Source organism: Phyllopteryx taeniolatus, chromosome 9 (genome assembly GCF_024500385.1).
Source record: "Phyllopteryx taeniolatus isolate TA_2022b chromosome 9, UOR_Ptae_1.2, whole genome shotgun sequence".
In the NCBI taxonomy this organism is placed as follows: Eukaryota; Metazoa; Chordata; class Actinopteri; order Syngnathiformes; family Syngnathidae; genus Phyllopteryx; species Phyllopteryx taeniolatus.
In genome coordinates, this window is record NC_084510.1 from 23421214 (window position 1) to 23558781 (window position 137568).

The window sequence follows — 137568 nt, forward strand, 5'->3', positions numbered from 1 at the left end:
GTGTTCTGTTAACCGAAGATGTCTGTTTTGATACTTCACGAACTCTGCAGAAATATTCCAAATGTGTCAGTGTGTTAACTTTACCGGTGCAGCGCCAAGACTTTGAGAGCAGTTTGTCCTGTTTTGAACCATAAGCAGTTAATTTGCAAAGACTAAAGTTTAATCCCATCCATTTTCCACCTCTTATCCGAGGTCTGGTCGCGGGCGCAGTAGACTGTCACGACCCACAGCAAACAAAGTTTAAAGCATCATTCTATATGCTTGACCTGTGAGTAGACGGTACAAAGTTGGGTGGGTCAAAATTGTAGACTAAATTCAAGCTGATGGGTGTGGTCTTGTCTAGTCCTCGGTCCTCTTTGACGCACCCCCGGGGTGGTTAACCCCTGACTCCTACTGGCAGCTCTCTCTTGGTTCTTCGTGCTTGTCTTGCCTTACTATCAGCTACAGGGTCATCAGGCTCGTCCGGACTGAACGCATTAAACGCTCGCGCTTTCAACTTTAGTCCAACGCATGATGTTCTAGTTCCCTTTTTACCATTATTAGTATTTCCTTTTAGTAAGACCACTTTGTGTTTCCCTCTAGATCCCTTGTAGATGTCATTGAAGATTCTATAAAATTCCACACTCGGTTGAATTTTTCTGTTTGTGTACCTCTCTATTTTAAAATCTTTAGCTAACCTAGCTAGGAATTGTGATTGAGCGCTATTTGGATGCTTTGTAGATTTTTTTACTCAAAATTCTCCAGCAAGATCAAAGCAGACAAAAAAAAAATACAGGGAAAAACTCATTTTGAGCATTTGGGGTTGTGCTGCACATCTATTTACAAAGAATGACTGAAAATGAGACTTGAATTACACCATTTAAAAGAGGGAATTTATTGGTCTTTAAAAAAAAAAGTATTGACTATTTCATTGTCACTAATAGAAACAGTACAGAAGCACTGAGTCTTTGAGCACTTCAAGTATGTTGAGTTCATAGATCATCTTCAGCAGTGGAACTTCCAGTTGAGCCAGTGTATGGCGCAGCTGTGTCCTTCGAGTGAGGAAGAGTTGGTCACAAAAGCTCATGTTTGAACAAAGTCGAAAGGAAAAAAAGTTACAAATTAAAAATGTGGACGTCCACAGATGAGTTTAAAACAAATATGCTTTCAACGACAGGAGTAGTGTTAAAAATACAATATCGTGTGTGGGGCGACGATGTAAAGTGGTCCACATGTAAACAAACTGACTCAGAAGAGAGAAATAAAGTGTGCAGTTCTCTCAAAGCCACAATTGCACCAAAGACGGCGAAGGGAGCGGCCATCTTGTCTCTTTCGGGTGACGACGGGATGAGCGTGAAGAGGGCTGCCGCACGGGAAGTCGTGTCGCCTTTCGAAAAGCTAAGTCCCGTGCGCCGTCGCGTCATCTGGGGTGCAGCAGGAAGCGATGCAAATAGTCGGAGAAAGCGTACCAGTGCCTCCACAGGAAAGCCGCAGAGACGACGAGAAGCAGCGTGGAGAGCGTGCGGCTGCGCGTCTTCATCAGCGGCACCACGCAGTTGGCCAGCGTGGAGACGAACACCAGCAGCACGGCCATGACAGCCAGCAGCACGTTGATGAGCTTGCCCAACAGCGTCCGCACCGTGGCGTTCTCCAGACCCTCCAGCTGAACCACCTGCTGCTGCTGCTGCTGCAGCTGCAGCTCCATCTTGGAGATGCGTGTCTGGCAGGCCTCCAGCGCCTCCTGTGGGTCACACACGCACACACCGGACGACAAGGTCAACAGTAGGGCTGTGAATGAATCAGTGGAGATTCGGACTGAACAGTGAATCAAAATGGATGGACAAAAACAAAGAAAAGGACATTTTATTCTGATCAGACCTGCAATGCCTGTTTAATTCCATTTTGACTTAGTGAGCAAGCTCTCTGCTGAATGAGTCTGGGGTTTAGACTAGCTCTCCAATGAGCTGCACGGATAACATGGAAGCGGCACCACAGAAGTGCAAAAGGAGCCATCGCTGGAGAAAGCGCCTGCGGCGGATGATTTAATGGGAGAAAGTTGATCCAAAACAGCGTGACGCAAGAGCGGCTGGAAAGGTGGCAGCCTGGTCCGTCCGTGAGGATTTATGGCAATGACGAGCGGAAAGACAACGGACCCGGGCGATCCGATTCATTAGCTGGAAAATGGAATAGGAACAAATACCTTGAAGCCTCACACAGTTCCACTACAAATTTCAGAACAGTAAATCACATCTACAGTCATCGGCAGGCTTCTGTTGCACAATGTATTTAGGTCTGTCATCTCAATAAATTTAAATTAAAATTCTAAATTTATTGCGATGTACCCTTACCACGCAGGCATGCAGCTCAGCCGGCCTGCTAGAGCGTATCGATCTACTATTCACGTAAGTGGTTATAATGTTACATCAAACATAACCTGTGTGCTGAGGCTAAAGAAATCATCACTGTTAGCCTTAAGCTAATGCTAACGTTTACAGCATTGAGCAATTAGCTCACAGCCATTAACACTAATATTAGCAGCTAACTAGCCAAATAGCTTACCAAAATGACGGTCCCTCTTCACAATGTATGCACAAACTTGCATACTGTGGTATGCAAAAAAAAAAAAAAAAAAAAAAAAAAAAAAAAAGCCATGAAAATTATTATTATTATATGGAAACGGCTCTTTTAAGTCTATGCTCATACGCACAATTATGTCACGACGTTTCGCGAACACTCCGATATCAAGAAGTGTGACAGCATTCGTGCATCACGGTTTTCCTGTACAAGAGCTTTGAGTCTTCACGTCAGCCCACCCTCTATTGTGTTAGTCGGCTAGTATTACACGTTGTGGGTGACGCGTTGTGCGTTTAAAGAGAGCCCGGTCGGTATCGCTTACCTGAATGTCTCTGGCTCGTTCGTTGGACTGGTAGGCGATCTTCTCCTCCATGCTGGCGAGCTCCTGTTTCAAGTTGAGGATTTCATTCTGGTGCAGCTCGGTGAGATCGTTGAGCTGCTCCTCCAAGCGTTCGCACCTGCACGGACACCAATGAATCCCACACAGAGATGTGACGTGTAGTTTGTAAGCACGCCGTTCTGAAAGCCCATTCGAATTTATTGAATCACCTCGTTACTCCACTGCTACGCTCTTTATCCTCACTAGAAAGACAATTAAGCACACTAATGGAACGACTAGGTTGTACTGGACTGTTGGGTTTTTTCCACTATTGTATGCCATTTATGCACACTAAAGTTATAGGGAATTACAAAACTTTTCACACATCAACTACTTGCGGATTTTTGCTATTCACAGCAGGGCTTCACTGTAGTGGAAAAAAAGATCCCATATTTTCCCAAACCGACTTGTTCTAGTATTTGGGATGTTATATTGGCTCTAAGGTGCTTTAGTAAACGTGAAATATGAATTAAAATCATCCACGCATTCTGAGTTCCAGACGTTGTTCTGCCGAAAGACCTGAAATAAGGTCATTCGAATTTCTCAAGCTTGTCTAGCGAAGATCTCCGCTTACCCCCGAGCAAGCGCTGTCAACTTTCTTTTTTTTTTTTTTAATGAAATTGACACTTTTATACTCCATATAAGTCCACGTTAGAGAGTCGTTCTATGGAGGTCTAAAAAGCCGAAATACGGGACCTTTAATCATTGTATTAGTGTGCCGAATTATATTACTAGTGAGGACAAAGAACATATTCGTACCTTAAGCAGGATATGAAGGGTAGGGAATAAACGCTCAAACGACTTTGCATACGCCGTGGCCTGCGTTACCTGTATCGCTCCTCTTGTAGGGCCTCTATGATCATGGTGTAGTCGCGCTGATAGTGCGACTTTAAATTTTCAAAGGACTCTTCGAGTCGACCTTGGTTGTCCCGCAGCTCTTGGATCTCGTGGAGCATAGCGTCGAAGCCCGACACCTGAGAAGGATCAAGTGTGTTCCCCCTCGAGCTGGGGGGCCCCCCGTGGCCTCCCGTAGTGCTGTTGGCCCCCGCCGAGCCCGAAGTGGCGCTGGAGCAGTCGTCCTCGCTGCCGTACTTTGGACTGGACTGCAGGTGCCCCGCGACCAGGGCCCTCATGCCCCCGGGGCCGACCGCCTCGTCTCCCGGCGTCTCGTCCAGAGAATCTTTGAGGGCGGTGATGTTGTCGGCGCTGCCGAACTTGTTGCGGATGAGGAAAGCGAATTCTCTCGGCTTGGACACCACAGCTCCGGCTGCGGAGTGAGTGGCTTGGGAAATGCTGGAGAGGCCGCCCGTCACCTGTGATGGTTCACAGTTAGCCTGCTGCACGGTTAAAAACCGACACACGGCACGTACAAATTGCTCACTCAGGAGCATCACTTCGTTCAAGAGGTTCCCACTGGACAGAAGCAAGTGTTTAATTTCTGGATAAGAAATAATTATTTATATGAAGTACAGTAGTCTTTTTTTTTTTTTTTTTAAATGTTCGCCCACTACCACCCATTCCGGAAGACAACTTTGCCAGTATATTACCAATAATGACAACTGAATGCACACAAAATTGAAGCGATCACGCCAGTCGACTGGAAAGCTAAAAAGCCGGAAAAGGTCTCACCACATAACTTCAGATAAGATCATCATTAATACGCCGCACACATCATGCAGTAAATCACTACACTTTCATCTTGCAGATTTTAGTCCACGTTCCGTTTTTGTTAGTAACGGAGCTCAAACAGGCTCAGCAGTTAGCGTCTATGAGGGAATTACCGTTACTACAAGTTTTCCTGCAAGGCGATGAAGGCGTCTATTTGAGGAAAGCATTTTATGTCTTCAGATGTGTGCCACTACTTTGCAAAATTATCGGTTTCTCGGAATTGTTTTGTTTCATTTGATAAATTACTGACTACAATAACTCCCAAATTCAAATGTCCTTTAAAGCATTTATTTGAAGAAACTGAAAAATGGTGAAAATAATAAAACAAAATGAAGTCCCTTTTTTTTTTTTCTTGTTCTCTTAATTTCCCCCACAGCTGTAAATACATGGGGGACGTTTTTGCATGAATATGGGAACTCCAGTTGGAGGTCATCTTGTGCATTTTCAAATTGCCTAAAAAAGAAGAGAGAATATTCAAGGCCTTGGATGACTATGTTGGTGTGATGCTCGTCTTAATCACCCACGCGAAACAGACTGCGTGCCCGTTACACACTGAAGCACGCTATGACCTCCTCCTCTCTGGCAAAAAAGGCCGATGGCTCACACTGATGGTGAGTCAGGATTCATTGTCTCTTTTTTTTTTTTTTCCTCTAAAACTGCGTTTTACAATAAGATCTGGAGCACATCTCAGTCACATCAGAGGTTTTTCATATACTAACTAGTCTGTCTGCTCAATGGGAAGCAGTGATATACAGTGGACCCTCAAATATGCCCAATTCGGTACCCACGAATTCACCTATTTGCAGAAACTCAAAAATAAAAATGTTCTTTTGCTTTTATTTTGAGGGAACTACCCCAAAAATGCTTATTGTCAGTTTATATACACTCCATGCTTGACTGAAAGAACGCAAGGTAGCGCACACACCTTGGCACCGACATCTTTCAGGCCCTGGTGCATGTCTCGTAGGACGTCTTTGGGCTGGCGTGGGATGCCGTTGTGCTCCACCTCGCGAAGCTTGCGGTGGTAGTTCTCCAGCTTTTTCTGCAGATGCTGGATGGTCTGAGAGGACTTCTGGTTCTTCTTCTCAAACACCTGCTTGATCCGCACGCTCTGCAACTTGTCCGCGTTGTTGGCCAGCTTCAGGTATTCGGCCACGTTGTCGTCACGCGCCGTCTGCTCGATTTTGATTTGTTCGGTGAGTTTGAGGATTTTCTGCTGCAGTTGGGCGATAGCCTGCTTTGTGCGCTGAGGGTCCGGCGTGCTGTCGACAACGTCGTACCCGTCCGCGCCGCAGTAAACGGCGTTAGGTGACGCGGCAGGGGCCGATCCATCATAGCGATCCGGCTGTGGCAAGAGAAGAAGAAAAAAACGCTCCAGATTGACAGTACAAAATCTTTTAATGTGTCAAGTTACTGATAATGCTACAACATCACAAATATTACAGCTGTGATTAGTTAGTCTTGCTTGAATGCTTCTATCCATTCATTCATTTTCTATAGCGCTTATCCTCATTGGGCTCGTGGGTGAGTTGCTGACTTTGGGCGATGCTTCTAGTTCGATTATGCTTCGATTGAATTATTCCAGTTATTTGATCAATCATTGCAGCGGTAAATTGTGTACCTACCAAAATTAACAAAAATCTAGTGCTTACTCATTTTATTGATATTATGGCCACTGACCTTGTCAGGCTCCTCAGTGGAATGGTAGCCGGATGTGAGCAGCATGTCTGCCAGGGCGGGGCTGCTGGGCGTGTCCGTGGTGGAGGAGGAGCGAGGGCGCCCAGCCTGCAGCAGGGCCTCGTGGGTGCTGCGCCGGTGAATCTGGGGGCTACCTTTCCGGGGGCCGTCCCCGGTGACCCCCGCCTTGCTGCGGCGGCTCTGCAGGCTGGTGCCTCGCTTCATCATTGGCGGAGCGCCGCGGATCTGCTGCAGCACACGGCTCAGAGCTGCGGGAGGGGCGGAAGCGGCAGGTCCGTCAGAATCCGAGGAGAGGGCCGAGGGGGCTCGAGCGTCCCCGACTTCTGAGACTACATCGGTGGGCTCGGAAACAGGGGCGCCTGCACAGGAAGCGGCGGTGTCGTGTGGGGACACAGAGGAGCGTCTGCGCTGTGGGTGGAAGAGCTGCTTCAGGCCATGGCCCAACGCTCCCATGTTCTCCAGGGCGTTATGGGTGATTTTGGACAAACCATGCTCAGACTCAGACGCCCTCCTACCACCCTCCAGCTCCGCCCGGCCGCCGCCTGAGTCCACCTCCTCTGGACACTGCTCACTACAACCCTGATCCATCAGAGGCCTCCAGTTCTACTCGGGGGGTGCACGAAACTAGCTACACGGCATCGACACCCCCCACCCCTCCCCTCTGAGAGGCTGGTTGGATGGCACTCACTTGAACTTTTTGAGTAGACATGCACAAAAAAAAAAAAATGATAGAAGAAAAAAATTATTATAACATGCAAAAGTGTGTGATAAACAGAACAAGCAACAGAATAAAAAGCAGTTAGCAAAATCAACTACGTTGGTGCAGAGATACCCATCCCCCCCCCCCCCCCCCCTAGTAATTACTGCAAACAATCCTGGATTGAAAACATGGAAGACTGTTTTTAACAGTTTCATTTTTCATAAAACATGGCATGACTGACAGCACCAACTTGCTGAAACAAAAACATTTACACAAAGGAAAAACAAAAACAAAAATATATATATATATTGAGAACAGTTTCTGAAATGTTGAAGTTTGGCAAATGATGACCATATTCAGTCCAACTCTCTGTATACATTTCTGGCATACAGGAAAGGTTCCATTTCAGAAATGATTCAAATGGGTGTGTGTGGATGGAGCGAACAAAGAGAAATCACAAAATGTGAAAAATGCAAATTAAAATCGAAATTGAAAATGATCAGCTGATTTGCCATTGATGGATCGGTGGTGGTCTCTTCCCCCTCACCTCATTTTTTCATTTCAAGGTTAAAATGTGTAAGGGCCAATCCAACTTTTTTCATTTGCAACATATATGGAATTAATAGGATTCCTGCAATAAGAGTAGAATTGATAAGGACAGATGATCGCTTACCATCAGCCCAACCTCTCCTCTTCTGACTCACAAAGCGGGATAGCCTAAAGAAAGAAAAATATATATTAACACACATACACACTCAAAGCCACCACTTTAGTGACACCTACACCATTTAATGAGTTCTGAGAGATACAAGTGTGCGCGACTGTGTCACCTTCAGCGATACAGGCGACGCGGTAAAGAAGTCTACTCGACAGTCTGACACACAGTGGCATCAATTACAAAAAAGGAGGCGTCTATTTGAGGTGTGGCGGCAAACGCACCCAGCAATTAATTGCGTAAGCACAGAGCATTATAGCAGAGGCCACTGTTTCAGGGAGTGCTGTATTATCCTCCAATTGTTCTGGGTAGCGGCCTATGAAAAGCATTCTTTGCAAAATAAAACTAATGATTCACAGCATTTATTTAGCCGGCTGTACCCGTCAGACCTCTGGTATGCCATGATGACAACGAGTAAGGGCAGGAACACAAGAAGGAAAACGCTCCGAGGAAGTGTCAGTGTGCAACTAGTGACATCCATGTGAGTGGGGGGTGCTTGCCTGTCAAATATCACCGCTGTCAGGCAAGAGCCAGCTAATGTGCACACAAGCCTATAATACCCAACATGCAAGTGTCCATTTCTACATTTGCAGAAGAACTATTGAAGCAGCAGCAGCAGCCTTACTTTTGCTTTTTCATACGATAATACACACACGCACGCACACAGCTCAGTGGACTGCTTGCATGTTGCTCATGTGGCCAAATGCAGGACTCGACCCCGTTTCATTCAGCATCCAGCAGCAGCACATTCACTTGGAAAGATTAAACAGCAGGTGTTCACATGTATGCTCCTATTTTGAGCAGCATTTAGGGACGCTCACTATTTCAGAGCACAAATCTTCCCCTCCATGAACACAGCCTTTTTTGAGTGCACTACCTAGGCCTTGCCATATGATATGTAACATTCTCTTTCAGAAAAAATTGATTCCATGAGTCAGCAGCATGATCAAGCGCTAAAAGCAATTCCATTAATTCTGGAGGTATTTTGTGGCTTTTAGGAACACCTTTTCAAAAAGATGGATGACTTCACATCCAGTGTACATCGCAAGTGCTCGGTTCAGCGAGCATCAGAGGATTAACACGTTTTACTTTTATATATTTTTTTTTTATTTTTTTTTTTATAAAACACCCTTGGAAAAATCTAAAAGCAGGACCAGCGTTAAGAGGTGTGAAGAGAAGGTGAGAGAAGAACACAAGTGTATATATATATATATATATATATATATACACACACACACACACATACACACACAGTGGCCATAGTCTGTACACCCCTGCTCAAATACTGAAAAATTAGTCCACGAGAAATCTTACAACTTTTTCCACCATTAATGTGATTTACAACCTGGACACTGAGTTGGAAAAAATAAAATAGAAATCTTTCAAGGGAGAAAGTAAAAAGTCTGCACACCCTCTTCTAACTGGGGATGTGGCTGGGTTCAGATTTGACCAATCATTAAAGGTCATATTAAATGGGAATCAGCATACACCTGCCATTTAAAGGGCCACCAATTAACCCTAAATAAATTTCAAATGTTCTAGTAGGCTTTTCCTAAGTTTTTGTTGTTGTTTTGCTTTCTAGCAGAGGTTTTGTGCTTTTATTAAAAAGACTGCTCTTTGGAACTGTTCATAATTCCCTCTGCCTTGACTAAGACCCAGTTCCAGCTGAAGTAAAACAGCTTGAAAGCATGATACTGCCACCACCAGGCTTCCCTGTAGGTATTATGTTTATTTGGAGATAAACTGTGTTGTGTTTCCACCCAAGGCCAAAAAGTGCAATCTTAGTTTCATTGGACCACAATAAAAAACCCAAAACACACGTGGGAAAATGTGAGACAGACCAATGAATCACAGGCTAAACTTTTTGGCCATCATTTCTAAAGGTATGTTTGGAGCAAACACAACACTGCCAAACAAACTGCACACCTCCACTGAAGCATGGTGGTGGCATTTTTTCGATCACAAAAACCAGGCATGTGAACAAGGGTGTGCAGGCTTTTTATGTCTACTGCATATTCACGAGAAGTTACGAGAAACACGTGAGCTCCCATTGAAAGCAGTGAGACTCAAGCAGAGTCCCAACATTTTTGTCACAATGTAATGTCACTTCTTGACAGCGTTAACGAGTGTATTACAATTACATTTTACAATGAACAGCTTTTACAGTCTATCAGCCCAGCCAATCGCAGGGCACAATTAGACAAACAACTATCCACTCTTGCATGCACACCTATAGACAATTTAGAGTCTTCAACTAACTTACCCCACTACTGGAAGAAAACCCACACAAGCAAAGGGAGAACATGGAAACTCCGTACAAAAAGCACCGGGCTGAGATACGAACCCCCAAATCCAGAACTGTGAGGCGGATGCGCTCAACACTCGTCCGCCATGACGCCTATCTGGAACATTATCATTCTATTTACATTATTTTCTAAGGGATTTTCTTTCCTTTTTTTAATGCAGGAAAAAAAACAGATGAAACAACATTCTGGAATGAACATGTATAACCCCGTAGACTCCACTGTATCCAAATCAATATTTTTACTAACTGAGGCTGTAGCAATCATCCTATAACCGTGCCTGCTATTATGCTACGTTTGTGCACACCTAAAATGCGACATCGAAAGCAAACATTCCTCACAGGCTTGGAGCAAATATCTCCCAAAGGCAATGAAATTACAGCAGTGTCCGTCTCTAAGCTCAGGGCAAAGTGATTTTGCTGAAATGGGTCAGCCAACACTCTCCTCTCTCTCTTTGCACATTGCACCGCTCCAAGGTCACACCATCTGAGGGTTGTGCGTGTCGTGGAGCATTTAAGCTTTTACTTATGAAGCAGACCCATTAAGCAAGCGAGAGGCAATTTTTTATTCTTGTGTAAATGTTACAGAAAAGTGCCCACAATCCATTAGAAGACTGGACTGAAATCCATTTTGTCCTGGTGAAAAATATGTTTGGACAAATAATGAACTGCTTCTGAAAATACAAACAAACTGCGTGTGTGTGTGGGGGGGGGGGGATGTCTTATCAGTAATTAGCATTTAGGTAGAGTAAAACAACAGTAACATACCTTCAGACGTTGTCATCAGCAAATGTGTGGACCAAAGGACAGGGTACAAGGATTAAAATTCCAAGCAAACGTCCAGCACCACCTCCTCTGAGTAAGTCTTCCAAATGAAAGGGTGGCTCTTGGTCTTTAGTCAGCTGTCTCCATTATCATTTTGGAAAATCACATGCTGCAAGAGTTTATTAAAAAAATATAATTATAAAATAAATTATTCCCACATTCTTTGGTGCTCAAAGCCATTTCCAGAAGCAATAGGAAGCTAAAGTCAAAGAGAAATACACTTGTCAATGTTGAACTTTTGTACAAAGGTTGTTTATTTAAACCAGAACATAAAGGTAAAGTAAATGTTTGATGTGTACTCATCAGGTGGATGATGACAAGTGCACACAAAAGGACAGGTCCATTACACGTGAACGAGCACACAAAAATATTGTAGATGACCTTCTCTATGTGTAGCAAAATATAAGGGTGGTTTAATTCTCAAAGCACCGGCACTCAAGGCCCTTCACTAGTAATTACACAAATGTTAATTAATTAATGAATGGATGCCCCGCTTTGGGAGCACTGCACGCTTGCCTAATTTTTAATTACAGCAGCGTAAATAAGACGAGATGTCAATACAGATAAATGTTTAATGTAATTCAATTTTGCTACATATAAGATGAATACCAGCTCATGAAGAAGTTACAGGTGCATTCAGCGTCGAAAATGGGCAGATCCCGTATAATATAATAGTAAGAAGCACGCACATACGTCTGCCTACCTGTCAAATATGTTCAATACAAACAAACGACTGTTTGACTGCAAATAGCCTGAGCTCAACGGTTTAGAGTTAAGAAGAGGATGAAACAAGCCGATTGCTAACTAAACCCCATAGGCCTCCCTTTCACCTTAAAAACACCGTATACTCAAGAGTACGCATCGCTGTAGTTGGTCACCACAATTGACTTGGTAACTAACCGTCGCGGTAGTTCAACGTCGGGTACGTTGTTGTGCGTGTTTTTTGGCCGGCTTGTCTTGTGTTTAGACACTTTAGCAGGACAAGCTAACTTGCTGCGCCCGCGGGGTGTTTATTTTATCGCACGGCACACACCGGCGAGAAAGCGCGACGGGCGACATATTGGGGTTATTCGGCTAGTATTACTTTAACGAGCGCACCAAAAGGTGACCATTTGCATAAACTGGTCGTCACCTGGAGAAAATTCACACTAGGATAGTAATGGCTGTGAGGCAATGTCAGCGTACAAATCTAACTCCACTACGTAACGTTAACAAGTAATGAGTTTTCAGTAATACAGAACATGACTACTGTATATTGCCGTTTTAGACCTCGGACACTCACTTCACTGTCAATTTATATACGACATTCAACTGTTAACCACACTTGAAGGACGATTCAGTTTCTATTTGATCAGAAAAGTAAACAAACCTCGCCCCCACCCCGACTAGCCGGCCAGTTAAACAGGCGCCCACTGAGCGCCTGGCTGGCTGACCAATAGCAATCAGCCTGTCACTTAGCATGCTGGCTAGCTCACTAGCCAGCTAGCCACTACCGCGGCTGGCTAACTAGCTCCGGGCGAACAGGCGCGTCGACAAGCGCCCAAACGAGCCCGAGCGGCTTCGACCCTGGCACAGGTCGGACGGCCGTACTTGGAAGCGGATTTCACACCGAGAGTAATTCACAAAGTCGGCGGTTTTGTCGGCGTCAACTTACATGGGCGCTGAGAGGATTGTGTTGGGGACCGTTCATCTCTCCCGATGGAGGAACACTCCCACGATGACGTCATATAGCGTGCTCGGCGTCAAAACACACAACAGCGCCTGAAAAAACAAAACAAACAAAAAGCAAAAACAAAAAGACCGCCAGTAAAATACGTACTGTAGTCAGTCTTGTTAGTGGGTAAAAGTACACGTATTTCAACAGAAAATAACTTGGGTACAAGTTGCAGAATGTTACTTGTGTAAAAGTCTCAAAGTATCTGACATTTGCTTTACAGTACTTGCGTATCAAAAGTAATGTTCAGATATTAAATGCACTTATGTATTGGAAGTTATAAAAGAAAAAAAGTGAGCGGTGATAATTTTTATGTTATTCATTATATAATATACATATGTAAACTTCAGTTCCAAAGTGTTTACATTACAAGACTAGTGCTGCATTAAAGCAGGCTGTTCACTTGTTTTTTCTAATTATAACAGCATCTGACATCGAAAACTACTAGCTCATCCAGCACATACAAAACGTTTGCTGCATGGAAATTTATGGCTCTGTGCTTCAATTGTATTATTAATGTTGGTACATATATTTGTACACAATTGTTTTCGGTTCATTTCAGAACATATTTAAAATTACATCTGTTGGAGATGTATGGGCAATTTTAGTGTTCGATCTTGTAGCATCTGATTTTACTGTTAGGAGACAAAGATGTTTGGAATGAAGTGCAAAGCATGTTTAAATGAAATCCCATCTGCTTCTACAGGTTTGAATTATTATTAGTTATTTTTACAAATTGTGATTTAAAATGTGAATGTCAACTCTTTCCACTGACTAGACAACCCCAATAATGTATTTATTTATTTGTTTTATTTTAATTAAATTTATGCATTTATTTATTTATTATATTTTTACACAGGACCACAAAAAGTAGGACAAATGGAGACAACAGTGGAATAATCAACCACCCTTTATTTCCCAGTCAAGGAAATTGTAATTTCGTTGTTAAATACAATGAGGAAGGGAAAAAAAAAAAAAAAAAAAAAAGTGAATTTCCCACATCTAGCTGTGACGCTTCTGTGTACCCGGCACCAGCTCTTGCAGTTGTGACCTTGGATGACAAGAGGCATGGATAGGGTGGTAGTCTGGCTAATGCTCCTGCTTTGCCGGAATAGACTACGAGGGATGGTTGGCAGGAGGATCTGAAAAGTCATGCGAAGGCATCATCTGAGGGGCAAAGTATACTGGCAGATAAGGGCGTGGGTAGTAAAGGGGCTTTTGCTGTTGAGAAAAATATTTCCCAGGGGGATACATAACAGGGACGTGATAAGGATGGGGGTAAACACGTGGTGCTAAGAGCTTTGGGTTCTCGTGACCATGAATAGTTTGACTTCGCCCATCTGGTAGCGTCAGTGGGAAAGACCGGAGAGATTGTAAATGATGATTATGAAATTGTGGCTTTGGGGAGGTAACTGGCTTCTCTCCATGTTGAGAGGAGACCATTGTGGTTCCAGTGGCCTCTGTGGTGGCGGTAGTCGTAACAGTGGTGGTGGAAGGCGGTATTGGAGTAGGTCCTGTTTGGTAAGTCCAAGGTGCCATAGGGAATTGTGGGATGTATGGAAATCCATAATGTGGATGTAATAAGGCAGCATGAGCTCCAGTGTTAGCTGAAGCATGTGTTGGTAGTACAGGTCTGGGAAACCAGAAGTACTGAGGTGAAATCTCTGACATGAATGGAAACGCTGGGTGGCGAAGTGCAGGCAATCGGTGGTGTTGTGGATTTAGTCCAGGGTATGGAGCAGTATGTAACTTTAGATGTTGAAACATATTTGCTAATGCATCTGAAGGCACACCAGGACTTTGTGTAGGAGGCAAAGACCCAGGAAACACTTTATACTGTGGGAATACCAACTGGGGGTATTGAGGGCTATCACGAAATGGTGTCGTCGTTGCAGTTGTTGGCTTGTTGTCGGGTAAGGAGGGGCACGTGACTGAAAGTTCAACATCAGTCAGGAGAAGAGACAAAGAATGCACATTGTCCTACAAAGAAAGTTTGAATTAAAGCATGTTCAACATTTAGACTCTATTCTTCAAGAGTGACCTGCATACCTTAGTCCTTATGCACAAGCCTTTGTGGTAGGCGGCAGTGAGAAATAGTCCTCCAGAGGACACGTCAATGGCTAACCCACAACTGTCGCACACTGATGAAAGGGACCGCCATGTGTCAGACACTGCAGTAGATCCATTTAAAAATAAAAAATAAAAATCGATTACACTTACGGGTTGATAAAAAGAGCAATATGTGATTGTTAAATCTCCTACCCTTCACTTTGACTTCATTTTCTGTAACAGCACCAAGCTTGACAACCATTCCTGCAGGGTAACAGGAAACTGAAGGTGGCACTGACACAGCAGGGCAAGACATCATTGCTGGGGAGCCCCATAGACGCAGTGGCAGTACATACTCTCCACCCTAAAATATTGGACGGCAGGTTATTCCATCTTTTAATCAATTTAGATCTTATCTTTTTATCCAAAAATTATAGATGAAATATTTTTGCCCTTATCACAAATAGAGCCACTGTTGTTTTTTCCTCTATAGTTGGCTACGGGACTCCTAAATTAGGATTTTTGGATTATGACCACTATTGCTTCTATTACAATGTTTTTCAGAGTGTAGTTTTTCCCTTACAAAGTGACCGATCACTGGCCTGGCATGCATCTTATGGTGTTTTCCATCTTTTTCACAGCTCAATGTGAATGTGGTAATAAGAGGATGAGGATCCTTCCACTAGTGCTAGGGTCATTTTTGACCATGAGATAAGAGAAGGGCTTAATGAAGCTAACCCTTCGGCTAACGTAGCAACCCTGGTATGGAGCAGCGAAGAGCAAGTCTCTTCGAGACCTCCGCACGGAGAAGCCACATCTGGAGGGTATTTGAGACACTGGGATGAGCACCCCCTCACCTGTGTGGAAAACAAGCATCATCATCATCGCGCATTTACATGTGGTACTTCTCTTTTTTAATAAATGGAACCTACCACTATCCACAAGGAAATGTGGCACTCTTGCCTGTTTGACCGTAAGAGTCATCGAGTTGTCACTACATTGCACTGATGGGTCCAAGCGTTTGACTCTGGCATTCAACCGGTTGTTAAATACTAAAAGGAAAAAGAAAGACACACAAACAAACAAAAACAAAAAAACAGTCAATTAAATCGGGTATCGTGCAGCACATAACTTCATGATTGACAAATACATGATTTCATTCACAGTAATTAATCCAGTAGATTAATGTATACTGTACATACTGGTGCAGTATTCACTCTTAAAACTACAAACAGTTCACTTGGAATAGTTCAACTAGGCCTATTGAATAATAATCTCAGAGCATCATTATATGCCATTCTAATTTTAATCACAAGTGTGAAGCATAGAGTTGAGTGCAACATGAATGTGTTAAACGTGCATCCAAGCAAGTTTGCTTTATATATACACAATATAAATGTCTTCATCATACAATCTGTTCAAATGTCAGATTTTTTTTTTTTTTTTTTAATCCATAAATCATGAACTCCTACCAGCATCATACTTAATGTCATGATGCACACCATACTCAGAATATGCATTCAACAAACAGTAATCAGTCAGTTATGTTCTGATCATTGACTACAGAGACAACTTGTAAATAGAGCAGTGATTCCCAACCTTCTGCGTGCAGCGGGAAATTATCCCATTTCACTTGATTGGTCCAGAAATAGTTTCTTTACTGCAAATAACGTACCAGTCAATTCACCTATGCATGCCTTTGACATTTTGTGACAGGCAGAACAATTAGCTGCTCTCCCACTAGATGGCAGAAGGTGCAATTAAAACCAGGTGTCATCAAAATGGTAGCCCACAAGGACTACATGAATAGCCCACAGGCCTGTATAAAAATGAGCTGGGTCTAATATTGTGTGTGTTGCTATTCTCCAAAAATATAGTCCCAACCTACCAGTGAGCTGCAAAGTTTTTTGTTGCCGTTTTTTGTAAATCACACCGTGCTGATGTAAATTTGGAAGTTACAATGTTTGAATTTTTTATTTTTTTTTTAAACATTAGTAAAGTTCAAAAGGTCAGTATTGTAGCAATGACCAAACCAAAGCATTCATGCAGACAAGGTAATGGGCACAAGTGATGATTTACCTCAAAATACAAATTTGAATATGAAAAAGTAGCGCTCAGTTTCAAAAAGGTTGGTAACCCCTGAATTAACCTGTGCATCCACATGTTGCCATTTAAACAACATAATATATTATCAATGTGTGGTCAACTAAACAGTACCAGATTCCACATAAGTAAATTGATCATTATTTCAGTATACAGGTACAGCTTTGCTGGTGCACAATGAAATCATTTTTCTAAAGAAAAATACATTCCAGTTTGGGAAACTGGTTTTAAATAACTTGAAAAACTGTTGCTAGACGAGATTGTTGTTATGTTTTCTGAAAATGTACATTTGGCAGTAGTTTGGGAGGGGAGTGTTAACAGTACCTAAACTTTTACTCAAACCAAAATCTACATTTTGATTGACTATCTGCACTACCAAATTCAGCAATGCATTCATTACTGTTGTAGAACGTATTTTAAACAAACTCCACCACTACAAACTACCATTTATTAAGGCAACGAGAGAAATTTACAACTCACCAGCAGTGTGCTTTTCTTCAGTCCGTTTATTCACAGTGAAAGCCAGCGATCCGTGCCGTGCTGGGCCCACCCGTGGCAAAACACTGGTGAAGTGAAGCCTCCCTTCTCGACCCACAGGAGGAGGAGATTTTTGAGGAACGTCTGCACTCCCTCCATGACACATTCCAATTGACGTCAGGAGAAAACATAACACGGGTGCTCGCCGATACATTACACCTGGAAATCCTTCTTTTTCTTGTTATGCTACGAGCACCGGGAGAGTGTCCAAGGCTGTAATTTGTCCAGCCACCAAACATATAGCCTCAATTGCTTTGCAGCCTAATTGGCTGGCCAATCACAGCCGTTGTGATGACACCTGGTGGAGTATACTTGAGATGTTTATTTCTTTTCATGAATATTCGTTTTTTAAATTGTTTTCGTTTTGCTTATTTAATCTATAATACATTTATTAATACCGCTCTTTTTTTTTTTTTTTTTTACGGATGAGTCAGACGTTTGGATTTTTAATACTGAAACGGCTCTCGAGCTCACGTGCAACCTGAATGAGGATAAGCGCTAAAGAAAATGGATGGATGAATGAATTACTGTAACATTCTTTATATCATAGAGTAAATTTAACATGGTCATCAAAACTAAAGAAGAGATTTTTTATATAATGCATTTTATTTAAAGCATCATATTCAGTAAAAAAAAACAAAAAAAAACAGCAAATGCAAAGACTCCTAAGTTGTTCATCATTCCATTCATCAGTTCATTTTAAACATGCTGCACAATTTAAAGATTTAAAGCCTTATAAAGATGAGGTAAACAATATTTACATTGATGTGTCAATTTCACGTTTATCAAATCATAACATGATAATTTATATAATGCATTTCATTTAAAGCATCACATTTAGTAGTAAGATTTGTATTCATTTTAATGGATTATAGTAACTACTTAATATTACAAATACTACAAACTCGAATGTCTTTTTATTGTGACTGCTCATGACAAATAACTGGACCATATCTTTTATATGCAAATAACAAAAAAATAAAAATTTGTAACTACAATACTTGCAATTTGTCATCTGCCGTTAGAATTTCCAACTTATGTTGACATGTTTTTTTTAAATTTAGATGAATATCTTGATTCCAGTCAATTTGTATACTTAACGTCAAATAATTCAATTGTGTCAATTGAATTATTATTCACTACACCTACTGTACAGTAGGTGTAGTGAAAACAATTGTCCGGTTATTTAGATGAGCAAATACTGTAAAGTGTAACGGAAATGGACAATAAATCCAATGGAATAAAAATACCCAAAACTTGGAAAATACTGCAGGTAAGGGAACTCCTCCAAGTGTGCAAAGTGTACCACAAAATGCATCATTTACCAACAAGTTAAAGGTCTGTGACATCTTCATCAGACCAATCATTTTGATGCGTCGACGCTGAGAACCTTGAACTAAGATCTTCTCCCTGATATCTTTTTGGTGACTCCCCATTATAACAGTGATCAGTGGCCACGTTGCTCGGCAGTGTTGGCTCTCGATCTTGGAAGTGGTCCAGAGATGTAGGAATGGATTCTGTATCCATCATCCAGCCATAGGCAACATAAGGTGGGGGGAATGTCGCCGTACCATTCTCTACATCAGAATGCATCCAAGAGGGGGGAGGAGGTGTGAACAGGCTTCCGGCCAGAATCTGTCCGTGATGAAGAGCACTGTCAACATTGAGCCTCAGGTTAATGGGAGATGGGGGCCTCGTGTCAAATTCTATAAGCGAGAGAATACATTCTCGCTCACCAACTCTTTGCCACATGAGTGTAGCCTGCGAGTCATAGTTGTTATTGTCAAAAGGATCATGCTTGTATTCTGATGCAATGACAGATGGTTGATCGTCATATGGACACATCATGCTATTGCTGAAACTTGCTGTAGAGAAGTTATGCTTTGCCAGGTTATTTGGCATCAGCTCTCTCCATTTCTTCTCAGTTCTTTTGAGTTGCCCTTTTCGGACATCGGCTAAGACCCTGTCCCATAAACTGGTTGTCTTGCCCCCTCTTTTAGACCTCTCACATCTGCTGTGCGTCCTGGCTGGCATCCAGAAGATCCAGGATCCCAAAACGAGCAATGAGGAACCCCAAGCTAACTCAAGAATCCTGGCCCAAAACTGGCTGAGCCACCAGCACCAACCGAAGCGCCTCCAGTTGCCCATCAGGCCATAGAGCCACAGCAGACTACAAATCTGAAGGTTGCAGCACATAATGCCAAGGCAGGCACAAACCGCCGTTACTCGCTTTGCACACCTCTCAATCCTTTGTGATGGAACCCCACGAGGAAGCGATGACCTGAGGAACATATCTAAATGGGAAAGGGACTTAATGAGTAGTTCTAGACAGAATGGAAGCCCCCAGCAGAGTGACAGCATCTGCAGCAAAAGAGGGAAAAGTGGAAAGAAAGTAGTGAAATGTAAGTCTGCTGCCAGCAAAACAGTGCAATGTGATACAACCAGCCCCGCAACCACATGGGACTGTTGTAACATGACTGGGAAAAGGAATAATTTGAACCTCCTGGGAGTGACAAGTGTGAGGGTGACCTGAGCCCACAGGAACAGCTGCATGGGAATGTTCTGCAGTGCTGCCAGCGTAGTGTGAGACACGATCTGACGAGTACCATAAGGATCCAGTAGCAGGTGAACGGCCCGCAGAGCACCGCTCGCAATCAGGGTGCTGTTAGCCAGCATCAGAGCACCACAGTGGGGGTAAGGGAGAGTGGAGGCAACAGCCGTTCCTAAAACGGCCAGGGACGCCATCAGAATGAAGAGGCTGGCCGAGCCAAAGACGTGGATTTCCCAGGCGAACGCCAGCGTGCGCCTCATGTCGTCCCACAGCAGGTTGGTGCCGTTATAATTGGTGAGAAAGTCCTTGTGCTGACAAGGGCTTTGAATGCAGGGTCGTCCAGATCCTGACAAATTGGTCATCGAGGGAAACACACGGGTTTGGACAGTGTGGTCCACACCTGAAAGCGAAAGAAGATAAGTCTTGATTTTTAGGAAAGCATTTTTTGGTCGATTGTATTGAACTGACTACAGATTAATCCTGAAGCAATTGAGGCAAAATGGAGGGCACTACGACTGCATCCAACAGGGGTACTATTGATTCAGTCCCCTGTGAAGTGAAAATAAATGTCTTCTAAATTTGACGCACCACAGAGAAGAGTGTTGTTAACAACCCTGCCAAATTTTAATGATTTAAAAAAAATCGGCAAGTGAATAAAATGGGGCTTCAAAATCGTGTAAAATCAAGCTGTTGTCTCCACTTTCAACGCTGGGGGCGTTTCCGCCAAATGCGTGAAACCATCCCCTGCTGAAAAATGGATCCTACTGGATTATTAGGAATTGCACTGGCATTCTTGGCAGGACACGCCCAGCTGCAATATGATTAGCTGCAGGACACACGCTGCTGTAATGTGATTGGCTGCTTCGTACACACCCTACTGCTTCCAGAAGGGAAAAGAAGTATGCGACTTCAGTGTGATGACGTTATTATGAATCTCATGAACCCTAACCCACCCTAACCCTAAAACAATAATTTAAAGACAAAAAAATATTTGATTTTTAAAAATGTAGTCCAATACCCATCCCATCTTCCATGATTAGTGCACATAGTTTGATGAAATTGTTTGGTTTTGAGCAGCTGTTTTTTTTCATACTGCAATGGAATGCTTCCATATAAAAAGGAACCAAATTTGGTAACTTGAGCTCTAATTTACCTTTAACTCAACAAAGGCCACATGTAATAAAGTAAGTAATATTAAAATGTATAAAACATGAAAAATGTATAATTAGATATAATGTAGGAAATTTGAGACTCAATGAAGTGCCTTTGATCTTCTCATCAGAATTACTCAGACGTCATGAAAACGTAGCAGCGTGTCTATTCCGTTCACCGCACTCGTATGATTTGTAACAATGCTCCAGAACAACAACGCACTTGGCCTTTTGGCAACACCAAATCATAAAAAGCCTTTGAGATACTCGTATTGTTTGTCACGGCGTATCTCTTTGAGAAATGCTTTTTTCAGGACGGTAGACTTAAAAACGAGAAAAGGAACCGAATTTGTTGCAAAAATGATATGAGAGTGGCACTTAATTGCCGAACATTCCTGAACGTATCTCTCTGTAAGCCAACAGCATAGGTTTAATGGATTTGCAGTAATATCTACTGAGTTGGGTTTTGGATTTTAGGGTGATATTTATTATTCGTTAGTTTTGTTCTTTCAACACAGAAAAAACTGGCAGGGTTCAGTACCTCTAAAAAGGTTAAGAACCACTGTATCAAACAGTTTTACATTATTATTGTCAACATAAAGTTATTTTATAACAGTAATCATTCCGATCATGTACGGTGTATATTATTCTCAGAATCCTTTTGTACATTGTGTGGGTGTGTCTGAAATTGCTGTCCACACTGTCAATATGGGGTAACTGCACCTTTAAGAAAGCCTCTGATGTTTTCAGTGACATTAAGACCAGCATTCAAGTTGCAGAATAAATATATACACTTATGTTTAGTCATTTTTATCATATTATGTGGTTTGGTTGTCAATCTTAACATGTCCACTCTGTCATCGCGTCTTCAATGGAAAATGTCAACTTTTTGGGGTGAAATTGAGATGTCTCAAAGGCACCTTGTGGTAATATTTACTCAACTATTACTTACCCGAAGGAAGGATTGCAGTATCAAGTCTATCTCCACTGCCTTGCACACTGCTGTTCCCTCTGATGACGTCACTAACTGGATGGACGATGGTCTCTGTGCTTTGAGTCCTTGCATCCGAATTGCCGTGTGAATCTGAAACGCTTCCAAGTGAAGGGTGACACAATGCCAGAGTAACAACGAGCAGAGAGGAACACTCCATTTTTTTTCCCCCAAAAACCTGTAGAATAAAGCAAGATTTAAAAACACATTTTGAGAACTTACAGTTTATGTAATACAGTACATCCGTAAAGAAGTTGATTGTCATGTTTTAAAGGTACATTATTCTAACATTTAAAACCACATTAAGAAGTGGTAAAGTAGACAACCACAACAACAACACAAAACCCATTCTCTAATCCACTTGATTTAGAAACTCCACAACATCTGTCTATGTTTCAGCGGAAATTCAACACTACACAGCCAAATCATTACATTTGTTTGTGGCTTTTTTCCCCTTCTCCACAACAGCTGTTTTAGTTATTGGAACACAAATTGTAACTCATTTTTAAAAAGATGACACTCAATGACGCATGGAACATTCAAAGATGGAACACTATTTGACACATAATTATGCTACAGTATTACCAGATGTGATTTAGAATCACATTTGATTATTATTTTCACACCCTCAAGCAGCTAAAATAATTCTAAAGTACTGCATACAAGAGTAAGCATGTGAAAATGTCTTAATCTACACTAGGCAACATGACTAAAACAATCAAGCTTTCAATAGAATACCTGTGAATCCCTGTGCCTTCTTTTAATGCATCATGCAAAACTGGTCCATAGGTGCCTAATGAAGTTCATCACGGTGAGCTTTCAACACTGTGGACCATCACATCACACCTTCAAGCTGGCGTCCAATTCTTATTACTGCACCGGCTGCTTACTTGGCAATGTCCCATAATGAGGTCAGTTGCTGAAAACCTCAACAACAACAAAAGCAAAACTGATGTGGTGTGATTGCATGGGTGTATTCTCAAAGCTCATATATTCAAATAAAGATGAGAGATTGACAAAAAAAATCTCATTTAAAAGGATAGTTAACTTTTGGTAGTAGTCCTAGGCCTCACCTGCCACTGTCGACAACAGTTATGTTCAGGTAAATCCTTCTCAAAAGGATTAGATTAAGATTCTTACGGAAGCACAAAGTCACATGACGTAAAGTGTACGGCCAACTACACACAAGCAAACCAGGAGAAATGTGTTAACTTTTGTAATGCCACTTCACAGAAATGTAGTTTTTTTTGTGTACATAATGTTAGGTTGTACACAAAATACTACACTAGAGTAGAATTATGCAATAACAATTTATTTTACTGAAAAAAATATTATATTGCCATTATTAAATGATAATCATATACAGTAGATACATGGAGACCCAGAGTCAAAGCATCACAAACACTTGCAGAAAAGTATTAGGTTAAGAATTAACTATTTGCTGCCCACGCTCAATGCACAGGGTTTATGCACAGGGGACATCTATCCCGGTCCACCTTAAGAGAAGCGGAGAGGCCGCATGAAGAGGAGCGAGCAAGGGGACGCCCTCAACCGCACACGCCGGGCTCTTTAAGGGGGACTGGCTAAATTAGATGCTGTTAAAGGGACATGCCTTCCACTTTGTGAAGCAACACCATAACTGCCTTGAATAACGTTTAAGATACTGCATGTCCATTCAACTGTTAGTACACTTGAAAGTTTTTGCATTTGCACTTGTTTTAACTGTTTGACGTTATTTTTTTTTTACTTATGAAACGTTTTTTTTTATTACATACTGAAGTCATTGTAGTTTTTTTTTTTTTTTTTTTTAAACATGCAGGGTTGTTCTAGTTGGACAGTAAGAGTCAGGTTTATTGTTTTTGAGCTTCCACCATTTATTTAGACATTCACAATTTAAGGAGATCCATTTCAGCCTTTATGAAAAATATTGCTAACTTGTGTGTGATTGGCACTGTTGAAGAGGTACACTATTAATTTACTGGGAGCTGTTTCTAAAATCTTACTAAGATTCATGAGTGGGGGGCATAAATATTAGAAACAGTTCCACACCAAAACAATACATATATTTTTGTAGTACATGTAAATTGACAACATTAAAATGTACATAATAAATCACTGAGGAAGCATATACAAGCAGATATGCTGATATCAGGAATGCTTGTAATATCAAATTCTTACTGTGATTTAATTCTCAGGATTCGGCGGGCCGTTGCCGGCCACATTTGGATCAGAATTGCCTGTTTTTTTTTTTTGGTTGTTTTTTCCCCCTGATGAGGGCCTATTATTCCGTCATTTTATACCACACTTGGGTAAACCACAAAGAACGCAGTTGCATGTTTTGTCGTTGACTCTCGTCATGCTTGTGGATGAATAAATAAATGTGAGTTTCTTTTGCGCAAACCCGGGTTACTCATTTATCGACATCGAAAACCGCCTGGATTTCTGCACGGAAAAAAAGAAGAAGACGCAGACGTCACAGACCTCGCCTGCTGCTCACAAATTGTTATTGCAAACTAATCAGAGCATTGTTGGCGGAATTGCACCGTCTGCCGCCGCGTGGACTGTGCGACGACGGGGTGGATGGCATGCTGGTGGTAGCTGGGAGACGATTATCGGCTTTTTAGTTTTAAACAGCGTGCCTTGGCGGAGAGGAGAGGATTTGGTTTTATTTAAGGTAGCATGACAGGATCCAGAGCGACGCAGCTAGCTTGCTAACTTTAGCACTAGCTAGCGTCATGTTTTCTGATGTAACATTTTGTGGTGATGGGTTACAAAATGACGGCCTGTGTAGTTTAGTCTTAGCTTTTTCTTTCCCCCAGTCAACGCGACCATGTTGGCTGATATTGAATATATTTATCCGTCTAGGTAATCATACGGGCCGAGGACATTTAGTTTGGCTAGCTGTGCGATGCTAGCTTGCTAACAACTAGCGTAGCTTATGTACATTCGGTTTGTACATTAAAGCTAGCATATATTTGGAGCCTTTGTATTTTTTAAACACTTCAATAGTTAATGTTTAAAAAATACGAACGAGCTGCTCGCTGTTGTTTTGTAAAAACAATTGACGAATCGTAGCATTTATTCAAAGACGACAACACGACCGCACCAGTTCATCATGTATGTTGCCATTCAAATATCGAGTTGCGTTGCGTTTTATCTTGCGCTTGCACAACTGTTGCATATGGCGAGCAGTAACGCCATTAAACACGTTGGCGCTTTCACTACAGACACATTGCACCGCCATGTGCTAAGGATCCCCACTTTTGATTGTTTTCCAAGGTCCAGTGACAATGAACGAGCAGGAGGCTGGTGTGGTCTCGTTTGACGAATACGTGCGCCAGAAGGCCCGAACTGTACCCCAGCACAGGATGAAGGAGTTCCTGGAGTCCCTCTCCAAGGGGGAGTTCAGTCAGCAGGGAGGGGCGACCACCACCACTACCACCACCACAGCTGCCATGGTCTACCAGGAGCAGACCAACAACTGTGTCTACACTGATAGCACAGAGGTGGCCGGCTCTCTCTTGGAGCTGGCTTGTCCAGTAAGAACATCTTGTATTGACTTATATCAGTTACATTGAGTCCAATGTGTCCTAATTACTGCTTCCACTCCTTATGACAGGTACAGCTGACGTCAGCAGAGATTTCGCCTCAACTTTCCATGCATTCAGAACCGGAACAGCAACTTCAAGTGCAGGTTTGTTTATTTTGTATTTATTTATTAAATGTATATTTATCCAGGTGAGGCAATTGAGAACAAATTTTCTTTTGTAATGCTGACCTGGCTGCATACAGCAGAGTAAAACAAGAGAAAATAAAACCATGTACTCAAAACAAAATACATACACAAAACCATAAAACAATCCAATAAAAAAAGAACCAGGACCAAATCTTCCTCTCCAATCAAAATACATCATAGCTCCCTTCACATTGGCACTTTGCATCTAGGAGGTGCCGTTTTGTTCCCCTTTAATGCAAAAGTTTAAGGCTAAACTGTATTAGAGAGAAGGTCAAAATTGACATTTCTTTTGACCAGTATAAGGGTGCCAGGATCAAACATGTCGAAATCACAACGTGCATGACGTCACTCGTGTTTGCTACAAGTTGAGTTTAAAATCAAATTTGCCAACAGTCGAAAGTTTGTTCAAATGATTGCAAAAAAAATCTGCCCATTAAGGCGCAAAACAACGCCCCGCGGCTGTACCATCTCAGTTAGGTGGCGACAATCCAACATTTCTGCTCTCATTAGCAGCAATTGCTGCGTGAAGGCGCAAACAACAAGTGTCAATTGACTGTTACGGCCCAAAACATCAGACAGGCTGCAATGTGTCCACATCCACACAATGTACGTTGAGCATTAAACAACAAAAAAGGGTGGAAAAGTACAAATTCAAGAGGAAGGTGAACAGAGCTCTTTTCACAGGCTGCTAACTCAAAGGCGCCATCTGTGAAAATACACTTGTCATTGTTATTTATTTTTTACTTCAAATAGTGTGAATTTACATGGTGTGCATTTATCTTGTGGATGGAAACATTTATTTGTCACACAGTTTAAAAAGTGCACGGATGCTGACTATAATAGAAACACTGTATTTTCTCAAGTACAAATGACAACAAATTAGTATCGCACCACATGTGGACTCCTCCTTTTCCAGTATTTTTTAAAATGTATATTTTTGGGAGCTAAATAAAAAATAGACATCCTTAATTATGTGACCCAGGCCTTAATCCAGTATGGTAGTGTTTCACAAAATTACTGAGCCCAGGCACATATTTTTGATTTTGAAAAATCTCATGGCACACCACCAAACACATATGTCACAAAAAGTAACATTGAAATAATGATGATCATCTCAATTTACTCACAAATTGACTGGTCCTGTTTAGTTGAACACAAAACTACTTAGTCTGTTGCAGTAATGTGAACATTTGGTTACCATTGGTTAATTGTTCCTTCTGCCATCTAGTACAAGAGGATTTAATTGTTCTTCTTGTTACTATATGCCATTGGCATAGAAAGATGAACATAGATGAAATTGTGTAGTAAATAAAAATACATTTCCAGGCCATTTAAGTAAAATTGCATCATTTCCTGTGGCACACTAGATGAAGGGCACACTGGATTGGAATCACTGCAATATAGAATCATATTTTATCTGATTTATTTGTATCTAATACACACAACCTGTAATATCCATCCATCTGTTTTCTATAGCGCTTGTCCTCATTAGGCTTGCGGGTAAGCTGGAGTGTATCCCAGAGGTTGCATAACAGCCTCCCCCTTATTAACGGCCTTTCCCCTAATGGATGTCTGATGCTATCTGCAGTTGAGTAAAAAAATGGCCTCGTCTACTAAATGAAGAACTATGGTATGAACTAGTGTGATGTGGGTCGGTCACTCGGGAAAAGTTGCACACAAAAGGATGAGATACCATGCAAGCACTGTACCAAAAAGTCTACAATATTCAAAGATATTATTGCTGTGTTCTGATTAACAATGTTGGTTATTAATGTAACATTTTGTTTATTTTTCTGGTTGTAGTTTTCAGTGGTCTTTACCTACAGTGCATCATATACAGAGGTGTTTCTAATATTTTGATAACCGTATTTACATGAAGGTTAAATATTAGAAACACCTAAGATTAAGTGAAAATGAATGACTCTGTGGTCATGTTAATCAAAACTGAGCTTTGTAACGGTACAAAGGATTTTTTTTCAGCTTACAGTTCTTTTTTTACATTAAAATGTAATTTCTTTCATTTCTAGCAGTGTCATTTATGATAGTATGGCTTGTCATCTTTTATTCTCTTCCTCTGTGCCAGGTTCAGATCCAGGGGCAGCCGGTCCTGCAGATGGCCACGTCCGCTCAACAGGACATGCAAGGAATGTCAACTTCACAACTTGTGCCGCAGGAAGCGCTCACAGAGGAGCAGCAGCAGCAGGTACCATATCATAATAAAGTGCAGAGGAATCTTAAAGATCAAACTGTTGATTTGTTTGAATATTGAAAAATAAAATACAATCACGTAGTAAATAAAGGAAATACAGGCAAAGTTTTAAAATATTTTAACATTCTTAATTGCTGTAGAAGTGTAGAAAGAGGTTATCAATCTTATATAAAAGCAAACTAAAATAGATTTACTCATCCTTTGATGATACATGATGGTTTAAGTGTTGAGGAAGGTTTGCTGATAGAAGTTAGTATGCATTGCACTTTTTATCGTTATTAACTGACATAAAAGTGCTAAACATTGTGTAGTAGAACTTGCAATACCTTGTGTATGCGCCATTGACACTGACACTGTGACAAATGTGAAAATCGTGACTACTGTATGTGCCTGGGCGGCAAATCTCTTCACGTTATGTTTAACAAAGCTGACTTTGTACTGTACATCCAGTATGCATTGGAATTTTGAGGTTCCACTGTTACACCTTTTCCAAGTTCTACTCATTTGCTACCTGACGCCACTCTATTTTGACAGATTCAGGCACAGCTGGTTGCAGCTGTAAGCGGAGAGCAACAGATTCAATTGGCAAGTGGTCACCAAATCCAGTTGCAAGGTACGCAGCAGATTCAACTGGTGGACGGCCAGCATATTCAACTGGAGGCTGGCCAACAAATTCAGCTGCCAGACGGACAGCAGATTCAACTACAGGGTGGACAGCAGATTCAGCTCCCAGATGGACAGCAGATTCAACTGCAGGGTGGACAGCAGATTCAGCTCCCAGATGGACAGCAGATTCAACTGCAGGGTGGACAGCAGATTCAGCTACCAGAAGGACAGCAGATTCAACTGCAAGGCGGACAGCAGATTCAACTGCATGATGGGCAGCAAATTCAGCTACAGGGTGGCCAACACATCCAGCTCCAGGGGGGGCAACAGATTCAACTACAAGATGGACGGCAGATTCAACTCATGGGGGGGCAGCACATCCAGCTACAAGATGGACAACAGATACAATTACCAGACGGACAACAGATCCACATCCAAACCATTGAGGCCATATCTCCTTCACAGCAACAGAACTCTCCCAGGGAGGCAGAGAGGCGGCCCGGTACCGGCTCATCTGTTCTTCCACCTGCCAAGAAGCGCAAGGTAGACACTCCCTTGACAGTGTCCTACGCCGTTCCTCAGGGGCAGCAAGTGGCCACAGTCATCGCCATCCCTCAAGGGCAGCAGCAGAACTACGTGTCCCTGCGGCCCGACTTGCTCACAGTTGACAGCACTCAGCTGTACAGTGCCACAGGGACAATCACAGGCCCCGCAGGCGAGACGTGGACCATTCCCGTATACTCTACCGCTCAGCAGCAAGGAGTGACTCACATCGCCATACCGCAGGAGACGTACAACACGGTCCAACTTGCCGCCGCCAACGGCAAGCCCAGCTCCTCGGCGAAGTGTGCAGATGTCCAGTCTGTGTCGACTGGGACACCGGAAGAAATAGTACAGACGCTGTTTCCAGCTCAGTTCATGAATGGGAATATTCACATCCCAGTAGCTGTGCAGACTGTCGGAGGGACTTACAATACAACACAGTCAGTGCACATATGGGACCCCAATCAGCCACAGAGCCAAGATGACGGCAATGAACAACAACTCCATCTTCAGGTTAGATCTGTTTGTGGTTGTTGTTGAATTCAAAAATATTATTTTTACAAAGGTAATAATCATTAGCTTGGATTGACACTGTCAGAGAGCTATTCGTTTAAGATTGTTAATTATGTCACTGGTAGCGTGGGCGCCGTTCCCACCCAGTGTGAATGTGAGTTTTGTCCGTCTCTTTTTGTGCCCTGTAATTAACTAGCGACCATATCAGGGTTGTTGTCCGCCTTCCGCCCTAAATCATGGGACAGGCTCCAGCTCCCTTGACCCTGAGCAGGTTAAGCGGTAAAGAAAATGGATGCAGAGATGGAATGTTATTTTATTTTTAAATCGCTGTTGTGTTTAACAGCAGTGTAGAACTGCACCATATCATACATACAAAGATGTGTTTGTATTATTTAGCTACATGAGAATAACTCTGACGGTGTCAACCACTTTCCCCTGAAGCGTAACGGTTTTGGCTGCATTTATTGGTACACAATGTACGCGGCAAAGGTTTAGACACACTTGCTCAACATACTATTGAAATACAAGGTGTGCCCAGACTTTTTGACTGCATGTTAAAACTCCTTACTCAGGTTTCACCAAACTTTGTGGAGGAATGTGGCATGGGCCACATAAGAAACCGGGACTTTTTCGACAAACGTGGTAAAACTTTGAAGGCAGCTTACTTTGGTACCACATACAGGACACGTGTTCAGCCTTGATGCCGCGCTGCACTGAGCATTAGAGGTTGAACCAACTAGTCAATTTCGTCTTTACCACTGTGCAATAATTAATTGATTGAATTCGATTAATCGGCAATCATCTTTTCACATTGACAATAACACGGACGCCTCACTGAAAATCAACAGGTGGTGGGTTCATGCAGAAAACTAGCAGCGGTGCATCAAGTGTGTGGACATTTTTAGCAAAAAAATTAGATTGGCAGAAAAATATTGTCTGTCCTCAAATGTAATAAATGCACACCCATCTGAAAAGACACCTTCTAACACTCACACTAAAGCTGGCGAGCAACCTTAAAACCTCACGTGAGCCATTAGCAAATTCACCAAATGGAACCTTTGTTGCAAAAAAAAAACAAAACATCCACATCATGTTTCTCCCAGCCTACATCTTTCAGACTCACTGGACATCCTCTTCTATCTTCCACTTTCTCCAGCGCCCGACTCACTCATCCAATCACAAATCAGATGCCTTCATTGTCTCGGAGTGAAACTTCTAAAACTACTGCAACAATCCATGTTGCACAACTGCAGGATTTTTAAAATACTCTATTATTGTACACTCTAGCAGGTAGCAACCCCGCAGTAATGTTATGTGAATTTGTGTTCATTTTTAGGAAATTTTAGTCTGTCTGCCAGGCAATTTAGGTGTCCGATGTGAACGAATGAGCCCTTGACTTTGATTGGCTAAGCGAGTCAGAGGGGTGGGGCCTCTGCATTCGAGGACGATGGGGAGAGTGAGTGAGCGAGCTTGTTTGAACGTGTCCACAGTGAGTCGAAAACTGAAAGAAATATTAATGGCATCTTCGATTAATCAAAGTCCACTTGACTGTCATTACCTTAGCGTCGAGTGCAAACAATCTGTTGTTGTTAAACCCCTAGTGCTTCTTAATTTTGTAAAGGCAGAAATTCATTGTGCAATGTTGTGGTCTATTCAGAGTAACTGAGAAGTCTGATCGGTATCAAGTCTAATAATTACTGGACGATCAGACAAGTTAATGAAAGTTAACCTTTAGTTTGACATACAGTAATTGTTTGTACAGGAACAAGGAGAAACCGAGGGTAATGCTGAACCATCTGCAGAAATTCTAGTTCCAGTCTCTCTGAAGCCGGAAGAGGGCCTGGAGGTGTGGCGCCTTTGGGTAAAGCGGAAAAATGCCGAGCTAAGCCAGCAGGACAAGACAAAGCTTGCGCCCATTGGACGTAAGTCATCTTATAGATTCCGAGCTGGTGGACCTTGAATAAATCTTTTCCCCTTAAAGCAACAACAAATGCTGATCTCTCTGTGTCCAGGTCGCCAGCCGCTGCGTTTTCAAGAGGACTTGATTTCCAGCGCTGTAGCCGAGCTGAACCTCGGTCTTTCCCTGATGACGCAGGAGGCCCGAGGATCAGAGGAGGAACAATTTGCTCCAGATGTTCTTTATTATGTCTTCTTATGTATGCAAAAGGTTAGTAATCCTTGTGCTCCAGCCTGGCAGTAAAACACTGTATGAAGTTGTCGAAACCAGTGTTCCCCAACCTTCTTTGCACCGCGGACCAGTTAGGAGTTGACATTTTTCTCGCGGAACGCCTGTGGCGGCGTCCGCGCACATATATATATATATATATATATATATATATATATATATATATATATATATACACATACATATATAAATATATACATGCGTGTATATATACATATATGTGTATGTATGTGTATATATGTATGTATGTATATGTGTGTGTGTGTATATATATATTTATATATATATACATGTATATGTGTATATATATATATATATATATATACGTATGTATATGTATATATATACGTGTATATGTATATATATATATATATATATGCATGCGTTGTGCATCCACTGTGGGCGCGATGCAGGAGTGGGGGTCGGAGTTATTGTAGGCAGCCAGACCAGACGGCAGTTCCGTAGCTCCTCAATGAGAGTAGACTTTTAACTCCATAAAAGTAGTTCTGCCTGTGTCGAGTAGCAACCTACGACTGTATCTGTATCAGATCGGACTTGGTGCGTGAGTTAACTGTTGCGATAAACCCATATTTTAAGTAGGACTCCTGATACAGTGTTGTTTCGTTCAAAAGAACAAATCTTTTCAGTAAACGTAATGAGGTGAATTAGTTCATGAAATGATTTCGTTCTTTGAGTTCTGCTGCCCTTAGCCAGCCTGTTCGGTCCGGAAACAGAAGCGTTCGAGCCGGCTGGGACCGGAAACGGAAGCGTTCTGTGCAGTCTCGACGTGTCAATTGAGACGCGCATCTGTTGCGGCGGAGAAGATCCGGTCAATTTTGAAAATAAAATACATTGACACGCAAATTGCAATACTGCAGAAATTATATATGGTCATTCTTTCTCTGTGGCCCGGTAACAAATGCCTCACGGCCGCGGACCGGTGGTTGGGGACCACTGGTCTAAAGCAGTGTTTATCTTTTTTTATTAACTTTATTTTGTATTATTATTATTATATAGTATCTCTTTGAAAATGGACGCGTGGATGATATTTTCTCTGATCCATACTACACTCGATTTGGTGAGAGTTTACATAAAATCCTGACTGGTTGGAAGCCCAGTGTCCATCCTCTAGGTAAAAACAAACTCCCTTCTCTCGCCACTGTCATTATTTGTTCATTTAGGATGTGGAATTCATTTTTGTTTGTCTTCTTGCAAGGTTACATCATTCCAAGTCATGTGACAGAGGAGATGCTTTGGGAATGTAAACAGCTTGGTGCACATTCGCCATGGACTTTGTTAACAACTCTGATGTACTTTAACACAAAGTGAGTTTTCCCCCATCTTACCACATTTCCGACTGCACGGGGGTCATCCACTTGAAGAAATAAACGCTGCACCTCAAATAGATGTCTGCTTTTTTTTTTGGTTGGTGTCACTCGGTGGCTAAACTACCTACACCATCATGACGGTAGACCACAATACACCACCTAGAGTAGACGGGGCATCTGCAAAGCTGATTATCTGATGTCCACGAACAAGACGAACACTCGTCTCACTGATTGGGCGAGAAAGAAAGTGAATTTATTCCTTGTGGGACAAGTAGTGTCGGGGGAAAATGAGGAGGAGGAAGAGTGACATTCAGGCAATAAGGAACCATGCAAAATATATACTACATTTTGATAATAATGTGTTGATATTATTTAAATTGAATATCACGCTTGGTGGAATATAATGCTGAAGTGTTGTTTTGGCGCTAAGGAACTATGTTGTTGAGGGGAGGAGCTTCATTTGCTCGGGCCATAGACTCTGTCTGTATGGGTGTACAGTATTAACTGTTTAAAATTATTTTGCCACAGGTGTTTTCGCCTGCTAACACCTGAACAGCACCTGAAGGTGGCCTTCTCTAAGGTCTTAAGACACACGAGGAAGAACCCCACCAATACGAAGGACAAAGCAACTACTATCCGCCTTCTGAAAGGGCAAAGTTCACATAAAGGTATTTAATGGTCACCACCTAAGTTCTATTTTTTATTTTTTTATTTTTTTTAAAATCAAGTGTATTTACCTTTTTGGGTGACTGATTTACAGGACCAGATGACTTATATGATGAGCAGATCGAGGATCCAGAGAATCCACTTCGTTGTCCCATCAAACTTTATGACTTTTATCTTTTCAAATGGTGAGTGGCGCTCAAGCAAATATATTGCAATATTTCTCCTTTTACAGTAACTCTCCCTGTTCCAGCCCTCAAAGTGTCAAAGGTCGTAACGACACGTACTACATGACCCCCGAGGCCGTTGTCGCGCCCAACAGTCCCATGTGGTATTCGTCTCAGCCCCTCACGAGTAAGCAAGTGGAGCAAACGCTGGCGCGCATCTTAGTGGTCCGAGAGATCCAGGAGATCACCGGCGCCGGTTCCGAGAGTTAAAAAGAAAGAGCTGACATAAAGCGAGAGCAAGATTGTACAATTCCATCACTGATTGTTGACTCTGCTCCCCTGCCCTTGGCTCAATAAACTTGCCGTCTCAACAATCAAATGAAGAACCCAATGAATGAGTTGTTGAAGCCTGAACTGAGAAAACATGTCCTTTTAAAGTTTTCAGACTCAAACTAAATTTCTGGTCGATATCAGGAATGTAAGACTGGACTAGGGGGTAAATGGAAACTGCTCTGGTTTAAAGTATTTTCAAGATGAGGGTATTTAACCGTTTGCTCTTTAACCTCACACTTTTTGTTACCATGCCAACCTCCTAGCAGGGACCACTGCTCACCTTTTTTTGTATTGTGTTGATATGTACAAAGATGACCTTGTGCCTGTTTTCAAAGTGTTTGATCTAAGTCGTCTCAAGGTAAAGTGCTACATTGTAGTCTTTCGGGAGACTAGAAACTTTCTCAGGTCAAAGGTTGTGATTGAGAGACTCATAAAAACATTTTCAACATCTTTGTGTACAGATGATTAAATACAAATGGACAGTCCTTACATCAGAAGTCGTGTTGACCATTGTGTTCTGTGTGTTTTCATAATGACATTCATATTATGATGCCTCATAAAACCAACCACAGATACATTTATTAAATCTGAAATCTACTGGACAGTATATCCAATTTAATGGAAACACTCAAAGCCACAAGGTAGTTGTTAGTCATCTTTTTCCTTTGGAAAAGTTAAATTTAGTCGACTGAGTGTTTGCGTAAAGAACTTTGGCATCGGGCATTGCACGCTGATGTTCCCAAGACCGATCCTGGGCAGTGTCAGCTGACGAGCGTGCAGGTGAAGTGGAAGATGTCGGATCTTGCTCTGTTCGAGACCGAGCTTGCCCAGCATGCGCTCCGGTAATTTCTGCGGGTCAGAATGTCAGCAGTTATTAGTAGCTGAACGAGTGCACTTACAAATCTGGATGTACAGTGCCATGAAAAAGTATTGGCCCCCTTCTCAAATTCTTCTATTTATGCATAGTTTCCCCACTTTGTTTAAGAACTAACCAAATAAATGTAAATATCATATAAATATAACCCAAGTGAACTAAAAATGCTGTTTTTAAATGGTGATTTTATTTATTAAGGGAAAAAAACTGGCCTTGTTTGGAAAAAGTAATTACCCCCTTGTTAAATCAGGAATTGTGGCTAATTACAACTTTTAGTTGATTTTCAATGATCACACCCAAGCCTGATTATCTTCAGACCTGTTCAGTCACGAAATCACTTAAACAGAACCTGTCTGACAAAATCAAGTCGGACAAAAGATCTTTGTAAAAAAAAAAAAGCTACAACAAAATGACAGGATCCAAAGAAATTCCAGAACAGTCGAGTAATAAAGTAATTGACATCTATCAGTCTGGAAAGGGTTACAAAAACCATTTCTAAAGCTTTATGATTCCAGCAAACCATAGGGAGAGCCATTATCCTCACATGGAGAAAACATGGAATAGTGGTGAACCTTCCCAGGAGTGGCCGGCCTACAAAGATTACCCCAAGAGAACAGCAATGACTCATCCAAGAGGCCACAAAGGAACTTATGACAACTTCTAAAGAACTGAAGGCCTCACTTGCTTCAGTTAAGGTCAGTGTTCATGGTGCAACAATAAGGAAGAGACTGGGCAAAAAATGGCATCCATGGCAGAGTTCCAAGGCAAAAGCCACTGCTGACCAAAAATAACAGGCTCGTCTTTCTTTTGCAAAAAAAAAAAAAAAAACATCTGACTGATTCCCAAGACTTGGGAGAATATTATATGGACTGACGAGATGAAAGTTGAGCTTTTTGGAAGGGGTGTGTGTTGTTACATCTGGTGTAAATAGCACAGCATTTGAGAAAAATAACATCCAACAGTCAAATGTGGTGGTCGTGTTATGGTCTTGGGCTGCTTTATACTCCTTCAGGAGCTGGACAATTTGCTGTGATTGCTGGAACCATGAAGTCTTCTCATTAACAGAAAATCCTAAAGGAGAACGTTCAGCTATCAGTTTGTGACCTCAAGCTGAAGCGCACTTGGGTTAAGCAGCAGGATAACTATCCAAAACACACCAGCAAGTCAACTTATGAATGGCTTGAAAAACAAATTGAAGGTTTTGGAGTGGCCTAGTCAAAGTCTGGACTTGAATCCATTTGAAATACAGCAGCATGACTTTAAAAGGCAGGTCATGCTCGAAAACCCTCCATTTTTTGCTTAGTTTTCTTTTCCTTAATAAATATCACCATTTAAAAACTGCATTTTTAAGCTCACTTGGGTTAGATTTGTCTGATATTTACATTTGTTTGATGATGTTTAACATTAAAGTGGGGAAACTATGCAAAAATATAAGAATTTCAGAAGGGTGCCAATACTTTTTCACAGCACTGAATGTTGCAACTATTCACTGGGAAAGCTTTCTTTCTGATGATTTTGTTCTTTTCTCTGTATTATGTATGTACAATATGTAGATGCATGTTGGGGTTTTGAGGAGGAACCCCAGTAAAATTGTATCTTTTCAATGATCATCATTTTATCAAGCTGACGTTTACATGACTACCTGTGGTGCCAGTTTGCTCCAGTGTGAATATTTGTGGTCGCCCAAAATGAGGCATGCCAATGCAAATGCCATATGAACCCTCAACTGGTGCTTTACTCCTGTGGAAACAAGAAACCGAGTCAATTTTTACTCCCCCTGGACACTTTATTCAGTACACCTTCACGATAATTGGAGCCAACCCTTCTCACCGGTAAGAGGCTCCAGTTCCACAAGGCTACATCCACCATTACTGTCCAGGACTTTGTACTTCGTGACGGCAGGAAGGGATTGGCGATTGGCTCGAACTTTAGTTAGTCCACCTCCTGTGTCATTCATTCTGTAAACGGGGCTTAAAGCCATCTGTAATTAAAAGTAATAATAATAAAAAGAAACAGGTTAAATAATAACTAAACTGTAATAAGAATAGGAAGCGAAGAAGTCTACCTTGTAGTGAGGCTGAGAACCGGTGACTTCTCTCTCTATGATGGGAATGTCAATCATGCCTTCAGATGGCACAGGTACACCCACTGTGACCAGCCTGAGGACAAAATTTTGCATTTATTTGTGCCGTTTCACTCACTAGTATTTCATACACCAAACCTTCTTCCTGTTTACATTCGTATGACCAATAAGAGCAGAGAGCAACCAAATGGGGGAGAAAAAAAAATCCATCCTTGCATTTTGTGCACCGCTTATCCTCATCATTCATTCAATTCGAATTTTGACTTAGGTCCTAGGATTAACGCATACTTTATCAGGACAGTAAAACTTACCAGTACTTTCTCTCCACTTGATTACTTCTGTTGAGTTCCCGCACGTGCTCCACCACTTCTTCGCTCCTTGCCAGCAGGAGAGCGCCTGTCATTTCCTTCTCCAGGCCAAGACAGGGAAACAGCTGAGAGTCTGACTTGATCTTCATACCGTCCATCATTTTGGAGAGGACAGGAAGCACAGAGGAGACGGATGTCTCCCCAGAGGAATCTGACAAGACATAAGCGACAAAAGGACAAAGTATTAAACGTCCACTTCAGCTCAGGAGGTTGTTCTTGTCTGTGTTCATTTGTTTGTTAGGCAGTGACTCGGGTCAATTTTTAACCAGGATGCTTCAAGTCATTTATTGCTAAATCAAGCGCGACAACCCATTTTCTTGGCAAAAAAAAATTATATCATTTTAATTCCTCTTTGTTGTAACAATTTAATCGCTTACAAATGTTGTTCTATGTTTTACCTCTGAGAGGAACACCATAGGGCTTGTTGATGACGACCACTTGCTGATCCTGGTACAGCACGCTTCTGCTCAGGTGCTTAGCCAGCACGTTGGGATGAACATTTTGAAGCTGCAGACTGAACCGTTTTAAGTCCATCACCCTCTTCTGATAGGCGGAGAGAGGGGGCTCCGCTGCCCTGGTATTGGACTTCTCCTGCCGGAACTTTCGAGCCAAGTCAATGGCTCGAAGTGGAAGTTTCTCTCGTTTTCCAGGATCTGGAGCTTGCTTTGTGGCAGTGGTCTGACCCCGGCTAAGACTAATAAGTGCCGTTCCCGGACACTGGTGGCACTTTGTCTGTGTTTTTTGGATAGACCGGAGGAGTAAATTCCAGTCACCAGTAAATACATTTCTTGTACAGTGGTTCATAGTGTTAATGAGAGTTAAAAGGAGAAATCTGGGGCGTAGCAAACCATAACAAGGAACACACGCCAGTCTAGCATTTATTTACTTCCGGGGTATCCTTGCTGGTTGTTCAACACAGTCCTTCCAGAATTAAAAAAATGTTTGAATCGATCCTTAAAGTGAAATGATACTTCATGTCACACTAACTATCGTCTAAAATTTAAAATATTGTTCCATTTGAATATAACAAGGGCAATTAAAATAATTTCTGACATGCGTCTTCAGTGTAGCATTTAAATACCTCCGGGTATTCGTTGTTTGCCAACGTCATTCCAGGAAAACAAAATCCATTAACAAATCCTACTATAGTAGATTATCGCAAAAATATGTACATATATTGCGGCAATTGGATAAAACAATAGCAAAAAAATTTATTTTTGACCTTCAAAATTCGAGAATTCATTGAACTTGAATATTCTATGACGTAATTTCCGTCCGTATATGTGTGCTCGTTTTTCGTCAGTGTTGTAGCCAACTTTATTTGTGTTCACTGCATTGCACAGTGAAGGCATGGAAAAAAATCCTAATGGAATTATTTTACAATTAAGTTTTATGTTGTGCATTTTATAGTCAGGTTTGTGTAGCGGGCGTGTAAACATGAAAATCACGGACAGCGTATTAAGGAGTTTCAGGGTTGCGAGAACATATCGAGAAAATTCGGATAAAGTCAATTGTTTAGAATACAGTCCGAATGGTGAGAACGCCATCTCAAGCAGCGACGACGACCGCATTGTATTGTATGATATCACCCAAGGAAAGTAAGTATGCATTAGAATTTTGCATTTCATCAATTTTATTTGTAATGTGTCTCTTGGATGTGTTTGAAAGTATGCAGAATTCTAGGTGTGCTACTTTCTTATTGCGGTTGTAGTTTGCTTCGCAGTGATGCAAAATAAAAGAAAGAATTACAATAATAAACGTGAAAATGAATACCTCTGACAGTCAATAGAAAAAGGTATAACATTTGATCGAATCATCTAGATCTGTATTAGATTATCATCTATTGATTTGATGGTTTGTGCATGCACATTTTGGCAGTGTTTGTTTAACTTTGCTATGATCCCCTCTCAGACCCATCGAGACATTGTACAGCAAGAAGTATGGCGCAGATTTGATCCGATACACACATGGAGATTCCCACAGAGTCATCTACAGTTCCAATAAACTGGATGGTAAACAACTCAACATTGCAAATAAGTAAATGTGGAATAATTCAAATATGACTGCACGATGTTGTGGAACCCAATACAGTGGTGCCTTGATTTAGGGGTTTAATTCATTCTGTGACCACGCTCGTTCAGTAACTCAAATCACTCATTGCAAATCAACTCTCCCCATTGAAATGAATGGCAATGCTATTAATCAGTTCTGTTGCACGCCCCCCAAAAACCCACCACAATTAATAAACCGGTTTTATGAAGTGTAATTAATTAATTCGCTGCCAGCCTTTCCAGTTAACATGGATATTTGACTTCTAAAGCCGTCAATGGCAGTGAATGTGTTAAGACAAAAGTCTCACACACACACTGTAATACATTGGTGTGTTGTGCCTTTAAATGTCGTGGCTGAGTGAGTGTGTTTGATGTCGGGGAAACTGCTAAATACGGGCTGGTAGAAACCTCAGGCAAGGGCCAGATGAAGTCGGGGTCCCGTCCTGTCCTCCGCGTCAAACACTTTACTCAAGACCGTGGAGCTTATTTAAAACTTGACCACATTTCTTTGGAGTAAGAAAGTTTTCCAATATCCAAAATGTCTTAAGTCCAAAAGGAAAAATAAGCTGGGGTCCGAGTAGTTCTGGTCACAAGGAATTTATTCTTTATCATAGATAACCATATTTGGCCAATCAGTGTGGGTTTACGTCCTAATGGTGTCATGAGGATGACTAATTGGCTACGTGTGAGTTCTTTTATTTATTTTTTTTATTTTTTTATTTTTTTTAATTAATTTGTTTTGTTTTTGTTTGGTTTTTTTAAACTAGTGTCCTGTCCAGACTTTCCTTGTCTGTGACTCTCTGTTTGTCTCTTAAATGGTGTCACACCTCTCTTGGTTTAATCATCGATCATACCGGAATCCAGGGTTTGTCCAGCATAATAATAATAAACCGGTACATTTATGGGTTCAAAAATGGATATAAACGCCAAAAGATTACTGAAAAGGATAGAAAAAAGAAACCACAATTGCTTACAAGTCAAGGCAACAAAAACAAAAATCGTCCTAGCGACCCAACTCGTATCTTGAAAACTTTCCAAGTCGGGGCACTTGTAAGTTGACGTACCACTGTATATTGTTTTGTGACTTTTAGATACAATACGTTATCTGTCACTGACTGACAACAAGTACATCAGATATTTCCCCGGTCACACTGCAAGGTGAGTAAATGAACCACACATTTATTATAAATATATATTATTATATATATTTCTCATTTCACTGTGCACTTATGATTGTGCTCTTACTTGCGTTCGTTTCCGGTAATTGTTTTACAGAGTCACTGCTCTCTCCATGTCACCTGTGGAGGACATGTTTATTTCTGGTTCATTGGATAAGACAATCCGCATCTGGGATCTACGGACTGAAAATGTTCAGGTGAGTCACGTGAAAGCAGACCCAAATTTAAAATGGCCAACAACCAGGATGCACAATATTTTGAGCCACTGTCAGTTTTGGATCTAAGTAGGTCAGTGTTTTTGTGTTCCAGGGTCTAACAGAGCCCCTCAACAGACCCATTTGTTCCTTTGATCCAGATGGGCTCGTTTTTGCTGTAGGAGTGGATTCACAGTCCATTAAACTGTATGATGTCCGTGCTTTTGCCAAGGTACAGTTGAGGCGAGTTCACAGTGTGTTTAAACTCTTGACAAGTGATTTTGTATGACTTGTTTGTGTGAAAAGGGTCCATTTAATTCGTTTGAAATGATGCTGAATCGCGCCTGTGGATGGACCGGGCTGAAGTTCAGCAATGATGGGAAACAGATTCTCATCTCAACCAATGGGGGGATGATCTGCGTCGTCAACGCTTTCACTGGAGATGTGATGCACAAATTTTCTGTAAGACCCTGACATGCCTGCTAAAAAATGATGCAATCACTATGAAACATGATATTCTATTGGAACTTGTGTATTGTTGTTCATTTCAAGGGCTACAACAACAGCAGAGGCTTAAACCTGGAGGCATGTTTCACCCCCGACTCCCAGTTTGTCATGATCGGTAAAATCTTTTCTTTACATTTCTCTCCCTCTCTCTCTCTCCAAGTTTTTCTATGTGCCTTTAACACACCTTCCCCTACCTTTGTAGGCTCAGAGGACGGGAGAGTCCATGTTTGGAGCACAGAGAACAAGATGAAGGTCGCTGTGCTGGATGGCAAACATCCGGGACCTATCAGCGCCATGCAGTTTAACCCCAGATACATGACTTTTGCCACTGCCTGCAGCAATATGGTGAGATAATACACAATGCATCATTATTAGACCCTGCATACAACAGCTAATTTGCCGTAGGTGCTGTATGTTAACGGATATTGGTGTTCACTGGGGTTTAAACAGGGCAGCATGTAGCTGGTCTGTTCAGTCCCTAATATGCATAGGAACCTGCATTAGTCTATATGTTGCTTCAGGTTCTTTGTAATGCTGTCCTCTTTTCTTGTCCTCTCCACAGACATTTTGGCTCCCGAGTGTTGATGACATGTAAAGATGCAACTATGGTTTTCCATGAAACTATTTTACTTTGTAATGTGTGCGTACAATGTGCCAACATCAGACACTTTAATGCTTCCTTTGAACCTTTTTTAACCTCAGGCTAATGTTGGCAAAAGTCATGTATGCTGTTTGTTTTATGACGTTTTACCTAAAAGTATTTTTTTAAATTTAAACATCAAGTTTTTTTATATATATATATATATATATGTGTATATATATTGTATTAGCACAGTTTAATTTTTATCAGTGTTTTTTCATTGAAATGTAATAACCTTTATTGTGAAAAAAATAAATGCTTTTTGTTTTTTAATTTTGTGATAATCCTGGCCTATGATTATTGAAAAACTGCAAATCATACATAAGGATTAACTTTTCCACTGACAAAAGAGAAATATTTAGTTTTGTTGACTTCAAATTATGTTTAAAAAATCTTCAGTAATTGTCAATACTTTATGTACATTTTCCCCAAAATAACTCCCAATAATAAAAAAAAAAAGCGATACTTAAATAATAGATAATACGTCCTCAAAATCTTCCCACAGACGAAAGATAAACAATTTTGTGATCTGTGTGTGGTATATACTGAAATAATGATATAATATTGCTTCAAGCAGATTTAACAAAATAAAATAAAAAATACTACTACTTTTGGACTTCTATTACAGGGGGAACTCAATTATTTATCCACCAACAAATTGACCAACTGTTGATTTTTATAAATTGGTATTTAAAAAGAAAAACAATTTCAGCTCTATTAAAAAAAAAAAAAAAAAAAAGTTAGATTTTGATTACTAAAACATTTGTAATTTTAAAAGTGCAAGAGGTTATCCTCAAACATATTTCATTAGCTTGAATCTTTGTGTGTGTGTGTGTGTGTAAGGGTGGGAGGCTGTTCATATAAAAAATGTATGAATGCTTGGGTTATGTACTCACCACTGTATGAATAATACACGATCCTGTCACAGGTAACCTCGCTAGTACACACTTTTGTGTGTGTGCCCATACATTAAATGTGAATGAGCACATTGCGTTAATTTATTATTAGATTTTTGGATAGCGATGCTAGTTTGCAAAGCATTTGACCCCAACCTGCTTGGTGTGCGGTCCCCCTTTTGCACCCTGTGTGTGTGTGTGTGTGTGAATGTGGATAGGAATGATGTACAGTAGGAGCGTGTTTTTACTGTATATATTGATTTGGGAATGTATTAGGAAGGCTGCGCAAGTTGTCTGCACAGTTGACATTCGACTAAATGGCTAACTCGACAGCTAGTCGACAATCTTGATTATAAAAGGAGAAGAATGCAACGTACAACGCAAATAAATACAGCTACCAAACAACTACCAAGTATAAAAAAAATTAGCCTTCAAAATCGTGAAAAATCAAGCCGTTGTCTCCGCTCTCAACTTTGTGGGCGTGTCCGCGGAATGCCCACAAGCTACTGAAAAATGGAAGCTATTTTGTCGTGAGACTTTCTTATGCTTACACATTCTTACACGTAGCAGCGAAAATATATCCGCTTAACGCCTCTGGTGGCTGGAATATATCCAGCCAGGTTGTTGCGGGGCTTTCCACGCCTCGACGAGACACTAGCTACCAGCTAGCTTATGCGCTAACACTGTTCTGAGGCTCCTCTCGGCAGCGAATTTCCCTTGTTGGGAAATGTAAATAACAACATCGAGCTGGTCTGTAAATTGTGGCATACAGGTAAGATGCATTTTCGGGGTGTAGGCATAGCTACCTAGCTAAATGCATGCTATAGTGGTAGAAAAGAGTCTAGTAATAATAACTAAGCAACTTGCAATTGCGCCAGATAACTGCTGATGTGAATGAAGGCGCTCCAGTGTTTATATTGTGGGGGGGGGGGGGGGGGGACTCAAGTGCGTCACTGTGTTGTTTAGCCATGCCCAAGAAATCATGAAAACTGTTCACAATTTAACACTGTATAGTTCTTATTCTTTGTGCATATTTTCAGCAAGTCAAATGTACAGTATGATGTATGTAGAAACAAATCTCTGAATTCACTTTAAAGGGTCTTTAATGCAATGTAATACTTGAAAGCTCAGTACTAAATGCACACGCACCCCCCCCCCCCCCCCCCCCCACCCACCCACTATCCTTGGTCCATAGAGCAATTTTGAAACGGTCAGATTCTTGCCCGGTGTCACATTTCTGTGTGCTTGAATTTGAGAAGATGCAGCTGATGGTGAGTTTATGAAGGAGCGATAAAATATCCTTACAGTTAAGCTACACGAGAACAACGCCTGGGCACACCTGTGGATCTCCAAGCCAGGCCGGCAAACTCTTTTGGCTCTGGTCAGTGATCCTGGGGGGGGGGGGGGGGGGGTTAGATCAGTGGTCAGGCTGCCATATCCACTGACGGGCGCACTATTACTCATCCGCCGCCCAGTTCCGCATATTGCATTTCAGGTGTGAAGAATCTCCAGCGTCCCCCTTGAGAGTTGGTGTCACTTGGTGTGCGTGGGTCCATCTGTCTGCCATCAGAGGACGACCAAACCTCCTCCAGAGCCCGAAGAGCGAGGAAAGAGAAAGATCTGGAGCGGCTCCTTCCGTGAAACTGACTGCTGACTGCCAAAACATGTCACACCAAACTGGGATCAATGGTATCTCTGCATGTTTTTCCACAGTTTGCAATTGAGTTACTTTTATTGTCTTCTTTACTCGTGTATTAATGCAAGGAATTCAACCTCACGTGACTTCACATCTCTATCTTCCTATAAAATTCTTTGAAACTATATTTCTTTAAATGTTAAGCTCACATTGGAGTGTGACTTTAAAAATAATGCATAATGCCAATGAGGACTAAGAGCAATTTAAATGTCAGACATTTGTATTCCTTATTTTAAGGGTTTTGCATATATACAGAATACATTTTATGGGATTTGGTAACAGGAGCACAGAGGGGTGGTTGGCCTGAAGCACACCTCTCTCACCTTTCTCACCTTTTCATACATCATTCATAAGAGCGCTGTGTTTGGTAACCATGGTGACACATAACACATCTACAGATCTAGTTTTCAGCACCAAACTCATGGGTTTGGATATCAGGGATTCAAGTGGATGTTTTTAACGATTTCAATCCTATTTTCCGTCATCATTTAACGTTTTAGTTTGAGTGGCTTTGTAGGGGTAGTGTGACTCCGGCCCGGATCACATGTTGTCACTGTGGTGTCTCAGCTTCTTATTTCACCAGTTTTACCTCACTCAATGTTAAATAGATGCATTTTTATAGATTAAAAAATGCTGCGGCAATTACTGCTTAAGTATGCTCTCTTACTGTCCCATTTACTTGAATCTTGTAAGTTGCAACAGATTCATTCTTAAACTGCACAAACAATATAAAATAGTAGTGGACACAGCTACGTCATAGAGTTTTATGGCCACAATGAAAAGAAGAAAAAAAAAAAAACTACTTTGAGAACAAAGTGTTAAAATTACATAATTAATGAGAACATGCACTGAAAGTCCCTCTTTTGTTGGGTGTCTTCAACCATTACACAGAAGTGTTTAAACTATTATTGAATTATATTTCCTAATTCACATGTGAAACGAATATGAAAAGTCTCAAGAAGGGCTAATTTGCTAATTGCCATCCCTTGTTTTATGGCGGTTGACTTTTTTGTGGCTTTAGTGCATCGCAGATTTTTGTTTTCAAACTGTACTTATAACTTATTTGCTATAGTGCGAGATTTTATGGTGATTATTTATCCACACGGACTGTTACTGCACACTCACGTAGCCAGGGGCCAAGAGCGTAAAGACGGAGAATGTCCAAAGTTTCGGATCATTTCGCACTTAATAAAAGACGCTAAAGTGGAATGTGCCTCTTCCAAAGTAAAACTGGCCTAAGTTACATAACTGCATGTCTGAAGCAAACATCCTTAGCTAACTGGATATTCAGTAGCCTACCACCGCTAATTTGAACGAATTGAAATCCATAACAGTTGGTTAGGATGGAGGATGGAAACTGCCGCTCGTACTCTTTCAATCACTTTATTGAACAAACAGTAACAAAATACAGTAAACACAACGGTAACGCTAAAGCCAGTAAACGGCCAGTCAACAGTACGTCCCCCCCGTCACTCAATAGGCCAGACCCGCCTTTTAAAGGCAGGTATACCTGTACATTCAACACCACAGGCACTATAGTGTAGAATGTGACGATGGGTTACTTGCAAAAATAATACCTGCACTATATTGTATGGCGGTATTAACCATACATGCAGGAAGCTTTAAAATATATATTAATAATACAATAAATACTTGGTTGCTACTTTGGATTTGGATTTCGTCCATTGCAGGGGTGGTATGGAACGTGACTCCCACGATAAATGAGGATTACTGTACACATGAAATACGCGACGTGCGGAGTGAATCGCGTTTACGCTGTGTGATAGAAAGCACGAGTGAGTGCTCCGTGTGGATGTCAGGAAGCAAATTTCCGGGAACCGAAGCAATATTTGTTGGAATCGTTTGTTTGTAAACCAAAACCGATTTGTTAGTGAACCTTGGTTCCGTAAAAGGTTTCGCCTCGATTGCTCAATTTTTTTTCCACTTTCCTCGAGTTTTGGAGGGTCTGACGCGCACTTGTAACTCGAGTCATTGTTCGCAAGTCAAGGCAAAAGATCGTATCTTGAAAAAACTCAGAAGTTGGGGCACTCGTAAGTCGAGGTACTTTTTTACAATTTGTCTGCTATATTTCTGATCACGTTAGCAACATCGGAGCTTAAAGACTTCCTGGCCCAAGCAAGGGGAGGTGCCATCAGGATAATAAAGATCGTCATCCAAAATGGTAAACACAGCGTGTTTATATAAAGGCTCCATCTTCGGGATTTGGAGACATTAGCTAACTTAATATTCGATTTTCGTCCGCAGAGGAGTTGGTGCTAGAGTCGAGCGGGAATCCAGCCCAAAGCTGGGACATGGACTATGACCACTTCCTATTACCTCTGCTCACGCCACAGCAGCCGTGCTACATCCTCTACCGGCTGGACTCCCAGAATGCACTGGGATACGAGTGGATCTTCATCGCCTGGTCACCCGACCAGTCACCAGTATGTCCCGAGGATGCATCGTGAATACCGTATCACATAGCCAAAGAACAGCGGGCAGATTGTGAAAGGAGCAATGAGGTTAAAACAGTTACCAAACACAGACATATGACTCACGTATAAATCTAAAATGATTTTGCTTGGGCGACTCGTAAGGCAGCACAAAAGGAATATGTGGGTAGCTCTCGAAATGATGCTCTACAATGCCCATAGATGAGAATGATAAAACGGTTTGTTGTCTGTGCGTTCCACAATGATTTCCTGGAAACCAGAAGAACAATGAATGCGTCAGTCACACATATCCAACAATAGCCTTTTTGTGCACCATTTTAGTCTGCACTAAATGTATTATATCTTCCTGCAATGATATTTCAAAACAGACCCGTTTTTACTATTTTTTTATATGCACGTGATTTTTAAAACTCGTATCAGTACTTACAGTCTTAGTACGGTTTCTTCAATCAATTTATCAGTCAAACTTCATTTACGTATATAGCTCTTTTCATGCATAACTAGCAGGAAAGATAGAAAAAACTCACCCTGCCCATCCCCATATGTAAATACAAACACAGCTATACAAACACACACACTCGTATGAACACACAAACACAGCACGTATTGACTGATAGTACAGAGACATGTCAAGGCAATGAGGATCCTTGGCAAGGAGTAACAACCTGATCAGATCAGTGGTGTAATGTGGGTAAAATATTTAGGCCCATCAGTCCAGTGTCATGCCTTTTTGACCCTTTAAGCCACCGTAGTTCTTTTTACCATAATTCGGCAATGCAGAAGTGGCATAAACAAGTCAGAATCTGGATGTGTATGATGCCATGTCACGTTTGCGTTGCACATCACTCTTGTCGACTTTAAAACACATGAACGCAAAGGTTAATCTGAGGAGGAAATTGCACCCTGCAGACCGCAGTGTACGCAACTGCATGAACTAGTTGGTAGCCGTTCCCATTCCGCTCTCAGGCTCCCCGAATTTGTAAATACAAATATCATCGATAACAAAGGTAAAAGCCTGTGCCTTGTGCGATGCTTGTACGAGTGTGTGAATGTGTATGAGCGCTGAACCTCAGCACACAACTGCCTCCTAGTCAGCTGTTCAAGGAGGCTTTTTTCAAACATTTTTGTTACCTTACAGCATTCCTAGTAGTATGAAGTACATATTTTTCTGTACATGTGGTGGAACGTAACAATAGTGTATCCATATGCACTGTGCAGGTCAGAGAGAAGATGGTTTACGCTGCCACTCGTGCCACATTGAAGAAAGAGTTCGGAGGAGGTCACATCAAAGACGAGCTGTTTGGCACAGTCGAGGTTAGTTAAAAAAAAAAAAAAATGCCCCCCCCAAAGTAACTTTCTTCTGTCTGTATTGGTAGGAAGACGTGTGCTTCCAGGGGTACCTGCGTCACATGACCTCCTGCTGTTCTCCGGCGCCTCTCACAGCAGCTGAACAAGAACTCCAACGAATTCGAGTCACGGAGGTGAAGTTAGAAAGGGAAGAAGTGTATTTCAATTTGAGGTGGGAATGTGAAAACAACTGAGTGTGCATCTTTTCTCTGTAGGATAAAGTTGTATGGGTAAGTTCATTTTATAACGACTACTTTTTTTTACTTGGGTGCGTGCGTGTGCATGCGTGTGTGTTATGAATTATGAGCTATACGAGCTTTATTTTATTGTTCGCAGGATGAGCGTAGACGAATTGGGATTCCACGTGCAAGGGTATGTAACTATTTTATACATTGCATATACTGTATTTGATTTAAAGAAAATAAACCTCAGCAGTTTGATACAATAAATAAAAAAACTATAATCAAATAAAAATACATAAATGATGAATACTACAACTACTGCTACTACTACTAATAATAATTAAAGCTAGTGTTACTGTTTAGAAGGCAAATACGATTTTGAAAAAAAGATATCAATCTTGTGCCACATGCAGTATTCTCGCTGTATTACATATTCACTCACTGTACTGTGTAGTAGTACTCTAGTCTGTATTTTATTAATCTTTCTACCTACAGTATTATCGATACGATTTTTTTTTAAGAAACTAAACCTCAGCAGGTTCTGTACAATACATCAACAAATCAGGGGCGCCTTGACTTGCGAGTATCTCAAAACATTCTTGTCTCAAATCATCTCTCCCCATTCAAAAATAAACATGAAGAAAAGTTTCACAACCAACTCAGGAAGTTGCAGTAATCGTAATATGAATTGTTTTTTATTGCAAAGGATAAAGAATATATGCATGTAAGTATTGTGTCATTATCTGTCTGTACATATGTTGCATTACTGTTTGTGTTCAAAAAAAATGTTGCTTAAAGGGTTATAGCACCGCGACTATCGATGGTATTCGTTAGCCCGTCTATGGCGTTTTGCATTGTGTGTTGTACTAGCAGAGAATCCTAAGGCAAAGTTGTGCGGTTGTTTCAAATACACAATGCGTGATTCTATTTGTTTTACGTTTCATTTGACAGTAAAATCCAACTGGGGGTGGCAACAAAGCCACTTATTTATTTTTTAAAAATAATTTGTTCACTATGAGCCAAACTAAGCACCGTGAAGCGAGTTGCGTTTGCGAGCAGCAGCTAGCACTCGTATCTCAAATTTGGAGTCAAGGCTCGTATCTTGAAAAACGGCTAAGTCGGCTCACTCTTATCTCAAGGCACCGCTCTATAACAATTTAAAGAATATAAGTTAACAATAAAGCCAGTGTTAGCATATAGTTTTTTAAATTAAAACATGAAATGAAATTGTCTGTTTGCTCAGTAGTGTATTGTACAATTGCAATTGTTATTATTATTGGTAGTAGTAGTAGTACATGCCAACATATGCACTAATTTAATATCTCTCTCTCTCTCCAGCTCAGTTTTATTTCATTATTTTGACTTCCTGTAAATCATCTCTCTACAGTTTACATTGTTTTTATGTGGTGGCGTGTGGGTTAGGTTCCAGTGGAGTTTGGTATAGACAAAAGAGTCTCTCAGGGTCTCGCATTCCCTTTACAAGAGGAGGCCAAGCGAGCACTCCAGCAGCTGAAGCAGAAACGCGTCAACTACATACAGCTGGTTAGCTCTGACGCAATCGTTTGTTGAAAATATGCAGCGAAACCGGTGTTCGCGTGACTTCGGTCTCCGAACAAAGCCTGCTCGTGTTGCGTTGCAGAGGTTGGATGGGGAGAAAGAGACCATCGAGCTGGTGCACACCAAACCAACAGAGACCCGTGAGCTCCCGTACAGGATCCCCACAGATTCCCCCAGATACCACTTCTTCATCTTCAAACATTCCCACCAGGGCCGCACGCAGGAGGCACTGGGTCAGTACGCCGCCCTCACTGTGTTTTTTTGACCCCTTGACCCTTCACTTTTACACTTGGGAAGAAGAAGTGTGAGTAGTTCGCAAGGCATTACATAAGAAGCCATATGGAGCGTACTTTTATAGATTCTTATTTATTTCTTACAATGAACATGGAAAAAACTACACTTTCAATGTTCTAAGGCAGGGGTGTCCAAACTACGGTCCAGGGGCCATTTACAGCAAGCCGTCCGTTTTTTTTAGTGGCCTGCGGCATATCCTAAAATTAACAAATTTGCACTGCTCATGTCTACTACTCTTCTTCTTCCTTTTCCTTTCGGCTTGTCCCGTTAGGGGTCGCCACACCGTGTCATCCTTTTTCATGGAAGCGTATCTCCTGCATCCTCCTCTCTAACACCAACTGTCTTCCCTCACTACATCCATCATTATGTTAAAAATGGCTTCGGAAATTACGCTATCAGGCTGACGATAGTTTGTGTAGATTTACAAATATACAAAGATACTATTTACAACTAAAATAGTAACATACTGTCATTTCTGTTTATAATCCACTGATGGATACAAATAATTCAGTTACAGCAGCAAATAGTGTGAATAATCATTTTTTGCTCCACTTTTATGTGTCGTGTCAAGATCATTTTAAGAGAGAATGTTCTTTTTCTTTTTCTTTTTTGTTCTGAATGAGTACAGCTAGCTAATCTTTTTGTTTCTCACCAATAAATACAGTACATAAAACAGCATATCACTTATGGATTGGTTTTAGCATGTTAGAATAAATAAATTAAAGGTGAAGAACATCAAACCGGCCCTTGCAGCCATCAATTTTTCTGTATGTTTGGTAATGATTAAAGTTGGACTCAATTTGGAATAGTGTACGTAAATGGCAATTTAAATATTCATATTTACTGTAGTATGTGTTTTTCTGATAAATATATTAATATAACAGCTACAATCAATTACTTGTGAATAGTACGGTAGTTGAATCAATTACAATTACGTGGCATCAACAGTGGGGTAGGAAATTGTGTGTTTTGCACAGTGAAATGATATTTGTATTAAATGTGTTATGCAAAATCTGAAACTTTCAATGTATTCCCAATTATTTCTGGCCATTCCTAAATATTCCCAACAAATTCCCCAAATTGCTGGAATTTTGCAACCCCAGGTACACGTGCACAATCTAATGCGATTGAAACGATGAAATCAAAAGCTGTGTCAAGAATAATAATACTCACTTTTTGTTGACTTTATTTTGCTACATACGAAGGTCGAATATTAAAAACATCTCTCCGTACGATGCGGTGAAGTTCTACAAACTACCACAACAAAAATAAATTACAGTAACATACTGTTAAATCGAAGCTCTTTAACAACACATAATATATGCTTTATGGTTTGATATCCCTTCCAGTGTTCATATATTCAATGCCTGGGTACACCTGCAGTATAAAGGAGCGGATGTTGTATTCCAGCTGCAAGAACAGACTGCTTGAGGAAGTGGAGAAAGATTACCAGCTGGAAGTGACCAAAAAGGTACAAAACTCAAAAGTAGAAATGCGTGCAGAAATGATCCCACCAGACAACTTTTTGGATTATCTCGAATTTTGCAGGTGGATAAAAACACAATTAGATTGTCGGTTCTCAACCTTGTGGAGAAGAGAATAGATTGTTGCAAATATAGTTATACAATTTAGAATTTAGGTTGCAAATGTAGGTCAGTGCTTCTGATAGTGCCCGCCACTGCTACGTGCTCTCATTGGTCAAAGTTATTGGGACAGAGCTGAAGTCCGACTGCTTTTAATGTGAGTCCATCGTCTTCTCTTTCACGTGACACCGCTTTGAAATTGAGTTTTATGTGACTTCAGGGGAATTTTTTTCCCCCAGACATTTGTATCCAATTCTATATTTTATCACCTGAGCGGTATACGACTATAGAGGTTCCACTTTATTCATCAAAATGAATAGAAGATACCAATCTGAATTCACCATTTGCATGTGTACAGATGGAGATAGATAGTGGCGACGGCCTTACAGAAGACTTCCTGTACGAGGAGGTCCACCCGATGGAGCACACCTTGAAGCAAGTGTTCGTTAAGCCTCGTGGACCGGGGGGCAAGAGGGGCAACAAACGCCTTATCAAAGGCGCAGGAGAGAACGGCGAGGAAATTTAAGCACACGCAAATATACACACACAAATACAATATAACACAACCAAACAAACGTTATATTTATGAATTGAGTTGAACTGTTTCCATTGTACCTACTTAATTTTTGCAAAATGAGTCCAAATAAAACATGGATAAAGAGCTACAACAAAGCAAAAAGTCAACTTTCATAATATGTCCACTTTAATTTGCACTGTGTTGTTTTGCTCTCGTCATCAGTTATCCAGATCAAACCATCGTTGGTGAAAGGGAGAAGGCCTTTAAAATGTTGGTTGCATTGTGGATTATTATCCTATTTTATCACCTAATCAGTCTCCATGATTGAACACCGGTGTACACGCTTGTCTCAGTCACACTGTTTCACGTGAATGTTCATTACAATAAAATGCTCTTTATCCTACAGTGCGTTTGTGTACTTGCGGGATATAAGAAGTCTCCATTATATACAGTCAAGTCTGTGAATAACTTGCAGCAAGGCTGTTCTGTTTTGCCCTTTTTTCTGTGTGTGTGTTTGTGTGCCTTCCAGGAAGGCTCTCACTCAGAAACTACAGGATTATTGCACCACAGTTGGGAACTGATTGAGGCATTCACTGTATCATCGGTCAACAAAATGATTTCACGCCTGCTCAAGCTAATACACAGTACACATAAACAACACATTTTTCTAGGAATACTCTATCACTTTAAAAATGCAGCCCTATGGGGGGCACAAGACAGTGCAAACTGTAGGCCGGTCCCAAGCCCGGATAAATGCAGAGGGTTGCATCAAGAAGGGCATCCGGCTTAAAACTTTGCCAAACAAATATGAGCGTTCATCCAAAGAATTCCATACTGGATCGGTCGTGACCCGGGTTAACAACGTCCACTACCGGCGCCGGTGGAAATTCAGCTACTGGTGGAAAGCAGGTTCTTCGGCAGAAAGAGAAGAGGAAAGCACAGAGCCTAGAACTGAATGTGGGGACTTTGAATGTTGAGACTATGACAGGAAAATCTCAGGAGTTGGTTGACATGATGATTAGGAGAAAGGTTGATATATTGTGTGTTCAGGAGACCAGGTGGAAAGGCAGTAAGGCTAGAAGTTTAGGGGCAGGGTTTACATTATTTTACCATGGTGTAGATGGGAAGAAAAATGGAGTCGGGGTTATTTTAAAAGAAGAGTTGGCTAAGAATGTCTTGGAGGTGAAAAGAGTATCAGATCGAGTGATGAGGGTGAAACTTGAAATTGAGGGTGTTATGTGTAATGTGATTAGTGGCTATGCCCCACAGGTAGGATGTCACCTAGAGGTGAAAGAGAAATTCTGGAAGGAGCTAGACGAAGTAGTTCTGAGCTTCCCAGACAGAGCGAGTCGTGATTGGTGCAGATTGTAATGGACATGTTGGTGAAGGAAATTTGGGTGATGAAGAAGTGATGGGTAAGTACGGCATCCAGGAAAGGAACTTGGAGGGACAGATGATGATAGACTTGGCAAAAAGGATGCAAATGGCTGTAGTGAACACTTTTTTCCAGAAGAGGCAGGAACATAGGGTGACCTACAAGAGCGGAGGTAGAAGCACGCAGGTGAATTACATCTTGTGCAGACGATGTAATCTGAAGGAGGTTACCGACTGTAATGTAGTGGTAGGGGAGAGTGTGGCTAGACAGCATAGGATGGTGGTATGTAAGATGACTCTGGTGGTGGGGAGGAAAATTAGGAAGACAAAGGCAGAGAAGAGAACTATGTGGTGGAAGCTGAGACAGGACGAGTGTTGTGCAGCTTTTCGGGAAGAGGTGAGACAGGCTCTCGGTGGACAGGAGGAGCTTCCAGAAGACTGGACCACTGCAGCCAAGGTGATCAGAGAGGCAGGCAGGAGAGTACTTGGTGTATCTTCTGGCAGGAAAGGCATTAAAGAGGATGAAAAATTGAAAGAAAGTTGGTCCTGATGACATTCCTGTGGAGGTATGGAAGCATCTAGGAGAGGTGGCTGTGGAGTTTTAGACCAGCTTGTTCAATAGAATTCTAGCGCGTGAGAAGATGCCTGAAGAATGGAGGAAAAGTGTGCTGGTGCCCATTTTTAAGAACAAGGGTGATGTGCAGAGCTGTGGGAACTATAGAGGAATAAAGTTAATGAGCCACACAATGGAGTTATGGGAAAGAGTAGTGGAGGCTAGACTCAGGACAGAAGTGAGTATTTGCGAGCAACAGTATGGTTTCATGCCTAGACCATATCTACGATGAGGTCCCCGCATAAACAAAAACAATTAAAAAAGAGTTTGACACCCCTGCCCTAAATTGTCCATTGGTATCATTGTGTGTCTATATGTGCCTTACGATAGGCTGCCAACCAGTCTAGGTGTACCTTTCCTCTCACCCAAAGTCAGCTGGTACGTGATCTGGGTCACCTGTGACCCTCATGAGGACAAGTGCAAGTATTTTGACAGTCGGACAAAATGTTTGTGACTGAATTATAATGCATGCTTTGGTTATGATGTTCCGGGCCTGTGCTTGAAAACATTTTCCTGGTATAAAAGTAGATCTGTGCTATCTCAGTTTGAATTAGAATTTCTCTGTTTGAATTAAAATTTCCAAGTTTTAAAATTTGAGATTCTGATTTTAATTTAGAATTTATGAGTTTGAATTTCTAACAAATTGTTTTTTTTCCCCCAAGTAACGCTTTACCAATGGAACGTAATGTGTGTAAACCGGATATTGAACACTTATGGTTTTTGGTCAATGTTAGAAATTTGAACTCAGAAAGTCAAATTCAAACTACAAAAATGAAAAAAAATCAACAACAATATATATATATATATTTATATATATATATATATTTTTTTTTTATAGCTATGAGGAATTATCATGTGAAAAATACACATCCGTCGCTGTCATTGTTTTATTTTGAAATGCGCAGGAAGTGCAGTTAGGGCAGCGTTCAACTCATCGCGTGTCAGCCGCACCGAAACGCAAAACCTTTCTGGGAAACAAGATTCCTGGAACCTTTTGTCAGCTTAACGCGGTCTCACTTGTTTTCTGCGCTCGTGTTTCAGTGAATTAGGAGCCATAGGAGCTATTTTGTCGTGATTGTTTCTTCAAACTTTATGATTAATCGTGGTCAAAGGTGAGATGATTACCAGCAAATTCAAATATTTCAAAGGTGTTTCTTATTCGTGTTCAACTCTACAGTCATATGCAGTTTGATGTGGTAACATTGTGAAATGTTGATCTTCGTTTTTATATTCTTTGGGGTTTGTATCTTTGAATGTGCTGTTTATGTTGTTACTGATGTATTTGTGGTGCTTTTCTATTAATCATATTTTAAGGCTGATTTAAACTCTCCCACGACTTCACGTGTGGCTTGTAGTCTATAACACAATAAAGTGTTATTTATTTGTTTTAAATTGAGCCATGGCACATATTTAACATCATATAAAAATCCCAAACGAAAATGTCACAAAAAGTAAATATACAGGTTAATTACATGATCTAATGGATTTAGATTATTTATTTGTTCTGGATGTCATACATAACCATATCCATCCATCCATTTTCTGAGCTGCTTCTCCTCACTAAGGTCGCGGGCGTGCTGGAGCCTATCCCAACTGTCATTGGGCAGGAGGCGGTGTACACCCTGAACTGGATGCCAGCCAATCGCAGGGCACATACAAACAAACAACCATTTGCACTCACTTTCACACCTACGGGCAATTTAGAGTTTTCAATTAACCTACCATGCATGTTTTTGGGATGTGGGAGGAAACCGGAGGGGCCCGGAGAAAACCCACGCAGGCACTGGGAGAACATGCAAACTCCACACAGGCGGGGCCAGGGATTGAACCCCGGTCCTCAGAACTGTGAGGCTGACGCTCTAACCAGTCGTCCACCGTGCCGCCTACATAACCATATCCACAAATAAAATATTTTCGGACCAATAAAGTGGAATTGGATCATTTCCAGCTGTACGCCTGATGGTCTCTCACGGCACACTAGTGTGCCCACGCCACACTTATTGGGAACCACTGGTGTGTATAGAGCCATGAAGAGTGTATGTTGCTAACATGTACGAATGTCCTGTCAGACATGGTCACCACGGCCCATCCTGTGGACCCCGGTCCATGCAGCCCACATGATGAGGATATGTCCTGCATCGCCACCACCTTCCACTATTTACACACGTCAGGTACCTCACATCTTTGTATCTACCTCTATCTGTTTGTATCATAAATCACTTATTTACTGTGCAGGCAATCGTAACATATCATACAAGTGGTAAAATAAATGAATTGTTGTTAATGGTAAAAACAATAGACGTGTACTAACCCTTGGTAAGAGGAAGTGGAGGACAACTGGAAGGTGAATTGCATCATCTTGAAGAATTTCTCTAAAAACAACAGAACACGTACAGTACTCACTTTGTGGGGTGTGCAGAAGTGAAGCGGGGGGAATTTCTTCATGCAGCTTACATTCTGGTGTACAATCTGTTCTCGATTTATTATTATCGTTGTCGACTGACTGTTAAATTATTGTCGGACAGAGACATGCACTTTCCCATTTCCAAATCATTTCCATTTTCAGTTCTGTGGTTGTCATCACATTGGACCAAAAATCAAACTCGCCCCAAGAGCGGGATGGTCAGCTATGTTAACGATGACACTGCCAGTTACGCAGTGCATCACCAATTATACATAAGAATGTCATTGACTGTATGGGAGGTTGGGGGGTGCAGCACACTTAGTCTCACAACATCTCTGTGCGGAAGAGGACAATGCATAATTGCAGTGATCCGTGCGTGAGTGGAGCATTGTCACTGCTCTGTGGCAACAGACAATGTGAGCGGCTATCCAGAATGAACTGGTGATAATCGCCTTGCGACTTAAATATTCCCGCGGAGCTCAATATCGATCTGCCTGTGTGACGATCAAATTCACCAAAATCTCGTTGGACCTGCAGTCTGGCCTGCATGGTTAGATACATGTTTCTTGGCATACGCGTCGCTAACTGCACGGTGTAGTGATAGAAATTATAACTAAATAACTCACGACTGATAGAAAATAGGTCCTGTTCTTTTATAGTGGGGTGAGGCAACTCATGCCCAAGTGTGTCACTGGGCGCTGTTTTAGCCAGGAAAACTGAAATGGTGACAAACGATTTAACTCTATACAGTATCTCCACAATTCAATACTAAACAGTTCTCAGTCTTTGGAAATGTTTCCAGTAATTATCTTCAAACATGTATAATGTATTTGGAAATCTCTGAATTGACTTTATGGGGTCATTGAAATTGATCCTGAAACAAACAGGGAGCCAATGCAGAGATTTTAAAATTGGTGTAATGGGCTCTCACCTTCTGATGTTCGTCAGGAAACGTGCGGCTCAATTCGGTAATATTTGTAAACTTAAAATACTCTTTTTTTGTGGGGGAGAAGACCAGAAAGCAGGGCATTACAATAATCAATCTGGCTGGTGATTAAAATTCATTCACTGCCAGCCCTCCCAATTAACATGGATATTTGACTTCAAAAGCCGTCAATGGCAGTGAACGAGTGATTTTAAATGCAAACTTGTCATTGCAGGCTGGTACTGGGGTTCCATCTCGGCGAGACAGGCTCGGGACAAACTCCTGGCCAAGTCTGAAGGCACGTTCCTGGTGCGGGACAGCAGTCATCCTAAATACATGGTGGCGCTGTCAGTGATGACCCACTGTGGACCGACCAGTGTCCGAATACAGTACAAGAGAGGCTCTTTCTGGCTGGACTCCCTCAGTCCTGAGCTGCCTCACCTGCAGTCCTTCCCCAACGTCGTCAGTCTCATCCAGCGCTACACTGGCTCGGGACACGCACCGCAAGGCCAGACGGCGTCCATCAGGGACAAACATGTCCAACTCCCCCCCGCCAAGGACAGCGCTGTGATTCTGAAGCTGATGCGTCCCCTTCGCAGGCCAGAGACCTTCCCACGTTTGCAGCACCTGGCACGCCTCACCATCAACCAAAATACAAACTGCCCCGACAAACTGCCCCTCCCGAAGCCTCTCCTGGACTACCTGCATGATTACCCTTTCCATATCTGAGGGTCTCAGTAGGCTGAGATGGGGATACATGCAGGGTCATCAACTCACTTCATCTGAGAGCCCAGGCAGTCGGTATTGTGAGATTATTCTAACATTTGCTCATGGAAAAAAAAAAGTGTCTTACTACTGTTGTCCTCCTGAATTGCTTTGTTTCATTTTGAGACACAAGGCTTCTGTCATCATCCTCAAGCCTATTTCGTTTTGCAAAATAAATGTTTTGGCCACCAATGGCAAGCAGATTACGCTATGTGAAACACTGTAAAACCCTTTGTTTACTTACATGTGGAATTATATACAGTGGAGCCCCGCATATTCGCGGGTCAGGACCTATGGATTCACCTGATCACGGATTATTTTTTCCATTTTTTTTAACCCCTGTTTTTTCAAAGAAAATGCTTATTGCTGGTATTTCTCTGCTAATTCCAGAATTTTAGGGGTTTAAAAATATATATACATATTTTTCAATGTAATTATATTTACAGATTTTCACTATTTGCGGTGGGACCCTGTCCCTACTCCCCACGAATCGCGGGGATCCACTGTAGTGTTTGTCCTTTCCAGTGCATTTTTGACAAATAAACAAAGGCATGGCCAACTGGTTAGAGCGTCTGCCTCACAGTTCTGAGGACCCGGGTTCAATCCCCGGCCCCGCCTGTGTGGAGTTTGCATGTTCTCCCCGTGCCTGCGTGGGTTTTCTCCGGGCACTCCGGTTTCCTCCCACATCCCAAAAACATGCATGGTAGGTTAATTGAAGACTCTAAATTGCCCATAGGTGTGACTGTGAGTGCAAATGGTTGTTTGTTTGTATGTGCCCTGCGATTGGCTGGCAACCAGTTAAGGGTGTACCCCGCCTCCTGGCCGATGATAGCTGGGATAGGCTCCAGCACGCCCGCCACCCTAGTGAGGAGAAGCGGCTCAGAAAATGGATGGATGGATGGATGAAACAAAGGCGTTACTGTATTCATTACATAAGAGATGTCTTGAGGAACATTGAAATTTGACCTTTTCTAATAAATAAATGACTGCTCACACAAAAAAGACAAGCTTTGTTTGTTTGTTTTGTGTTTTTTTAATTAGTGATTCATATAACAGACCTTGTCAGATAATTTCGAGGAAGTGCAATCTTTTTCCCCATTCTAATGGATCCTGGAAACTTATATTATCATTGACTTCTTCCAGTTAAAGCATTGAAAAAGGATATGAATAATCCTGGACTTTTTGTTAAAATGTAAAAAAAAAAAAATACAAAAATGACTGTGACAAAAAAATTGCATAAACAAATGGTAAAGCACGTTAACCAGGGTCATCCAGGATATTAATCATTATGGGCTTAACTGTATACCTGAACACAGTTTAATTGAAATGCTTTTTCGACAGATACAGTCCTTATCAAATGTATTAGTCCATTACCTTAAGTAAGGTTTAAGCAAAAACTACCCTACATTAACATTGACAATTACCAAAATCATTTTTATGTTTCTGTAATAAACCAGTATGTAGAAGTTCTTTAACCCAAATGACATTATTATTGCTAAAAATACACCTTTTTTTTCAAATCGATCAACTGTACTGTGTAATATAAAACTGGAAAGATAGTAAAGCACAAGGTGCCACTTTACATTTTATAGTTTATTAACTTATATTCTTGCACACACACAATAGTTTTAGTGATTGAATGTGAGCTAGTTTAAATTTGTGTATAAAAGGAAAATCAAACTTGAATTTAAAGCCCTTCATGATCCTGGATAGTCTCTGAGGGAAACAGGAACAATTGGTCCAATAAATTAGTCATTAATTAATTGTTAACCACTGTATGTTTGAGAGAATATTTCGGACCGTCACATCGGGCGACCGTCTTTTCCGATAGAAAAAGTGGAACATTGATTTCCAATTTTTTGCTGAAACTACCATTCGAATAGCTGAAACTAACAGCCGACATGAAACACAGTGATCATGTGGACATCACTGTTCATACTAAATGAAACCCACATGCCTTGGGAATTCCTAGAAGTACTGTACGAATCCGCTGTGCACGTGCGTTTTCTTTTCCACCCCCGCTGTTCAACTGCAGCTAAGTGAGAAGAAACTGCTGCTGTGTGTTGCTTTCCAAGTGGTAAAACTGAGCAGTACTGAGAAAGCCTCTTATCGGGATTAGTGAGCAGTAGTTATGAGCACACTGATTCGCCCGCTGTGAACAAGCCATGACCTGCGTCAGCCTAAAACATTTAAATCACCTTACGCACCACAACTAAATGATTATCTTTAAAAATGAAGCAATCATTCTTTAAATGTATCCAGCTCTAGCCTCAGTAAAAAAAAAAATAGCACAAAGGTCATCACAAAGGCAATTTAGGTCAACAAAAAAATCGGGGTGAAAAGTCCAGGCTTGCAAGCTATTCCTGCAGGTTAAAAAATATAATATAGAATATAGTAAAATATAGTATTTTAGCACATCCGCCCCCATATATAGATTCGTACTGACCCCAAAAAATAAAACAGAAGACATTTCACACTGTTCAAAATGTCTTTTTGCAAAGTTGTCAGTCTGCCAAAGCACAAAAGAAAATGTCTCTGTGCCAGCAGGAAATTGGCAAAGACAGAACCGAAGCCACACTAGAATCACAAGGCAAGTTTTCAAAGACTCACTAGCTGGGGGGCAGCTGTAGCAAAATCTGTGTCAGCGCATTTCAACAACACCAGTGCTCACCTCAAATAGGCGCCTCCTTTTCCCCTTAGCAAAAAAGAATGAAAGCTGGTGCATGTGGATGGGTACACTGCACCCTGCTTTGGTTATTGTTTTTACTGTGGGTGGGTGTAGGCAGGACACCAACATGAGCTACCAAAATAGCAGCAGGATAAAGAATAAAACCGACAACATACAATTACACACATCAGGATGGTCTCACAGCCATACAGCAGGTGCAAAATGAACTCCATGGAAATCCATCGACAGTATAACTACAGACAAATGTACAACTGCAAGCCAAATAAACTCACTTTGCACAAATAAAGGCCTCCTCTCCAATAGAAGCAGTGGCGTTAATAAACACCTTTGGGCACTTTTGTTGCTATTAGTTTGTAACTAGTTCGAGTAGAAGATTGATGCATGACAGTTTGGGTTATAAAAACACATGACTTAAGGCAAATTCAGATGCGGGAAATGGTTTTAACTTGTCTTCTTAAAAAAATATATAGAAATGTATTCTACTCTCTGAGGGGTAGGGTGCTGATTGAAAATTTCAACGTTGAAAATCATTATTGTGTGTGCACCAACGTGTTAGATTTTGGTTTTTTTTGGAAGGGGGGGGGGGCTTTAAAAAAATTTGGGAGGGCGGGGGGGGGGGGGGGGGGGGGGGGGAGGGACTGAAGCTCACATAATATAGGCATAACTACTAATAACCCCAAAATTTCAGAGGGGCTTGACAACATTTTAGGGGGGTGAAGCCCCCATAAAATAGAGACCTATCGACACCACTTTAAAGGGACATGAACGTTGTAGGAAAACAAGAAAAAAAATTAAACAAGTTGGCTGATTCTATGATGACTGACAATCTACACAGACGTAAAGAGATTTAAAAAATAAATTAAAAAATAATAATAATAATAAGCACACCGAGGATGAGAATATGGGGATATCGTGGTCCAGTGTCCAAGGCAGCTGCAAGCAACGAATACAATAATTAAAAAATAAGAATTAAAAGCACCCCAGGGTCGGTAGCTAAAAAAAATAATAATTAAAAACTTAGACGTGATGATTCGGTGTTGGTTTAAAACCAGATTGGATGTCCGTATATAAAAAGACTGCAGTTGTCTGAGTAAAACTTTCTCCAGTATGGTTTATTTTTTTTTAATTATTAAAACTTTTATTCCAAATTGTTTTGTTTCGACAACGATTTGTGTTCGTAGTAGCCCATCGTCTCGTAGTCTGCTCTGGTCTCTCCCCACCCCCTCACTTCCCTTCTCTTGATCCTCCAGCGGCGCACTCAGCGACGGAGGCCAACAAAGCACAACTCGAAAGTCGTTCGGATACGTTCGAAAACAATCACTGGGTAAGCACGCCGCAAGTCGAAAACGACCGCCGCTGCCTGCCACAATGATCACACGTTAACCGTCCGGTTGGCGATGTTGCGTCCAGCTACGTATTCGGCCCGCTACTCGGCTAACGTTAGCCGAAAAGCTAACGGACCCGTAAAGTCCCATTGACTTCCGTTATGCTAAGCTAACTAGCCCCAGCTAGCTTCTCTCGCAACGAGAAGCTAGTTTTAACTTATTTTTTAGGCGAACAGGGACATAATTTAAACAATGTTGCCCATTTTTAGTACACAACTGAAAAAGGAAATGTAAGCATATTTGTCTTCTATCCGGTTTGCTCTTATGGCGCTGGCGTCGATCCTTTGGTAAACATAACAACAACTTCCTCCTTTAGTCAAATCGGGCCCGCCGTCATCCCGAATGTTCAACGCTAACTTTAACCTTTTATTCAGATCTGTATATGGCATCAGTAGTGCTTTTAATTGTGATTTGGGGTCTAATTTAATGCTAGAATAGATTTAAGAAAATAATAATGAAAGAAGATAGTCTGAATTACATTTAAAGACAAAAGAGAATGGCTGCTCCCTTACTACTACGTAAAATGTCGTACTAATTTGTTGTAAACAGTAGTGACGTTGATGTTTACCTATAGAATGCTAATTCACCTTGTAGCTTTAAAAGCAGCCTTTTAAATCGCTGATTCTCAACTAGTGGGTCGGGGAGCCATTTTGGTTGGGTTCCGGACAGGTACCAAATAAATGACAGCATAATAAAATTCAGACTGTTACAATTTCTTGGTCTAGAGCCTTCAGTTCCTCAAAAGAATTCAAACTCTTGATGTTGTACTTTCCTAAAAAGAAGATATTTTTTCTATTTGCAGTTAGGTTCAGATTAAATTTCTCAATAAGGTGCTCTGAGAGTCACTTTAAACATGTAAGCATGAGTAGTTATGTTTACCAATACGATATTCATGCGCTATCAAACGCTATTTTTAAACAATACGTTGTTTGTTGTTCCTAACTTCTGTAAGTAGGCCGCAAATTGGCGACAATAGAAAAATGCAGGTCCCAGAGTGACAACAGTTGAGGGCCAATGTTTGAAATTACTTTGTCAGCGCATTTGATCGGTTATAAGGTATCATCATCAATCATCATTATAATGCTGCAGTGGAACCATCCACGTCTTTCCTAAAGACAGCCGAACGTCACTGAACAATTCAGTCACGTCATGCAGTGTGCAAAGGTTCAGCAACTACTTTTCACGTGTCGCTGGCCGTCTGCAACTAGTTTGGCTAGGATTCCAAAGGTCTCATCTCAAATGAATGACGTAGCACAGATGTTGATTCCCACTCAAAATGCTAAGTCATATCGCATGATCAGAAATTTCATTTCCAAGATAGGCATCACGGCCGAACCGTGAACACCTACTTATTTGCGGTTTGCTATTCATGAATTCGCCTGCAGTGGTACATTGAATTACTTGTAGATATGGGCTGGTTACCGGTGTCAAGGTAAGTGACACAATTCCTCCTCCTGCAGTTGGTGCATGACGACTTTTCTCCCTGTAGAAAAAGTCATCTCTCTTGGGATTTTTTTTCCCCGGGTACTTGGGTACTCAGATACTTTTTTGTATCTTGGTAGAGGAAGGATATCACTGACATCGGGCGAAAACCTTGCACCTCCAAAAACATCACTTTTCAGGAAACTAAAAAAACGGCAGGGTTTTGAGCCATTAACATTATCTTCAAAGACAACAAGCCATTTTCAAACCTTTATACTGGTAAGTAATTTGTGAAAATAACATACCCATGTGGGGGCTGACCAATAGCATTGATTTGTAAAAACAAATATGAAATTGACCCAATTTTAACAAAAGAGGTTTCGTCCTGATGCCAGCGATAAGCAAAATGTGCTTACGAAGAGTGGCTGCTATTAGAGGCAATACCGGTATCTCCAATACGTAATGACATTTGCAAGAGTATTTACTTTTGGAGGGGACTGTGTAAATATATACTAATGTTTTCATCCAAAGTCTCTTCTTTCTTCTCGCTCTTTCCTCTATTTCTCTGCCGATGGGGAAATATGACTACAGCAGCCAGGGCAGTCAGTTTTCCATCCATTCATTTTCCGTACCGTTTATCCTCTCTAGGGTCGCAGGTTTGCTGGCGCCTATCCCAGCTGACTTTGGGCAAGAAGCGGGGTACACCCCGAACTGATTGCCAAACTCCACACAGGCGAGGCCGGATTTGAACCGTCAGAACTGTGAGAGAGATGTGCTAACCAGTCGCCCACCGTACCGCCAGCAATCCATTTTTTCCTTACAAATCAAGCCATGGTTTTTGTGGTTCAATAAAATAATCTAGGTGTCGCTTCTAAATGTTGTTTCTCGGTGCGCATTTTGTTGTTGTGGCGAGTTGGTAGGTGTGGAGGGTTAGTCGTCCACTGTAATTTGTTCATTATTGTCCAGTTCCATCTCATTCAGCCTGGTTTAACACAACCTCTACCCCTGCCTCTCTTCTGCAGTTATGGCGGCAATCAGGAAAAAGCTGGTCATAGTGGGGGATGGTGCGTGCGGTAAGACATGCCTGCTGATTGTGTTCAGCAAGGACCAGTTTCCCGAGGTCTACGTGCCCACCGTGTTTGAGAACTACGTGGCGGACATTGAAGTGGACAGCAAACAGGTACAGCGCCTCTCAGTCTGCTTGCATTTCCCGCGAGGGTTACAACATTGTTGTGATTCCAAACATCGGGAATTGCGTGTTCTCACACCATCACCATGAGTTTAATTGTTGATTTATAGGAATATATGGATGATCCGTGGATTCTTTTGGCAGGTGGAATTAGCGCTGTGGGACACAGCTGGTCAAGAAGACTACGACCGACTGCGCCCTCTCTCATATCCAGATACTGATGTTATTCTTATGTGCTTCTCCATTGACAGTCCCGATAGTCTCGGTAAGCCATTGTCTAAAGAACCTGATCCATTTGCATCAATGGACATCTTATGGTGCGGACGCCTCAGATTTTGTTTCACATTCACATATATTGGATCACGTCTTGTTTCGTTTGCAGAGAACATCCCAGAGAAGTGGACTCCAGAGGTAAAACACTTCTGCCCTAACGTTCCCATTATCCTTGTGGGAAACAAAAAGGACCTGCGCAACGATGAGCACACCCGCAGGGAGCTTGCCAAAATGAAGCAGGTAAACGCGTGTGAAAGTGGTATGGCACGCATGGCGCAAACAGACCTCCGCCAAGGCCAAACGATAATGCCAGACACTGGCAGATTTTTCCCTTCTTTGCTAAGATATATCATTAGAATTAGGCTAGTCTTGTTCAGCCTTAATTAAACTACAGTAGCACTTTGTAGAACTGGTGGAAAAATCTATTAAGATTTATTATCGCTTCAGCTTTATTTTCGACACACTATAAATAGACAATTGAAGATTTGAAATGGCGTCTATGTAAAAAAAAAAGAAGAAAACAGCAAATAAGAGCACATAGAAAATAACAAGGTGACATAAACATATTTAGTGATGAAGTGTAGAAGAACTATCCACAAGAGAATTTAACTGTTTATCTGCTAGCAAAATTAAGTTTAAATTGTTTTCCCCTATCCATCCATTTTCTATAGCACTTGTTTTCATTAGGGTCAAGGGTGCGGCTCTTCACAGATGTGTGGTGACTCGAATGGGCATTCAAGTCCGCCGAAAAATAACAGAAATCAGAATTCTTGGATTTGAATCAATACTCAAATTAGACACTACTTACTTTATTCTGACAAGAGCTGCAATGCTGCCACGCCGCATTTACAACAAACACAAAGTATTTAACATTTTTTAGCCTTTGTTTATGGCTGACGCCATTTGGGACTTACTGAGCATAGTTTCTGCGCCTTTACCCTCCGCTGAGCTCTCTGTGGAAGGAGTTGTCCATTAGTCTAGCCCCAAGGAGCTGCACAGATATTCATGGAAGTGCCACAACCAAAGGCGAAAAGAAGCCATCGCCAAGGTGGATAGTGAAGGCAACAGAACGAATAGAAGAAAGTTGATCCAACACAGCAGGCTAAGTAGCCAGCCAGCCAGCTAGCTAGAAAGGCGGCAGCTGGTCCAAGGCAGCGAGCATTTATGGCACCAGGGGTCTTAAAACCAACCTACCTTTGCCCACACTACGGTGAGGGATCCTGGTTAAAGTAAGCCATTTGAAACATAAAAAGAAAACAGTTTCTGGAGGGAGAAGCAGCATCCAAAATATACCAGCGTACTCTAGCTCCCGTTCAAGTAGACAGTTTTCAAATAATCAAATTGGATTATTCCTTCGTTGGACTTTTATTTCGGAATAGTACAAAGAGTAACAATTCGATTCTTATTCGGAAGTCATTCAAACAATTTTTCATAAGTGAGTGATGGTCAGCCACTTGTTTTGGTCTCAGAGAATGACGGTCAAAAGTCACAGATGTAACAGCCAATAAAAAATGCCACGTTGTATTACATCAGCAATTGCATTTCCGGGTACAAAGCGACATCCAGCTAGCCACCGCAAAACCATACCAATACAGTATACAAATAAGAGTTTTCCAATAACACTTAACTATATTTAATTTCATGTCTTTCGCTAAAAAGTGAAGTGTAGAGAGTATCCGTCACCAAAATGCACGAGAGCTTTCACAGCAAAAACTATTTCCAGGTATGACGTGACATCTAGCCAGCAGCCTCCAAGCCGTACCAATACAGTATGTTCAGTATATATACAATACTGTTTTACAATAATCCTTAACGATATGTATAATTCCATATGTTCCTGTGGTTGATAAAGTGAAGTGTGAAGTGTCTCAGTCGCCGAAAATGCACGAGTGCAGTCAGTGATTGTCCAATGATTGTGATTTTCCCCTTTAGTGGCCCTAAAAGAAGCATGTTTTTGGATTGCAGGAAAAGCAGAGAACCTCAGAACTGTGAAGCAGACATGCTAACCATTAATGTTCTACCAGGTTGCCCTCAGTTTTTGAAGTTTTGAAATTGTAAACTAAATGGTTCACAAAATAAGAACATTTTTTGAAGGTTTGTAGCAATGTATTTGGATATTGCCGTTAACCAGAATGGATGACAACTTCTTGAGAACTGAACGATTAAATGTTCACTTTCTTCCATGTATTTATTTTTATTTTTTATTGTATTTTTGTTACAATTTTACACTAAACAGGAGATATTAACTCTTTGGTAGAGTAACACACAAATATAAAAGTGCTGTGTGCATGTTTCCTAACTTTTTTTTTTGGTCCTAGGAACCCGTGAAGCAGGAGGATGGACGGGACATGGCCAACAGGATCGGTGCCTTTGGATACATGGAGTGCTCTGCCAAAACAAAGGATGGCGTGAGGGAAGTCTTTGAGATGGCCACCCGGGCGGCACTACAGGCCCGAAGGGGAAAGAAGAACAATAAATGTACCCTCCTGTAAACTGGGGTGGCAAGGGACTGCTTCCTGTTTGGGGAAAAAGGAGCAGAGAGTCAAGTCCCCCCCAACAAACAAAAACACCCACACAAAAGACTGTTTTCTCACCAGTTTTTAAAAAAGGTGCAACGCTTTTACTTTGTTTGTTTTTGTCTTAAACTGAAGTAGGTTCTGTCAGTATTGGAAATATTTTTTTTTGTACTAAAGCATCAGTCAATCGGCCATAATGAAACCGCCAGTATCACGTGTCATGAGAAGTCAGCAAACCTGCCAACTAGTCAAGTGCTGAAGCCCTGCCTGCTGACCTGACGAATGTTTCCACAGCCAACTAGGGTAAAAGTACCTGATCACTGTGACTTCTTGAACAAGCTAACGCACATGTGAAGTCAACGTTTGTTTGGTGCGCTCCATTGACGAATCCCTGTGTGCATCGTGACGATGTACACGATAGGAGACTGGAAACTCAATTTTGTTAACACGCAAATGGAAACTTAGTGTTTTGTGTAATAAATTACTTTGTAAGAATCTTGCTCATTTGCATCACTTAAAATGGTCAACAAAGTGCACCAGCCACTAAATTTGAAGTTCTACTTGGGTATGAAAAAAGTTAAGATTTTGATGATACAGTTGTAGCAAAAAAAAAAAAAAAAAAAAATCTCTTTGAAAGTTCTCAATTTAGTTACACAGGGGCCTCTCTTTTGTGTATCTGAGGGTGACAATCAAGTAAAACACAACATTCATAGAAACACGTACAAGTCACAGATGCTTTTTGGCTGGGAGTCCCGAGCGTGCGAGGAGCACAGGGAGGAGAGCCAAAGCACCTAGAGCGGCCGCCATCAGAGGTCTATAAAAGAACCACCCGGCTGCAATGGTGAGGAGAGAGAGCGAGGAGGACACGCACAAGGCGAAGATCTTCAACCCCACAGATACGAGGTCTCTCAGGATAGGAACCCAGTCCACTGAGGGCACAGAAGTGGAGAAAGACATCAGCGGTCAATTTTCCTGCTGTTGCTAAGTTTTGACACACTTTTACAGAAGTTAACAAGGAAATTAGTGATCTGAAATTTCAGCCACCGGCCCTAAACAAAGTCCAAAAGTACATCTTCAGTTGAGGACCGAAATACTTTTTCCATCAACATAAAACTACTGAAATAACATGTCTCATGCATAACATGTCACACTTTGATCACTGACAGTCCCTGCGCAAGTGTGTGAGCACATCAGAATAAAACATCTTTTACCATTAACAAGCAGTCTTGTAGAGCTATGCTGACTGTTCAGTGGAATTGACTGCAAAGTCACTTTATTACGCACACACACAGCACGCATGGTTTCATAATGACGTAGTGCCATAAGTCAACCATAAATCCAAAACAAGCATACATTTTAAATAACAAATACATTCAACAAACTACAAGTATCAGAAACACACAATTAACAAAGATGAATGTCTTTTTTACTGTACCAATTCAAATTTGTATGTCAAAATGAATATAGGTACAGTACACTTGTCACATTGGTCTGGCTGGAACTGCATTATAGCTGCGATTAGCCAACTTTTAAGAGCAAAATAGCAGGCACATTAGTATGTGTTTAATAAGTGGAAAATACTCTAATATACGATAACGCTAGACAGCTACATAAACACAGGAACCGCAAATGAATTAGAACGTCACCGCTGCTACGCCATTTGAGAAAATGAACCTAGAATTTAAAAGTATATTTATATAATACAACTTTATAAGATAACCTTTATTAGTCCCACAATGGGCAAATTTGCATAATTTCAGCAGAAATAGTGGATACAGGAAAGACAAAAAGAGCATGCAAGAGAAGACATTTGGCGCCAAAAGCATCCGCCGTGTTGATGCAATACTTTAAAATAACAAACATTGACGGCATCATTTATTAACGATTAGGATTATAGAGTAATGATTATGTTGTGAAATTGAACAGTATGCAGATTTTTGTTTTATCCGATTACATAATACAATGCAATAACTGTCCCACGGTAATTCTTGACATAATTTTAAAAGTATGGAAATTCTAATTGTTCTGGAAGTGAAGTGCTACAGGTTGGCAGCTCTGTAGTCATAGCCATAAATGCAATTTTACTAATATGTATGAAAATCACTTAAAAAAATAAAGTATGATTGACTGAGAGATCATTTCTTTCGGTGCTTCCGCCTTTGGTTTTTCCAGTTTTGCTATTTGGTTTCGGTCAAGAATTTTCCTTTCGGTGCATCACTAAAGAAAATGTATTGTTGTGTGAGTGAATTACCCAATGTGTAGATGATGCGCATGGTCAGCTGAATGGCGAGGAACATGAGCGCCCATCCGGCAGCTCGGAGTCCCCATGTCTTCATGCTGTTATGCTGCTGCTCCTTCATAAACACTTCCTGCACATGTAGAGCACGTCAGAATGTAGGTCATTTCTGAGATCCAAACAAGTGTCCCACAAACCTCTGCAGACAGCTCCTCCAGGTACAAGATCTCCAGAACATCTCCTGACTTGGTTTTGAAGGGCACCAGCAGCTCTCCGCTCTGCTTGGCCACAACGCTGACCTGGAACAAAGTTGTCTTTTTTTCTCTCTGATAAATCACCTGCACCTCAACAGGAGGGAAACGAGACGTTCAAACTATAGAGCAAATCACAAACTTTTTTTTCCTCAATGAGTCAAAGGTCCATTTATTGAGGTCCATCATAGATGACAGGAACCCTGCTGATCTTTCAGCTTAATTTTGAGGAAATGTCTCATCAAAGTTCCTTTCTTTACCTCTCTGCTTTAAGTGCTAGAGGACTCTTCATCTTTTTGCACAATTGTCAAAAATTTTAAAAAAATGTCCCGGCAATACCAGATAACTAGCAAGCCTTTATTGCTCAGTGACTGTTTTTCTCAATGTCTTTATGTCTCAAAAGTGTTCTCTGTCAATTGACTGTCTGTTGTCGTACTAGAGCGGGTCCAATTACCGGAGACAAATTCCTTGTGTGTTTTTTGGACATACTTGGCAAATAAAGAGGATTCTGATTCTGATAAAGCCACTTCAAATTGGAAATCTTCATCACATATTAAGCAAATGAGTGCTGTGCTGGTTGGAGGGAGAATGAATGCAAAATGTTCAGTCAATTCTTTAAATTACCAATTTTTAGCGTCCACTTTTCTTTCAGCAGCAAACCTGAAACATGTCATTAGTCTATAATATAGGCCCCTATGTGCACAGCTCTGAAATAAAAAGTGAAACAGTGATTGTATTATAATTTTTTTTTTTATTGATACTTATTTTTTCCTTTTCACTTCATCAAGTGTAAAACTTGGATGCATGTTTTCAGAGAGTGTTCAAAACTCACAGTTTGGGCTGGGCCATCACCACTGAGTCCCGCGAAGGAGAAGCTCACGCGGACATCTCCAACCTACCAAATTGTACAAATGATGGACTTAAAGTAACACGGTGTGAACATTTCTTCTCTTTTCTTTTTTCCAGATGCTGTCATTACGGCGCTCACCTCCGGCCTCTTTGGCTGCCGAGTGTGGTAGAAATAATCGTCACTGATGGTGAGGAAAGGGTCCGAGTCAGAGGACGTCAAATCCGTCAGGCTCAGTGTCTGGAAGTTATTAATCTGGTGCACCAATCCTGAGGAGGAGCAAACGCAATGTGTCATTAGTCATACAATAATGAGACATATAATAATCATTGTTTATTTTTATTTTTTTTGTATTTCCTAGCAGTGTGTTGATGCCACTTGATTCTAACCTTTCGACAGAGTGAAAGGTCCAACTTGGACTTGAGGAGCTACAACTGTCACACTCTCAACTGCCATGGCACTGAAATGCAAAGATTATATTCAATGTCTCTTGTGATATGAAATCTTTGTAATATAAGAAGAATGAAGCACCTGGGGTTCTGGTGACCAATTTCTTTATCAAAATTGCGACTGTTGATCAGTTCTGATTTCCACTCGGTGTCTATAGAAAGGAAAAAGATGAAAATAAATAAATACGATGTGATTGAAATGGTGCCTTGCCGCTTTAATTTAACAGCTTTCACAAAAATATGGCATTTAGCTTTTTAAGAATTACAATACCTCACTTTTCCAGGGCTCAAAATGATTTGGACCTTTGACATCATTGTAAATAAAAGCAACATTTTAATATACATTAATTTTTACCGGTAATTGTGCTTGTCCTCATTAGGGTCACAGGTCAACTGGAGCCTAATTTGAGGGGAGAGGCAGGGTACACCCTGGACTGGTCGCCCACTAATCAGAGACAATTAGAATACATTTGCAGTTTGCAGATAGCCTGGAACCTTGGACTCATTCGTCTTTTTTAATTCGACTCTTGACTCTGGAATCTTGGAGGCTTTTCAGACATTTTCTAATGTAGGGATTCTCAACTAGTGGGTCAGGACCCAAAAGTCCTACTTTGGTTGGATCTCAGACAGCTAGTAAAAAAAATAATAATAATGACATTTATTCTCATTCAATTTTTTTCGTTACAGTAACAGAGGCGTACAAACTTCCCACGCGGAACATGGTAGGAAAGTGACAAGAAATGTTACTGCCTTGGACTCAAGCCACTAATTTACTCTGTAAACTAATAGTCCGGTTTAGCGCTTGGCTGGCGCACGTCATGGCAAGCAATTTGCCTTTGGTGGGCACAGCAACTAATTTGAAACATCATTTGAATTACGGTTGTGACATATTTATTTTCTCTGATAAACTGTTAATTGGGGAAAACCCAAGCTATTTATCTCTCTGTTACGAATTAGATTATGTTGTTTGTGGCCTAATCTGGGCCTCTTTCCCGGCCATTGAGATGTCCTTTCACTTCATATTGATAGTTGCAGTCAAACAGCTGCCAAATGCAAACTCAACTCTAAACTTGTACCTGCCTAATTTGTCTATAAGTAACAAGGGAATGGACACAAGTGGTCAATTGTCCAAGTACTTTAGAGCCCCCGGAAATAGATGTAGTGTGCATAAATAATTCCTAAATAGTAAATGCCATATTTTTGTGAAACTTTTCACTTCAATGACATCTTGATTGTTTTACATCCAATCCACTGTGTTGGCGTATAAAGGCCACATCATAAAAATCATTGTCATGATCCAAACACTTTTGCACTTTAATATGTATTTCCATCCAGCAACTACTTACTGTAGGTGTACGTGGTCTCAGTTTTAGTTTCCCCGTTCTCTTGGTAGTCTCTGAAATTAGTCATACAAGGAAGAACTCAGATGACTATCCTGTATTGAAGAGAAAAAATGCTGAGGCCTCACCCTGCCAAACGTGTTGGCAACACTCACTGGCTCTCCTGGTACTCCACCCACTGATACATCTCCACCAGTCTCTTCAACTTTACAGCCTGCACTTCTACTCTGTAGTTGGGATCATTTAAAGTCTGTGGATACAAACGCATATACAGTTAAATAAACCCATTGCAAAGTACAGTACATAAAACACACTCACGCCTTGGCCACTTTATTAGGTCCTATTGCACAAGCTAACTGTAGTGACATACTGTATTTGCCTTTACAAAGGAACGAATGCTTGGTTTTAATTGATAGAGAGGCATTCCTTTTACACTACGATTAATATTGTCGTTGTGGTTTGGCCTGCACTGCATCATACTGACAGACATTTCTAATTCATTGAGTTATTAAGTTGAATAAAAGGGGCAATAAATACCTCTCAGTCTACGCTCCAGCAGCTTCATCAGTCTTACAATCCCAAAAGCCCCGTACTTCCTTTTTGGCCGCTCCTCTTTGCAATTTTCTGCTACAAATGACTGGAATCATCTGCAGCAGAATTTAAAGCTCAGTTCATTCATCTCTTGTTCTACTTTTAAAAACTCCTTGCAAACCGTTGTCCAAGAACACTCCACTTGCTTTTAGCCACTTACTCTTACCATACATCGCTGAATTTATTGGGTTTGTGTATTTTTGACGTTTTGGTTGTGTGTGTGTGTTTTTTTTTTTGTTTTTGTTTTTTTTAATTATCACTTTTATGTAACTGCTTCTTATGCTGCCTCTTGGCCAGGTCATCATTGTAAATGAGAACTGGTTCTCAACTGACCTACCTGGTTCAGCCAAGGTTAAAACAATTTAATTCAAAAAAATCTGATGGTGTTGATTAGGCTAGATTACACAAAAACTACACTGCATAAACAAGGTAGTACCCTGCTGATACAAATACACAGAAATATTTATTATTTATTGATAATACTCAATAAGAATTTCTCCTGCCCCCCCCCCACACACACACATTTATTAGCATAACTTATTTCGTCATTGCTATCTACTGCCTCAGTATTTTTAAAAAGCACACTCCTGACTGCAAAAACCTCTACAAAGTTCATTTAATTTTCATGAGCTCTTCGTTTTGGATCTCAAGATGTAGTGTAAGGGAACCTAATTATGTGGCCAGTGAGTGTCTAAGGATGCAGGGTTTAAAGAGAAATAGAAGAGTTTGACTGAATTGTCTAAGTGGTTCTCAAACTTTACCCCAAGTGGTGTACCACCTAAAAAAAAATAAAAAATTGCTTTCATGACCAACATTGAAATACAGCGATAGGCCTAGATGTTTATGAAAAATGGGAGAGGTTGTATCTCCAAAAAGTATATTTAATATTATGTAAACCTTTGTAACATTATGCAGTTTGATCATTAACTCTGTGGTTAAATATGGGAATTTTTTTAAAAAAGCACATAATGTACTAAATTTAACTACTTCATTCAAATGTATTGCACATCAAATTTATATTAAAAAAATTACCCAAGTAAAAGTTAAAAAAGAAATTGTACTTAAAAGTTAGATAAACCTCTACTGTACTTAAGTAAATCTTTCACACACCAGAAGAGGGCACCCACGAACTACTATTGTTACTTTTACCACATTTCCAGAATCCTTGTCCAAACTTATATTGGAATCGTAGTCGATGGAGTCGAGTCTACCTTAGAGGTGCGCAACGGTGCAGACAGGTGAACCAAGCGGTTGTTGTTCTGCAAGTCGAGGCTGGCTAAAGTGTCCAGCGACACCACCCGAGTGAGTCCTTCATCCAGGGACGACGCCGTACGCAGAGCCCGTCCCTAATGGGACGAACAAACCATTGCATTTGCTACAATAACGCATAGCACATCCGTCCATTTCCTCTAGCGCTTGTCCTCATTAGCGCTATGGGCAAGAGGTGCTGTACACCAATCTGTTTTCCACCGTGCCTGTGATTCTCACCTCGTTGGTAAAGAGTATATATATGGAGAGGAAAAACAGTCCAACGCCGACAAGCGTTCCTCCTGCTGTGTCACCTAATCGTTGCAGGAATCCTGGGTTGCTGTGACTCCTCACACGCTTGTGTGAGTCTTTGCCTGAAAACTGAAACAAACTATGTCAGCTCCACTGAAAATCAAACACAACGAAAGTCAAAAAAGATGACGAGATGAACTGAACCAAAAGTTTGTGCGCTGTTAAACAGATACTCCTCTTACTGATTATCTGTGATTGCTTCTCACATGTCACACAGCTATAGATCCTCTTTCAAGGGGATGCAACATAGAACTGGCCTGTTAGGTTATTGGACATAAGCCCCGAATCTCAAGACAAACCAACGCTCCAGAAAGAACCCGAAAATAGCTTCCATGTTGAATCTTAGATTAGCACCCTTGCAAGTATTTCTTTTTTTTAAATGTACGACAGTTGTACGCTTCGCTGCAGTTTATCCTCAACTGATAATTGTGTTCAGCACTTAGTTTTCACGGTGTTTGACGATCGCATACGGAGCCAACGTGCAAAGAAGTTCAAGCAACCCATCTAAAAACGTCTCGCCTGTTGATTGAGGTGAGGGACAGCGACACCGCACGTGAGCACAAGTAACGCTCGTGACATGAGACAAAATGCACATTAAGTAATAATCAAGAATACACAGCTTGCGTCATCTATAGGCCGTCATTGTTGCTCGTCTTGTGGCAAGCAAGCTAGCATACTGACAAAGGGCAAATGCCACCACATCGACACTGTGGTAAACTGTCATTATCGATAAATAAAGTTCATCGCAGTTCGCGTGGGCACAACTTACTGTCGACGCCGAAGACATTTTGAACAACACAAGTCTAGAAAAGTTGTTGGGGACGCTCGCGAAGCAGACAAACGCGACAAACTTCAACTACCAATGAGATCATTCCACCGCTTCGTCTTATTATTATTTTAGCTGAATGGCAGTTGGCAACCGGCAATTTCATGCATTACCGCCACCTACCGGACCGGGGTCTGAATCAATAATCTTGGACTAAACCACAAAAGGATTTACTTGGTCAATTTGTGAAGATTACCTCGAACAATTCATATAATTTATATATATTTATTATAATACAATAATGTCCTAACAATATCCAGTTTAAAACCCATACTATATGTAACTGTGTCAGTCAGTGGAATTTCTAGGCCTATTTTAGAGGGCTAAAGCCCCCATAGCCCCCATACCCCCCCCCCCCCCCACACACACACACACTACTGTCATGTATTTTACTATTAGATATTATGATTGTACTTAGAGAGCTAAATATTTCGAGATGGTACTACAGTTAACATTTTTGAGACCATCTGAACTAGAACATGGAAACGGATGTGAGAATAGAATAGAATAGAATAAAATAGAATAGAATAGAATAGAATAGAATAGAATAGAATAGAATAGAATAGACATGTATTTGTCCTGCTGAATTCCAACATTCTTTTTCTTTTTTTTTTTTGAGTCGTCACCATTATTCTGGGTATTATTGCTTACGGATTTAAAATAACAACACAAAAATGGATGATGAAATACACAAACACACACTTACAAATTCATACATAGATGTGCCACTTGTAAGAGGATTACTGCAAAGCAATTACCGCCACTGATCATCCTCATACCATTCAGCCAGAAAGGAGAGAGAGAGAGACTGTTAATATGCAGGAGTATGATGTTATAGTGCTCGGAACTGGGCTTAAGGTAAGAGCATTTTCTGGTAAATATGAAATCGCATCAGGTCAGTTTGTAGGTTTACGACAAACATCATCTTATATTTCAACTTGAGCTGTAGATCAGACAAGAATGTCCCAGATTGAGCAAGTTTGTGGAATTTGCGCACTGGAGATGTTAAATATGCTGCTGGTTTTGAATTTAACCTGTAATAAACATATACCTATACTTTTTATTGTCAGCAGACAGTGGCTCCAAGTCCCAATAGCAGTCCATCATTTGACTTTATTTGTTCCTGGCCTGTCTGTCGCAGGAATGTGTCCTCTCAGGTTTAATGTCACTAAACGGCAAAAAGGTCCTTCACATCGACAAGAACGCTTACTGCGGGGGAGAGAGTGCGTCGATCTCCCCCCTCGAGGAGGTGTGCTCATCCAAACACAAGCACATGCGCTGTTACATCATTGCTCTCACTTACAGTATATGTCTAATTCTCTTTTCAGCTGTACAGGAGGTTCAAGGTTCCTGGTCCCGTCACATCTACTGGTCGTGGAAAAGAATGGAACGTTGATCTTATTCCCAAGTTTTTCCTTGCCAATAGTAAGGGCCTGTTGTGGTAAAGTAGAGAGTTCTTCTCCTTTTTTCCCCCCTTCTACTTTCATGACATCATTTCATGCCGTGCGTGGGGTTCCATTAGGTCATCTGGTGATAATGTTGATACATACCGACGTGACTCGCTATTTGGACTTCAGAGTGGTCGAAGGGAACTACGTGTACAAAGCGGGAAAGCTACACAGGGTCCCCGCCACTGAGGAAGACGCTCACAATTCAGGTCAGTTGATACTCGTGACTGGCACGGGCGCGGGGAGCATAATGTTGCAGGTTCAAGACTAGTTTTTGACTTTAAATGAATATGGTGACTGGGATTGGATGCTGGAGAGCCACCGTTTCTAAGTATTAACTCAACAGCAAAGAAAAAGGAACAATCTGGCGTCTTCCTGGTGTGGCCAAAGAACTCAAGACTGGGAGTTGATGACAATGGCTAATGGTAACCGTGTACAGTATTGGCGTTAAGTGTTTTAAAAACATCTTTCAGATCTGATGGGGATGTTTGACAAGAGGAGGTTCAGGAAGTTGTTGCTTTTCGCTCAGAACTTTGAGGTGAGAAAACCTCGCACGCATCAGGATGTGGACCCCGACCAAACCACAACCCGGGATCTCTTCTCTCGCTTTGACCTCGGACTGGACGTTGTAGAGTTCATAGGTCACGCCATAGCCTTGCACGGCAGCGAGAGGTCGGTCACGAGGGGCACATTAAGTTGTGGCTTTAAAAAAAAAAAAAAACTAAGTCAAACAAATCTGTCCTTGTGTACTTGGTAGTTATCTGGACCAGCCCTGCGTGGAGACTATCAAGCGGATCAGATTGTATGCCGAGTCTCTGGCTCGCCACAACACCAGCCCGTACATCTACCCTGTGTTTGGACTGGCGGAACTACCGCAAGGATTTGCGAGGTAACACTTCCGAATTGATGGTTAATGGTATGGACAAAATGATTGGGATGCACATTATCAACTGATTAATTAATCAGGGTTTGGACAAAGGCTTGAGGTCAACTGGGACACGTTCCAGCTCCCCACAACCCCTGAATAGAATAAGCAGGATAGAAAATGAATGGATGGATGATTTCCACTTTATGGGAAGGTTTTTGGGAAAACCTTTTGGTTCCCAAATGCATGATTGGATGAAACTAGAGCAGAAGAACCCCATCAAACACCTTTGGGATGAATTAGAACATAGATTTTTCAACACACACCAACAAGTTCTGATCTCATAACTGTTCAACTGGATGGATGAACACAAATTCCCACAGACACGACCCCAGCATCTTCCCAAAAGATGGGAAGCTGCAAATTGCTTCCTTTGTCCTGATATTTTTGCCCATTCATGGCCTTTTAAGTGTCGTGGTCTGAATGGTTTATTTATTATGCTTCAGATTGAGTGCAGAGAACGGAGGAACGTTCCTGCTTAACCGAACGGTGGATGAGATCTTGTTGAACAACGGCAAAGTGACAGCCGTGAAATCTGAAGGGAAGGCAAGTGCGCCCCGGTTGGGAATTGCACTGTGGCCATGTGGGGCACAGAACCATTCTTTGTTCATCTCCTTGTTGTTGTTTTCCAGTTGTTCCGGTGTAAACAGCTCATCTGCGACCCCGGCTACGTTCCCAACCGAGTGAGGAAGGTGGGGCGAGTCATCAGGGTCATCTGCTTATTAAATCATCCCGTTAAAAACACGCAGGAAGCCAAGTCGTGCCAGATCATCATCCCCCAAACACAACTCAGCAGGAAATCGGGTGGGCTGTCTTCCAAAGACTGCATGTGCTTTAATTTGAAATTGTAACTCATAATTACAATAATCCCTGTGTGTCTATGCAGACATCTTCATATCTGTAGTGTCCTACGCGCACAGCGTAGCCTCGGATGGCTTTTACATTGCCACAGTGAGCACAGCAGCTGAAACCAACCAACCGGAGAAAGAAGTGCAGCCAGGCCTCGACCTTCTGGAGCCCATCATGCAAAAGTGGGTCAGGATTCAAAAATAGGTTCAACAGATAATCAAAACGTGTATCAAATGATTACGTGTATGCGGAATAAATAATTGAAAAATCAGTTCAAAGCTAAACCAAACAGGTCTTGAGCCTCCTTTTAAATATCCATCTCTGCGGTCCTAATGCCCTCTGGCAGGCTGTTCCGGAGGCCATAGAGCCTGAACGCAGCCTCTGAGGTAAGTTTTTATCCTGGCCGTTGGGTTGGAATAATTAAAAGGCCGCTGCCAAGTTGATATGATAGAAGCACTGTTTCATTGTTTTCGAATGATATTGCAAGGTTTTGCCAGCCTTTGGGGTCAAAAGCGATAGAGGCAGAAAATAAGCTCAACTTGAGGAAATGCGATATTGGATTGGAATTCAAAAGCACTGTAATTTGAAGGATATCGCTGCATGTGCAAATGTTCTTTTTTTTTTTCCACCCAAGATTTGTTTCGGTCAGGAGCCTGCTTGTTCCCAATGATGACGGAAACAAGAGTCAGGTAAAATCCTCCAAGTTACATAGGGGGCAAAGGAAGAGAAAATGTGTTGACAACCACTTTTTTGCTCGCTCAGATTTTTGTGTCTCGCTCATATGATGAAACCAACCACTTTGAGGGCGAGTGTGAAGACATTAAGGACATGTACCGTCGCATCACTGGCACCGAGTTCTGCTTCACTTCACCCAGGCATCAGTCACGCAGCTCGGATGAAGACTGACCCATCATAGAGAAGGACATAAGCAGCCAGACAGACATATAGATAGAGCAGTTTTTTTTTGTTTTTTTTTAATTACTTGTCACCATATCCTTTCGTGGGACGTTAACACAGAAGTAGGGAAGTGTATTTTTTTTTCTGTTTAATGTTGTCTTTGTTGTTGCTGTTTTTTAACAGACCCCAGCCAACTTTGGGCAAAAGGTGGACTACAGTAGTAGAGATGGAACAACTATTCACAGTCACAATCATGACGTCATGGGAACTGAACGCCCGCTGCTTGTGCCACAGTCAGGGGAAACACATAAAACGATGCAAATAAATATCATGACTGATGACCATGGCGAACTAGTCATTGCTTTGTTTGTAAATATGTCATTTGATCATAAGTGGAATACAGTCCACCAAATAAGCGAATGCTGTGAACATATACTAGCAACGCACCTATGAATAGCAATATCTAGAATAATATAGATTTACCTACTTTGCAAACTTTTCTTAAGTATTAGGTTGAAAATGTCACACTTTATGTTTTTTTTTTAAATGTAGCATAAAATCATGATGAGACACTTAATAAGCCTTTAGTAAACTAAATTGCAACAGAACATCTTTGTATTAACATATTATCTTGAAATAAACATTGACCATTTTAGCACGTGGCAATGTTTGTAACTAAAACAACAGGAGAGGTGTCCTGGCTGTTCCACCACAAGATAACTAATGGAGGTTATCCAGACTCAACAAGGCAACAACAGAGAGGTGATTTGTTTTCTTATTGCAAAGCAATATAGCATAAGAAAATGGCTATTTTAAGGTAAAATTGCTGATTTTATACAGCCCACTATTACTGCAAAAAAACTACTGAACGCAAATGTTTTTTCAGGTAGTCAGTGAAGGGGGGAAAAAGTGGTTGCAGTAGGTACAACCAACACAACAGGGATTTGAAAGACTGACTAGGGCACTGCGCACAAAGGCCTGCGATGATGAGAGATGAATGCAGAGGATTAATCGCTTCTGTCGCAGCCCACGTGACAAGGGCAAAGCCTTTAAAGGATGTCACAAGCTGCATGGAGCCTGTGCTGCTCCGGGGCGACCATAAGACGCTTATCAAGTCAAGGACAGTTGACATGAGCGACAGAGGTAGAAAGTTGTTTTTGAGCATCTTTTTGTGAGTTTAAAAAACCAAAACAAAAAATACAAACATTTGGAACCTCTTTACAATAATAAATATACCCTTATGGTTTAAAAAAATGGTACTTAATACACATTATAAATTCTTTTTAAGAAAATGATCCATAACTGGATAACAAAAAGTGTTTGTTCACTATTTGGCAAGTTCAAGCTACCGCCACAATTTAAAATGATCTACTTTGATAGTGAAAGTGTTTGATTCTGCAGTATTTATGAGCTCCTACGACTTATTATTATTTAAAATACGATATAAAAATTGTCCTTAGAGGTAACAAATGGACAAAGTAGGCTCACTATTTCGCAAACAGAGGTGACACTCGTTCTTCTCTAATGACTTGTAGCTAACAAAGTGTTAAAGTCATTTAGAAACTATTAATAAGAATACTGACATTGTTAAGTGGTACAGTATACATTTATAGACTGTGTGGGAGGTAATTGTTATACACACGTACAACTAATGTGATAGCTAGGCATATATTGGTACAAATGTGTGTAGAATCCAAATACAGTAAACCGGACCACAAAAATAGTTGGAATTAGCTTTTAATAACTTCCAAAAGTCCAACAACGAACTGGTCAGTAACAACACAGTTAACTTCAAACCCTAGATAGTCTTTGAAGATGTGGGTTTGAGGCCAGGTCACGTAATGCTCCGTAATCCACTGATAACAGGACGGGGGAACTCACACTTAGTTGCCATTGTAGCAGAACACCAAACAACCAAGGGGAAAAGCCAAAGGTGGAATTCATGGTCAGGGGCTGAAGACCGAGGGGATTCTCGGGAGAACGTCAAGGCAGGAAGATTAGGGGCACACAGGGTCGACAACCGTAGGTCAACCCAAGGAAAAGTGCAGCAGTGTCTTGTATGAGTGAGTTGCGAACAATCTGACAATGAGTCATTCGGAGAACCTCAAATAGGCGGGTGTGACTGCCTGGCAGAGTGGAGCGGTAAATGGAAATACACTGGGAGAGCGCACTAGTGACTAATGGCGCCAAACTGTGACACAGCCACACAGGCACTACAACAGTCTCTATACAGTGCGCACTGCATGTCTATACAGCGACTATTTCCATACAAAGCATGTGTTCATTATAAATACAAATCTAGCGTTCGATGCAGAATTACTGAATGAATGGGAGCAATTTAGCAGCACAAACAGAGCCGACCTTATGCTTGTCTAACACCTTTAATCCACTATAGCAGAAACAACTTCGTACAAATCGTTCTCTTACAACACGTTTAAATATATAATTTAGACATATAACACATGGTTTATTTACAAGCAAAATGTCACACATTATGCCATCAGCGCTGTCTTACAAATAAATGTTCAACTGGTTTCAAGTGAGTTTTTGAAGCAGCGACATTTCAGCTCATCAAGTCTCGTTTCAGATGACGGCCGATAGGTGAGGTTAATACAAAGATCAGAGAAGAGCACCTTGGTGACTGAAGTATGACACGGGCTGAAGATGATTCATGAACCTCTATCTTCTGGAAACAGTCCTTAGCCGTGCTTTAGGCATGTTCACCTACTCCTGCTTCACCTCAAGCGCCCTGCTGGCGCAAGGAGGGATCAGACCAGCGGCCGCTATCCTGTTCTCACTTATCAGGAAGTTGAATGTTGCACATGCGTTTGGCTAAAAAAAAAAAAAACACACACAAAAAAACAGTAGAAATGCAAGGATTATTTGGATATGAAATTTAAGCAGTCTTCTACTTCAAACCTTAAACGATAAAATACAGTGAAGATGCAATCAGGAAACCGGGATTAGGGTTCTGGGGAATTACAAATTCAAAAGGAATGAATGGGAATAAACTAAAATAACATCAGAAGGAACTTGTACAATGGTTGGGAAAATATGTTGCATAATAAACAGAACAAGATTTAATGTCAGTTCAGGCCCATTTAGGATACAGATGATAGGAAGTGTATGTGATTATTTTAATCAAAATCGGTTTTTGTGTTGTTGTTTAATGGAAGAAACAGATTATGGTTCCATAAATGAAAAAATAAATAATAATAAAATGACATTGCATGCAAGTCGGCTTATGACAAACAAAAATGTTAGTAGCTTTTTTATTCATTTATTTGTATCTATGGTTCTACATGATAAAGAATAATAGATTGCCTAGAACGGCTAACTAATTCCTATTAACTCTCATAATTTCCTATGGAATCAATGAAGTAGAGTAGCTTTACCTGCCTGCCTACCACTAATTCTTCGGTTAAGTGTCCAAATGGAATGTCTATCCCAAATACCCCATCTTAACTTCCCCATAGAAGCCAACTTGGAATGTTCTTATCCCTTTGGTGGGTGAGCTTTACCGTGTCTTGCACCTCCACAGCAATGCGTTTGCGCTTAAGAAGAGCCAAAATGGAGGGATGAATGCGTTCAAGCCGTGCACCAGTGCCCAGAACGAGAATCTCTGCAAAAAGGAATATAGGACACATGACACGCAGTATCTTAGTAGAACTTGCAAACTGATAAACTTGAATTGTTACCAATTTGGGGTACAATCATATGGAAAAGTGAAACACTTTCTTCTGTGATATCTTTAGAAGTCCCAACCTGCAACGTATTTAATACATTTCACATTGACCATGAAGTGTATTCAATGGAGCGCAATGTGATTTTAGTGCACCTTCCATTGCAGGATAGAAGGAGGCAACACTGCGCAGGGCCCAAACACTTTGTTGCCATCAATGTTAAATCCTTGAGAGCTGTAGCTGTGGATCATGATGCCGCTTCCTGGCTCCTTCTTCATCACCGAAACCGTGGTACGCTGATACCTCTCGTCATCACTCGGGCCCAGACGGTGACCCCGGGACAGAGACGGACTGCGAGAAACATGGAGACAACAGGCCCGTATTACATACGTGAAAACAATGTTGTAGTTTTATTACATTAGTCACCACTTTGTGTTTGTTTGGCTTGAATTATTGGTACTAGAATGATACAAATCTGACTAATTTCCTGACGATTGAAAGGAACAAGAGTAGGTTGGAATACAAGATTGAAGAGAACTGGACCTTATTTATATATATATATATATATATATATATATATATATATATATATATATATATATATATATATGTATATTTTTTTTTAAGGGGAGGTGAACTGGCCAATGAATGTAATTACTTTGAGCGCCACAAGATGGAGCCAGAGACACATAAGTAATGACTGATCTGTCATAGCACACACTCAACCATGTTTGGATGATTGTATTTACTAAATTTATTACACTATCAATAAGTACTTAATATCTACTTAAATACTATGAGACTCAGCATGCTGTGGTATTGTAGCATTTTATTGTCAGTCCTCAATACATGTGGAAGGCTGAAATTACTTTTCCAAGAGCACTCTGTTACAAAAACAATCAAACAGACCATGAAACATAGAGACAAAAAACATCCATTCATACATGCTCTTTATTGGAAGAAGGAATTTGAAAGAAGAGGCAGGTGCAAAAGAAAAAAAAGGTACAGCACACAACATGTGTGTGCGTGTACAGATTTGATCGTAATTTTGTCATACAATTAATAGTATTAAGTCTAAATGCATTCTTTCAAATTAGTTTTTTTCATCTAAAATTAAGATATTCATGCCAGTTTGAACTTCAATGTAAATTAAGCGCATTCATACAAAGTTGAGTTAATATTTAGACTACAAGTAAAACAACTTTTAAGTTTTGTTATTTTTTACACCACATTGTTGATTACTGCATTGACGCATCACAGCAAAATTAGTTGATAAAGGGTTATGACCAGACCCTTAACATTAGAAAGCATTTAAATCCACCCGAGGATCTATTTTAAAGTATTACAATTCTTAAAAGATTGGAACGTATTTTCTTACATTTTCGATACGCTAAAATCGCAAAAAAAATACGATGCATCAATCGCCGATTTTTCAGGAGTTTTATAACACTGAGACGAGTTCCGACTTCCCACTGGGAAAAGACTAAATGACCCCGTGAAATTGAATTCTTCCTCGCGCATGCCTAAAAACCTTTTTTAAAAAATGAGTGTAAATAGATAGAGTCATACCTGAGGGAAGCAGGTGTTGTTCTGGAGAGCACGATTAACCTTGGCAATGATCTCTGAAGGAGCATTTTGGCACAAACCACACTTGCCATGGTGACAGCAGCGGTGCGGCGGAAGGTAATCAGTGTGACGCCGCACATCTCTTCCGGTTAACTGTGTAAGGCAAACTAATCGATCGATGAATCTTTTTTAAGCACACATAATATATTATTTATATATATATATATATATCAATATATAGTATATTCACATAATACAGGATTAAAATGATTTGTTTTAGAACAATAGGAAGATACATTTAAATAGGTGTATGCTGTACTTCTGCTCAGTTTCACAAATAAAACAATTAAGAAGACGAGTGGCTCTGCTTTAGATTAATAAACCTAGGGGCGTGTATATATTCACAAGAGCGCCCCTAGCGACACTGAGCGGTAACAGCCACAGGTCAGGTGATCTGATCTGAGCTGCTTTGGAATTAGACAGCAGGGATCCACCGGGACCATGCCTCCCTCCTAGCCTCTTTCAAAACACCCCCAAAACGGCACTGATTCCCTCTCAGGGACTCATTATCCGCGCAGGAAGGTTTTCCTTACTGTTCGGCTTCCGTTCGTGGCGTCCAAGTGTTGAGCAACAACATGTACCGGTCCCTGTACGCCTTCCGATCGGCGGAGCCCAACTCGCTGCGCTTCACGGCCGGAGAGAGCTTCCTAATCCTGGAGAGGAGCAACAAACACTGGTGGCTGGGCTCCCGATGCAGCTCCGGGGAGACCGGCTACATCCCCTCGTCGTATATCGAAAAGATCCAGGTAAACATCGCCACGGTCCCATTCTGGAGAAATGTGGCGAATGAGCACATCCACTGTGGATCATTCATGGGAGGGGTTGGGATGCATCAGGACTACTTTCAAGGGATTTATTTATTGTCATTGATGCTGAGTGAAAATCACGATTGTTACCCATCTATCTCTCTGTTAGAATATATGAAATAAATTCAAAGAGTGCGAAAATATGTCTAAAATAAATAGATAGGCATGTCCAGTATTGTAATAATAATATGGATGGAGGAATTGGAAAATATCGTTCAAAGGATGTAAATGTGAGGGAAATACAGTACAGTACTGAAAAGTATGCATAGTATTTATTTAAGATTTTTTTTTTGCTGTGAGTCTTGCTATTGTTGATGCTGGTATTGAATACCAGAATTAAGGAGTTTGATAATAAAAATGAATGAGGAAAATTAAACAAGGAATTCAAGGTTAAAAAAAAAGATGCAAAATCAGACTGAATGCCAGATTAGTTGTGTCGTTGTAATCTGATCAGAAGAAATTGATGTGCAGTAGATGCATTCCATTTGATGCATTCATTACATTTTTTAAAATCATTTATCCCATCCATCCCTCTTCTACAACAGTGGTTGTCAATCTTTTTTCACCACATACAACCTCAAAAAAAAAAAAAAAAAAAAAAAAAAAATATATATATATATATATACTTTTAGCTCCCCAAGAACTACCATAATGACCAACATTAAAATACAGTGGTGGAGTATTAACAAAAAAATAGATGGGTTTTATTCCTAAAAAGTATATTTAATATAATTGTGAGCCACTGTAAAGTTATCAGTTAACACTGCACTTAAAAATAGTAAACTGTACCTTAATCATAATTTAAATAAAATGTATTGCACTTAAAATTTAATAAAAATACATGTACCTAAATGATTTTAAAAACAGTTCTATAAAGATTAAATACTAATGAATGTATTGTGCTTAAAACTGAAATACAACTGAACTATACTTAAACAAATGTACTGTGCTGGATTAAAAAAAATAACTTCAAGCAATGTAACATTATGCACAGTTTTAACATTTAATTCAGTGATTCTTTCACATACCACTAAGTTCTACTCGTAGCACATTTTGAGAATCACTCTTCTAACTGTACATGTTAGTTTGTTAGTGGTATAGTTGTAGTTTTAATCGGTACACATGGATGGGTACCAGATTCACTTTATTTACTTATACATTTTTTAAAATGAAAAGAAAGTAATTCATTGTATTATTTCGGATGAGTCAGGAAATCTAGGTTGCAATCTCCGTTGTCACATTTCAGTATGAAGTTTGCGTCTTCTCCGAGTGCGTGCTTGGTTTTCTCTTGGTACTCCGGCTTTCTCCCACTTTCCAAAAACATGCATATTATTTTTTTAAGACTGTAAGTTATCTTTAGGTGTGAGTGGGTATAGTTGTTTGTCTCTATATGTACCCTGTGATTAACTGGCCTCCAGTCCAGGTTGTACGCCGCCTCGAACCCAAAGTCATCTGGGATAGACTATATAGCTTTTCTATACACTCGGTCTCTCCCACATTTGTGTTCTTCTGGGGACCCATTCATCAGTGAACTAGTCCCGGCATGTGACCTGCGCCACTCAGGAATGAATGCTCCCTCCACACTGGCTGTGGAGCTTCAGTGAGCTCCAATTTGGAGTCTTGCTGAGCATGTGTGACACTGACTGAAAGGCTGCTTTTTTGTTTTTTTGTTAGATAACTGACCTAGTTTCTCCTTCCTCCAGTCTCAAACACACACAAACAGACACACACACACACGCACAATACACAGCCATAGGCGAGAATTTTGCTGTGTTGTGTTTTAAAGTTTCATGCAAACATGAGTAAATATTTAATTTCCACAGCTCGTTATTTTCTGTTTCTTTTATTTTCCCTTCTTTTGGCCAGGCTCCCGAGCAGGATGAAGTGTTGCAGTCCATTGATAGAGCCATTGAAGGCATCCACAATGTTGCCTTAAAGAACGGAGGCAAATACAATCTGGAACAACGCGATGTCCTTCAGTGAGTTGAAATGTTTTCCTTCAATGGCGTGTTCTTGCTTAGAAATGGGAAATGGCAAGGAAAGGAACTGAGGACTTGACAGTACTGTATTTCATAGGACTCCTCACATTCCATAACATTTTCTCCTCTAGTGGCTATAAGCTACACATGCTCAGAGGCAATGTCATTGACACGTAAAACTGCTTGCTTTCATGTCCTATGATCACACCCTTAAACACCTTGTGGGATTAAAAAAAACCATACACCAGAGTAACTCATTTTCTAATGAGAAATAATGCGAATTGAAATAATCTGTTCCAGGGTCAAACCTTTAACATTTTGAAGTGTTAAACAAGCAAAAGTGCAGTGGATATAAAAAAGTCTACACACCCCTGTTCAAATGGCAGTTTTTTATTTATTTATTTATTTATTTATTTTTATATGCATATAAGAAAAATGAGAACAAGATAACAATTCTCACCATAATGTGACCTATAACCTGTAAACTAGAAACAAAAAACAATCTTTTAGAGAGGGGAAGTAAAAATAAACAACGGAGATAATGTGGTTGCACAAGTGTGCAAAAAAGAATCTATTGTCGCAGAATAGTGTCAACGACATTTCCACAATGGCACACATCGGATTGGATTTCTAATGAGTTGGTCCTTCTGTTGTAGAAAGTTGATCCATCACAGAAAGGAGACGCTTGCACGGCGGAGCATATCGGGACACTCGCAAGGCCTCCCGACATCCAACAGTGAAATATCTCTCAGTCACACTCCTCCGCTGCCCAATGGTCTTAACCGAGACTACGGACGGCAGGGAGGTGTCCCCTTATCAGGAAGCATGGACAGCATGCATGGAGAGCCGGGCTTTTATCAGGTAACACTAATGTTTCACTTTTGGCACAACACAAAAGCACATGATTTTCCACCTAAATACAAACATGTTAATGCAACTCATTTAACGTTTAAAAGTAGTGATTCCCTACCAGGGTGCCATTATCAAATTACCCAATTTGGTTTTTCATTGGGGGCAAAATACTGTATTCTAAATTCCTCTCAGTATGTTGCAAAGGGCAAATTTTCATTGTGTAGCTTTTACAATATTTTTGAATTTGCCTGATACGTTCACTTTATACTGTACATTGATAAGAATGCCGATATCATATCTCTCATGTCAGTTTTTGGGCAATCCAGCAAACCCACAAATGGGGAAATTTGAAATACATTCTAACTAAAGAGTCAACACTTTTAAAGTAAGTTACAGTATTTGTTTTGTACAAATGTACAGTTTGATTAATTAAAAACAAAACAAAGCTGATGGACAGTGTTCCCTGCAGTATTGCGATTAATCGATGGCGTATGTTTTTTTTAAGCGATCATTTTTAATGGGTTTTTACCATATACTTACTTACTGTAATGACCTCACAGGTGGGAAAGGAGAGCACAAGTCACTTTTCAGCTGTTTATTGAACGCCGGGAGAACAGTGAGAAACATAAAAAAAACAAATACCACATCATCGCAGGAGCTGCTGTCTGCCACAGCTCACACTCAGACACTCACACACAGACTCGTCAATGTCACACGCCACCCCACCATGCCCCGCCTATTAAAGGCACTTATCAAATAAACAAACACTGCAATACGTTCTGTATTTTCTTTACATTTTATGCTTGCAATTTGCGTATGTGTTCAAATATGCTTACAACGTGTTTACATTTTTTGAAATGTGTTTGGGAGGGGTAAAACTATAAAAAAAAATTCTAATAATTTGTAATGGTCTATCCATATTGCATATTTTTACCTATTGCGGTAATTTCTAATCTGGTTCACAGTATTTGCAGCAATGTTTGTTTGTTGAAATGTACAGTTGAATTCACTCCTTAAATTTAACCCGATCAGCCTTCGTGTTCATTCATCCTGGCCTGCATCCCTCCGTGCAGGTGCCCCCGCAACCTCGACGCGCTGCTCCAATCACGCCGCCCCCACCTGAGAAACAACGCAACATCCGGCGTCCAGGTCAGCGTGCGGCGGCATGGATTTGTCACCTGCGACTATATTAGGATAATCAAGCTCTGCTGAAAAGCACTCTGTTCTTAGGCGGCTCCATCTGTGTAACTGGAGCGCTCTCTCTTTCTTTTCCCGCAGAGCCGGACGTCCCCAACAGATTGTCCTCGCTCCCTCCGTCCCCTGTTCCCTCCCTCACAATCAGCAGCACGTCTTTAGAATCTGCGGCGTCCTCCGACGTCAGCCTGCCGAGTGTTTCCAGCACCCCGCCTCCCCCCGTACCGTCCCGCGTCAAGCCCACCGCCCTGCCTCCGGACAGCCCCGCTCAGTCAGCGCCGGCCAAAAAGAGCCCGGCCCCGCAGCCCCCGCAGCCCCCCGCTGCCGAGGAGGAGCAGCCGGAGGGCGAGTGGCCGGTCGCCCCGCCGTCTGTTGCCGAAAGCCCCCCCGGCAGCCCCGCTTCCTCGGAGCCGGTTCCCCCGACCATCGGGGCCGAATTGATCGAGCTGGTGCGGAAGAACACGGGTTTAAGTTACGAGCTGTCGAGGGTCGCCGTCGGGGTGGTGGTGGGCCACCTGCAGACCAGCCTGCCTCACTCCACCTCCGCCCTGGAGCGAGTTCTCCTGTCGCTGGTGGAGAGCAAGGTTAGACATGCTTTCATTGCGTCACGTACGCTCAAAAGAGAACACGAAGGCTGTTTAGAGTTACAACTCAAGCTGCTTTTAGCTGTGAGAAAGTGTGTGTGTGAATGTGTGTGTGTGTGTGTGTGGGGGGGGGGGGGGTTATCATGTCATTCACTCGTTTCTTGGAAGCTCCGCTGTCTCAAACTTGATACAAGAGACGTTTGACCTCCGCCAAGGCTTAAACATTTGTCACTTGCGGTCCCAAGAGAACAAGATGTAACAAGATCATACATAAGCACAACACATTACTACTGGCTCTAATGACATTTGACAGAGCATCCAAATACATTGAAAGCGTATTATACATATTACTCTTGATGTCCATGCAGGACCTGGGTGCTGCGCTGCCGCGAGGTCAGGTGTGTCACGACGAGCAGCGGTTGGAAGTCATCTTCGGCGACCTGGCCCGCCACCGCGATGACTCGCAGCAGCGGAGCTGGGCGCTCCACGAAGACCACGCCCTCATTGCGTGCTACCTCGAGGAGCTCCTCAAGATACTGGTAAGGCGCATGAAATCCAACGTATGTTTGTAACTTACTGTTAGACTGATAAATGGCTTCATGAGAGGAGTAAAGTGGACCCCCGCTATTCTTGGGACAATAGGGACTGGGCTGGACTGTGGACAGCGAAAATTTGAGGATAATTGACAGCCATTATAGCAATCAAATATATAGACTCTATCAACCTAAAAAATCTTGAATAAGAGGGAATAAACTGCCAAGAAGCATTTTTGGTGTTGCCCCCCCCCCCCCCCCCCCCCCCAACAAAAGAAGAAACAAAAAGAAATATTAAAGAACTATTTTCTGAAAATAAAAGCACCTATTTCCAATTTTTATAGCACCCTAAAATGCCACAAGATGCCGCGAAAGTGTTCTTCTAGTGAGCTATAATGTTAGTGTTGAGTTTTCAAATGAGGCGAAGCCCAGCAAAGTTACTCCCCTGTTGCTACAACTATTGTTGCCTGTACAGTGTACTAAAAACATTTCAGTCAGAAGAACATATAATCCCCACACAGGACACCCATCCAGATCGCGCTGGAAATACCAGACATGTCTGACGGGATCAGACAGGCCAGTTTACAGATCCGACCATGTTATTAAAGACTGACTCAGTCTAAATGACAGCCTGCCAAATCTTTTGGGTTGGCATTTTCCTGCTGACTAAAACCCCCAATCAACGTGGGATGCTCAGACAAGCTTTTAATGCACCCAAAGATCCTCTGATGTGTTCAGGGACCTCATCCAGTCAACAGATTATGAAGAGAAACACTGTTTACTATTGGTGATAGACATAATAATAGTTTTTTGGTTTTTTTTTGTAGACTGATGCAGATCCTGAGGTGTGTAAGAGGATGTGCAAGGCCAGCGACTATGAGAATGTGCTCTCTCTGGTTTCCTATTATCAGATGGTAAGAAGAACCTTTGTGATTCTAACCAGATATTATTATATTATTGTGTACAATATAATTATTTTTTTATTCTTTCTTTTATTTTCATGTTTAATCATGTACATTTTCGGAGTTATTATTTACATATGCGGTCTGGCCTGGCCTGGCCCCTCCCCCCTCGAATAGCGAATAATTGACACTCATTATAATTTTACTGAAAAAAATATATATACAGTCGTGCTCAAAAATATTAAACAACAGGGGTGCCAATATGCTTTTTTTTTTCTTGTCTATCTCACATGAAATCAGACTAACCCGTTCCTGTTTTAGGTCAATTAGGATTACCAAAATATTTCTGTTTGCTAAATGCCAAAATAGTGAGAGAAGGATAGTTTTTTTTTTTTACAAATACATATACTAGACAATACAATCATGCAAAAAAATATTGGTACCCCCGGGTTGGCAATATTCTCTCTCTCTCAATCTATCTATCTATATCTATATATATATATATATATATATATATATATATATATATATATATATATATATATATATATATAATGCACTTATTTCTTTTTCTTTAAACCTCCCAAAATTCTTGAATAAGCAGGGATAAGCCACCAATAAGTGTTTGGGGGGTTGCTTTACAGATGCCACATCAGATATGTAGGCGGTATGTGTATGTCGTCCTTGTCCACTGGCTTCCTCCCCCCCACATCCCGTTGTTGATACGCTTCAAAATCCTCTCGGAGAACCACGAGTGACAAATCAGTCTGACCTCGCAGGAGCTTCGAGTGTCTTTGCGGCTGCTGCTGCTTAAAGTGTTTGGCGCCATGTGCAGCCTGGATGCTGCGCTCATCTCCAGCCTCCTCAACTCCATCCTCCCTATGGAGCTCGCCAGGGACTTACAGACGGACACGCAAGGTTATTGTTGCTTTAGTGATCTCGTATGTACGGCACACATATTCATGACTCATTTGTGTTGTCTCTTTGTTTCTCATTGCTCAGAGCATCAGAAGATGTGTTACACAGCCTTGGTACTTACTATGATTTTCTCAATGGGGGAACAGGTGCCATATCATCACTATGGTAGGGCACTTGTTGATGATGAGTATGTACACAGGCATCTCCGTTTCTGACAGAGTTCAGTAAAAGTCTTTATCACAGTAAATATTGGTATTAAGGACTTCTAGGCCATAAATATAAAGCAATCAGATGAAGAACAGTAAGTACACTACAGAAACTCAATCTTCTAAGGATATTTGTCTTACTTCTAAGCAAAACTAATTTGATTACACTTAAAATAAGACTCATCACACTTAAAAAAGACATCTCGTCAAAAAGTAACTTGTTTGTTTCAACTTGCAAAATTTCACTTGAAATAAGTAGAGAGATTTGCCATTGTAATCAGAAAAAAAAGCAAATCTTACTCCACGACCAATTTCTTTCCTCCTTTTTTCAAACACGATACTTTGTCAGACACATAGTTATACCTGTACAGCATGCATTCAGAGGAACCATGAATTGTACAACACTGTGGAGTTGCACATAAAAATCTGAATGTAATGGAATCCTATTTAATGGTACAGCTATCCTTCTATTTACTGTTTTATAGGTTGTCACCCACATATACCTTTTATACAGTCTGCTGCAGAAAATGCAATAAATAAATGTAATCCCAATTAATAACTAAATCCTGTGACATTGCGCCCCAGTGTTCACTCTACAATGTAATGGTCCGGACAAGACACGTTTCCAAATGTTTTTGTGAATCCGTGTTTGGGCAAGTTAACATGTGCCAAAGTACAAGGACGCTGAAGTGTGACAGTGTTGCAAAAAGCACAGTGTCTGCTGTCCTTTTGACGCAGTGCTCTTCCGCCTCGCTTTCAGAGCACTTGAATGGCGACTTTGTGCAGTTCCTGCTGAATGTGGTGGAGGACGGACATCCCTGTGACCCCACGGAGCAGCTGCCTGACCTCTTCCTCAACCTCGTGCTGGCCTTCAACCTTCACCACACAGGTGACCGCTGACAGCTTGCACATTTTGTCACCATTAACATTCGCAATAGAGCTGTTTATTTTCAGAAATTAGTAAATGAATACATCGATTGTAATTTATTGAGATGCACCTGGAATGTTTTCGTCATGCAGCGCCGAGCAGCAACGTCGTCATGCAGCAGCTGAAGAAGAAGAACGTCAAGATTCTGAGCGAGAAGGTCCTGCTGCTGCTCAACCGAGGAGGTACGTGCTTGTTTTGTTCCCGTCCGTCCTCCTGTGTTCCACACGACCGTCTCTGTGCGTTCCCTCCTCTGCAGATGACCCCGTGTGTATGTTCAAGCACATGCCGCCCGCGCCTCACGCCGTGCTCAAGTTTCTGCAGGACGTCTTTGCCAGTCGAGAGACGGCCGACATCTTCTACCGTACCGACATGATGGTGATGATTGACATAGCCGTGCGGCAGATCTCTGACCTTTCACCCGGAGACAAGGTGACCTGGGAGGACACTCAAAGATGCTTAACATCACTTTGATCATTCCCTGTGCTGCTTGTGTTTTCGGGCAAACACTTAAGCTCATAAAATTGATTCAAGTTTGAATGTTATAGGAAAAGAGAAGGTTTTACCGTGGTATTTAGACTCAAGCTTCAAAGTAGCTGTTTCGGGAAAGTAATGGAGTCTTACAGTATATTTTTTTTTCTTATTTTTAGAATCAAGCTTCAAACTAGGCCCTTTATAGAAGCAATGAATTATATTTGGTAACTGAAGTAAAAAGTGACTCTAACACCTCACTTCAAGGCAGTATAACTGTGTGAGTTATTGTCAAATGCAATTTAATTATCATTATTAAAACTATGAGGAAAAACTATTTTAATGTTCGATAATTTAATAGCGCAAGCCAAGATATGTCATTCTACCTAAAAAGACTGAATGTGTCTGTTTTTTTTGTTTTTTTTTACTGACTTTTACAGGTTATAATTCACATTTTTTTTCAACATAAATACATAATGTGTCATGGTCTTATTTTTGCATCAGAAATGTCTGATGTTGTAAAAAAGTGGTTCATTTTCTGTATTCACTGTGTGTTACCCAGCAAGAGCAAATTTTTTCTGTGAAAATTGTCACATAAATGTTCTTCTCTCTCACTATCTTCATCGAAAGCTCCGCATGGAGTACCTCTCCCTCATGCACTCCATCGTGCGCTCTACGGATTACCTGGAGCACCGTCACCGCCTTTCTGACCTGCAAGGAGCGCTGCAGAGGATTCTCGGGGAGGAGGAAGACCCCGGGGAGGATGAAGGGTGCGCTACAGCCAAACAGATGGATAAGCTCATTGTGCAGCAGATCTACAAGGAGTTCCCGCAGATCAGCGCGGGTCAAGACTAACTCACCATCGCAGTATCACCGCTAGGGAAAATAATATCACTTTTAACCCCCACCACTTCAATGCCGCAGATGGGAAATATGACTTTCTAGGGCCGCTGTCAGTGTCACGCATATCACACACTGTAGTCCGCTGCAGGGAGGCGCAACTGATGCCCTGTTCGCTTACAGTATGCCAGTGTTTCCTTGGACTTTTTGTCCACTGCTGCAGCATGCACGAGATGTGGTAGAATTCCTTACTTTTATTTGAGAATGATGTGATTTGATGATCGAATGAGGAAAAAAGACAAATGCGCAAAAACAGCGAGGTCATAGCTACCGATATACCGAAATGTAGGCCAAAATATAACATGCTGTTTGACTTGTGAGCAATAATGAACCTTAGCAAATGCGTACAATTTTCTTTTTAAAGTAACAGAAAACATGCGTAGACCATATTATAACCAAAATGCACTCAACCAATTGCAATAGTGCCATATATAATGACTGCTTCCCATTAGTGGGGGCAAATGTATGTGTGTCACTCAAAGCAGTATTTTCCTTACAGAAAAGAGTATATTCTATTAAAACTGACTTCACATACTTCATTCACACAACCCCAAGGTGCTTCATCACTTCATCAAACTAAGACAGAAACGTCACTAAAATCAAGTAGAATAAGATAAACAGGTTGATTGTTCCTCGCACATATCACAAGAAAGCTTTGAGCAGAGTAGCTTGTCTTGTGTGCTCACTTATACGAAGCTCGTCAAGCCTCAGCGAGCCTCGGTGGCTTTATATCATTAAAAAAATGGAGCAATTGAATCCACAATGCTGCATTTCGCCTGCAATACAGCTTTGTAGCGTTGGCTGATGTTTTGCAGTTATTCTTGAGCGAACGCTGCTGCTTTTCCATTTTCATAGCCACTTCATCTTCAATTCATCTTGGATAATAATTTAACAGAAAGAAATGCCCTTGATTTATTTACATTGTGTTGTCATTGGGGTTGTTCTCTTGATTTTACAAGTTAATATATCTGGAGGGTTTTATTTTTATTTTATTTGTTTTGTCTGTGACATGGTTCTTTTGTCTGGAAACGTATCCCTTAAAACAGTAGACATAATCTGATGTTTTTTGTATTGTGTTCAAACATCCATTCATCAGTTGTGTGTTTGTTTACAGAAAGCGTGAGAGAGATAAACATCTCCCCTTAACTAAAATAAAACTCTAAAAGAAACTAATAAAGTTATTTTTTAAAAGTGGAAGTTGTTTTGTTTCTAACAGATTGGGACAATCATATAAATACACATGCGGATCTATTAGTAATTTGGAATATTATAGAAAACTTAATTATAAAATAATTACTCATAGAATGACAGCACCCAGAGTGAAATATTTCATGATTTTATGTTTGATCATTTTGATGATGAAAATTCCAAATTTAGCACCGCAATAAATTAGTGTATTGCATAAGAAAAAATAATATATACCAATTCCTATGCATATATATATATATATATATATATATATATATATATGCATAGTAGTTTGTGTTCTGAAAAGTATTTAGTCTCTGTTTCATAAATCTAAAAATACACGTTTCACTTTTTTAACTGTGTACTGAAAAAAGAATTTTACGATATTCATTTTTAGATGCACTTTTATACACACACACACACATATATATATATACTGTATCAGTAAACATAAACGTGTATTAGTGGGAATTCTTGTGGCACAATTGAGAAAAGTGACATTTAACCAAAATGTCCAGACCATGGAGATATTTTTGTAGTATCACATTTTAATTTTTTAAATATAATTTTGCTTTCACTTAATTATAATAATTGTTTCATTATTATGTTGCTAACATGATTATATAAAATACACAGAAGACATTGATACAGTTACCAAACGCAATAATATTTCAAACAAATTTGAGAAAAGATTACAATTTTTATTTTTATATAAATAATTAGTGGGGAGAAGGGTTTAAATTTGTCTTGGTTAGCGATCATAAAGTTATAGCTGAAGTAAACCGTGGTTAACCCGGACAACAAACAATGACGTACCAGACTCGCTGTGTGTTGTAGTCAAATCCGTCCGGGTCTACAAGTGGGTGAAAGGTCCATCGGTAAGACGGCAAAGCACTTGACAGACATTTCCGCTCATAGCTGTGCCCGACCAGGTGAGCTAGCTGACGTCCGTTTTGTTTCGCTGCATGTATACTGCATACTACTGATCCTCACGTCCTAATAGTCTTTGTTTCTATTACTTTCTATTATCTCCAAAGCGGAAAGTCAAAATGTCGAAACAGCCGCAGCCGATCAGCCCAATGAAGAACTTCTTCGCTGGAGGTTTCGGTGGCGTCTGCCTCGTCTTTGCCGGACACCCCCTCGACACTATTAAAGTAAATCACGTGTGCATGCGGCCAAACATTCGCTCCGTGTTTGTCACTTAAAGGCGGGTGCTGGATCAGGAAAATTATTTTATTTCGCTGCAAATGTCCGTGTTGCTGAGGAATAGAGCGCAGTGTACTGCAGTACAGTACTTTGACCCACATTCACGTGCCCTCGTCACACTGCAGAGGCCCTGGGCCTTCAGAATCAGTAGTGCTGGCCCATGTAACCTCAATTAGAGCAGCTGTTCCTTTAACCAATCAGCCTCGCAGGGCCAGCTAGCTGGCCAACCATCTTGTCAGCATTTTTCCGTCCTCTGATTGGTTGCTCAGGGCAAACCATGTCTAGCGACATTTAATAATCAGCATCTCTGGTGAGTATGGTGTCTTTTTAAGTTTTAATTTGAGTGTTTTCGATTTTTGTCATGCTATTAGATACAGCACATTGATTCTGAACTGTTCCAGATGAGGTGCTTGGCACAGTTGCATGCTGTTATATTGCATTTTGGTACAGTTTTGATGGTTCTAAAATTGTGACACGATAGTGATGGATTAAGTCAGGGAGTTCCCACTGAATTTTACATTGTCAATCAAAAGTGAGCATGTTTCTCTTTGTAAAGTGTGATATTACTTCTTTTCTTCTTTTTATTTTCTGTTGGTGCAAAATTATTCCCTCAGGTGCGTCTACAGACTCAGCCAAAGCCCAAACCAGGAGAGAGCGTCATGTATGTGGGGACCATCGATTGCTTCAAAAAGACCTTAGCAAAAGAGGTGAGCAGGCAGGCAACCTTATCTTGAGGTTAAAAAATCCTATTTGCTCCGATAGTGGCTGAGACTTTGCTACTTTGATTAACAGCAGAAAGTATCAGGCGTGTATAAGAGGTGAGGCATTGATTTGTAGAAATGCATATTTGCAATATTAAATAACATGTTTTGAAAGATCGAGTTTGCGTGGGTTTTCTCCAGGTACTCCAGCTTCCTCCTACAACCCAAAAACATGCATGTTAGGTTCATTGAAGATGTTTATTTATTTTTTTTCCAAGTGGATGAAATTGGGGCTACTAGAACAGTTGGCTTTAGGAGAGGAACTATGTTATCCTCAGTAAGTTGCTTCCCAGTGCTAACTCCATTTGCACCTCCTCTTTGCAGGGAGTGAAGGGGCTCTACAAAGGCATGGCAGCCCCAATCATCGGAGTCACGCCCATGTTTGCCGTGTGTTTCTTTGGCTTCGGGTTGGGCAAGAAACTGCAGCAGAAAAGCCCCGACGATATCCTCACGTTGGTCACCGCTCTTCCTCGCTGGTATTTTGGTGCTTGCGAGCACTGCGGGTGAAGATTTTGCCTACCTCCTCCAGGTATCCGCAGCTATTTGCTGCCGGCATGTTGTCCGGCGTTTTCACCACGGCCATCATGACTCCTGGCGAGCGCATCAAATGTCTCCTGCAGGTCAGCTAACCTCTTCATGTGCCTTTTAAGAGGTGGGGCCCGTGGGATGTCGGCAAGTTTTTTTTTTTTTTTTTTTTATTTACTGTTCTCCTGGTGTTCATTAAACAGCTAAAAAGTGCATCAGCGATTTAAAATAAAATAAAATAAAAATAAATAATAATAATAACCTGACGCGAGGACACGTTTGTGTGTGTGCGCGCGTTTGCGTAGATCCAGGCGTCATCCGGGAAGGTGAAGTACGACGGACCGATGGACTGTGTCAAACAGCTCTACAAGGAGTCCGGCATCAGAGGAATCTACAAAGGCACCGTGCTGACCCTCATGAGAGGTGTGCTGCTTTTATTTTGCTTCGCATTCACCCATTTAATTTTGGATCAGTGTTGCCTTTTCAAACGATCAGGCGTGTTCTGATGGCGACTTTTTCGCGTGCGATTCAGATGTTCCTGCGAGCGGCATGTACTTCATGTCATACGAGTGGTTGAAGAATCTCCTCAGGCCGGCAGGGAAGAGGTGAGAACTCCCGACGGCCCCGACCGACTTCAGCTCTTTGTTACAAGTGAGACGTAACCGGAACCTGCTCTCTCTGTGTCCTTCTCGCTCTTGTTCTCCGGCTCGCCCAGTCATGACGAACTCAGCGTTCCCAGCGTCCTGTTCGCCGGAGGGATGGCGGGAATATTTAACTGGGCCGTGGCAATTCCCCCCGATGTGCTCAAGTCTCGTTTTCAAACAGGTGTCCACCTACCTATCAGTTGCATGCGTGCATGAGCAATTTGTTGAGTTCGTTCTCTGCTTTGATTTGATATAACATGTAAAAAAAAAAAAAAAAAAAAAAATAGATTAAAAGTTAGTGTGTGCCAATCACTGTAGCTCCTGAAGGGAAATATCCCAATGGCTTCCGGGATGTTCTGCGCGAGCTGATCCGAGAGGAGGGCATTGGCTCCTTGTATAAAGGTTTCACCGCTGTCATGCTTCGAGCTTTTCCGGCAAACGCTGTGAGTTTATATGTTTTTGTCATATTCATCACTATATCGAGCACAATGATTCTGAAAGTGTGGCACGTGGGCTCCTTCTAGCGGTATGTGAAAGAATCGCTGCCTAAGCACGGTTCAGTTGTATTTAATTTTTAAGTTAAAAATGTTTGGATTTAATATTTAGTTACTGTTTGTTTCAAAAAAAAAATTTAGATGCAATTTTTATTTACCTTTTATGTGCCATACATTTTAATTGAATCATTATTGAATCAGGGTTTTTTGTTTTGTTTGTTGTATATTTAAGCTCAGTGTTAGAGTGGCTTCCAATAATATTAAAAATACTTTTTTAGAAACACAACCTCAGTCTTGTTTGAATGTTTTATGTGGAGAGGGAGCATTCAATTTGTTTTTTTTTACAAATGAGAGCCAATACAAGAGCTCCATCAACTTTTACCAAGATAATAATGCTGTTTATTATTGTTTGTACGGTACTTTGCGGTGGTGTAGAACTGCTGTTAAGCAAGCTCTATGTAATATTCGAAACATAATATTAGAAACCACTTTCAGTATGAGTAATTAAGCATGTAGATGTGTTGAAGTGATTCTCGTAACACAGTATTTACAGAGAGGCAAGTGACTAATTATTATTTTTTTAATGGTTAGTATGCAAATTAAAGCATTACCAGGACAAACACATTTGTTCACAACAACGTGTGTGTGTGTGTGTGAATGTGAATGAGAATCGGAGTCGTTCCAAACAAACTGAAGACTTTTTGTCCATTTGTGTCCTCAGGCTTGCTTCTTGGGATTCGAACTCGCAATGAAATTCCTCAACTGGCTGGCACCGAACCTGTGATGAAAATGTTATTACAGTGCATTTATTAGTACACACACACACACAGGGACTTTATAATTTTAACAAATGTCCAATTCTCTACTTGATTGTGTCTGAAAACCTGTGGTAGTGGGTTTTGGAGCAAATCATATTTCCTCAAATAGTGGCCTCCACTCGAATAGACGCCTTGTCTCACTTAATGTCAGGGATTGTTATCTAATAAGCTGTTATCTATAATTCTTGGTTTTTTTTGTTCCCCCCCCCCTTTTTGGGAAAATGAGTAGCAACTGAAATGAAATCTTAGACACACAGAGGCATTAAAGAACTACCAAAGCACATGAACTCTTGCCACTATGTGGTTGTCAACAAATTTCCTGTACTGGACTCAAGGTGATCTTGCGTAATATTGAGACGGTTTCTGTCCTCGTCACGTCTGTGCTCGCGCCACAATCTTGGGTGCGTTTATTATTTTAATTGAACATTATTTTGAAAAAGTCATCATTGAATCAATCATCTGTCTAAAGAAGTAAAACACGATGCCAGTTATAGGAAGTTGAGCTACATGTACTTTATATGGCAACCAAATTCAACATTTAAAAGTTTCACTAAACCGAATTAACGTTGTCGATATCAACAAAAATCTTTCGGACTCTTTCTAATGACATTTTGAATAGTTCGAATTTTCATACGCGATATCGGTAACGTAAATGTGAGTAGTCGTAATGACAGTTATAGATATCTGTAATTCAGTTTGGCCTATTCAAAAGAAAATTCAGTTTTGCCTAGTCAAAAGAGAACATAATTTTGACTAGTCATAATTCTACCGACAGACATCGAGAATGTCGTTCCGCCTCGTTAAAACTTAACATATCTGAAAAGGGACTTGTATATTATAGATATCTTGACCTGGAATTATGAGTAGTCGGAATAAAATTGTTGATATCTCAAACTGAAGTTACATATATCTCCAATTCGGTTACAGATATCTGTAATTCACTAGCGGATATCTGCAACTGAATTGGCGATATCTGTAGTGAAAACCCCAGAACCACCAATGATAAAAGCGACGTCATTTGCCCGAGGCGAAATGACGTTGCGCAAATTTGAAATGACAATCGCGGATAAGAATAATGGACTTGCGGATATCTGCCGTTCTCTTGGACGAGGCAAAACGGAATTGGAGATATCTGCAAGTGGTCCAGTCTCGCTGTGAAATGTTCGAAGGGCTTGACGTACATCTCCGCTATGACGCAGCTCCTGTTGGCAGCAGTTTTCGACTCAATACGACAACTGGCATTGAAACAGAAGTTCAGAAGACTCCCGCTAGATTCTCCCATCCCATTAAAAAATCATGTGTGGAAAATAACAATTGTGCATTTTATCCACGGTTGACCAGGAAAGTGTACATTAATAAGCACCTTACCCATAATAGATGCTGGGTCCACTGTATGAGGAAATAATGTGCTCGAATATTGTCACTCCCTTTGCTTTTGAAATGTGTCAGTGAGGCAGTGACGGAGTGAGCTGAACATGTCGTGCCTTACCGCTGCCTTATTTGAACTTACAGTATCAGGGAAAAGGTACATTTGTCTTTCTACTGTGTCTCTTGAATGTCCTGTACATGGATGTCGCTGTGTAGAAATGTGCAAAACCACAACATTGAATGGGACTTTTGTGCTATTATGCCGTTGACTTGCATTGTGAAAAATCCTTTTCCTATGTCCTGTCTTTTTCCATCATTTCACTGTGATGTGTCCATTGCACATGCATTAGGTTTAATTGGGGAAAAGTTTCGGTCGATACTTTCCAACGGGCCGTGTTCAATAAAGAGATCAATAAAGTGAACCTGACTGGTGCAACAGGGAGGAGTCTGCTTTTGTTACCAAGTGTGTTGAGCCTGCTGACGGTTTGTTGCATGGAAACGACACACGCGCACGCTTTTGACGACCTCTGATGCTCAAAGATGAGCAACTCCGACATTCCGGCAGGCCTGAAGGAGCTGCTGCAGGGGTACACGGTGGAGGTTCTTCGCCACAGGCCGCCGGACTTGGTGGAATTCGCCGTGCGGCATTTCACGCAAATTCTGGCGAACCGTGGGAACGACAAGCCGGCTAAGAAGCGTGGCGGGAAAGTGTCACGGAAAGGGGTGACCTTTGCGACCAACTCTGATGAGAATGTCCAGGATGAGAGAGAAGAAGATCAGGAGAAGCTTGTTAGTGAGTACTTCGTTAAATGTGTAAGTCTTGTTCAGATGCGCTTGTGCAGTTGTAATAAGAGTGTAATTTACGTGTCTCCGCAGAATGCACCACTGGTAAATACAACCGCAGAGTTTCAGGTCTGTAACAATACATTTTTTTTTTTATTTGTTATAAGGCCAGGCATCATGGCGCACTAGTGTTTAGTCCATCAGCCCCACAGGCCTGAGGTCAGGCTTTGAATCCGGCCCTTCTGTGGAAAGTTTGCCTCTTCTCCCTGTTTCCATTGCAAAGGAAACTTCTCGCCCCAAAGTTAGATTAGACACTCGTGACTCTAATGAGAATCGACGCTATAGAAAGTGGATGGCTGGATATTAGAATCCCATCCATCCATTTTCATCCAGTTGCTGGCATTTGCTTGTAACTCTTGTCAAAATAAAGTTATAAAAGTTCTGTCTTTTCAACTTTAAATCTTATACACACATTGATGATAATATGTCATTGTTTTATGTACGGAAAAAGTCATTTTCAGTAACAGGACTGAGTTTTTAGCATAGAATTTGCAAATACATGAAATATAGCTACGTGGCGTTTATACTAATACCATGTTGAAAAAGCACATTTCAGTGATTCAACAAAAAATATAGATTTTAAAATAAAATCACAGAAATGATCTTGGTAACAGCGCTGAGCTAAAATCTAGGGACATAACTATAAAGTGTCAATTTCAACAACGTGTTGGTGCCTTGCTAAAGGGCACCTCGACAGTAGTCCGGAAGCAGCGTAGCGTCTGCCCAACAACGGGTTGCCATTTTATATCCTTACTGTGGCCCTCCGATTCCAAAGCCCAAGTCATTACAGATGAACTAGCGTGCCTATACGTGTCATGAATTTTCACAACTGTCATTTTTCTCATGTCATGTTTGTAACCCGCATGTGCTAATGTAGTTTGCGCAGAGGCCTACAACCCCGACGACGACGACGACGACGACACCGAGCCTCGAGTTGTGCACCCCAAAACGGACGAGCAGCGTCGCAGGCTTCAGGATGCCTGCAAGGACATTTTACTCTTTAAGACACTGGAGCAGGTGCACACGTGTGTGAAAAGACATGCTTGACCTTTATGTACAGGGGTCACCAACCTTTTTAAGACTGTTACCAGTCTCAGGGGGAGGCTGCGGGGGTGTACCCACGATGAGTGTGCCCGCGAGTCCACGGCAAATGATTTCCAACTCGTAGTCAAGCCTTTTGTTTCCAATTGGTTGGTTTTCCTCAGGCGCAGTCATTTCTTAAAAATCGAATAAATTACAAGATGGGCCGGGAGAGCTGATTTGAAAAAATATTTTCACAGATCATTTTACTAATCTACTGCTGTCAGGTCATACTGACAGTTCAACAAATATGACAAAAAAGGATTTTGTTTTTTTTTGAAGATTGCAAACTCCCACTTTAATTATTTTTTCGCGTAATCTTAGTTACTGCTTGTAATAATACATGAAATGATATATAACTAACAGAAAGCGCAATATCGTCAGGATATGACGTCTAGCTTACACTCACACAAACGACAACCACAATAAAAATCATTGTGTTAGAAATGAATCGCTCTCTCACAATCAGAACAGAGCATTATTATTTTTGCAGAGGCAGAATTTATTGAAACAGCTCTTGTGTGGGATCTCACTACCTGGTTCAGTTGTACCTCATAAAGTGTCCTGTGACCGCATTGAATATTTACAGTCATCTTAATAATGAGTGCGACGTCCCGTAGGAGCAGTTCTCTGAGGTTTTGGACGGCATGTTCGAGGTGCAGGTCAAACCACAGGAGCACATCATAGACCAAGGAGATGATGGAGATAATTTCTATGTCATAGAGAGGTGAGTGGGTTGCTTAATTCTCTTCAGAAGTTTTTTTTATTATAAAGGTTTATAATATCTTGCTTTGTTCCTCGTCTCAGGGGTGTTTATGATATAGTGGTGGCGAAGGACGGTGTGAGTGTGCGCGTGGGAAAGTACGACAACAAGGGCAGCTTCGGCGAGCTGGCCCTCATGTACAACACGCCTCGAGCTGCCACCATCGTGGCAACACAGGAAGGCGCCCTGTGGGGCCTGGTGGGCTACTAACGCGTGCTCACGATGACTTTGTCAAGGGTCAACGAGACGTGAGTGCTAGCGTATTTGCTTTTTGTGCTAATGCAGGACCGAGCCACCTTCCACAGGCTCATTGTGAAAAATAACGCAAAGAAGAGGAGGATGTATGAGGCCTTTGTTGAATGTGTTCCTCTTCTGAAGTCTCTGGAGGTTTGTACCACAAACACTGGGAACAATTCAACTGCACTTCTAACAATACATACTGGAGATGTCGCGCAGAGAATTGAAGAAATTAGCGGCGCCTCGAGATACGAGCGCTGTCATTTGGCCAATTTATTTTCTTTTTTGTTCATTTGATTCTGAGATCTGAGCGCTGTAGGGTAGCAGTGAACTCAACCGAACACACTTCACAACAAGCTGCAGTTTGGTTGCTAGTGAACAATTCTTTCAAATAAAAAAATCAAAAGAAGTTTTAAGCTGTTAAAGGCCGCTCCCAGTTGAGGTTTTCTCTCAAACTAAACATAAAACAAAGAGCATTACATGCTGTGTATTTAAAACAATCTCATACCGGAAGCTTTGCCTTGGGAAAGTCAGTTTAGCTAATGCTAACACACAATGCAAAGCATCATGTCATAGTACTAGAATCCTTTACTCACAGCCAGAGGCGTGAATTCTGTATCTTCTACGAAGACTGACTAGTATTGATGCGGTTCATAGAGGAGTAATTTGTAACAATCTCCACGTATATCTGTGTTTGTATTATACTTCTCCCAGGTGGCCACCAGAAGGAGCAGCAAGATGGCCATTAAATCGAAGCAAAAAATGTCACAAAACCAGTTGAATTTATTTTCATTCTATTAAATAATGTAATTTCTATTTGTTTTTATGAAGTACAATGCAGTCTTATAGATTGCTATTTTTCTTGTTAAAAAATAGATAACAAAAATAGTTGTAATTTTTGGGGAGGCTATAACTTATTAATGAGCACCATAATGAGCGTTATACATATAAAAAAGAAAAGCTCCCCACCTTTTTGTGTGCACCCGCTCACTTTGTGTAACATCTATGTATGTTCTTTAATTCTTCACCCCTTATTGAGGCTGCTCTTACTTTTGTTGCATAAAGCCAAAGAAAAGGCAAAAGGTTGAATCTTACTGCATCATCCGCGACAGCGGTTGTCAAAGTTTTGTGCGATTTTAAGAGATGTACTCAAAATTTGGGTTGAATTGTGACTTGCATGATTTTCATGTGTCCAACAGCTCTCAGAGAGGATGAAGATTGTGGATGTTCTAGGAGCAAGATGTTTCAAAGATGGAGAGTGTATAATAGCGCAGGTAACACACAGTACCTTCTCACAGTCAGTTTGAATGGACGAAATGTATTGTCGCTCTCGTGTGGCCGCAGGGAGACAGTGCTGACTGTTTCTACTTCATGGAGTCGGGACAAGTGAGGATCATGATCAAAACCAAAGTAAGTCTGGTGAGCTTCTGTATTGCATTCATTGTATTGTGTATACGTTATCTAGTGGTGGGAAGTAAACAAAATACAAGTAAATAGGGGTGCGTAGCATTAATACATTCGTCGGGGGGTGTCTGAACTTTTTCTGATTGTATTTTTTTAGAGCTCTCAGTGCCATGAGGCACATAAGGCCGCAATTGCGGTTTATGTAATCCGTAGTTTTTTACGGATTACAGATAATTGGCCTGGTAGTCCCCTCTCATCCAAGTCCTAACCAGGACCGACCCTGCTTAGCTTCCGAGATCGGGCGTTTTCAGGGTAGTATGCGGGGGGTGTTAACCCCCACTGCTGAAATTCACCCGCATTTGGCGGGTTGGCAGGTGTTAATGTCGAGCCATGATGAGCATCTACAGTATGTGGCAGGGTCACATATTTGAATACAAATGTTAAAATGTAACAATACTCACAGTAGGGATGCATTATAGTAAAAAAAAAAAAAAAAAAAAATCAATTATTTTAATGGCTACTGTAATCACAATTATTCATCATGTTAGGGAAAACATTTTTATTGCACTACTTTTCAACAAACAATATATAAATAGTTTTCAGTGCAAAATGAAACTTTAAACTAAATGCAAAGGCTAACTGAATAAATATATCATCTTGTTTAATGTCACTTGCCCTCAATATGAAACACGCCCAGACAACAGATGTAGATCCAATGTGAGGCACAAGCTCCTCACCATGATGCTCCCCATCTCCAATTTTTTGCTGTACTTTCTTCTACCAGTCTTTTTTGTTTACACAAGCTTCAAATGAAGTACTTTTGCCACCTCAGTACTATATCCCAACCTGTGCGTTTAATTCTAGACACAGGCAGGCCAGCAGGACGACACGGAGGTCGAGGTGGCTCGTTGCTCTCGAGGACAATACTTTGGGGAGCTCGCACTCGTCACCAACAAACCTCGCGCGGCGTCCGTTTATGCTGTTGGAGAAACCAAATGTTTGGGTAATGTTTTTGAACATCTCCCAGTGAATGACCTTTTTAATCGTATTTTTTTATGTTTAGGGTTAGTGCAATGTTTTATTGATAATGACGTGCTGACAATAATTTTGACTGTTTGTTGCAGTGATTGACATCCAGGCATTTGAGCGCCTGCTGGGCCCCTGCAAGGAGATCATGAAGAGGAATATCTCCCAGTATGAAGATCAGCTTGTGGCATTGTTTGGCTCCAGCGTAGATTTAAAAAACTAGGATATACTGCATGTGTATATATATATATGTTTTTTCCCTTTTGTTAGTGTGTTGACCATGTACGTAAAACTCAGAAGTTAAAAAATACAACCATAAAAGACCTGCAGAAATATGCCCTGATGGATTTTTGGATTGTTACAGCTGGTGAACTGTTAAATGTTCTTTTTTTTTTCTTATTTGAATACCAATTTCCTTTATATTTTCAATTGCCAGATTAGCGTAATACATTATTCTTGAGCTTCATTTGAAACACCTCACTACTTTGTTTCCACATATACTGCACTGCGAAAGTTCATATTGACTTTTAATAGTTAAGCCCCAATTATTTTTTATTGTTTGCTCTTTCAGCTGTATAGAAATACATACTCAATAAACAAACAACCATTCACACCGATGGAAATTTTTGTCAATGACTGTACCATGTATGTATTTGGTTTGGGGGTGTGGGGGGAACCAGAGTAGCCAGAGAAAACCCACACAGGAAGGCCAGAGCCCAGATTTGAACTCAGGACATCTGAACTGTGATGCAGATGTGCTAACCAGGTGAGTGAGTTGGTTGGTTATAGATAAAATAACTACTAAATATATATATATATATATATTTTTTTTTGTAGTATCCATAATCTCTTACTGGCTGCTTTTGAGGAAAAAAACTTTAGCACCATTCGAAAGCACAGCTGTAACTTCTAGCAAAATTCACAAGTTTAACAAACTAAAATATAAAAAAAGGTATGAATAATTTTGGACATAGACTTTTTGTTAAAATTTCTAACAGGACGAATAAATTACCAGACTAAAATATACACACAAACCAAATTAGATGCATTTAAACTAAAAATGTGGCCAAGGTATGAATATCTCTGGGCTCATTTGTATATTTTGTATTAGACCTCACTAGTTTTATTTGGACTCAGCAAAGATTTGTGCCTCAAAGCAATAATGATATAATAACCAAAAATGAAACTTAAAGGATTATAATTTAATATTCCAAGATTTCTGTAGATTTTTTTTATTTCAGTTACAAAATATGAAGTGCCATCAGCAGACTCTACAAGAGAGTTTGCTACCCTTCTTGTGTTACGTATTTACACCCAAGAAAAAAAATGAAATCAAGAATACCCATCTATCTCCATTCTGTGTTCTGGTACAATCCCGGAGTTCAAGTCTCTGCCAGGTTTTCCAAGTTCCATTGTCAAAGTTTAAATATTTAAAATATTTACAACGTCCAATATTCCAAAACATCCAAAGGAAACTGTTGCTTGATCAATGCAAATGTAGGTGCCAGAGGTGTAAACTGTTTCAGTAGTGGGGGAAAAAAACAATGAACCAAGCTGGTGGAATTGAAATCTGTGGTCCTCTGCAGGGTCTTTTTATTCCTCATCCTCTTAAAGAAAGCACAGTAGAGGCAGTCTGTACATATTTAAAATTACATAATGTCTTTTTTTAATTTTTTTTTTTATTTAAACATCCATGTCCCTCTTGTTGGAAAAAAAGAAAAATCAATAAAAAGGCCATCTGGTCAGTCAATCATTCCTGTTCATCAAGCATCCATTTTTTTTCTTCACAGAAAAGTAAAACTCCAATAAATAGAAATACAGCAGAAATGGTCAAAAAAAAAAAAAGAAGAAAAAAAAAAGACGTGATTCTGGTTTGGTCCATCCCTGAGTTCTTTTGAGAAGGACAAAAACACCAGATGGGATGACATAAGGGCGAGACTGGAAAAGACTGACGAGAAGAATAAAAAGACTCTTATTCCTCTAGTTTCCTGAGGCTCATCTGTGGCTCTTCCGTCCATCCATGTAACAAGAGTCCCTCGCAGTGAAGGTCACACAGAGGTGATGACAATCATGAGGTGAGGAGAGATACTGGAGATCCTGTTGAGAAGGTCGGGGGCCAGCTGAGATAAGTGGCTCTCTGAAAATTCACATGGTGGGAAAATCTGCAGCACGTAGGCCGGCTGGGGAAAAACAAAGTGCGCAACACAGTTACTCAAATGAAAATATCTGGGTAAACAACAACTAAGAATAGAAACTCTCTCGATATATGGTAGCAACAACAAGATGACGGTTTAAATTCTTAACTTCTCTATGTCCTTGTTGTATGTTTAACGGGAATTTGTGATATTACAACCAAGGCATGAAAATAAATGCCACTGAACCAGCCCTCACATTTAAAGCGTGAGTTTGCAAATTTATGTGCATATTTGGTAAAATTGTCAGTAAGAACTGACAGAAGCAGTGAGGATAATGATCGGGGTTGGGGGGGGGGGGGGGGGATCTGCCATTTCTGGCCCCATGTTGTACCTCTAATTAGAATCCACCGCACCCAAGGAAAAACAACCAACCAGAGACAGAAGGCGTGACTGACAAGGTATTAATCATAGCTGGTGCAATCACAGGCACGCTCATAGCGGGTACACTCCCGCAGATTCTGGCAGCCCTGTTAACTTGAGCTTCAAGAGCTTTTTCTGAAACTGTAGTGGAATATCCACCTCCTGAAAAGAAAAGAAAAATGCCCATCCCTCATATAATAACAGAAGCATAAAATGAATGAATTAGACTAAAACAAGAGCAAACATGAGTTGCCTATAAAGATGGAAGGAACTCAAGCAGCTGCGAGGATTCAGAAGCACTGCAGAATTAGCAACATTTTTGCTCGACAGGTAAGTTCATAACCTCTTTATGATTATTAAGTGACTACACATTCCCAAAAAATGTACTTCATGTACCAATAACATTTAGTGTTATGGTAACACTCCATTACAAAGAAGTCACTCATGCAACCAACGCAGCAGCTGTTGCTGATGTCGGCTTGTTTACAGTGCAGTGCTCTTTGGTAGAAGCTGAATATGCATTCTCTGTGACTATATTACGACTACAAACTGTCATAAATCGCATGCCATTATGAATGGCCATGTCTGAGATTCACGCTCGTACATGGCTTTGGTCAGAAACTTGAGGTGAAAGGAGGGATTGGTGACGTGAGCCTCCATTCAAATCGTTCAAACTCCCCCTTCTAAGTATATACGTTTTCTCAATGAGCGATAAAGATTACATATAATACCTATAACACATTCAGCTAACATACACAAAACATAGTTTTACAAAAACAACAAGCTAGACAAACTTAATAACTGGGGTCACCTGATTGGAACCTGGATTTGGGATATTAATAATGCCAGCCGCCAACTTTGTCTGCAAGTAGTTTATAAAGGCGGCCTTGAGAGCTTGGGTCTGGTTCAGAACATCGTCTTGATCTCGTCCACAAGGTAAAGCAAGCAGAAGACAGAAGTCACACTCCCCCTGTTGCAAAACAAACACGTGCACGTCTCAATGAAACAAGGAAAAAAACAGGAATAGTGAACCAACTGGCAAAAGGCTGGGAGCACATACTGTCATTCTTCTGGCTACGCTCTCCAGCTGAGATGCTTCGAGTCTCATTCGCTGAACAATTCTGAGGAAGGCACCGCCTTCCTGGAGGGGCAGTGATCGATGAGCCAAAGCTTTGTTGCCACACACAAAATGCAACTGGACCGCCGCTGTGTCGTTTTTGAGCGCAAGTAGCCCTTGCCAAACAATCGGGTATTTCTGTGAAGGTTTAGCGGGGAGAGTGAGAAAGAAAAGAATGTGTTTAATAAGAACTGAATGGCTGAAAAACAGACATCTTGAAATGGGTTTCTCTTACTGTGAGCAACTGCACCATATTAACAGGCTGCGCAATCTTGCCATCAGGAACAACGTGTGCTGCGTCAGGCATCTGGGAATGGATGGCTCTTGGGTTTGAGTACATCTGAGAGTACTCTGGGAAGGTGCCACTGAGTCCTGGAGGCATGATCGTAACTCTCTGGGGAGATGATATTGTAGGTCCTGGCTGCCGGATCCCCATTAATCCATCTTTAGAAAGAGGGGAGTGGGGCCTTTTAGCCTCTAATGGCTTTGCTATATCCTTCTCAGAAACACCTTTAGTCAGAATGTGTGCCCTCGGAGACATAGACATTGGTAAACTGGAAGGTGCAGAGGTGGGGGGATGAGTCTCTTGAAGGTGCCCTGAATGAGGGTCTGTGGACGAACGCTCTCCTTGTTGGTGTTGGAGTGCACGCATCTCTCTCGGTGTCATATACGCTTCCATTGGCACACCACTTCGGAAACTCCCCCGAGGATCTGACTGCATCGTCTCTGGTTTTAACTGTGTGGCAGGTTGACGTCCTTGCTGGTGAAAGCGTCTCGATTCTTCTTGGTCTATGTCATGACTCCTCAAAGCACTTGGGTTCACCTTGAGGACCTTGTCTCTGCCAACAGTTTGGGGTGAAGTTGGTCGTTGTTGCATGGAACCAGACCAGGGAGATGTAAGAGACTCACTATGCATCCCGTAGCTCATCACAGAGAGTGGGGGAGTATTGACCCGAACATCTCCCTGGACGAGATGTCCCACTGGAATCGACTGGGTAGCAGGGTGAGGTGACATTCGGCCCAAACCTCCAGGGACACTGTGAGGTGGCATGATAACGGACTGCTCTGGATGATGCACACCTGTGATAAACTGTTGCATGGCGGGAAGACCAGTGGGTAACATCACTGGTATGCCCTTAGGAGATGAAGACCCAATGGGTGAGGACACTTTAGTAAATGGAGAATGTGGATGACTTGACTTGCGTGGGGATCGTGGCTCCTGTTTGCTGCCACTGAGATGCGAAGGAGGTCTGTCACCAGCTGCCGTAACAAAGCCTACATGGTTTCCAGGAGGAGAGGGCAAATGGGGACTTATAGCAGGACTAATAGCTGAGGCCCATGATGCCTTAGAACCATCTGTACTATGTGAATCTCCACTGTCTATTTTCTTTTGATGTTTTGTAGGAAGGTACTCCTGGTGGTACATTGAGCTCATACCTTGATTACCAACTCCCTGTGTGAGACGCTTTACAACTCCTTGAGGACCAGAGTGATAGGAAGCCTCCAATTTCTCCAAACCTGTGCCTTCTTGCTTATTAGAAGAAAAGGCTGACTGAGTCTTACCAGGATGACCATGATCTGTCTGCAAAGACCCTTTTTGAAGGCCTGATGGAGGATGACTGTACATTTCCTGTTTAATTTGGGGCATAGATACCAGCTGCTGAGATTCCATGTCACCTGCTGTTGCTTGTGGAATTTGACTTATTTTTGCACTTATCCTTTGGGGTCCCTCGGTTTTTTGTCCCGAGTGGCTTAGAACCACCACTCCTTCAGACGTATTTACCCTGAGACCTGGGCAAGAACCTGTACCAAGAGTGGAACTTTCAATGATAAAGCGTTTAGCACTTCCCCCTTCATCAACAATAGTTGGTCCATGGTATGAGCCTGTATCCTCTTTGCTGGGCCTGTAGTTGGGTTTAGGTAGAGCCATGTCTGCACCTTGGTTCCCAATATTTAGGTTAACTTTTTCTTCATGCTCAGGAGGGTTGCATACACGACTAATGACAGAGGAGTGCAGTGCAGTGGACGCAATGACAGAGATCACAGACTTGGTCTCAGGAGAAGGTAGTGTAGCTGGTGTTCGAACAGACTGAGATGACATTCTGCAGTCTGGTAGTGGTGATTTATTTGGCACAACTGGCAAAGTAGTGGTACGCTCAGTGAGGTTCTTATCTTGGACTGTGGGCAAATTGGTAGGTACATAACTACTTCCCGGCAGAGAAATAGTTTTGTGTTTCAAAAGAATCTGCCGCAGGTCGCTTGGGCCACGATCAATGTCAATATTTTCAGAGTCAGGTGAAGGATGGTTTTCCTTGTGTGCTAGAGGCAAGGCTGGTAAAGAAGGAACTCCTGTATCTACTGAGTGGTGGAGCCAATCTGGTGGAGAGACAGGTGCTCTACTGTTTTGAATTGGTTTAATATTTGGTCTACATGCTAATGGTGACAGGGAAGGTGATTGTGGCTTTGGGCCCACTGGACTTTTGGACTGTGGGTAAACAGTTTTGATGTGTTGAATCTGCTCTTCAGGAGATGACGCCGAGTCTACTTTTTCATCAGGTGCCTTAACAGCTAAAGGCTCTTGTTCTGGCTTCCATGTAGTGGGTGTAATAACAGCAGCAGTAGCTGCTGATGGAATCATTTCTGGGACAATCTTTACACTGGAGGATGCGTTCTGAACTAAAAGAGTTGCTGTCTCTTCATTTAGTGGAGGTTGTTCTTTTGAATCTTTCCGTGCCTTTTGGGCTTTAGGACGTTTATGAGTCTTAGGTCTTCCCTTAGTGCCCTTTTTGGCAGGTAAGGGAGGCTCTTCCCGGATGTTAACAGTGTTCATTTCAGGCTCGCCTTCTTTGGCAGGCGGAACTGAGTCTTGCATCTCTGGTTCTGAAGTTATACCTATAGGTGGTGCTTGGGATAAAGAGACGGCTACATCCTCAGCGGTGATGGAGTCGATAGCAGCAATGAGTTCTGTTTCACTAGCTGGATTAGGTTTTTCTTCATCTGAGAAACTTTTCAAGTCTGTGATTGGGCCAGTTGGGGTTTGAGGTTCCCTTGGAAAAGACGGATCAGTGAGTTTGGCAATGTTCTCCACGGCCTGTTCCAATTCCATCTCATGTGAACTTAAACTTTTTGATGTTTCCTGATGTTCATTTTTTTCCAAAGACGAAATTTCACTGTCTTCATTGTTAGTACCTCTGCTGGTGCACTTTGAAACATGATCTTTCACCTCTTTGACATTTAGCCTGATTTTAAGGTTCTTGAGAACAGGAGACTTTGGGGTCCTTGGCAACTTGCTTTTTCCTTTAACAAGCTTATCTTTTTCTGTGCTGCTTTTTTCTTCTAACACAGGGGGAAATTCATCTTTACCATTTGATTTAACTTCATAAATCTTTTCATTCAGAGCACTGTTTTCTTTGACCATTTCTCTTTTGTGTAGGTCTTTTTCCTCTTTCTTTTGGTCAACTTCAGGTGATTGGGCTTCTTTAGATGAGTCTAGCAAAGTCAGGGTACTGTCATCAGTGGAATCCATTTCGTGATCATTGCCCTCAGTCAACTCTGTTTTTTCTCCTTTCCTTGTTGAGCCACATAGTTGAGCTGGAGAGAACGGAATTGTTGAACCTTTTGTGGCACTGGGGGAGGATTTCCCCTTCAAATTTCTAGGGATCTTTTCACAACTCTCAGATTCATTTGGATCTGTGTCTTTGTTCTCCATTTTTATTTTGTCCATTTTAACTGCTGAAGCGTCCTCACCCTGCCTACGATTCTTGGGAGGCCGGCCTCGTTTAGCTGCAGGAGTGGGAGCAGGTAAATCTTGCTCATTGTTCTGCTGCTGTGTAGCATCCTTATCTGTGCCACGTTTTCTTGCAGAACGTGGGGACTCTTGAATATCCTTTGCAGTACGACACGGGACTTCATCTTCAACTGGGGTCGCATACACAGATTTCACATTCCTACGTCTTGCTCTGCCTGATGATATGCTCTGCTCCGAGACATCAGCATCTGATCCATGAAGAGGAGATTTGCCTGTAGACTTAGATTCGGCTCTTGGAGAGGAACCACGTTTCAGTTTCTCTTTGTCAATGCGCTCACTCTTTCGCGTGGCTTGTTTTTCAGGAGCAGATGCAGACACAACAGTTGAAGCAACTTCACCTGGGGATGGTTTGCCCTTTTTTGTTTTCATTTCTTTTGATTTATATTCCTTATGGGCAGAGTTTCCCTCAATGTTTATGTCATCGCTGGACTCTTTAGTAACTTTAAGTGTTTTTTCTTCCTCAGGCTCTGAAACTGTGCAATACGTCTCTTTCTTCGCTAAGTCATTGCACTCATCATGACTAGGTATTGTCGAACTTAAGGCTGGAGGGATTTCGGACTGCGCTGCTTCACAGTCAAGCTCTGGTTCTGAACTACTGACAAACTCATGCAAATTGCAGCTACTCTGCTCTTCTGCATCAGGTTTGACATCATCTGTAACATCATCCACTTTAATTTCAGAAGGAGAAAGCTTATAACTATCCGTTACATAATTGGCTTCTTCTTTGACAGATGCATCTTCTGAATCAGCGGTAGTCTCAATCAGTGGATAATGCACAGGCACATGTTCAATGTCTTTTTCCTGCTTTATGAAAACTACAGTAGGGGATGGTTCAGTGGGTAATTGAGACGGCTGTTCTACAGGAGGAAAGTCTTTTAGCAACGTCTGTGAGATAGGTGTTGTTACCCTGGGTTCAGACACTAACTCTTCAGCAGGACTGATGGGCTTAATTTCTGGCTCAATGATAGATTCTTTTGTTTCAGGTGATTGCAACATTTGTGGCTCTTCCATTAATGTTTTTTCTACTTTTATTTCATCTATCATTTCTTGTGGTTGTGTTTTATTCTTTTGTTGTTGCAGTCTTGTAAGTTCCAAAAAACGACTATGGAAAAGAACCACTGGGCCTGAGTCAAGTTCACCATCTATAGTTCCTTGCTGGTTTTGACCATGCTCAGCTTCTTCATATTTTCGTTCCAGATGCTGAAGTCGTCTAGAGTCCAACTCAAAAACAGGGCTGTGAAGGAAGCGGGAGGCAAACAGTTCTCTTCGTTCTTGTTCCTCTGGTTTTGGCTCCTCCTTCCGATTATCAAGTTTATCTTCAGATCCACTTCGGATCTTTTTCTTTTTCATGTACCACGATGGTGTAGGCCGTGGTGTTGATTCTATCTTCTCAGTATCTTTCCGGTTCCGGAAACTTACAAAGTGAGAATCATAATCTAAGAAGGACCAGTTATCTTCTCTGGAAGATGACAGGGATTTTGCACGCTCAAGCAGAGCCTTTGTATCTGGTGTGATGGTCTGGTCAAGTGCAAAGGAGTAGAATTTATTTCTTTCAAGATGTGCTGTTTTGGGGTCTGAAAATCTCTCACCCCTCGGCCTCTCTGAAAAAGACTTTGAAGTAGATGCCACAGGAGAACGGGGCTCAGCTTCTCGATCCTCTTCAGAGTCAGATCTCACCTCCCCTGGCTCTATATCATGCCAAACACCAAATTCCAAACGTTTGCGGTTGTGAACATTTTTACTAAGATTTCTAGAAAAGTTGAGGTCAGGTAGCATGTTTCGCTTCACTCTGCTCTCCCATCTTTTTTGTTGCTCCTCTTCTGCATTAAGTGTGTTGGATTTGTTTACATGGGTATTATGTGTCCTTTTGACAAGCAGCTCCAAATCAGGGTCATTTTTTTCATTTCTGGCAAGCTCTTTCTGAGAATGATCAAAGTCCTCCTCTGTATGTTGCGAAAACTGGTGTCCTGGAGAGGAAGTGTTGTTCCATTCAGGATCTTCACTTTTTTGCCTGAAGCTCCTATAGACACGCTCCCTCTTGATTCCTTCACTGTCAAACTGGTCTAGTTTCTTTTGCTTGTGAGATGGGAAATTATCTGTGACATCCTCAGGTGGTTTGCCAACTTCATGCACAAGACTACGGTGTTCCAAATCCTCACTTTCATTTTCTCGTGGACTTCCTGGTTTGACAGGTTTGCCAGATTTGTCAGATTCTCGATATTGTTGCTGATGTAACCTTCTATTTTGCTCCATTTGCTTGCGATAACTCTGAGACAGGTCAATGTCAACATGCTCTTCCTTAATCTTAATGCTTTTGGCAGTTTCGGCTGCCTGACCACTAAATTTGAAAATAGCACCGTGTTCCTGTTCTTTCAAAGAGCCTTGGTCTGCATTTCCTTCATGTGAAAATCTTCGGGATGGAGTGTGGGCTGGGAGTCGTTTCGACTCAGAAGGATCCAACGAGCCCTCTATTTTCTCTCTTGGTACTTTGTCCTCTTGAACATCCTTCTGTGTTCCACTTTTAAATCTTGAATCTCTGCGTTGAGCATCTTTGTGCTTATCAGAGTCTATATCTTTCCCATATGGTGCAATCGTACTAGGGTCTTGCGATTGATTACAATCCTCTTCTTCAAGCCTGCTTCGCTTTTGATGAATAGTCCTTCCACTTGAATCAGCAAAGCGCCTTTTTCTTGCAGCAAGGCGATCTGAATCCACTGATGAGTCTTTCGCATCATTTCCAGTATCAGGCTTAAGATGTTTTTTGACTCGATTTTTTCCATCCATATCAGAATTATCACCTTTAGCCATTTCAGATCGTTCACTTTTCAACGAGTCATGATGAGTAGCTGAGAACTGACTTCCAGTAATAGAGTCATTATCTCCTTTATATTTCTGCCTATCTTGGGCATCTTGTTCAACTCCCTTTCCTCTCACAGTGCCTACTTCCAGAGAGGTATCAAGCTCTGTGGCTGGTAGTGGATTGGATGGAGAGTGGCCCTTTACTTTCCTTGATTTGAGTCTCTCTGCTTTGTCGCCTTTCTCTTTTCGTTTGGTCCGCTTGTTTTTTTCAGAGCCCACCACTCTATCAGGTTGACTACTCTTTTCAACCTTGTCACTCTTTGATGCAAGTTCTACCAAAGTCTTTTCAGACTTTTCAAAGTGTGGGGGTGATAGTGAGCTTACACTACCACTTCTTTCAGAGGACTGGCTATAAACTCGGTGCTCGGATTCTCTAGGAGCACGTTCAGACGGTGATGGTGACACAGCAGGGGTAATTGGCCGGCGGTGATGAGAGGGACTCCATCTATTTCGGTCAGCTTCAAAACGCTCTCGTTCTCGTTGAATATATGTGTATTTCCTAATGTCTTGCTCAAAGGGATCTCTATAGTCCCTGTAGTCCCGTGGGTCTTCATGGTAACGTGGGTCAAAAGGTTCCCCCTGAAAATGTTCCAATTCAGGGAAACGGTCCCTACTGCGAGCAGCATACTCTCTTCGAGCATCCTCTGTATAAAGGCCAGGTGTGCGTATTGTTTCATAGTAAGCCCTCTCTGCTGTAAATTCATGGTACAGGGGCCTCCGATCCTCCCTGTTTCATGAATAGGGAATAAAAGGAAAATTAAACATTGGCAAATTAACAGTTACACAAACATTTCCCTTTTTAAGCATGAGACACTTAATTCTAAAACTAATGCATTATCATGTACTCCAGACCCATTCAACATAGTTCAATTCTTTGTTAAATAAGTAACAATTGAGTTGATTTAAATTCATGCATTAACAATTATTAAGTATGCAATTAACATTGTAGACAATGTAGACAATTTACCGTCGTTCAGGAGGAATTTCATAAAGCTCTCTAATGTCTTGACCAGATGTCTGCATAGCTCGGAAGAATGCCAGCTGACTCTCTTGGCTTGCAAAGTCCACCTATCACAAACAAATGATTATATCATGTTACATTTAATATTTTATTTTTTTTAAATGCCATATTCAACAATATTGTTCACCTTAATCTTGCTGCCTCCAATCTTCCAGCCTTTGGTCTCTCTCACAGCAGCCTGAGCAAAATCTGTGTTGTTGTAGAAGATGAGGGCCATCCCTTTCATTCTGTCAAATAAAACCTAAAAAAAAAAAATTTAAAAACATTAAAAAAAAATATATATATATATATATATATATATATATATATATATATATATATATATATTGTTGGATTTATCTTACCCAACATTATAAAAAATAGACACAAAAGGAGAAGCAAGCTAAGCAAATAAATGATAACTTCTATAATATATTTAACATATATTTATAAATAAAACCACTTAAGCCCATTTGAGGAGTTTAAAAAAAAAAAACACACACAAAAAAAAAAACAGCAACACACGTGAGGAATACATAGCTTACCTTGACAACATGTCCATAACGACAGAAATGCCGTGAGAGATAATGCTCTGTGATATTGGTTGTCAGCCCATCAAGCCAAACACACGCCGTAGGCATACTTTTCCCAAAACCAAGCTAAAAAAAAAAAAGACAATATAAATATTACATAAAAGTAAGCATTTCACTGACAAACACACAACAAAGCAACTAATTTGTTGAATATTACCTTTAGTCTGTTACTGCCAAGATACTCGCCATCCATCTTTTTAATGGCCTTGCAAACACTGGCAATATCAGAATACTGAACAAATGCATACTGAGGAATTCCATTCATTTTCTTGATGTCAATGTCCTTGGGGAGAATTAAAAAAATAAATAATTTACAGGCCACACAAATACACACTGAATAAATGTTTACAGTAAGATGGTATCTTACGACAATTTCTCCAAAGCGTTGAAAATTTTCAAAAAGTTGTTCACGGCTGGTTGTCTTCTCAAGGTTGCCAATAAATAATGTTCTTGTGGCTTTTGGGTGGAATTCATCTATCCTGCCATCCAGGGGCCTGAACTCATTCTCACTCTCCGTTTCTAAGAAAAGAAATGTCAGTAATATGAAAAATTATGGTGCATTTAGCATTAGCACAAAAATGTAACCTACGGACAAATTATGTAAAACAGCTATGATCAGAAGCATAATTGAGTGCTGCTTATTATTGTACTATATTATTTGGTGGTCTACGCTTGTGCTCTATCATACTGAGAAAGGGATGCACAAGTGGTCGGCTTTAGCCTTACAGATGAACTGAGCAATTAATCAGCATTTTTTTGTGTAGGCGTGAACACGCCAAATGAATGCAGACCTGCAGTGTTATACTGATTGTATTCACTTTCAATTAAAATTAAAGTATATATGAGAATAGTCCCCCTCCTTGAGCCGTCACCTTATTGTGGTGGAGGGGTGTGTATTGTGTGTCCCAAAGATCCTAGGAGCTAAGTTGTCTGGGGCTTTATTCCCCTGGCAGGGTCACCCATGGCAAACAGGTCCTAGGTGAGGGACCAGACAAAGCACGGCTCAAAGACCCCTTATGATGACGACAAAAAATGGTTTTCCTTGCCCAGACGCGGGTCACCAGGGACCCCTCTGGAGCCAGGCGTGGAGGTGGGGCTCCAAGGCGAGCGCCTGGTGGCCGGGCCTGCACTCATGGGGCCCGGCCGGACACAGCTCGAAAGGGTAACGTGGGTCCCCCTTCCCATGGGCTCACCACCTGTGGGAGAGGCCATAGGGGTCGGGTGCAATGAGAGCTTGGCGGTGGATTGTCCATAATGAACACCATGTTCAAGCATAAGGGTGTCCACACGTGCACTTGGTACCAGGACACCCTAGGTCGCAGTTCGATGATCGACTTTGTGGTCGTGTCATCAGACTTGCGGCCGCATGTCTTGGACACTCGGGTGAAGAGAGCGGCGGAGCTGTCAACTGATCACCACATGGTAGTGAGTTGGCTCCGATGGTGGGGGAAGATGCCGGTCCGATGTGGCAGGCCCAAACGTATTGTGAGGGTCTGCTGGGAACATCTGGCGGAAACCCCTGTCAGAAGGAGTTTCAACTCCCACCTCCGACAGAACTTTGCTCATGTTCCGGGGGAGGCGGGGGACATAGTGTCCGAGTGGACCATGTTCCGCGCCTCGATTGCTGAGGCGGCCGACCAGAGCTGTGGCCGTTAGGTGGTTGGTGCCTGTCGTGGCGGCTATCCCCGAACCCGTTGGTGGACACCAACGGTGAGGGATGTCGTCAAGCTGAAGAAGGAGTCCTATTGGGCCTTTTTGGCCTGTGGGACTTCTGAGGCAGCTGATGGGTAGCGGCTGGCCAAGCGAAATGCAGCTTTGGTGGTCGCTGAAGCAAAAACTTGGGCATGGCAGGAGTTCGGTGAGGCCATGGAGAAAGACTTCCGGACGGCTTTGAGGAAATTCTGGTCCACCATCCGGCGTCTCAGGAGGGGGAAGCAGTGCACCATCAACACTGTGTATAGTGGGGATGGGGCGCTGCTGACCTCGACTCGGGACATTGTGAGCCGGTGGAGAGAATACTTCGAAGACCTCCTCAATTCCACCGACACGCCTTCCCATGAGTCTGGGTTCTCTGAGGCGGGCTTTCCTATCTCTGTGGTTGAGGTCACCGGGGTGGTTAAAAAGCTCCTCGGTGGCAAGGGCCCGGGGGTGGATGAGATTTGCCCTGAGTTCCTCAAGGCTCTGGATGTTGTTGGGCTGTCCTGGTTAACACGCCTCTGCAACATCGCGTGGACATCGAGGACAGTGCCTCTGGATTGGCAGACTGGGGTGGTGGTCCCCCTTTTTAAGAAGGGGGACCGGAGGGTGTGTTACAACTACAGGGGGATCACACTCCTCAGCCTCCCTGGTAAGGTCTATTCAGGGGTGCTGGAGAGGAGGGTCCGTCAGGAAGTTGAATCTCAAATTCAGGAGGAGCAGTGTGGTTTTCATCCTGACCGTGCAACAGTGGGCTAGTTCTACACGCTAGGCAAGGTCCTCGAGGGTGCATGGGAGTTCGCCCAACCAGTCTACATGTGTTTTGTGGACTTGGAGAAGGCGTTCGACCGTGTGCCTCGGGGGGGGGTCCGGTGGGGGGTCCGGTGGGGGGTGCTTCAGGAGTATGGGGTACCGAACCCCCTGATACGGGCTGTTCGGTCCCTGTACGACCGGACCGGTTTGGTGGCCTCAGTATTTCATCTCTGCTTTTTACAGATGATGTGGTTCTGTTGGCTTCATCAAGCCGTGACCTCCAACTCTCACTGGAGCAGTTCGCAGCTGAGTGTGAAGCGGCTGGGATGAGAATCACCACCTCCAAATCTGAGACTATGGTCCTCAGCCGGAAAAGTGTGACGTGCCGGGGATGAGATCCTGCCCCAAGTGGAGGAGTTCAAGTATCTTGGGGTCTTGTTCACGAGTGAGGGAAGAATGGAACGGGAGATTGACAGGCAGATCGGTGCAGCGTCTGCAGTGATGCGGACTTTGTATCGATCCGTTGTGGTAAAGAAGGAGCTAAGCCGAAAGGCGAAGCTCTCGATTTACCGGTCGATCTACGTTCCTACCCTCACCTATGGTCACGAGCTGTGGGCCGTGACTGAAAGAACAAGATCCCGGATACAAGCGGCCGAAATGAGTTTCCTCTGCAGGGTGTCCGGGCTTTCCCTTAGAGATAGGGTGAGAAGGTCGGTCATCCAGGAGGAAATCAGAATAGAGTGGCTGCTCCTCCACATCGAGAGGAGCCAGATGAGGTGGCTGGGGCATCTGATTCAGATGACTCCTGGACGCCTCCCTGGTGAGGTGTTCCGGGCACGTCCTACTGGGAGGAGACCCTAGGGACGACCCAGGACACGCTGGAGAGACTACATCCTTCGACTGGCTTGGGAACGCCTCGGGATCCCCCCGGAAGAGCTGGATGAAGTGGCTGGGGAGAGGGAAGTCTGGGGGCGTCCCTGCTAAAGCTACTACCCCCGCAACCCAACCTCGGATAAGGGGTAGAAAATGGATGGATGGATGAAAATAGTCACACATTTCTCTCTCCCTTTGGGAGTCAGTGGGGGGGGGGGGGGAAAAAACAGTCCCTCTGAGAACCACAACAACAAAAAAGTGCACGCCCTGTACTCAGAGACATTTTGGAATATTTTGCTTCTTTCTAGGGGGTGTTGAAAATAATAATTAATATATTGGGATGCAGACGAACTATTAAGCAGCGATGTAGTGGCAGACCATACTCGATTAAAAGGTGATGACAGTGCTTATTGCTTTCAGCTAGCGGCAAAAAAATTCTTGTGGACTGCCTATGCCGGGTCTCAATGATAGTCTCATCCACAGCATTATAGCTCTGCTCTCATCTAAATTCAATAATTCGTCGCATACAAGTCCACAAGCTGAAAGTTAATGAAAGTCCACACGCTTTAAAGGCGGATATATGGACACGATTTGCAGTTCACAAACAGACAGGGAAACAAAAACTGGATCAGTCACCTGTGGTGTAAAGCCTTTCACAAAAATAATTAATTAGGTCAGGAACCACCAATTTAAGGAATCACAATAGCCGTTTCCACCCTGAATTGATAAATATACTGGCCAAGGAAAACGCACAGCCAAGAAATGACATGAGGCTGTCAACAATATCACCTAACTCAGACAAAGGTAAGAAAATAACTCAGGATGTGGGAGCCTTTATGGAAAGGGATTTGCACAGTAGACAACGCAGGGTTTCAACTCGGCTTTACACCGATCTGATCGGTATCGGTCGATAATTAGCATTTTATGCTGATCGGCTTTAATGTCAAAATTTGCCAATCCATAAAGACAAAAATGTAAGGACATAAATTTACTCCACATCGCCGTCGTGTACAGTATATTCAAATCCAAAAGCTAGTTTATTTTTAGCCTTGTCGCGTGTCTTTTGTTGTAGTACTGTAAATATCTGACCACCAATGTAGTTATTAAAAAAAAAAAAAAAAAAACATGTCGGCGGTGTGGGACAGACAAGACGTAATGCTCGGCTCAGACTACAAGACAAATTTGGTTTTTCGCGATTGCACTATGTCAGACTAATGCAATAAAATCTTGTATTCCGATACCACCATATCCCATCTTTTACGATCACTGGGCTTCATCTTGTCAACTCAAACGCGAACGGATACACTCGTATCCATGGTGAGAACTATAATGGATTGCGTCGTGTGTTTGTTTGGAACAAGATGGGGGAAAACGTGTATTGGAGGTCACTGGTGCTCAGGAGAGGACTTTCATTCAAGGATTGCTTGAGGTATGTTCACGTACTTTTAATACGATACGGCTTGCAAGCAGGTAAAACGTTATGTAGCCTAGCACTAACTGTTGTAAGGGAACATGCAGGCGTTCTGTCGAATCATGCTCTAAAGTTTAGGTGTGTGTGAAGTAATTTAATTACAATAAATTAATTTAATTACAGTAAGTTAGCACCCAATATTTCTGTCATGTTGTAATATTGGTTTGACCTGACTGATTAGAATACATGATAGTGATTTACAACCTTTGTGGAGCCAAGGCACATATTTTACAATTGAAAAATCACACAGCACACCAACAAACAAAAATGTCACAAAAAGTGGATGCATTAATTACTGTATGTACTTCCTGGCATCGAATAGAAGACCGTTCATTTGTTCTGTCTGTCACTATGCCTCACTGGCATAAAAAGAGGAACAAAGATACATTATTTATTGTAAATATAATTTTTGAGCAATAGGTACACAAGTATATACAGTAAATGAACAAGTCATTTAAACAGACACATTGCTCCATCTTGTGATCGGCTCGGTGATCGTTTTTTTTTTAAACGCGCTGATCGGCTCCAAAGATCCTTATAGTGTAAAGCCTAGTTTCAACACTTGCCGCTATATAAGACCCCTCAGTGCAGCTATTTTACAAAAAAAAAAAAAAAAAAAAGGTGATACACCTTTATAATAATAGCAACAACATTAATGTGATGTAACAATGTCATATCACAGCCAGAGATGTGGTCATTGTTATTCCCACTTAAAACACAGTGTCATTCAGTTGGTATTATTATTATTATTAACAGTTATTTGCATTTTTAGGTAGTGCTCCATGCTCTTATTCTATATAGCTTTTATTTACAATACTGCATCACTGTAGCATGCTTTTTTTTTTTTTGGTTTAAACTTCACTCTAGGGCTGCATGATTATGGCCAAAATCACAATTATTCTGATCAATGTAATCACGATTATTAAACACGATTATTTCTCATTCGGGAAAAATCGATATTTATGTTTATTGCACTACTTTAAAATGTGTAAGAGTTTTCAGTTCAAAATGATTTTTAAAATAATAATAAATGATCATTTAAAAAATGCCCAAAAAATTATACTCTAGCAAGGGCTACCTAAATAAATGTGCTATTACAATCAAGAATTGCAACTTAATCGAGGCAAATACAGTTAATGCATAAAACGCAATAAAATTAGGCTGTAAACACAGACTTTTTATTAGAAAATACCCGTCAATATAGTGAATTGTCAAGTTCAAAGCGTCTCCATTGTTCTGCTTGAGCACTGGTCAGTTGTGCATGGTCACAAACTGTAAAGACCTCGTCAGTTGTGATGTCCCTCTCTATTCTGGCTTTTTTTCCCGTGACACAGTGCCTCTCTACCAACGTGCTACGAGTACCAACTTTAAAATAAAAGCTTCATATATTACTACATTGGATATTAATGCCAATTTAGGCTTTTATTTTGAAGTGGACACCTGAGCGGACAGAACTTAATGAAGCCCTAAGTATGCACTCGCCCCCTGGTGGCTGGATGACTAGGTGGCGGTTAGTGCTGCAAAAGAAGGACTTTTGCTAAGCAGCAGTACCCGCATTTCAAATGTTTAAAAAATACAAAAAAAACAAAAGATGATCAGGCTCATTTAATTGTGGTGGCCAAAATTGTGATCGTGATTAAATTATGATTAATTGTGCAGCCTTCAAGTGGACTAAGGCTATAATATTTCTGTTAATGCTATGGTTGTTGTGAACATGCTGTCAAATTATTTAACTCAAACAGACATGCAAACACCAAAGGCATAAAAAAAAAATCCCCCGGGCTCCCGCAGAGACTTTTTAAAATTTTAACATAAGCAATTTGGAAGACTGAAGAATACAATAAGGAAAAATACATTTTCTTCACGCAGAAAAACATTTATTTACACCGTTCAAGTACATGTTGATGTACAAATTTAAGATTAAAATTAAATATGCCTCATTTCTTTGCTTTTTTGGCCTCCAACTTGAACCAGGCTCATCTCCACCTCCCCCTGATGCCTGCTTCAAGCTGTGCTACATGAATAGCATCTGCCTCTTTAAGCACTCTCATTCTGGAAACGAATTTACTAAAATATTTGTCTGTTTCACTTTATTTTTCACTATTACCAACTTGAAAGGCTAAACCCAAATGCATCCTTCAGGAAAATATTAAGTACAGTATTTTTCCGTTTTTCTGAATTTGAAGTTAGTTCATTCTGTGTTATGACATAATCCCTAACATCGCTCCGTGGCTTAATATATTTAACATTAACATCCGTAAACTGATAAGATAATTGTAGGCGCGTTCCCTAATTAATACAAGATGTACTAGCGAACGAGCTTTTATTGCCGATGTTACGCGTGCTTCGCTGTTCCGCTGGGACCACAACCAGGGCCACGACCCGCAGCACCTCAACGCGAAAATACAAAAGACCAGTGCAACAAATACAACACTGGCTGATCTGATGAGCAAAAATGTTGCGTAAATGTAAGAGTAGCAATAGAGGATGACCGCTCCAGACGTGGGTAGAGTAGCCAAATACTGTACTCAAGTAAGAGTACTGTTACTTGATAATAATGTGACTCAAGTAAAAAGTAGTCCTCCCAAAAATTACTTAGGAGTAAAAAGTACACAGTGAAATAATTACTCAAGTACTGAGTAAATAGTGAGTAACTTCAGATTTTTTTAACCACAGCATGAACATCAAAATATAAATTGTGAATGTGCAAATTCTGATGTTGCTGTGTGCGTTCGTGTGTGTGTATGCACACCTAAAACTACAACAAAACATCTACAATTTACTGCACGGTGTTTTGCTCAAGTTATAATGGGCTGAAATATCCATGTTTGGTCAGACAGTGCCAGACAAATACTACAATACATGAAAGCTGTTGTTTTTGTTCATCTAAATGTAAACGAGTAGTGCGCCGTTGCCTTCGTGGTAACGACGACCTTCACAACATGGTGGCCACGCAGTCATGACGATCAGCAGGGCTGGCTTATCTAGTGTTAATACCCATACCCGGGAAGCCCAATAGAAGACGTTGTGTGAGGTCATGTGACTTTGTGTCATTTGATTGGTGAACTATACTTAAACATCACAAGCGCTAAAATTAAATTTGAGCAAACAGCGCCCAATGCGAAAGTCGAAGTCGCATTCTCGCGCACAAAATAGTTAAGCAATAATTGATAAATAAAAGTAGCAAGCGACATTTAGATCATTGTAACAGAGTAATAATACCGTTATTCCTTAACAGCAGAAGCAGCGTAAGTATTTTTTTTCTGGTCTCATCCACTCCTGTGACTTATCCAAAGCAGGTCCCGACCGCACAGGCGGAACCACAGGCCGATGCGCTCGCATGTTAATCCGCCGTGGAGTAATATTCAGAAATTACATCCGTGTGTGGATGGTGGATGTGTGGAATAGATCTAGCTGCCAGCATTCAAGGAGTACGAAACTGCCTATGACGACAGCGACCCCCACTCCCCAGGAAAAACTCATTGGCTCTATACTATTCAAGTAAATAGCCTATTATGAGTTCAAAATGACGAATTTTGCCAAAAGGCAACTGACTTGCATTTATGCTTTAAAACAAAACCGTAGTAGGCCTAATACAGAACAAAGTAATAAAGAAAATTTATGTGACGTGTGATAGAGTCATTGACATACAGTGTAATTGTAATCCAATTCAATTGTGACACCAATGAAGGTTCACACCTCTACCTCTTTCATTGAGCTATATAAGGTGGTCAAAATTGTAAGTAGAATAAATAGACTTTAGGAAATTGACTTTTCTGTGACTGGTGTTGTCCGTATGAGTCATCTGTTTTTTGCTGTTTCACAAGGACGAGCCCCTAATAACATTGTAGACTACTAAATTGGTTTCCCACGCTAACCACAGACTGGCTAGCTGCCATATGCTTGTGTCTTGTGATCGAGTAGTTTTTTTTCCCCTCTTTCTTTCTGGGGGTAACATTTTTACATTGCACTGTCCCTCCAGGAATTTGCATTGCCACAATGGCAACAATTCACGAAAATTCAACCAATCACCTTACAATTTCATCACAAACTCCTTGTGTTGGTATGAAGGCATGAGCGAGTCAAGCACCTCCCAACAAGGGCTTGATTAGTTCATGTTTTTTTAAACGATGTGAGCGGTGCTCATTTATTCATTGACTCTCCATTCCATTCCATTCCATTTTCAATAGCGATTATCCTCATTCGGGTTGTGGGTGAGCTGGAGCATATCCTAAGCTCAGGATTGCTGGCCAATCACAGGGCAGTCAATATTAAAAACATTTAAAGATTGTTTGACTGTTTTTAATGCACATTATTAGAATTGTCAACTTCTGTTTATTTCTGTATGACTAATGCTAAAATACTAAAAACAATGCCTCGAAACAGGGAACTGTTTTTTGATGGCAGGTTTGGACACAGGAACCAATTATCTCCAAATATAGTTAATCACAATGTAAAATTTTGAACTCCCACTATTCGCGGAGAATAGGGACCGCTCCTGTGAATAGCGAAAATCTGCCAATAAATGTTAAATTACATATGGAAGCCGCAAGATGGTGGCAAAGCATGTCAATCGGAGAGGGTCACAAAGCATGAACATCATGCTTCTAACATGCACACACACAAGAACCCATGTTACATATAGTTTCGCCAAACTGGGCCTAAACACAGCATCAAAACCAGTGAACTCCGTAACGGAATCGCCATCGAGAAAAGCCAGTTTGTGTTGTCACTGCGCGGCTCTAACAGTTTCGGGTCAGTAAACAGCTACACATTCTAGCACTTTTAACTGCTAAGTTACCATAACGACCTACGAGTTTTGCATCAGCACAGGCCGCCCCGGGGACGTCAGCACCACTGATGACTACTGCACTTTGCTATTCATTGTTTTACACTAGAATGCACTGCTGGAGTAATTACTCATTATCATAATCGGAATTTTAATATATAGAAATGCACATTGAATGTATATTAAATATACAGAATCTGAAGGTACCACAGATTGTTTAGTTGCATGCTTACCTGTAAACTGTATACTATTCTGTCTTTTTAATGTTTAAAGAGGTTTGTGAGTGTTTGAAATGCAATTAACATATTTTGGGATCATATTTTGTGGTATACTTGGTTTAAACTAATATAAGCAATTTAAACACTTTTAGAAGAGTATCAATTATTTGCGTAAATTCGCTATTCGCTGTCAGGCTCGGTTCATAATTCTGGCGAATAGCGGGGGTCCTCTATAGATACACATACATACACACATACAGTCATGGCTGTCAACATTTTTTTGTTTTGTATGAAATAGTAATAGTAAAACAGTTTGTGAGATGGACAGCAACAATATACAATAAATATGTAATCAAAACTCTGTATTTTAGATGACAACACTTACCAGGACCATTCCATGCCGTTACTTCAATCAGCATACCAAAGAACAGTTTCCCTTTAGGGACACTAAGCGCTTTCTCTTGATCCTCTTGCTGTCTGAAGAACACCAAACCATAGCGATCTTCTGATGTCCCATGGATCTGCACGGAGGTCACTTTACCATGTTTTTTGAACTCATGGAAGAGTCCGTCTTTTAAGCTCGTGTCTGAAGAGATAAAATATCAAATGTTATAAGTCTGTGTAATCATAAATATAATGCAAATCTTACTGATAAAGTACATGCCCTCTGACACCAACATTGTCTATATATTATGTTGAATAGCAATCGTTATCCCTCAAAACACCCATCATCACCATTTACAGTAAAAGGATAGCTTAAGCCCAGTCTATTTTGTGAAACTTCAACATCAGGGACAAAACTCACCTGTCGATCGCGCTGGTAGGTTTTGTACTTTAATCCCAAAGCTTCTACGTGGCTCATCGGAGTCAAGCACCATTGACGACTGAGGTGGCGCATGTGCAGCTGACGACTGAACAGAACGCGCTCGTGATCCGTCACTTGAACTGCTGTGGGAATCGCTGTAGTCAAAAGGGTACATTATGACACATTTGCTAGTCTGAAAGGGAAATTATGGTAACATGAAGATGCTGAAGACATGAGGTATAAACACAGTCTCAATCCCACCCAAAAAAATTGTCCCACCTGCCGCTGCCTGTACTGCTGGTGCTGCTCACGGAATCAGAGCTTGACGATCTGCTGCGGGATTGAGATCGTGGGACTCTTCCAGGGGACAGAGGTGCTCGTTTAGGGGAATGAGCAGTTTTGGCGGTCTGTCCAGTTGTCCGCTGGGGAGAAGGGTGTAGAGACTGTGAGGAATGGGACGATCGGCTCCGACGGTGATGGTATGTTCTATCAACACGCCGTCCTCGGTCATCTCTATAGAGGTCGCGTCGTGTCGCAGTCGCAAGAGAGAAGGGGTCTCGAATTCTAGAGTCAAAATGAGGGTCTGATGCCTCAAAGCTTCCGCTGATGGCACTGCTCCCTGGACCGGCAGCAGCAAACAAAGATCGCTCCCTGTAATAGTCTGCGTTGTAGTGGCGCTGTCTGTCGAAAGTGCCACTGCGCTCATGGTGTCCATACGGGCTGTGGTCATATGCACGTTCACGGGCTTCTGAGCTACTGCAAAATGACAAGAGGATAGAGAGGGAAACGGGTCAATAGGATTCGTGACATGCTGCTTTGCATTCTATAGTACATATGGTCACCAGCCAATGAAAATCAACTATTGCCAAATTGTCGCTATTTTATCTGAAAAACGTAAAACGATTGTTCTGCATTTCATAAAAAAAATCTTCAACTACGCTTTTCATTGGACAGCAACGGGGCAGCACGTTGACCGAGTGTTAGGTATATTCTCCTCATAAGCTTAGTTAAGGGGTTCGAATCCAGGCTTCGGCCTTTCTGTGTGGAGTTTGCAAGTTCTCCCTATGCTTGTGTGTATTTCTCTGGGGACATTACCTCCCGCATTCCTAAAACGTTTCCTGGTTTAATTGACGACTCGAAATTGTCCATCAGTTTGAATGTCAGCGTTAATGTTTTTTTTTTATTTCCTATACGCACACTGTTTGGCTGGGGACCAGTGTACCACGCCTCCCACCCAAAGTCAGGGATTGGGTCCAGATCACCCGTAATCTTAATGAGGATAAGAATGACATAAAACGGATGGACAGCAAAAACATAAAAGTTATATAGCAGGACGGGTAATATTCTAAAAACACAGTCATTAACGATGAATATGATACCCCTTAATAATTTAAGGGGTAGTGAAACGTTTGACATATCGTTTCAGGTTGCACGACAATAGTGGGTAAAACTGTCAATTTAATTTGTATGGGGAATTCAACTTCAAATTCAAATTATTTTCCTCTTTCGGTGAACCCATAGCTGATGTACATCTAACGTGCTCCGTGTGAACCCCTAAATAGTTATAAAATTAATCCAACTGTTTTATATAACGCTTGTCTACCTTCGAGTCGCGGGTGAGCTGGACAGCCTACCCCAGATACTTTGAGCAAAAGGGTGGGGAGAGCCCTGCACTGGTCGCCAATCAACTGCAGGGCAGGCGTAGACAAACAATTCATGTTTTTGTAATGTGGGAGGAAACCGGAATATCTGGACCAAACCCACACTAGCGTGGGCCTGAGCAGAGACTTGAACGTCTCCACTGTGAGGCTATCCCTAATTGCATTGTGCTGCATATATAAAATGACATAATATACATAAACATGTTTCACGAGGTTTATAGAATAAGAATTCTCCTGTCAGGTGTATCTAAAAGTGATGCAATTGCAGACACACAAGGGAAGATGAATAAGCATAGGACAGAGCAATACCAACCTTTTTGGAAAGAAGTTACTGTAACTAATCCAAATAAAATCTAGGTGGTGAGAATGCGAGAGCCAGAATGAAAAATCAACAGGAAAAATCTGTTATTCTAATGTGCCAAAAATGGGCCTCTTCGATCAGACTGCAAGTAATCTTCAATTACTGTGGAGCATGAGGCCATCAGATAATCCACTATTAGGCAATGGAATTTCCTTCACGGGATGAGGGGAGGAAAAAAGAAAAATACAACAACCACAGAATTAATGGATTTCTGAACATGTAGAACAGAAAAAAAAACATAGGAACATAAAGCTCATAAAAAATAAAAAATAAAGATGATGAACTTCAGGATAATTCAGCCAAATCCACGTCGCCTAAACAGAGCATCCAAATGGATCATTTAAGCAAAAAATATTTGCAAGAATTCCACTTCAAAGGAGTCAGAAAGGTATTCCTTGGCTTTGTCATAGTATTACATAATATGTAAAATGGCACAGATTCTGTAGACATTTCTACTCCATAATTACAAGATATAAAATCCCAGGTGTTGGATATGGCATAATTCCACACTCCATGGATCGTATCCGATGTGCCTGCTGGCGGGCTTGATGTTGTGGTATTACTTCGGAAACGTTGTCTTCGGATCTCTTTTAACTGCAGATCAGGCAACCTCACACAGCTACATCCACACACAAGTAATCCAACTGAATGGCAGCTACCCCAATCCACACTAGGATGCAAGTGAGTACATCCATACATCCAGTAATGTATGTCCAATAGTGCAGTCTTCTGGCATCTTCTTGTCCAAGAATAGCTCCACAAACCTCCGTGGATAGCAGTTGGGATCATCCGTGTTCTTATGAAGTCTTCTTGGTATAGCTTCCATATTTGGCAGGAAATGTAGCTACTCTATTTCAGCTTGTGCTAGAATTGTTATCAACTTAAAAAATAAAAAAGGTGCTTAATATGTTGACCTTAGCTTGTGTAATGATTACATTCCAGATCCAGAACAGGCTGTATCCATGGAGTCAAAAATGGTTGGGAAAAAAAAAAGAAAAAAAAAATAGTAATCCAGCTATCAACAGTTGCCAAGATGGACAAAAGGATAACCAGATGTTGGTAGTCCTAAAAAATGTTATTATAAAATACTGAATACCTGTGACTCCACCATGACAGGAATTTACTTCCAGTTTTTGGTCTCAGGTCAAAATAAAAAGTTAGATCCATGTTCTGGAAAAATGGCTTTAAAACATCCAAAAGCTCCCAGGCAGGGGTAGTTTCCAATAAAATAAATCCAGAACTCGCCAGGATATTCCTCATAGGTGTAATATCCATAAACAGACCTTGAATTAAAGTAACCTTAAGAAATCATAATGTGTGGTTAATTTAATTAATCCCATGGGCATGGCAAGTCAATTATGATGAAAAGTGGAACGATCCCTAGATAACCTTTGTGAGACCCCCATGAGGCATACATCCCTTTGGAATAAACCCAACTAATGTGATTAGGCGTTACACCTATCTCATACCGAGCTTTCCACAGATTGGAGACCATGTCCACTTACCCATCTATTCTCCGTTCATAACGTCCCTCTCTGGTGTGAATGGACACAGGGGGGCCAAACACAGGTCCAACTGTTCCCCTAGAGAATCCTGTTACGTCTCGACTGCTCGAGGGGGAGCTGTCATCAAGGCCCCGTACAGCACTTGGGACTGACCCCGGTTCATTGTAGTCAGTCCGAAGGTCCCTATCACCCATCTTGTTGACGGCATTGTGAGCCTTCTGAGCACTTTTGATGTCCACAAAATCCACAAAGGCTGCGACGCCACCCTCTGACCCGCGCTTCCGCAGGACCTTAACGCTCTCCACGCGTCCATACCTGCGAGAATGGATGAAATCAAATGGAACTGATTACCTCAAGGTAACAGTCTAACATATACCTCATGCAAGCGCAACACGCAGCAAATATTACTGAAACTGAAATCAAATGGGTGAATAAAAACAAAGCAGCTGCATAGTAAGTAGTCAAGCATCCTACATTATCAAACAGGGAGTAAAAAAAAAAAAAAAAAAAAGACTAAGGAATTTCTAAGGAAATAAGGAATAAGGAAAGAACACTGAAGAATTTGGGATTATATCGACTTAATGCAATAGTTACAACAACTATAATAAGAAACACAATCAAGCAAACGTGCTGTAGTAGTAGCTTCTAAAATGGGGATAATGTTTGTTGTGTTGCAGTCTTGCAGACGCGTTGGTTGAGTTCCCTTCCCCCCCCCACACGATAACGAAATGTTGAGTTTACCTTTTCCAAGAGACAGAAGACTGCCTCGCTCTCGTTTTAGCCGAGTTACAATCTATGAAAAATCTAGATCGAGAAGATTGATAAAGGGCGCTTACGCAGCCTAACAAACAGCTAATATTTGAAGATGGGCCCAGTCGGCTCGCTGATTTTTCCTCTAATTCGGGCTGGATTGTTTTCTTAACACAAGACTGCAACACCCTGGCGGAAAAAAATGTATTTGCTACAGGTAAAAAACAACAACAACAAAGTTGCAGTTAAAGTTAATTTTATGTGAAGTGTTGGACCGTCAAACGCGTGCAACCGTGTGTCTTTTGACGAGCATTAAAACGTATCGACCTGCCACAAAATGGTTGGCTGGGTGGTAGCACGGTGGCTAGCGCCTTGCTTCACGGTATTAGCAAAAGTTGGCTAATTCGGCAAATATCGTTCTTAGAAATCGCGACTTTATGTAGTCGAACCCGAGCCGGACTGTGAAAAGCCCCCACTCACTAGCTTCGTCCAAAGTTCACACATGCTAACGTTAGCAGCGTTAGCATGGACGGTGGGCTAGCCACCGACAGCTAAGTGTTGTGTATGGCGCGCTACTCCGCCAGCACAGAATCCCCTCTTGCGTAACCTACCGTTTAAAATGCTCCACAATTTTCTCCTCTCGGACGTGTTCGGGTAAATTTCCCACCCAAAGGTGTCTGGTTTCCCGAACCATCTTGCGATATCCTCTCCCCCTTCACACACATATGATCGGGCGCGTTTCGAATCCCAGCCGGCCGAAGGGTCCGTCGGGACGAAATGAACAACGACGTTATCTATTCCGAGGAGACGCGGGCCTGCTCGCCCGCTGCTCTTGTAGCTTTAGCCGATGCGTCCTCCAGCCAGCCACGAGAGCGCGCTTTGGGGGTGCGAGCTGCGCGTTCACAAACTGCGCGCGCCTATTGGGGAGGGACGACGCGATTCCGCTAACTGTTGTTTCGTAGCTTGAATGGCACACTGTGGAAAACCGCCCTTTGACCCCCACCCCCAGTACACGCACACACACAAACAGATGAAGCACATATTATTTATTCAACTCGTCAAGGTACGCCCCTGGTCCAGCATACCTGCATCCCTTTGCTTCTCTTCTTATGTTTCAAAATCGCGCAGCTGATGGCTTTGAACTTTTCCACATTTGCTGTCATTCCGCAAGACACCCGCCCCTGTTATCGCTTCTATGGAGGGCAACTACACGAGGGGGTGCAAATTCCCCATTCAAACGGCAATGATTGACATGTCATGCATTATACAACAGAAAACCATTTCACATAGCACTTTTCTGTTTATTTTGGGGCGTGCCTCTTACACACACTGCCTAAAGTAATGGTTTCATTCAGTACAACATAAATCAACAATAAATGTGACATCTAAACAAGGTATACATTCCAAGAACCACTGTTAACATAAACAGAAACGACAACAACATTTCACGTAACAATAAGGACGTTAATTCTTGGCCCCCCCGCCCCGCAAAAAAAAAGAAAAAAAAAATCCACATTGCATTGTGGGAATGGCGTGGCTTGACGTCACGTATGCTTGTTTTCAGCTAGGTTTGTTAGCGACCACGCAAATAGTTACACGGCGGGCCTGCTCTGCGCTGGCTGTGTGTGCTGTACATTATAGTCTGTTTTAATCAGTGTAGTGTTCTCAAGAATCAGCCTTGTATTTCTTTTCTATTCACTTTATTTAGCAATCGATCAGCACTGAGCGAGCATCTTTTCGACATTGAACTAGATTCTTCTTCGTTTCCTTTTCTTTGCCTCTTTTTAGTGTAATATTTTTATATAGTGCCCTCTAGTGTTCTGACTGAGATACCACAGTTGGATAGAATTGTACCTTTATAATAAGATGACAAATTTGTGTTCACCTTTTTTTTTTTTTATTAATGCCTTATATTTTTTAAACTGCCATTAATATAACATATATAATAAATTAAACTAAAATCTATTTATATTTGTGTGTGAAATTGCCTCACTAGAAAGTTTTGTAGACAAGAAAATTTTCCTGCTAAATGCACAATGTGAATTTAAGAAAAATACTGTTGGTTATCTAAAAGAGGAAACCAATTGGTCATTCATTATTACGTGAAATGTGTCATTTTCTCTTGTGTATTCATAATTTCCTTTTAATTAAGCAAAAATATATTTTATTGTTATACCTGATTCTGATGGAATTGTCAGGAGGATACTCCATCACTAATTGCAGCACTACTGGATGCAAATTCGTATTTGTGACAGGTCTCTATAATGTCACTTCAGAAATAAAGTGAGAAAAAGTAAGTCATAGGAAAGCATTTTCATAGAATAACTGAAAATGTACTGTCAATCGGTTTTGAAGGGACAACAAACTAAGCCCCCTTGACGATTGGCTTTCTGTTTGGCTATAGGT

The 137568-nt window shown here is 41.4% G+C and overlaps 16 protein-coding genes across 25 annotated transcripts; 9 read left to right on the top strand and 7 right to left on the bottom strand.

Moving 5' to 3' along the window:
- Positions 1–850: 850 nt before the first annotated feature.
- Positions 851–12601, bottom strand: tmcc1b (transmembrane and coiled-coil domain family 1b). 2 transcript variants are annotated; one of them, XM_061784230.1, is made up of 8 exons: positions 12495–12601; positions 10784–10949; positions 7672–7715; positions 6281–6991; positions 5526–5945; positions 3761–4245; positions 2876–3011; positions 851–1720 (listed from the first exon to the last, which is right to left on the bottom strand). In XM_061784230.1, exons 4-8 carry the CDS (start codon positions 6884–6886, stop codon positions 1400–1402), a joined length of 1968 nt encoding a protein of 655 aa, XP_061640214.1. In that variant the 5' UTR covers positions 6887–6991; positions 7672–7715; positions 10784–10949; positions 12495–12601; the 3' UTR covers positions 851–1399. The 2 variants fall into 2 exon arrangements, with proteins under 2 accessions (XP_061640214.1, XP_061640215.1); XM_061784231.1 differs by lacking the exons at positions 10784–10949; positions 12495–12601 and adding an exon at positions 7829–7894.
- An 850-nt stretch (positions 12602–13451) lies between these two features.
- On the bottom strand, positions 13452–17489 carry LOC133483263 (uncharacterized). Its single transcript, XM_061784234.1, has 6 exons — positions 17187–17489; positions 15536–15655; positions 15342–15460; positions 14817–14967; positions 14604–14725; positions 13452–14534 (listed from the first exon to the last, which is right to left on the bottom strand). The coding sequence occupies exons 1-6, from the start codon at positions 17395–17397 to the stop codon at positions 13671–13673; spliced, it is 1587 nt and encodes a 528-aa protein (XP_061640218.1). The 5' UTR covers positions 17398–17489; the 3' UTR covers positions 13452–13670.
- A 92-nt stretch (positions 17490–17581) lies between these two features.
- On the bottom strand, positions 17582–22795 carry LOC133483262 (uncharacterized). 2 transcript variants are annotated; one of them, XM_061784233.1, is made up of 3 exons: positions 22675–22795; positions 21898–22114; positions 17582–20194 (listed from the first exon to the last, which is right to left on the bottom strand). In XM_061784233.1, exons 2-3 carry the CDS (start codon positions 22094–22096, stop codon positions 18576–18578), a joined length of 1818 nt encoding a protein of 605 aa, XP_061640217.1. In that variant the 5' UTR covers positions 22097–22114; positions 22675–22795; the 3' UTR covers positions 17582–18575. The 2 variants fall into 2 exon arrangements, with proteins under 2 accessions (XP_061640217.1, XP_061640216.1); XM_061784232.1 differs by lacking the exon at positions 22675–22795 and having other exon boundaries at positions 21898–22590.
- LOC133483258 (transcriptional regulator QRICH1-like) lies at positions 22712–34708 on the top strand. 4 transcript variants are annotated; one of them, XM_061784223.1, is made up of 12 exons: positions 22712–22847; positions 25216–25475; positions 25556–25630; positions 27756–27875; positions 28416–29543; positions 31306–31465; positions 31556–31710; positions 32746–32860; positions 32945–33053; positions 33585–33724; positions 33817–33907; positions 33973–34708. In XM_061784223.1, exons 2-12 carry the CDS (start codon positions 25227–25229, stop codon positions 34154–34156), a joined length of 2526 nt encoding a protein of 841 aa, XP_061640207.1. In that variant the 5' UTR covers positions 22712–22847; positions 25216–25226; the 3' UTR covers positions 34157–34708. The 4 variants fall into 4 exon arrangements, with proteins under 4 accessions (XP_061640207.1, XP_061640206.1, XP_061640204.1 ...); XM_061784222.1 differs by lacking the exon at positions 22712–22847 and adding an exon at positions 24190–24316; XM_061784220.1 differs by lacking the exon at positions 22712–22847 and adding an exon at positions 24446–24610.
- A 68-nt stretch (positions 34709–34776) lies between these two features.
- On the bottom strand, positions 34777–38565 carry LOC133483267 (pseudouridylate synthase RPUSD4, mitochondrial-like). The gene is made up of 6 exons (XM_061784239.1): positions 37943–38565; positions 37488–37695; positions 37159–37252; positions 36924–37074; positions 36736–36833; positions 34777–35068 (listed from the first exon to the last, which is right to left on the bottom strand). The coding sequence occupies exons 1-6, from the start codon at positions 38346–38348 to the stop codon at positions 34868–34870; spliced, it is 1158 nt and encodes a 385-aa protein (XP_061640223.1). The 5' UTR covers positions 38349–38565; the 3' UTR covers positions 34777–34867.
- Positions 38566–38805: 240 nt separating this feature from the next.
- On the top strand, positions 38806–42398 carry LOC133483269 (WD repeat-containing protein 82-like). The gene is made up of 9 exons (XM_061784244.1): positions 38806–39142; positions 39456–39556; positions 40687–40753; positions 40871–40970; positions 41083–41199; positions 41274–41429; positions 41520–41589; positions 41677–41819; positions 42037–42398. The coding sequence occupies exons 1-9, from the start codon at positions 38982–38984 to the stop codon at positions 42067–42069; spliced, it is 948 nt and encodes a 315-aa protein (XP_061640228.1). The 5' UTR covers positions 38806–38981; the 3' UTR covers positions 42070–42398.
- Positions 42399–44213: 1815 nt separating this feature from the next.
- On the top strand, positions 44214–53044 carry LOC133483268 (twinfilin-2-like). Of its 3 annotated transcripts, none has more exons than XM_061784242.1 (12): positions 44214–44391; positions 44486–44699; positions 46811–46888; positions 46972–47150; positions 48378–48473; positions 48536–48640; positions 48722–48736; positions 48843–48878; positions 50111–50230; positions 50328–50478; positions 51889–52010; positions 52481–53044. In XM_061784242.1, exons 2-12 carry the CDS (start codon positions 44675–44677, stop codon positions 52646–52648), a joined length of 1095 nt encoding a protein of 364 aa, XP_061640226.1. In that variant the 5' UTR covers positions 44214–44391; positions 44486–44674; the 3' UTR covers positions 52649–53044. The 3 variants fall into 3 exon arrangements, with proteins under 3 accessions (XP_061640226.1, XP_061640224.1, XP_061640227.1); XM_061784240.1 differs by having other exon boundaries at positions 44506–44699; XM_061784243.1 differs by having other exon boundaries at positions 44264–44281; positions 44506–44699.
- Positions 53045–55540: 2496 nt separating this feature from the next.
- On the top strand, positions 55541–59722 carry LOC133483271 (cytokine-inducible SH2-containing protein-like). The gene is made up of 3 exons (XM_061784246.1): positions 55541–55738; positions 56696–56797; positions 58191–59722. The coding sequence occupies exons 2-3, from the start codon at positions 56698–56700 to the stop codon at positions 58682–58684; spliced, it is 594 nt and encodes a 197-aa protein (XP_061640230.1). The 5' UTR covers positions 55541–55738; positions 56696–56697; the 3' UTR covers positions 58685–59722.
- Positions 59723–62572: 2850 nt separating this feature from the next.
- On the top strand, positions 62573–68693 carry LOC133483373 (rho-related GTP-binding protein RhoA-B). The gene is made up of 5 exons (XM_061784522.1): positions 62573–62733; positions 65239–65396; positions 65550–65670; positions 65788–65918; positions 67997–68693. The coding sequence occupies exons 2-5, from the start codon at positions 65241–65243 to the stop codon at positions 68168–68170; spliced, it is 582 nt and encodes a 193-aa protein (XP_061640506.1). The 5' UTR covers positions 62573–62733; positions 65239–65240; the 3' UTR covers positions 68171–68693.
- On the bottom strand, positions 67841–76369 carry LOC133483372 (transmembrane protein 43). Its single transcript, XM_061784521.1, has 13 exons — positions 76238–76369; positions 75397–75537; positions 75120–75254; positions 73473–73567; positions 73324–73373; positions 72060–72129; positions 71918–71988; positions 71670–71797; positions 71514–71576; positions 70628–70729; positions 70446–70563; positions 68918–69123; positions 67841–68194 (listed from the first exon to the last, which is right to left on the bottom strand). Exons 1-12 carry the CDS (start codon positions 76253–76255, stop codon positions 68921–68923), a joined length of 1194 nt encoding a protein of 397 aa, XP_061640505.1. The 5' UTR covers positions 76256–76369; the 3' UTR covers positions 67841–68194; positions 68918–68920.
- A 653-nt stretch (positions 76370–77022) lies between these two features.
- Positions 77023–80760, top strand: zgc:112334 (uncharacterized protein LOC619199 homolog). Its single transcript, XM_061786177.1, has 11 exons — positions 77023–77152; positions 77436–77543; positions 77623–77719; positions 77817–77951; positions 78216–78414; positions 78500–78631; positions 79114–79213; positions 79300–79471; positions 79554–79698; positions 80151–80205; positions 80279–80760. The coding sequence occupies exons 1-11, from the start codon at positions 77111–77113 to the stop codon at positions 80420–80422; spliced, it is 1329 nt and encodes a 442-aa protein (XP_061642161.1). The 5' UTR covers positions 77023–77110; the 3' UTR covers positions 80423–80760.
- Positions 80761–82136: 1376 nt separating this feature from the next.
- Positions 82137–85827, bottom strand: ndufaf3 (NADH:ubiquinone oxidoreductase complex assembly factor). Its single transcript, XM_061785115.1, has 5 exons — positions 85666–85827; positions 84252–84447; positions 84112–84178; positions 83935–84035; positions 82137–83245 (listed from the first exon to the last, which is right to left on the bottom strand). The coding sequence occupies exons 1-5, from the start codon at positions 85800–85802 to the stop codon at positions 83138–83140; spliced, it is 609 nt and encodes a 202-aa protein (XP_061641099.1). The 5' UTR covers positions 85803–85827; the 3' UTR covers positions 82137–83137.
- Positions 85828–86096: 269 nt separating this feature from the next.
- On the top strand, positions 86097–97189 carry LOC133483634 (NCK-interacting protein with SH3 domain-like). The gene is made up of 13 exons (XM_061785114.1): positions 86097–86468; positions 88395–88507; positions 89164–89368; positions 90433–90508; positions 90638–91137; positions 91506–91676; positions 92498–92584; positions 93352–93490; positions 93575–93655; positions 94457–94585; positions 94717–94806; positions 94881–95053; positions 95723–97189. Exons 1-13 carry the CDS (start codon positions 86298–86300, stop codon positions 95945–95947), a joined length of 2160 nt encoding a protein of 719 aa, XP_061641098.1. The 5' UTR covers positions 86097–86297; the 3' UTR covers positions 95948–97189.
- A 774-nt stretch (positions 97190–97963) lies between these two features.
- slc25a20 (solute carrier family 25 member 20) lies at positions 97964–103436 on the top strand. Of its 2 annotated transcripts, XM_061786507.1 has the most exons (10): positions 97964–98112; positions 98218–98334; positions 99001–99093; positions 99472–99599; positions 99677–99767; positions 99978–100095; positions 100205–100277; positions 100388–100497; positions 100635–100759; positions 101532–103436. In XM_061786507.1, the coding sequence occupies exons 2-10, from the start codon at positions 98230–98232 to the stop codon at positions 101592–101594; spliced, it is 906 nt and encodes a 301-aa protein (XP_061642491.1). In that variant the 5' UTR covers positions 97964–98112; positions 98218–98229; the 3' UTR covers positions 101595–103436. The 2 variants fall into 2 exon arrangements, with proteins under 2 accessions (XP_061642491.1, XP_061642492.1); XM_061786508.1 differs by lacking the exons at positions 97964–98112; positions 98218–98334 and adding an exon at positions 98341–98696.
- Positions 103437–103469: 33 nt separating this feature from the next.
- Positions 103470–108966, top strand: prkar2ab (protein kinase, cAMP-dependent, regulatory, type II, alpha, B). 2 transcript variants are annotated; one of them, XM_061786505.1, is made up of 10 exons: positions 103470–103789; positions 103873–103908; positions 104717–104856; positions 105540–105646; positions 105727–105880; positions 105968–106069; positions 107119–107193; positions 107264–107329; positions 108188–108326; positions 108448–108966. In XM_061786505.1, the coding sequence occupies exons 1-10, from the start codon at positions 103537–103539 to the stop codon at positions 108570–108572; spliced, it is 1197 nt and encodes a 398-aa protein (XP_061642489.1). In that variant the 5' UTR covers positions 103470–103536; the 3' UTR covers positions 108573–108966. The 2 variants fall into 2 exon arrangements, with proteins under 2 accessions (XP_061642489.1, XP_061642490.1); XM_061786506.1 differs by having other exon boundaries at positions 105546–105646.
- Positions 108967–109530: 564 nt separating this feature from the next.
- On the bottom strand, positions 109531–136059 carry si:ch1073-335m2.2 (msx2-interacting protein). The gene is made up of 14 exons (XM_061786503.1): positions 135774–136059; positions 134413–134727; positions 131165–131641; positions 130886–131040; positions 130466–130666; positions 120649–120800; positions 120439–120564; positions 120234–120347; positions 119837–119950; positions 119656–119756; positions 112257–119415; positions 111965–112159; positions 111716–111874; positions 109531–110529 (listed from the first exon to the last, which is right to left on the bottom strand). Exons 1-14 carry the CDS (start codon positions 135854–135856, stop codon positions 110398–110400), a joined length of 9483 nt encoding a protein of 3160 aa, XP_061642487.1. The 5' UTR covers positions 135857–136059; the 3' UTR covers positions 109531–110397.
- Between the last annotated feature and the right edge of the window lie 1509 nt (positions 136060–137568).

Bases quoted from the DNA above. Each gene is read 5' to 3' on its own strand.
- tmcc1b (XM_061784230.1), bottom strand. From the start codon at position 6,886: ATGGATCAGGGTTGTAGTGAGCAGTGTCCAGAGGAGGTGGACTCAGGC. The intron at 4,246-5,525 runs GTGTGTGCGCTA...GAACCATCACAG, and splicing joins TGAAAGATGTCGGTGCCAAG to GTGACGGGCGGCCTCTCCAG. The intron at 3,012-3,760 runs GTAACGCAGGCC...GTGTCCGTGCAG, and splicing joins CTACAAGAGGAGCGATACAG to GTGCGAACGCTTGGAGGAGC.
- LOC133483263 (XM_061784234.1), bottom strand. From the start codon at position 17,397: ATGTATCGGCGAGCACCCGTGTTATGTTTTCTCCTGACGTCAATTGGA. The intron at 15,656-17,186 runs GTGAGTTGTAAA...TTTTCCTTTTAG, and splicing joins TGAAGAAAAGCACACTGCTG to TATTTAACAACCGGTTGAAT. The intron at 15,461-15,535 runs GTAGGTTCCATT...TTTTCCACACAG, and splicing joins ACATTTCCTTGTGGATAGTG to GTGAGGGGGTGCTCATCCCA.
- LOC133483262 (XM_061784232.1), bottom strand. From the start codon at position 22,201: ATGACAATCAACTTCTTTACGGATGTACTGTATTACATAAACTGTAAG. The intron at 20,195-21,897 runs GTAAGTAATAGT...TTTCGCTTTCAG, and splicing joins TACTGCAATCCTTCCTTCGG to GTGTGGACCACACTGTCCAA.
- LOC133483258 (XM_061784223.1), top strand. From the start codon at position 25,227: ATGAACGAGCAGGAGGCTGGTGTGGTCTCGTTTGACGAATACGTGCGC. The intron at 31,711-32,745 runs GTTAGTAATCCT...ATTATTATATAG, and splicing joins TCTTCTTATGTATGCAAAAG to TATCTCTTTGAAAATGGACG. The intron at 32,861-32,944 runs GTAAAAACAAAC...TCTTCTTGCAAG, and splicing joins GCCCAGTGTCCATCCTCTAG to GTTACATCATTCCAAGTCAT.
- LOC133483267 (XM_061784239.1), bottom strand. From the start codon at position 38,348: ATGAACCACTGTACAAGAAATGTATTTACTGGTGACTGGAATTTACTC. The intron at 37,253-37,487 runs GTAAGTTTTACT...TTTTGTCCTCAG, and splicing joins CAAGTGGAGAGAAAGTACTG to GCTGGTCACAGTGGGTGTAC. The intron at 35,069-36,735 runs GTAGTCATGTAA...TCTGACCCGCAG, and splicing joins GGAGCAAACTGGCACCACAG to AAATTACCGGAGCGCATGCT.
- LOC133483269 (XM_061784244.1), top strand. From the start codon at position 38,982: ATGAAAATCACGGACAGCGTATTAAGGAGTTTCAGGGTTGCGAGAACA. The intron at 41,430-41,519 runs GTAAGACCCTGA...GTTCATTTCAAG, and splicing joins ATGTGATGCACAAATTTTCT to GGCTACAACAACAGCAGAGG. The intron at 41,820-42,036 runs GTGAGATAATAC...TCCTCTCCACAG, and splicing joins CCACTGCCTGCAGCAATATG to ACATTTTGGCTCCCGAGTGT.
- LOC133483268 (XM_061784242.1), top strand. From the start codon at position 44,675: ATGTCACACCAAACTGGGATCAATG. The intron at 50,479-51,888 runs GTCAGTACGCCG...TATCCCTTCCAG, and splicing joins CCGCACGCAGGAGGCACTGG to TGTTCATATATTCAATGCCT. The intron at 52,011-52,480 runs GTACAAAACTCA...GCATGTGTACAG, and splicing joins AGCTGGAAGTGACCAAAAAG to ATGGAGATAGATAGTGGCGA.
- LOC133483271 (XM_061784246.1), top strand. From the start codon at position 56,698: ATGGTCACCACGGCCCATCCTGTGGACCCCGGTCCATGCAGCCCACAT. The intron at 56,798-58,190 runs GTACCTCACATC...TTGTCATTGCAG, and splicing joins CCACTATTTACACACGTCAG to GCTGGTACTGGGGTTCCATC.
- LOC133483373 (XM_061784522.1), top strand. From the start codon at position 65,241: ATGGCGGCAATCAGGAAAAAGCTGGTCATAGTGGGGGATGGTGCGTGC. The intron at 65,397-65,549 runs GTACAGCGCCTC...TTCTTTTGGCAG, and splicing joins TTGAAGTGGACAGCAAACAG to GTGGAATTAGCGCTGTGGGA. The intron at 65,919-67,996 runs GTAAACGCGTGT...TTTTGGTCCTAG, and splicing joins AGCTTGCCAAAATGAAGCAG to GAACCCGTGAAGCAGGAGGA.
- LOC133483372 (XM_061784521.1), bottom strand. The intron at 71,989-72,059 runs GTGCTTCATTCT...TTTGCATTTCAG, and splicing joins ATTGGTCACCAGAACCCCAG to TGCCATGGCAGTTGAGAGTG. The intron at 70,730-71,513 runs GTGAGTTTTGAA...ACTTTGTTCCAG, and splicing joins GTGATGGCCCAGCCCAAACT to GTCAGCGTTGTGGCCAAGCA.
- zgc:112334 (XM_061786177.1), top strand. From the start codon at position 77,111: ATGCAGGAGTATGATGTTATAGTGCTCGGAACTGGGCTTAAG. The intron at 77,153-77,435 runs GTAAGAGCATTT...TGTCTGTCGCAG, and splicing joins TGCTCGGAACTGGGCTTAAG to GAATGTGTCCTCTCAGGTTT. The intron at 79,699-80,150 runs GTGGGTCAGGAT...TTTCCACCCAAG, and splicing joins CTGGAGCCCATCATGCAAAA to ATTTGTTTCGGTCAGGAGCC.
- ndufaf3 (XM_061785115.1), bottom strand. From the start codon at position 85,802: ATGTGCGGCGTCACACTGATTACCTTCCGCCGCACCGCTGCTGTCACC. The intron at 84,448-85,665 runs GTATGACTCTAT...TGTTTCTCGCAG, and splicing joins ACAACACCTGCTTCCCTCAG to TCCGTCTCTGTCCCGGGGTC. The intron at 84,036-84,111 runs GTAACAATTCAA...TCCTTTTTGCAG, and splicing joins TATGATTGTACCCCAAATTG to AGATTCTCGTTCTGGGCACT.
- LOC133483634 (XM_061785114.1), top strand. From the start codon at position 86,298: ATGTACCGGTCCCTGTACGCCTTCCGATCGGCGGAGCCCAACTCGCTG. The intron at 91,138-91,505 runs GTTAGACATGCT...ATGTCCATGCAG, and splicing joins TGTCGCTGGTGGAGAGCAAG to GACCTGGGTGCTGCGCTGCC. The intron at 93,656-94,456 runs GTAGGGCACTTG...CCTCGCTTTCAG, and splicing joins GGTGCCATATCATCACTATG to AGCACTTGAATGGCGACTTT.
- slc25a20 (XM_061786507.1), top strand. From the start codon at position 98,230: ATGTCGAAACAGCCGCAGCCGATCAGCCCAATGAAGAACTTCTTCGCT. The intron at 100,498-100,634 runs GTGTCCACCTAC...CAATCACTGTAG, and splicing joins CAAGTCTCGTTTTCAAACAG to CTCCTGAAGGGAAATATCCC. The intron at 100,760-101,531 runs GTGAGTTTATAT...TTGTGTCCTCAG, and splicing joins GAGCTTTTCCGGCAAACGCT to GCTTGCTTCTTGGGATTCGA.
- prkar2ab (XM_061786505.1), top strand. From the start codon at position 103,537: ATGAGCAACTCCGACATTCCGGCAGGCCTGAAGGAGCTGCTGCAGGGG. The intron at 107,194-107,263 runs GTAACACACAGT...GTGTGGCCGCAG, and splicing joins GAGAGTGTATAATAGCGCAG to GGAGACAGTGCTGACTGTTT. The intron at 108,327-108,447 runs GTAATGTTTTTG...TGTTTGTTGCAG, and splicing joins TGGAGAAACCAAATGTTTGG to TGATTGACATCCAGGCATTT.
- si:ch1073-335m2.2 (XM_061786503.1), bottom strand. From the start codon at position 135,856: ATGGTTCGGGAAACCAGACACCTTTGGGTGGGAAATTTACCCGAACAC. The intron at 134,728-135,773 runs GTAGGTTACGCA...CCATTCTCGCAG, and splicing joins ATTGTGGAGCATTTTAAACG to GTATGGACGCGTGGAGAGCG. The intron at 111,875-111,964 runs GTATGTGCTCCC...GTTTTGCAACAG, and splicing joins GCGTAGCCAGAAGAATGACA to GGGGAGTGTGACTTCTGTCT.